The sequence below is a fragment of the Salmo salar genome, chromosome 19 (assembly GCF_965601325.2).
Source record: "Salmo salar chromosome 19, fSalSal1, whole genome shotgun sequence".
Classification (NCBI taxonomy): domain Eukaryota; kingdom Metazoa; phylum Chordata; class Actinopteri; order Salmoniformes; family Salmonidae; genus Salmo; species Salmo salar.
In genome coordinates this window covers 47279502-47423680 of record NC_138309.1, presented here as the reverse complement: position 1 = coordinate 47423680, position 144179 = coordinate 47279502, and the positions used below count along the sequence as shown (strand labels likewise).

The 144179-nt window shown below is 42.6% G+C and overlaps 6 protein-coding genes and 2 long non-coding RNA genes across 11 annotated transcripts; 5 read left to right on the top strand and 3 right to left on the bottom strand.

Annotated features, from left to right (window-relative positions):
- Positions 1-34681: 34681 nt before the first annotated feature.
- LOC106578878 (uncharacterized) lies at positions 34682-43713 on the top strand. The gene is made up of 4 exons (XR_001322536.3): positions 34682-34812; positions 35703-35776; positions 39347-39643; positions 40443-43713. It is a non-coding gene; the product is annotated as an uncharacterized LOC106578878 (long non-coding RNA).
- Positions 43714-52145: 8432 nt separating this feature from the next.
- LOC106578875 (large ribosomal subunit protein mL38) lies at positions 52146-56216 on the bottom strand. Its single transcript, XM_014158112.3, has 9 exons — positions 56070-56216; positions 55648-55836; positions 55231-55362; positions 54900-55102; positions 54663-54735; positions 54479-54524; positions 53989-54147; positions 53734-53870; positions 52146-52367 (listed from the first exon to the last, which is right to left on the bottom strand). The coding sequence occupies exons 1-9, from the start codon at positions 56152-56154 to the stop codon at positions 52231-52233; spliced, it is 1161 nt and encodes a 386-aa protein (XP_014013587.2). The 5' UTR covers positions 56155-56216; the 3' UTR covers positions 52146-52230.
- Positions 56217-56241: 25 nt separating this feature from the next.
- On the top strand, positions 56242-66986 carry LOC106578877 (uncharacterized). Of its 4 annotated transcripts, XR_001322533.3 has the most exons (8): positions 56246-56335; positions 57195-57658; positions 58266-58348; positions 60242-60473; positions 64857-65013; positions 65339-65417; positions 65621-65849; positions 66021-66986. It is a non-coding gene; the product is annotated as an uncharacterized LOC106578877 (long non-coding RNA). The 4 variants fall into 4 exon arrangements; XR_014381622.1 differs by having other exon boundaries at positions 56242-56335; positions 57195-58348; positions 64857-65205; XR_006760718.2 differs by having other exon boundaries at positions 56243-56335; positions 57195-58348.
- On the bottom strand, positions 66933-74098 carry LOC106578876 (WW domain-binding protein 2). Its single transcript, XM_014158114.3, has 8 exons — positions 73894-74098; positions 71785-71893; positions 71524-71662; positions 71203-71295; positions 70950-71093; positions 70689-70811; positions 70417-70487; positions 66933-68517 (listed from the first exon to the last, which is right to left on the bottom strand). Exons 1-8 carry the CDS (start codon positions 73950-73952, stop codon positions 68470-68472), a joined length of 786 nt encoding a protein of 261 aa, XP_014013589.3. The 5' UTR covers positions 73953-74098; the 3' UTR covers positions 66933-68469.
- A 1269-nt stretch (positions 74099-75367) lies between these two features.
- On the top strand, positions 75368-90473 carry un13d (unc-13 homolog D). The gene is given in 34 exon segments (NM_001139849.1): positions 75368-75525; positions 77184-77216; positions 77358-77408; positions 77642-77698; positions 78146-78253; positions 78543-78602; positions 78901-78967; positions 79130-79310; positions 80429-80473; positions 80571-80642; positions 80730-80799; positions 81043-81147; positions 81421-81513; positions 81641-81741; positions 81817-81934; positions 82021-82142; positions 82500-82590; positions 82709-82765; positions 82893-82990; positions 83120-83171; positions 83297-83427; positions 85073-85193; positions 85917-86069; positions 86420-86515; positions 86725-86931; positions 87066-87140; positions 88206-88285; positions 88718-88832; positions 89065-89136; positions 89270-89353; positions 89442-89562; positions 89661-89784; positions 90003-90208; positions 90283-90473. Coding segments are annotated over 34 exon segments (3339 nt in total). The 5' UTR covers positions 75368-75462; the 3' UTR covers positions 90393-90473.
- Positions 90400-106804, bottom strand: LOC106578874 (RING finger protein unkempt homolog). Its single transcript, XM_014158111.3, has 14 exons — positions 106437-106804; positions 105704-105913; positions 104926-105102; positions 104662-104783; positions 104391-104526; positions 100801-100918; positions 100559-100646; positions 99869-100212; positions 94718-94916; positions 93295-93390; positions 93024-93209; positions 92707-92888; positions 92284-92544; positions 90400-92100 (listed from the first exon to the last, which is right to left on the bottom strand). Exons 1-14 carry the CDS (start codon positions 106583-106585, stop codon positions 91954-91956), a joined length of 2415 nt encoding a protein of 804 aa, XP_014013586.2. The 5' UTR covers positions 106586-106804; the 3' UTR covers positions 90400-91953.
- A 7395-nt stretch (positions 106805-114199) lies between these two features.
- On the top strand, positions 114200-116561 carry LOC106578873 (histone H3.3A). Its single transcript, XM_014158110.3, has 4 exons — positions 114200-114339; positions 115245-115378; positions 115508-115661; positions 115773-116561. The coding sequence occupies exons 2-4, from the start codon at positions 115251-115253 to the stop codon at positions 115899-115901; spliced, it is 411 nt and encodes a 136-aa protein (XP_014013585.1). The 5' UTR covers positions 114200-114339; positions 115245-115250; the 3' UTR covers positions 115902-116561.
- A 4360-nt stretch (positions 116562-120921) lies between these two features.
- LOC106578872 (E3 ubiquitin-protein ligase TRIM69) lies at positions 120922-142255 on the top strand. The gene is made up of 9 exons (XM_014158108.3): positions 120922-121089; positions 129101-129193; positions 129404-129502; positions 131074-131181; positions 131361-131474; positions 132379-132519; positions 133442-133493; positions 140601-140627; positions 140725-142255. Exons 2-9 carry the CDS (start codon positions 129131-129133, stop codon positions 141309-141311), a joined length of 1191 nt encoding a protein of 396 aa, XP_014013583.1. The 5' UTR covers positions 120922-121089; positions 129101-129130; the 3' UTR covers positions 141312-142255.
- The last annotated feature ends 1924 nt before the right edge of the window (positions 142256-144179 follow it).

The following is a 144179-nucleotide window of genomic DNA, read 5'->3' as shown; positions in this document are numbered from 1 at the left end:
TTGGAGGAGTGCTGCAGAGATGGTTGTCCTTCTGGAAGATTTTCTCATCTCCACAGAGGAACTCTAGAGCTCTGTCAGAGGGACCATCAGGTTCTTGGTCACCTCCCTGACCAAGCCCCTTCTCCCCCGATTGCTCAGTTTGGCCGGGCGGCCAGCTCTAGGAAGAGTCTTGGGGGTTCCAAACTTCTTCCATTTAAGAATGACGTAGGCCACTGTGTTCTTGGGGACCTTCAATGATGCAGAAATGTTTTGATACCATTTCCCAGATATGTGCCTCAACACAATCTTGTCTCGGAACTCTACGGACAATTCCTTCAACCTCATGGCTTAGTTTTTGCTCTGACATGCACTGTGGGACATTATATAGACAGGTGTTTACCTTTCCAAATGATGTCTAACAAAATGAATTTACCAGAGGTGGACTCCAATCAAGTTGTATTTGTATTTATTATGGATCACCATCAGCTGCTGCCAAAGGGTCCCGCAAAATGTAGGCAGTTTCTACAATTTGAAAAACATGACAAATTCATTCCCAAATTTCACAACACACTCTGTGCCCTCAGGCCCCTACTCCACCTCTACCACATATCTACAGTGTATATGCAAAACTCATGTGTACATGTGTGTATAGTGCGTATGTTATGGTATGTGCGTATGCATGTGTCTATGTTTGTGTTGCTTCACAGTCCCCGCTGTTCCATAAGGTGTATTTTTATCTGTTTTTAAATCAAGTTTTACTGCTTGCATCAGTTGCTTGTTGTGGAGTAAAGTGTCATGTAGTCATGACCTTGCACCTCCCAATGCCTGTTCTGGACTTGGGGACTGTGAAGAGACATCCTGTGTCATGTCGACTGAACAGTAGTCCAGGTGCGACAAAACTAGGGCCTCTAGGACCTGTCTTGTTGATATTGCTGTTAAGGTAGTGTAACGCTTAATTACGGACAGGCTTCTCGCCATCTTAGCTACTGTTGAATCAATATGTTTTGGCCGTGAGAGTTTGCATTCCAGAGTTACTCCAAGCAGTTTAGTCACTTCAACTTGTTCAATTTCCACATTATTTATTACATGGTTTAGTTGAGGTTCAGGGTTTAGTGAATGATTTGTCCCAAATACAATACTTTTAGTTTTAGAAATATTTAGGACTAACTTATTCCTTGCCACCCACTCTGAAACTAATTGCAGCTCTTTGTTAAATGTTGAAGTCATTTCAGTCGCTGTAGTAACTGACATGTATAGTGTTGAGTCATCCGCATACATAGACACACTGGCTTTGCCCTCTGTGTTCTGTTAGACAGGTAGCTCTTTATCCACAATCAAGCAGGGGTGTAAAGCCATAACGTTTTCCAACAGCAGACTATGATCGATAACGTCAAAAGCCGCACGGAAGACTAACAAAACAGCCCCCACAATCGTTATATCATCAATTTCTCTCAGCCAATCATCAGTCATTTTTGTAATTGCTGTGCTTGTTGAATGTCCTTCCCTATAAGTGTGCTGAAAGTTTGTTGTCAATTTGTTTACTCTAAAATAGCACCGTATCTGGTCAAACAACATTTTTTCCAAAAGTTTACTAAGGGTTGGTGACAGGCTGATTGGTCGGCTATTTGAGCCAGTAAAGGGGGCTTTCCTATTTTTAGGTAGCGGAATGACTTTTGCTTCCCTCCAAGCACAATCTTTCTAGTAGGCTTAAACTGAAAATATGTCAAATAGGAGTGGCAGTATCATCCGCTATTATCCTCAGTAATTTTCCATCCAAGTTGTCAGACCCCGGTGGCTTGTCTGTCACGTCCTGACCAACAGAGGGAGTAATTGTATTAGTTTTGGTCAGGACGTGGCAGAGGGTTTGTGTTTTGTATGTTTTCTACGTTCTGTCTAGTTTAGTTTTTCTATGTATAGTTAATTGGGGTTGGACTCCCAATTGAAGGCAGGTGTGTTGAGTTACCTTTGATTGGGAGTCCTATATAATAGGGTGTGTTTGTCTTTGTGTTTTGTGGGTAGTTATATTTTGCACTGCTAAAGCTTTATTGATTTAGACTGTGAAATTGTCCTTCGTTGTTCTTTTGTGTATGCTGCTTTATATCTAATTAAAAGATGAGCATCCACATTCCTGTTGCGTATTGGTCCTCCCTTCAACACCGCATTATCTTTGACATTGTCATTGTTGATAGACAACAATCATTTTTTCACCTCTTCCACACTCACATGGAATTCAAAATTACAATGCCTGTCTTTCATAAATTGGTCAGATATACTTGGATGTGTAATGTCAGCGTTTGTTGTTGGCATGTCATGCCTAAATTTGTTAATCTTGCCAATCAAAAAATTCATTAAAGTAGTTGGCAATAACAGTTGGTTTTGTGATGAGCCATCTGATTCAATGAATGATGGAGCTGAGTTTGCATTTTTTCCCAAAATTTCATTTAAGGTGCTTCAAAGCTTTTTACTATCGTTCTTTATGTAATTTATCCTTGTTTCATAGTGTAATTTCAGTTTAGTCCGTTTATTTCTCAAATTGTAATATGTTTGCCAGTCGGTTGTGCAGCCAAACTTATTTGCAATTCTTTTGGCCTCATCCCTCTCAACCATACCATTTTTTAATTCCTCATCAATCCACAGGGTTTTAACTGTTGACATCTAGTGGAAGCCATAGGAATTGCAATCTGGGAGACGGAATTACATAGGACCCATAGTTTTCCATTGTAAGAGCCTGGGACCTAAAAAGAAAATGCATTTTCCGGTTGTTTTTTCTTCGAATTTTTGCCTGCCATATCAATTCTGTTATAATCTCAGACATTATTTTAACCGTTTTAGAAACTTCAAAGTGTTTTCTATCCAATTCTACCAATTATTTGCATATCCTGGCTGAGTAACAGGCAGTTTACTTTGGGCATGTCAGTCAGGCAGAAATTCAGGAAACTAGACCCTATCCCCAACAAGTTTAATTCTTCCCAAAGGGTCAATACAGCTGGATTCAGACAAAAACATGTTTCAACCATCACAAGTATATATACTCCCATTTAGGCACTCGTCCTTCTCTCCAATCCTTACATCTTATTGTTCGACAGGAAGAGAGTAATAGGGTAATAAACCATAATTTATTCCTTCAGGGGATCTGACCTGACCTCAACCCCTCCTTCGCCTAATCCACAGATGTCCATCTGCTTCCCCTAGAGCAATCCTGTGACTTCATCCCGTCCATCCAACACATTCCAAAGCCATCTGGCTCCTACGGATAACTATTAACTTCTGATGTTAAAACCAGTCTCTTTCACTCCTTTATATACTATGCTTCTGAGTATAACAATGTTCCAAGTTTCACCCCGAATCTAACAGTCCCCCGTCTGGAACAATAGCTTCCTAATGTTCAATTTACATAAACTTGGAAATTACTTATAAATGAACAAACAATGATAACAAACATGAATTTAAAAAAACTAAAAGATAAAACTTGATTATAAATGAAAAAACAATGATAACAAAACATTCACCGTGAGGATTACAAACTCAGAGACTTATGGCCTCTGTTCTATGATCACACCATACGCAATCTTATTTCCATCTCTCATAACACAACAAAATGCCATTCCTGCTGAGTCTTGCTGTCTTGTTCCATGTCAGCTGGAGCGGCTTTTTGTTTCTCCACTTTCTCCTTCTGGTTCCTAAGAGAGTACTAGCTTGAAAGACCTGAAAATACTTGAAAAGCAACAAAAAGACACACAAAACATATTGTAACAGTATGAACAATGTGATAAGCTATGCATAATTATATATGCATGAAAATTCCCACTTTCTCTTCACCTGACTATGCCTCCAGGATAATTTTCTGCTGGATTCCACAAAAATGAAAGCTCTAAAAAGCCTCCTCATGCTTTCGCCCAGTCTTCCCCTTCCTGCCCCAGGTTCCCGAGAGGTGTTCCCAAGTCATGTCATTTTCACTTTGTTCCCCATCTCCTCCATTGCCACAACCCTACATCCTCTTGAGGTAACTCAGCACTGTATATGCTTTCACATCAACGCCTTCAGCATGTTGTTAAGAGTACAATTACCCCAAAATCTATCCTCTTTCATATGATGCATTTCCCAATAAAGCCGCTAACCCCAATCCAACTATGATGTTTAAAGTAGCTCCCAGACCCAACCCATCTGCATGTCTCACAGTGGAATCTAGTCTCTCTCTCTCTTTCGCTCCATTTCCTCTGTCATGGTGTCTTCAAGCTCACCCATTATGCAGCTGGACCTCACTTCACGTGAGAACTATGCACCCACCGAGGAGAGACATGACAATCTTTACCGCTGCAGGTGCTGTAAGGAGTACTGTGTGTGGACCAGACCAACGCTGTCCCAACATCCCCGCCTGGTGCATCTTGATGTACACACAATCTCCAGAATTCAGCCTGTGCCCTTGGTTATCTCTGCTTTCCCCTGAGGATATACACACTGCAACACATGGGTCATTTCCTGACAACCTAGACTCTCCTGTTATGGCAAGATCACTAATTTGTGGAATTTGAATAACAGCCTCCCCTGTACTCCCATCGGTCTCCCAGTTACCAGATACCAATCCATGTGGGACGAGTCCTCATAACCTGATATCCCAACAATGCTACTAACGTAACCCCTGCTACTACTAACATGGCCCATGACTATAGCCTCCTTCAATTACGGTCCCTACAGCGACTGCCGTGAGAATAACTCCTGCATGTAATATGTCAAGTGTTCGCTGGCTGTTAGAAATTGGGAAAGAGATTAATGAGTTGGAAGAATATCCAACGCAACAAAACTCTGAGTCACAAGTTTATTGAAAGTTTACCATAGTGTCTGAAATGCCACCACTATCTCTTCTACTCTCACCATGATCTGGGTATGTATAATGTTCAATTTAACGTCGTAATAGTCCCTATACTGTGCTCAGTAAGCTGTCCTCCCTCTCCTATGAGCTATCTCCTGTAACAATATACATAGTCTATGGGAATGATACTCCTCTATCACCATAACCTTAATTTATGAGCCCCCACAGATCTCCACTGCAGTCACGTTCTATCCCACTTAACAGCCCTATGTAAACATTCTGTCTCAAACACCTCGCTTCCTGCTACAGATACATTTGCACCTATATCATTCCATCTAACCCACAACACACTAGTCACTACAGGCTGTTAGATTTGGGTATGTCATTTTAGGCAAAAATTGAAAAAAAGGGGGCTATCCCGAAGAAGTTAACAGGCCTATGTAAAGATTCTGTCTCAAACACCTTACCTCCTGCTACAGATACATTTGCACCTATATCATTCCATCTAACCCATAACACACTAGTCACTACTCCTAATGCCCTTCTTCAGTTCTAAACATACTAAAACATTCTCAAATCAATTAGTCAATATACATCGGTCCCTCCTCTGGAACAATGAACACTCTTATGTAACACAAAACCTAAAAACATATTGACTTGAAAAGGAAAGAGAAAAAAAGTACATGTTTAATAACTTCTCACCACCAATTGATGTGACTAAAACTAGGGACAGAACCATCCAGACGTTACGTTCTATACCCATTGTCGTGACGTATCGGTTAACTTCTCAGGGCTGGGTGGGATGCTATCGTCCCACCCACGGTTCACACTATTCAACAGCCAGTGAAAAATCAGAGCGCCAAATTCAAAACAACAAAATGTCATAATTCAAAAGTTCTCAAACATACAACTATTTTACACCATTTTAAAGATAAACCTCTCCTTAATCCAACCACATTGTCCTATTTCAAAAAGGCTTTACGGCGAAAGCATAAAGTTAGATTATGTTAGGACAGCTACAACACAAGAAAAACCACACAGCCATTTTCCAAGCAGGAGAGGGGTCACAAACACCATAAATTCAGCTAAAATTAAGCACTAACCTTTGACGATCTTCATCAGATGACACTCCTAGGACTCAATGCTAGACAATACATGTATGCTTTGTTCGATAAAGTTCATATTTATATCCAAAAACAGCATTTTACATTGCCGCGTGATTTTGCCTCCAATACTGCCGGTGAATCAGCACAACAATTTACAAAAATACTCATCATAAACGTTGATAAAATATTAAACTGTTATTCAAAGATAGATGAACATCTCCTTTATGCAACCGATGTGACAGATTTCAAAAAAGCTTCACAGGGAAAGCACACTTTGCAATAATCTGAGCTCAGAAAAATACATCAAGCAATACAGATACCCGCCATTTTGGAGTCATCTAAAATCGTAAATAGCATTATAAATATTCACTTACCTTTCATGATCTTCATCAGAAGGCACTTCCAGGAATCCCAGGTCCACAATAAATGTAGTTTTGTTCGGTAAAGTCCATAATTTATGTCCAAATACCTCCTTGTTGTTTGCGCGTTCAGTAAGCATTCCGGATGCTGGAGTGAGTAGTAGTGCTGTGCTTCGCTCCACGTTCAGTAAGCATTCCGGATGCTGGAGTGAGTAGTAGTGCTGTACTTCGCTCCGCGGTAATATTTCATTACATTACAATGGAACGATTTGATTTGATTAGCTAGCTAGCTAGCTACATAGTTGTCTTTTCTGTCTTTGTATCAAGGATAAAGGTGTAGCTTTGAGAAACTAACAAAGTTAGCTAGCCAGCTGTATTCGTTCGCAGCGACGCAGCAATGCCGTTTTCCAAACGGCGTCAACACCACAACACCACAGCCACCACAGCCACTGCCACTGCTAGCTAGCCAACTTTACCAACTAGCAGTACTGTAGAAACTAAATACATTACAACAGAACTGTTTTGATTAGTGTAATGTTAGCTAGCTACATAGTTGTCTTTGTATCAAAGATAAAGGTAAACGCAGCCATTGCTAGCTAGCCAACTCTACCAGCTAGCAGTACTGTATCATTTTTAGTCAATAAGATTTTGGCAACGTAAGCTTAACTTTCTGAACTTTCGAGATGTGTAGTCCACTTGTGTAGCTAGCAGGACTGACGTTGTGTTAGCTAGCCAACGTTTAATTACTTCTGCTTTATGAAAGGAACTAGACACGGACACGAATGATCCATTGGTAGTTTGTTGTAACCAAGTATTGGTGCTAACCGTGTGTTATTGGATGCTAGCATGCTAGTTAGCTACAGCGTCATAGGATACGGTGCACTGGGTGGGTTTCACGGAAGAATACTGTACCAAGTTATCTAGCTGAATAAACTAAGTTTGAGCCTATTCCTGGAAACATTGAACCACTGTAGTTTACATCAATTATAATTTCTAAAGTGGAAGTTGGAAAAGTTATATTTGAGTGTTTCAGTGAGTGAGTGTTTCAGTGAATGGTTAGTGAGGGAGGCCCTGCTCTCTCGCTTCCCCAGTTGTTTAGTTAATTTTCATTCCAATCTCCTTTGCATTAGCGTAGCCTCTCCTGTAGCCTGTCAACTATGTGTCTGTCTATCCCTGTTGCTCTCTTCTCTGCACAGGCCACACAAACGCTTCCCACCTCGTGGCCGCTGCCACTCTAACGTGGTGTTCCCAGCGCGCACGACCCACGTGGAGTTCCAGGTCTCCGGCAGCCTCTGGAACTGCCGGTCTACGGCCAACAAGGCAGAGTTCATCTCAGCCTATGCTACCCTCCAGTCCCTCGACTTCTTGGCGCTGACAGAAACATGGATTACCACAGAAAACACTGCTACTCCTACTGCTCTCTCCTCGTCTGACCACGTGTTCTCGCATACCCCGAGAGCATCTGGTCAGTGGGGTGGTGGCACTGGAATCCTCATCTCTCCCAAGTGGACATTCCCTCTTTCTCCCCTGACCCATCTGTCTATCTCCTCCTTTGAATTCCATGCTGTCACAGTCACTAGCCCATTCAAGCTTAACATCCTTATCATTTATCACCCTCCAGGTTCCCTTGGAGAGTTCATCAATGAGCTTGATGCCTTGATAAGTTCCTTTCCTGAGGATGGCTCACCCCTCACAGTTCTGGGTGACTTTAACCTCCCTACGTCTACCTTTGACTCATTTCTCTCTGCCTCCTTCTTTCCACTCCTCTCCTCTTTTGACCTCACCCTCTCACCGTCCCCCCCCCTACTCACAAGGCAGGCAATACGCTTGACCTCATCTTTACTAGATGCTGTTATTCTACTAATCTCACTGCAACTCCCCTCCAAGTCCCCGACCACTACCTTGTATCCTTTTCCCTCTCGCTCTCCTCCAACACTACTCACTCTGCCCCTACTCAGATGGTATTGCGCCGTCGCAACCTTCGCTCTCTCTCTCCTGCTACTCTCTCCTCTTCCATCCTATCATCTCTTCCCTCTGCTCAATTCTTCTCCAACCAATCTCCTGATTCTGCTTCCTCAATCCTCCTCTCCTCCCTTTCTGCATCCTTTGACTCTCTATGTCCCCTATCCTCCCGGCCGGCTCGGTCCTCCCCTCCTGCTCCGTGGCTTGAAGACTCATTGCGAGCTCACAGAACAGGGCTCCGGGCAGCCGAGCGGAAATGGAGGAAAACTAGCCTCCCTGCGGACCTGGCATCTTTTCACTCCCTCCTCTCTACATTTCTTCCTCTGTTTCTGCTGCTAAAGCCACTTTCTACCACTCTAAATTCCAAGCATCTGCCTCTAACCCTAGGAAGCTCTTTGCCACCTTCTCCTCCCTCCTGAATCCTCCTCCCCCTCCCCCCCTCCTCCCTCTCTGCGAATGACTTCGCCAACCATTTTGAAAAGAAGGTTGACGACATCCGATCCTCGTTTGTTAAGTCAAACGACACCGCTGGTCCTGCTCACATTGCCCCACCCTATGCTTTGACCTCTTTCTCCCCTCTCTCTCCAGATGAAATCTTGCGACTTGTGCCGGCCGCCCAACAAACTGCCCGCTTGACCCCGTCCCCTCCTCTCTTCTCCAGACCATTTCCAAAGACCTTCTCCCATACCTCACCTCGCTCATCAACTCATCCTTGACCGCTGGCTATGTCCCTTCCGTCTTCAAGAGAGCGAGAGTTGCACTCCTTCTCAAAAAACCTACACTCGATCCCTCCGATGTCAACAACTACAGACCAGTATCCCTTCTTTCTTTTCTCTCCAAAACTCTTGAGCGTGCCGTCCTTGGCCAGCTCTCTTGCTATCTCTCTCAGAATGACCATCTTGATCCAAATCAGTCAGGTTTCAAGACTGGTCATTCAACTGAGACTGCTCTTCTCTGTGTCACGGAGGCTCTCCGCACTGCTAAAGCTAACTCTCGCTCCTCTGCTCTCATCCTTCTAGACCTATCTGCTGCCTATGATACTATGAACCATCAGATCCTCCTCTCCACCCTCTCCGAGTTGGGCATCTCCGGCGCGGCTCACTCTTGGATTGCGTCCTACCTGACAGGTCGCTCCTACCAGGTGGCGTGGCGAGAATCCATCTCCGCACCATGTGCTCTCACCACTGGTGTCCCCCAGGGCTCAGTTCTAGGCCCTCTCCTATTCTCGCTATACACCAAGTCACTTGGCTCTGTCATATCCTCACATGGTCTCTCCTATCATTGCTACGCAGACAATACACAATTAATCTTCTCCTTTCCCCCTTCTGATAACCAGGTGGCGAATTGCATCTCTGCATGTCTGGCAGACATATCAGTGTGGATGACAGATCACCACCTCAAGCTGAACCTCAGCAAGACGGAGCTGCTCTTCCTCCCGGGGAAGGACTGCCCGTTCCATGATCTCGCCATCACGGTTGACAACTCCATTGTGTCCTCCTCCCAGAGTGCTAAGAGCCTTGGCGTGACCCTGGACAACACCCTGTCGTTCTCCGCTAACATCAAGGCGGTGGCCCGATCCTGTAGGTTCACGCTCTACAACATTCGCAGAGTACGACCCTGCCTTACACAGGAAGCGGCGCAGGTCCTAATCCAGGCACTTGTCATCTCCCGTCTGGATTATTGCAACTCGCTGCTGGCAGGGCTCCCTGCCTGTGCCATTAAACCCCTACAACTCATCCAGAACGCCGCAGCCCGTCTGGTGTTCAACCTTCCCAAGTTCTCTCACATCACCCCGCTCCTCCGCACACTCCACTGGCTTCCAGTTGAAGCTCGCATCTGCTACAAGACCATGGTGCTTGCCTACAGAGCTGTGAGGGAAACGGCACCTCCGTACCTTCAGGCTCTGATCAGTCCCTACACCCAAAGAAGGGCACTGCGTTCATCCACCTCTGGCCTGCTCGCCTCCCTACCTCTGCGGAAGCACAGTTCCCGCTCAGCCCAGTCAAAACTGTTCGCTGCTCTGGCACCCCAATGGTGGAACAAGCTCCCTCACGACGCCAGGACAGCGGAATCAATCACCACCTTCCGGAGACACCTGAAACCCCACCTCTTTAAGGAATACCTGGGATAGGATAAAGTAATCCTTCTACCCCCCCTACCCCCCCCCCCCCCCCCCCAACAAAAAAAAAATATTTAGATGTACTATTGTAAAGTGGTTGTTCCACTGGATATCATAAGGTGAATGCACCAATTTGTAAGTCGCTCTGGATAAATAATATTCCAACCGGATGATTCCAATGTCTTGAAAAATGTTATGGAACACAGCTACCCCTCACGTGAACGCGCACCACAAAACTCATGTCATTTTCTGAGTCACCAACTTCCCGGCCTTCTTGTTCACTCTGTGTTCACCGCAAAAGCCTGAAACTAGGTTCTAAAGATTGTTGACATCTAGTGGAAGCCTTAGGATCTAGTGGAAAATTAACCCTAAGTCACTGTGTGTTGGATAGGCAATGACTTGAAAAGACTACAAGCATCAGATTTCCCACTTCCTGGTTGGATTTCTCTCAGGTTTTTGCCTGCCATATGAGTTCTGTTATACTCACAGACATCATTCAAACAGTTTTAGAAACTTCAGAGTGTTTTCTATCCAAATCTACTAATAATACGCAAATATTTGACTCTGGGCCCGAGTATTAGGCAGTTTACTCTGGGCACATTTTTCATCCAAAATCGAAAATACTGCCCCCTATACCTTGACAGGTTAATGTGACGACTGCTGCTCATCGAATGATTAACGGTTTACAATTGCGTGATTAAATGAATCAGGCAATTATAAACTCATTAACCTGGGGCACCATGGGAAAGTTGGTTTTATTGAGTTTCTATTTCCCAAATTAACTCAAAGAATATCAGAATATCAATTTTACAACAGTCGCTAATTAATCAATTTCCTCTGCAGTCTCATTCTGAACGTCGCATAATCTGGGAATCTGCACAAACCCGAGTCCCACCAATGAGTCTGTACCACACCAATCTAGTTGATTATTACTATGACACGTGTTACCCAAAATGGGGATTTAAAAGAGAGAGACAAATAGAAAATACACAAGAGAAATATACATTTGGGTGCATTTGTCAGCTATGCTTATTTTAACCCTAACCTTGCCCCGAACCTCAGATCTTATGGGTCAGAATATAATGATGTAATTACGTGTTGAAGGTCCCCGATGGGGGTCTCCGCGTGGACCGTTTATGCTGGTCTCCATGCCCTCTCCCTCATTTTCATCCTGGGTGTTATCGCAAAACACAAACTATGAGCCTTGTATGCAATCAATTGTACCATAACATTCAGCCATCTCTATGTATCGATGCAATTTAACCAATACAGCTGCAGGTGTGTTAGGACACTGATGATTTGTCCCCTCAGATAGGAAATGACCTCAGGGTCACAGCATCTGTTCTGTTGCAGCCTCCACACTGACATTTCTCTGTCACTATGACTCCATACACTGGTCCTGACTATTTTTTTATTTTTTATTTTACCTTTATTTAACTAGGCAAGTCAGTTACAAAGAAATTCTTATTTACAACGATGGCCTAGGAAGAGTGGGTTAACTGCCTTGTTCAGGGGCAGAACGAGAGATATTTACCTTTTCAGCTCGGGGAATTGATCTAGCAACCTTTTGGATACTGGCCCAACGCTCTAACCACTAAGCTACCTTCCGCCCCGTAAGTAAACTGTAAAGATGAGGGGATACAAATAAAAGATTTGAACTGTAAAGGTTTAAATAGGATACGTGGTGTGTGTGTGTGTGTGTGTGTGTGTGTGTGTGTGTGTGTGTGTGTGTGTGTGTGTGTGTGTGTGTGTGTGTGTGTGTGTGTGTGTGTGTGTGTGTGTGTGTGTGTGTGAAACAGTCATAAAATGGTAGTCCTGCATTAAACGAACTCAGTGAAGCCCAGTTTTATGTTTTTTTGTTTGTTTACTATTTATGTTGAGGAAAAAGTATCAGCTAACAAAAGTGTCCAACTATATTACCGTAACTATATTACCATAACTATATTACTGTAACTATATTACCATAACTATATTACTGTAACTATAGTACCGTAACTATAGTACCATAACTATATTACCATAACTACAGTACCATAACTACAGTACCATAACAATATGACTATAACTATATTACCATAACTATATTACCCTAACTATAGTACCATAACTATAGTACCATAACTATATTACCATAACTATAGTACCATAACTATAGTACCATAACTATATTACCATAACTATATTACCATAACTATGGTACCATAACTATATTACCATAACTATGGTACCATAACTATATTACCATAACTACAGTACCATAACTATAATACCATAACTATAGTACCATAACTATATTACCATAACTATAGTACCATACCTATATTACCATAACTATAGTACCATAACTATATTACCATAACTATATTACCATAACTATATTACCATATCTACCTTTCCTGTGTGTGACTGTAGGACTAAAGCCAGTGTCATTCTGACATGCTGCAGGTGGCCCGGGCATAGGGACACACCTGGTCCCACCTGACACACACACAGGGCGTAGGGACCAGAGGACTCCACAACCAAGAAGTGAAGAAGAACCACTGACCACACACACACACAACTCTGGTCCAACCCCATTATTTAAGCTGGATACAGGCCACCAACTTGTCTGTCCTCGGTACACACACACACACACACACACACACACACACACACACACACACAAAATCAATTTGCGGGTGGAATGCCAGTCAAATAATACCCATGTTCCAAGTTGACTTAAAGGGTTTGGATACTTATGTAAATGTGATATTTCAGTTTTTTTATTTAGGAAAAAATGTGCAACAATTTCGAAAAACCTGTTTTCGCTTTGTAATTATGTGTAGATTGATGAGGGGGGGGAATGATTTAATCAATTTTAGAATTAGGCTGTAACGTCACAAAATGTAGAAAAAGTCAAGTGGTCTGAATACTTTCCGAATGCACCTTATGTGTTTTGATTGCGTTGTTTACTCCATAATTAGTTCATAGGCCTTGACACCGTGATATATAGGCTTAAGGCCGAGACAATAAGAAGACACAGACACAGAATAAATTCAACCACACATTTGTTTCATTATAAAACCGGAGAGCAACATCTCTCTGGTGAAATCCACAAAACGTTTTGCACGTAACAAAGAGTTACATGACCTACAGCATGGGCAAGCAAGGTTATTAAAAATATTATAGAACTTTTTTTTAAACCTTTATTTAATTAACTAGGCAAGTCAGTTTTTTAAAAATCATTGCAGCTAAGCCTTTTACCTAAATGTAATTATCCTAACCTGCCCCGTTCCTTATCCTAACCAAATCAAATTGTATTGGTCACATACACATGGTTAGCAGATGTTAATGTGACCATAGCGAAATGCTTGTGCTTCTAGTTCCGACCGTGCAGTAATATCTAACAAGTAATCTAACAATTTCACAACAACTACCTTACACACAACAAGACAGGAAATGACCTCAGGGCCATAGCATCTGTTCTGTTGCTGCCTCCACACTGACATTTCTCTGTCACTATGACTCCGTACACTGGTCCTGACTGTAAAGATGAGGGGATGAAAATAAAGGATTTTAACTGTAAAGGTTTAAATAGGATATATGTTGTGTGTGTGTGTGTGTGTGTGTGTGTGTGTGTGTGTGTGTGTGTGTGTGTGTGTGTGTGTGTGTGTGTGTGTGTGTGTGTGTGTGTGTGTGTGTGTGTGTGTGTGTGTGAAACATAGTCATAAAATGGTAGTCCTGCATTAAACGAACTCAGTGAAGCCCAGTTTTATGTGAGATATCGCATTTTGTAACACACAGTTTGAAAAAGCATGTGATCAAACGAAGCTTCTGATAAAGTGAAACACGCATCGGCAAACTGCTTCGAAGATGGATACTTAGCAATTTCGACGCACGCCTCAGAGCATGTTATGAAACGTAACATTACTATTGGCCTGACACTGATGATTTACAGGCCACGTCAGGCCCGTAAATAGGGTTGAAAAATTTCCAGATAAAAAAAAGAATTCTGTTTGTAGGTTTTTCAGGAATATTCCAAATGGGATTTCTGGGAAACTTGGAAAATGTATCAAGATTTTGCAACCCTACCTCAAATACATGTTTTATTTGTCACATGCACCGAATACAAGAGGTTTAGACCTTACTTACTTACCTGCAAGTCACATTATGCAGGCTCACAAAGTGATGTGTTATTCCTATTGGAATCCAGCCAGAGGTAGGATATCCAACAGTTGGAATTTATATTCACCCGCAACCTGCATTGGGGCGGCAGGGTAGCCTAGTGGTTAGAGTGTTGGGCTAGTAACCGAAAGGTTGCAAGTTCAAATTCCTGAGCTGACAAGGTACAAATGTCCTTCTGAGCAAGGCAGTTAACCCACTGTTCCTAGGCAGTCATTGAAAATAATATGTTTTTCTTAACTGACTTGCCTAGTTAAATAAAGGTGAATAAATAACGACTGGCACGGTTCAGAACAGTGTGAGGAGACTACCTAAGCCATTTAAACTGGAACAACCAACCAAGGGTGCAAAAAAACTAAATGATTAGACATTTTTTATTTATCTTTGTGCAGCATAAGATTAATCAATAAATCACTTGATGTTCTTGCAAAAACACAGATATTAAAAACAATTCACAAACATGGACATGCAGTAGAGCATGCATAATGTCGTTGATTTGACTTCTCATTTAGTTTGGAGTCAGTTTTAGTAATAATTACTTTTCATTGAACTTACTAGAAGTATTTGAGTTAAAAATGCAGATGGTCATACAGTGTTAAACCAACACTCCCCCAAAATACTGTGTTTGGGAATAAAACTAAAAAGTGTAGCAGCGTCATCTCTAATAGTGTTAAAGTCTGAATTTGCAACACCCATGGAGTTAGGGAACCAACGCTCTAGGGGTGTTAGTTTGTCAACACTTTGAACAGTGTTTGTTTAATAACACTATTTTGATGGGTCGCATATACACATTAAGTGTTACATTTAACACTGTAGATGTAAAAATAATATTGATCTCAAAAATGCTATGTAGGGTTAAAGTTAGGGTTAGGTTTTATGACTTTGTTGTTGTGCCAGCTAGTGACCACTCTGCAGAGCTGCCTCCAGTACATGAGTCATCCAAATAAATGTCTACCTGCGAGCTACTGTATGTACTGTGATGTCTGAAATATACATGATTGGTGTAGATAATAATTAAATACAAGATAATTAGCTCTATATGATAGAAGTAACATTATAATAAGACTGGTTATTTCCTAAAGTGTATTTGTACATAAATCAATAGCGATATTCATAACAAAATTCCCATGCAGAATATTACATCAATATTACAAAACAAGCTTAGTGGTAAATCACTGCTTGTGTGAGTTTTGCAGAATAATACAACACATCAAATGATACCGTGCCTTCAGAAAGTATTCACACCCCTTGACTTTGTCCACATTTTGTTGTGGTAAAGCCTGAAATAAATTCAACTGAGATGTTTGGGTCACTGGTCTACACACAATAGCCCATAATGTCAAAGTGGAATTATGTTTTTCAAAAGATTTACAAATGAATTAAAAATGAAAATCTGAAATGTCTTGAGTGAAAAAGTATTCAACCCCTTTGATATGGCAAGTCTAAATAAGTTCAGGAGTAAACATTTGCTTAACAAATCACATAATACATTGCATGGACTCACTCTGTGTGCAATAATAGTGTTTTAACATGATTTTATAAATGACTACTTTATCTCTGTACCCCACACATACAATTATTGGTAAGGTCCTTTGGACGAGCAGGGAATTTCAAACACAGATTCAAGCACAAAGACCAGGGAGGTTTTCCAAATGCCTTGTAAAGGGCACCTATTGGTAGATGGGTAAAACAAAGCAAAAAGCAGACATTGAATATCCCTTTGAGCATGGTGGAGTTACTAATTTCACTTTGGGTGGTGTATCAATACATCCAGTCACTACAAAGATACAGGCGTCCTTCCTAACTCAGTTGTTAGACAGGAAGGAAACCACTCATGGATTTCACAATGAAGCTACTGGTGACTTTAAAACAGTTACAGAGTTTAATGGTTGTGATAGGAAAACATTGAGGATGGATCAAACACATTGTAATTACTACACAATACTAACCTAATTGACTAGTTTGATGGGGCGGCATGTTGCCTAGTGGTTAGAGTGTTGGGCCATTAACCAAAAGGTTTGTGGATCGAATCACCGAGCTGACAAGGTAAAAATCTGTCGTTCTGCACCTGAACAAGGCAGTTAACCCACTGTTCCCGAGTAGGCTGTCATTGTAAATAAGAATTTGTTCTTAACTGACCTGCCTAGTTATATAAAGGTAAATAAATAATAATAATTGACAGAGTGAAAAGAAGGAAGCCTGTACAGAATAAAACATATTCCAAAACATGCATCATGTTTGAAACAAGGAACTATAGTCATATGGCAAAGCAGTTAAGCTTTTGTCCTGAATAGAAAGTGTTATTTTTTAGGCTAATCCAATACACCAGACACTGGGAGATGAATTCACCTTTCAGCTGGACAATAACACAAGGCCAAATCTACACTGGAGTTGCTTACCAAGAAGACAGTGAATCTATGGCAAGACCTGAAAATGGTTCTCTAGCAATGATCAACAGCAAATTTGGCAGAGCTTGAAGAATTTTGAAGAGAATAATGGGCAAATGTTGAACAGTCCAGGTGTGGAAAGCTCTTAGAGACTTACCCAGACAGAGTCACAGCTGTAATCACTGTCAAAGGTGCTTCTACAAAGTATTGACTTAGGGGTGTGACTACTTATGTAAATGACATATTTCTGTTTTTCATTTGCAGTAAATTAGTAAACATTTCTGAAAACATGTTTTCACTTTGTCATTATGGGGTATAGTGTGTAGATGGGTGACAAAATAAATCGATTTAATCCATTTTGAATTCAGTAAGTTAAGGGGTATGAATACTTTCTGAAGGCACTGTGCAGACCAAAACCAACTGCCTTTTTAAACAAGCTTAGTAAAGGTTATGACAATGCAGTTTAGGCAGACCGACCTGTTATCTTCCAACTTTGGTGTTGAATATAAAGATGAATATTGTCCTTTAAGGCTTTTTAATATTTGTGTAGCATTATTTATATTGATTAATTCACATTCTCAGTTATTGTATGGTAGTGAACAGGCTATGTGTAACAATGCATTAGTCACTATAAATGTACATTGTACTGTAGTGGTATTTACACTAGTCAAGTCAGTGAATAACTCTTATTAGTGATTTGAAACAGAAACTAATTCCACTAACTTTGGTGCAAAAAATATTTTTGAAAACAACTATTAACAAGCCACACACACGTTATTTTATCCTTGTGGGGAACTAACATTTATTTACATTCAAAGTCATATTTTCCCTAACCCTTACCCTAACACTAACCCAAACCTAACTCCTAACCCTAATTGTAACCCTAAACCTAAGCTTAAAATAGCCTGTGTCTTCATGGGGACGTGGGATATGTCCCCACAAGGATAGAATACTTAACACGCACACACACACGCTCTCACACACACGGCTCCTCCATGAACTGAATGTTATGCAGGCTCCAGGTTTAGGGCCTCTCTGGTAGCTTCAGGGCTCTTGTCAATGTTGTCATTTTTCTCAAGGAACTTAAGTCGACCCATCAATCTTCTGCCATAGCCAGAAGAGATGAGAAACAGTAGAAGACCCAGAACAGTGATGATAATGACGATAGGTGACCTGACGATCCCAGAAACGCTTGTTTTTCATTTCTCACTGAGAAAATAAAGAGAGGTTAGCACTCTGAATACTCACAAACGTTGCAGTATCAAGCCCCATATGGGATTTATACACTGAGTGTACAACACATTAGGAACATCTCCCAAATATTGAGTTGCACCCCCTTTTGCCCTCAGAACAGCCTTAATTCATCGGGGCATGGATCCTACAAGGTTTTGAAAGCATTCCACAGTGATAATGGCCCATCTTGACTCCAATGCTTTCCACAGTTGTGTCAAGTTGGCTGGTTGTCCTTTGGGTGGTGGACCATTCCTGATACCCAGAGGAATCTGTTGAGCGTGAAAGACCCAGCTGCGTTGCAGTTCTTGACACACTCAAACCTGTGCACCTGGCACCTACTACCATACCTCGTTCAAATGCACTTAAATCTTGTGTCTTGCCCATTCACCCTCTGAATGGTACACATACACAAGCCATGTCTCATTTATCACAAGGCTAAATAAATAAAACTCCTTCTTTAACCTGTCTCCTCCCCTTCATCTACGCTAATTGAAGTGGATTTAACAAGTGACATCAATAAGGGATTATAGCTTTCACCTGGATTCACCTGGTCAGTCTATGTCATGGAAAGAGCAGGTGTTCCTAATGTTTTGTACACTCAGTGTATATGAATACTGTATTATCACATTTAATTTGAATTACTGGACCTTTTCCTGGTCATATCACATGAACCCATTTAACCTATGTAACACTGGTCACTGTATTTTAACATTGTACTCACATGTAACTTTAACATTCAATTTGCCTTTTCCTGCGCCACAGTTTGTGTTAATGAAAAAAGTGTAGTTTCCCTCATCAGCTTTGGAAAAAATTTTGATCTCAAAAAAGTAGGTTTTGGTTGTTATTGTAATCTTACAATCTGTTGTACAAATTCATATTGGAATTTTTGATTTATGCTTCCAGAAATACCGTTCAGTTTTACATCCCGTCTTATTCTGATCTGCATCACGGCAATCCACTCTACATGTCAGGTTGTGGTTCCGTCCTGCTACAACCGATTGACTTTCACACGTTACGTCAATCCCTGGAAAACAAACAAGGACATGAATAAATAAACAAGCAACATAATATCAGATACCAATGAATGAAAGGATATCAATGGATAATATTGGGTATCAAACTATATCAAGGAATCAACATGCAACATAATATCATAGCATTGGTCCACTACAATTTTACATTATGATAAACGTGTTCATATACTGTACATACAATGACAAACGTGTACATTCACATTCATATGTATGATTAACACCCTTCATAAAGATGAGCAATAATGACTGTACACTCTTAGAAGTAAAGCTGCCTGGAAGAACCTTTTGGTTTGCCACACCAACGGAACCTTTGCAGGTCCTTGAGTTACCCCTCTGAAAAGGGTCTCATAAGAACCTCTGTGTAAAAGTTTAAACTGGAAACTTTTTGTAATGTGAGGGGTTCAATTTTGAAACTTTTTATTAATGTATTGTAGAGGTGACAGACTGTCAGATTAGAGGCGTGGCTTATTGGAGGCGTGGCTTTTAGTTAGTTCTTTATGGCCACCCGTTAGCGTAAATGTAATTCCGGTTCATCATTTTTATAATATTGAGTGTTTATGGATATTAGAGCAGTGTAAGGGTGTGTGCTGGTGGCAGGGAAGTCAGGCGCAGGAGATCGAACTTGGTATAAAACGGAGCAGTTTAGTAAGTGCTCAAAAACTCAGAAAACCAAAATAATACAAGTGGGTACAAAACCCGTCGCACACCAGAACATATCTTGCACATAGCTTACAAACAAACAATCACGGACAATGAGGGGGAACAGAGGGTTAAATACACAACATGTAATGAATGGGATTGGAATCAGGTGTGATACAAGACAAAACCAAAAGAAAATGAAAACAGGATCAGCGATGGCTAGAAGGTTGGTGACTTCGATCGCCGCACGCAGCCCGAACAAAGAGAGGGACCAACTTTGGTGGAAGTCGTGACAAGCAGTGGTACTGGGCTACCTTCAGACAAGTGTTGTAAGGCTTGTGATCATACTTGAGCAAACAATTAACATGTACAGTGCCTTCCAAAAACTATTCATACCCCTTGACTTATTCCACATTTTTTTGTGTTACTCTAAAAGGAAAATGTATTAACTATATTTTTTACACATAATAGCTCATAACGATAAATAGAACACATGTTATTAGACATTTCAATAAATGTATTGAAGATTTTATACAGAAATATTGAATTTACATAAGTATTCACACCCCTGAGTCAATACTTTGTAGAAGCCCCTTGGGCAGTGATTACAGCTGTGTCTTTCTGGGTAAGTTTCTATGAGCTTTGCCCATCATTATTCATAACAGAATTACCATGCAGAATATTACATCAATATTACAAAAAAAGCTTAGTGGTAAAACACTGCTTGTGAGTTTTTCAGAATATTAATCCAATTGTGCAAATGTATTAAACATCAAAAACTGAAATATCACATTTGCATAAGTATTCAGACCCTTTACTCAGTACTTTGTTGAAACACCTTTGGCAGCGATTACAGTCTTGAGTATGATGCTACAAGCTTGGCACACCTGTATTTGGGAGTTTCTCCCATTCTGCAGGTCCTCTCAAGCTCTGTCAGGTTGGATGGGGTTTTGTCGCTGCACAGCCATTTTCAGGTCTCTCCACAGATTTTCAATCAGGTTCAAGTCCAGGCTCTTGCTGGGCCACATTTAGAGACTTGACCCGAAGCCCTTCCTGTGTTGTCTTGACTGTGTGTGTAGGGTCATTGTCTTGTTGGAAGGTGAACCTTCACCCCAGTCTGAGATCCTGAACACTCTGGAGCAGGTGTTCATCAAGGATCTGTCTGTACTTTGCACCATTCATCTTTCCCTTGATCCTGACTAGCTGAAAAACATCCCCACAGCATGTTGCTGCCACCATCATGCTTCACCATAGGGATGGTGCTAGGTTTCCTCCAGATGTGATGCTTGGCATTCAGGCCAAGAGTTCAATCTTGGTTTCATCAGACCAGGGAATCTTGTATCTCATGGTCTTGGAGTCCTTCTGGTGCCTTTTGGAAAACTCCAAACGGGCTGTCATGTGCCTTTTACTGAGGAGTGGCTTCCATCTGGCCACTCTACCATAAAGTCCTCATTGATGGAGTGCGGCAGAGATGGTTGTCCTTCTGGAGATTTTCCCATCTCCACAGAGGAACTCTAGAGCTATGTAAGAGTGACCATCAGTTTCTTGGTCACCTCCCTGACCAAGGCCCTTCTCCCCCGATTGCTCAGTTTGGCCGGGCAGCCAGCTCTATGAAGAATGAAGGCTGGTTCAAAATTCTTCCAATTAAGAATGATGGAGGCCACTGTTTTCTTGGGGACCTTCAATACTGCAGACATTTTTTGGTACCCTTCCCCATATCTGTGCCTTGATACAATTCTGTCTCTGAGCTCTATGGACAATTCCTTCGACCTCATGGCTTGGTTTTTGCTCTGACATGCACTGTTAACTGTGGGACTTTATATAGACAGGTGTGTGCCTTTCCAAATCATGTCCAATCAATAGAATTTACCACAGGTGCACTCCAATCAAGTTGTAGAAACATCTCAAGGATGATCAATGGAATCAGGATGCACCTGAGCTTAATTTTGAGTCTCATAGCAAATACTTACCGAATGCACTGTAGCTTAGTAGAACCCCCCCCCCCTTGTTTAATGCACAAAAATGTAAGAGGGTAATTCTACCCAATGCATATGCTGAGTGTTGGAGTGTGACCCTGGCTTGCAGTAAAAAATATATATAATACAAAATCGTGCCGTTTGCTTATTTAAGGAATGTGAAGTTTAGTGGTTGGTCCCATATTCCTTGCACGCAATGACTACATCAAGCTTGTGACTCTACAAACTTGTTGGATGCATCTGTTGTTAGTTTTGGTTGTGTTTCAGTCATTTTTTGCTCATAGAAATGAATGGTAAATATTGTGTTGTGTCATTTTGGAGTCACTTTTATTATAAATAACAACAGCATATGTTTCTAAACACTTCTACAATAATGTGTTTGCTACCACGATGATGAACCCCTCAGCAACACCAATAACAGGGGAGGTTAGCATGTCTTGGGGCTATGATCTTTGACCCTCTGTAACTTTCTCACTCATAACAACCATAACATTGTATAAAGTGTGCAGTTTAAATGTACCTTTCATTCCTGACTGGACATTAGAAGTTACCAAACCGAGACACAGTAACAGCAGAAGCATTTTGCCATGTGTCCTAAAGCACAAAGAACAAATACCACAAAACATGAATAGCTTTTACATTAACCTACATTAACCTACATCAGATTGGACATAGGCCTAGTGCTTGAATCATACAGTCTATGTCTTGAAGGGACTGGAATTAACTCCAGCCCTGATCTGTAGTCATGGCAACTGTGGAGTTGTAGTGATATTTAAGAACAGGTCAGGATAAATTCTGGGTGAATCTGAATAGTTTTAAAGTCCCATTCAAGCTGTTTTTTTTATTACTTTTCCTGTTGAAAGACAATATCCAAAGTATAAATACAGTAATGTACACACTTAAGCATTAAAATAAAAATTGAGGAAAATAGGGCATCTTAAGGGCACACATACACTCTGACACACACACACACACACACACACACACACACACACACACACACACACACACACACACACACACACACACACACACACACACACACACACACACACACTGATCTAAGTAGGTAAGTATACTGTACTTACAAGCTTACAGCCTCTGAATGTTCTGCCATCAAATAAAGTTGTATAGTGCAGAGTCCCAGAAAATAACTGTGGGAGAAGAGATTGGGTGGAGACAGTGAATACCCCCTTTCACAACCTCTAACCTACCTGATGCCAACTGTTGAGAAGGCATGCAACACTTTCTCTTTCTCTCTCTGTTCTGGACAGATCCCCACAGTCCTAATATGGGCACTAAGGGAGTACAAAGCCGAAATAGATTTTACTTTCACCAAGGCAAAACAGGACAGGACGATCACGTCAGTGACTCAACCCACTCAAGTCGAGTATAGCAAGAAAAGCCTGGCAAGACATGACGCACCCCTCCTAGGGATGGCATGGAAGAGCACTAGTAAGCCAATGACCCAGCCCCTGTAATAAGGTCAGAGGCAGAGAATCCAAGTGTCCAAAATATTACTAAAGAGTTTACTACCCTACTATATTCATATCTCTCTCTCTCTCTCTCTCTCTCTCTCTCTCTCTCTCTCTCTCTCTCTCTCTCTCTCTCTCTCTCTCTCTCTCTCTCTCTCTGTCTGTCTGTCTGTCTGTTCTGGACCTAAATGCACGCGTCCTTATCCAATTCCGAGGTGCGTATTGAAGATATTGGAAAAACTATCCACATTTACTTTTAGTCAGGCAACAAGATGAGTAGGCCTAACGAACAGCAAAATCACTAGCCTATGTCAATCTACTATCCCCCATAGTACGAAAGTCGACCTATTCTATTCTATGCGAGCAATAAATACCCCAAACATAGTCTGGAACGTTGTGGGATGCGTTAGATCCCAAATGAATACAACCACAAGCATCAAAAAAACGTTTCAGATCAGAACATTTAGCTTAAAATGTTGATAAACTATTAGGCTATTTCTTCACATTATAAGCAGGAATGTTCCATTAGTGGAAAACACCATTATCCCGCAAATGCGATTATGCATGTAATGCTTTATTATAAAGGTTTATTATTATGGTGAAAATGATCTTCCCCAAACTTGAAAATCAAGCACTGCTTATATATGCCAGTTAGGCTCTATAGCCCTTGTAAAGCGAATAAATGTGCCTAATTTTAAGAAGTTATTAGTTGTGATGTCTTAATATAGGCCTATGGGCTAGGCTACATGAGGTTGGATAAAGTAATCCTTCTAACCCCCCCCCCCCCCCCCCCCCCCCCAAAAAAAAAAAAATATATATAGATGTACTATTGTAAAGTGGTTGTTCCACTGGATATCATAAGGTGAATGCACCAATTTGTAAGTCGCTCTGGATAAGAGCGTCTGCTAAATGACGTAAATGTAAATGTAAATGTAAGGTGTGCGATTATGATTCGAACAAGTCACAAAAAAAAGGCATTGTTTCTTATGCTGGGCATTATTCACAAGTGATAAATAATTCACAAGTGATAGGCTAATATTGTCACCCATCAGACTATTCTTGATTTAATCTAAATAAAATATGTGTGACATTTGTTTCGATTTAGAACGGACCATGATCATGCACCTCTATCAAAACAGGCAGCGGAAAAAATACATACAGTTGAAGTCGGGAGTTTACATACACTTAGGTTGGAGTCATTAAAACTCATTTTTCAACCACTCCACAAATGTCTTGTTAACACACTATAGTTTTGGCAAGTCAGTTAGGACATCTACTTTGTGCATGACACAAGTCATTTTTCCAACAATTGTTTACAGACAAATTATTTCACTTATAATTCAATGTATCACAATTCCAGTGGGTCGGAAGTTTACATACACTAAGTTGACTGTGCCTTTAAACAGCTTGGAAAATTCCAGAAAATGATGTCATGGCTTTAGAAGCTTCTGATAGGCTAATTGACATCATTTGAGTCAATTGGAGATGTACCTGTGGATGTATTTCAAGGCCAACCTTCAAACTCACTGCCTCTTTGCTTGACATCATGGGAAAATCAAAAGAAATCAGCCAAGACCTCAGAAAAAAATTGTAGACCTCCACAAGTCTGGTTCATCCTTGGGAGCAATTTCCAAATGCCTGAAGGTACCACGTTCATGTCTACATACAATAGTACGCAAGTATACACACCATGGGACCACACAGCCATCATACCGCTCAGGAAGGAGACGTGTTCCGTGGTGCGAAAAGTGGAAATCAATCCCAGAACAACAGCAAAGGACCTTGTGAAGCTGCTGGAGGAAACCGGTACAAAAGTATCTATATCCACAGTAAAACGAGTCCTATATCGACATAACCTGAAAGGCCGCTCAGCAAGGAAGAAGCCACTGCTCCAAAACCGTCATAAAAAAGCCAGACTACGGTTTGCAACGGCACATGGGGACAAAGATCATACTTTTTGGAGAAATGTCCTCTGGTCTGATGAAATAGAAATAGAACTGTTTGGCCATAATGACCATCATTATGTTTGGAGGAAAAAGGGGGAGGCTTGCAAGCCGAAGAACACCATCCCAACCGTGAAGCACAGGGGTGGCAGCATCATGTTGTGGGGGTACTTTGCTGCAGGAGGGATTGGTGCACTTCACAAAATAGATGGCATCATGAGGAACGAAAATGATGTGGATATATTGAAGCAACATCTCAAGACATCAGTCAGGAAGTTAAAGCTTGGTCACAAATGGGTCTTCCAAATGGACAATGACCCCAAGCATACTTCCAAAGTTGTTGCAAAATGGCTTAAGGACAACAAAGTCAAGGTATTGGAGTGGCCATCACAAAGCCCTGACCTCAAGCCTATAGACATTTTGTGGGCAGATCTGAAAAAGCATGTGCGAGCAAGGAGGCCTACCAACCTGACTCAGTTACACCAGCTCTGTCAGGAGGAATGGGCCAAAATTCACCCAACTTATTGTGGGAAGCTTGTGGAAGGCTACCCGAAACGTTTGACCCAAGTTAAACAATTTAAAGGCAATGCTACCAAATATTAATTGAGTGTATGTAAACTTCTGACCCACTGGGAATGTGATGAAAGAAATAAAAGCTGAAATAAATCCTTCTCTCTACTATTATTCTGACATTTCACATTCTTAAAATAAAGTGGTGATCCTAACTGACTTAAGACAGAATTTTTACTAGGATTAAATGCCAGGGATTGTGAAAAATGTAGTTTAAATGTATTTGGCTAATGTGTATGTAAACTTCCGAGTTCAACTGTATCATCTATGCACTTAAATAGTGAGTGGAGGACGCTTTTCCCCCATGGTTAATTTTCATGCAGCCAGGTAGGCTATACTCCTGTTTTAGAGAGAAGCAACGTACTTAATATTAGGAAGGTTGAGAAATAAATATAGTAGGCCTAACCTATAGAAAGCTGATGGGCTCCTCGTCATTAGAGTCTCCTCATGCAGCCTTACAATGTATTAAAATCTAACCATGTAGCCCAACATTTGTAGAACAACTAAAGTTACATTAATAACTCTAAATTAAGCATATAGGAGTAACTATTTCTTTGTTAACCGCTCAACACAGAATAGCCCCATGTGCGCACTCCCTGAAATCATTTGGAGAAAATAGAAATATTTTATTAAGCTTTGTCAAATTTTATTCTTCATAACTATAAAATTATATAAAATAATGCCACGGAATTATAAGCAAATCTGTTCTGCTAAATGAACTAGTGTAGCCCACAGCCATATGGCATAGCCACATCAGGACCTAACATAAGGACAACTTAGAGTATGCTATTATTTTCTTCTGAAATAGACTACATTTTCTTCATATCATACTTCTTTAGACATGTCTAAAATAAATAATGGATTTATTGTGGAGGTGTAGGCTATATTATATCGATTAATAGACTTTTTAAAAAGGCTTGTAGGCTGTGTGTGGAAGCCAGGAGATGCTAAATGTGTTTATGATAATTAATGGTCAATTTCCGTGAGACCGACAGTTTTTTCTTGACAATCAACGGCTGACGAAAGACTGTGACCACCACAGCCCTAGTCACACATAGTGTTTCTTGGTAAAACTAAGCCTGTACCATGTCAGATATAGAGTTGAAATGTATTCCATTTTGAGTTTGCGTCCCAATATTACACTTTTTATACATCACAGAAGACTGAAATATAACAAAACTTTTTGACATAGAAACACCGCATTTTCGTCTGTTTAAAAAAATATATGTTGATTAATTATTAAATTATGAAAAATCGTGAATCACATTCCACCCATGAGGCCACTAGAGGGCGATTTGATCCTTTGACTACTCATATACATACCGGAGCTAAACAATGGGCCATGTCAGTCAGGGATTTGTCAAATCCCTGACTGAAATGATTTTTCACTTATCGATAACAAATACCAACCTTGCGTCTTACTTAATCCCAAATATCTGGGTTGTTTAATTAAAAAAGCAGTGAATGTGTTAAATGTGGCTAAGTAATAAAATAAAGGGTCATCTATGTTCACGGCAGCTGCCAGATTGTGTAATTGGATTACTAATGTGGAACAATAGATTATTGAATGGATGCTTTGTGTGTCCGAGCTCAGGACAGGCCTCAACGGAGGAGGTGATTTTTATTCTGATGCAGTATTGGAAAAGAGGAAAATAAGTGATATAAATCATCCTCATTGTCCTAGAAGTACAGAGTCATTCAATTTCTCAAATGAGTGAATTTTAGATAACCCACGCACCCCTTAGGAACCAAGTCCAGGACAATAAGGCAATGTCTCATTAATTGGATGAAATAAATTATTTTTCCAGCGGGAAACAATTTGTGTGTTGAGGTGATCGTGGGAATGTTAAGTGTTGGGTAGACGACCTGACATCAAGTCATGCATTACAATTATAACAAAATGACAAAATGATACTGTCTTGCACTTAGCTCACCAACTCTCAAATTCCCTAGCTACTTATTTGAATCAATAAATTATATTCAGTTACATTTTTATTGTTTTTCAATATAAATCTACAGACATAACAAGACAAAACAACTTTCCACACAAAACATCACATATCATCTGACTGTTCTCTCTCTCTCTCTGTCTCTGTCTCTCTCTGTCTCTCTCTCCCTCTCTCTCTCCCTCTCTCTCTCCCTCACTCTCTCTCTCCCCCCCTCTCTCTGTCTCCCTCTCTCTCTCTGTCTCTGTCTCTCTGTCTCTCTCTCTCTGTCTCTCTGTCACTCTCTCTCTCTCTCTCTCTCTCTCTCTCTCTCTCTCTCTCTCTCTCTCTCTCTCTCTCTCTCTCTCTCGTCTGTCTGTCTGTTCTGGACAGATCCCTGGCAGTCCTAATATCAGCACTGAGGGAGGACAAAGCCTACATTGATTTTAGGCAAATTTTCCTTACGCTAAGCTAGATTCCCAGAGGTGAAAGAAAACCAGACTCAAGTACTGTAGAGTTTCCAGAGGTGAAAGAGCCCCAATCTACACTAGTAAAATGCAATGTTTATATCACTTTACTTTTGTCAGAACAGAGGTGTATGATTTGATGTGGATGATTTTCCATACATTTTCTCATTTCTAGGATCTAGAATCTATAGCATTCGAGAGAGAGCGAGATATTCCCGTCGGATTTCAGAATGAATTCAAATCATACTGATTTCCAGGATAAAATTGTTTTAATGCTCAACATGTGTGACAATGACATCATGGTATAAAAAAAATAGATAAAACAACTTAATCAGTTTGACCATCTATGCTGGTGGTTCCTGTTCTCTGTGCCTGGAGGCATAGAGTCCATCAACAGGGCATGAATACCAGGAAGGAGGAGGATATGGTCAGAGGGAGGGGTACTGGGTGATAAGGGGTTTCCACCGGCATGTGTGTAAAAATATATTGAATGGGAATTATAGCGAGCAGAGTATGTCATTGTAAGTCAGAAACAACTAGAAAAATAAAATGCATGTCTACATTCACCATGTCTAACATTTTGAGCCTAAAACATGAGGTCTCTTGTTTATTTTGAGAATCAGGCAATCCTGATGGTAACACTTCCTCTGAAATCTTCCTGCTATCTACTGTCAATTAACACTAGCAGACGAAGGATGTGTGCGTGGCCAGGTCAAGTGTGGTCTGTCCCTTGTGGAGAGGGGTGAAGGGCCACTTGTCTGTGACTGTGTTGTTCACACATGTTGAACTCAATCAGGAGGGTCGCAATGTCCATGTGCTTTAGAGGAGAGACAGAGGAGAGGTGACACAGGAGAGGAAAGAGACAGAGGAGCGAGATAAACAGAGGACATGATTTAACCTCATCATGACTTGCCAAAAGCCTGATGACATCTAAGCTATTATACATAATAAGCTACAAAAAAAATATTTTCTTGATGGGAAAACTGTAGAATATTTTTTGACTTTGAATACCCATAAATAATTTTAGAGCAACAGGGAGCTTGACATGTTCTACTCTGATTTAACCGATAGAAATGTGTCCACCATACTTATTCCTCTGGCAGATAAACAGGCCCTTTTAAACAATTCAGAATCAGAGCACGATATTAACCTTGGTTTTCTTCAGAGCTATCTGACCTCATTCAAATGAGAAATTGGGGCTGGGGCAAAAGCAAGAAAAAATTACTGTAGTGGACTGGCAATCTTTATGAAAATATAGACACTATCTCGATTTAGGTTTCTTCAATCTACCTTTTAATCTCTATCTTTGACTCTGCTGACGATCCATCTACATTTTTGAAAACAGTAAATGCAATGAGGACAAATTCCTCTTCTTCCCTGCCACGCAAGTTATGTCTCACTCTGGCATCATAACTGAGAAGAATTGTCTAAGTGATGCTTTTAAATCACAATTTTATTTCGGCAGGTTTTTATTTGAGAGAAACAGTGGTTTAATTGACCACTGGGGCTAATATCCTTGATCCATTTTTGCTTCAGCTCTCTGTCCCCCTGAATCATTAACCCATATTCTTAACCTGACGATTATATCTGGTACTCTCCCCAAGGTTTGGAGGAGGCCCATGTTCTCCCCCTTCACAGAGGTGGTGACCCTTGTGACCTAAATAATCTTGCCTAGCCAAAAAATGTGATTGATTCATTCTCAGCTAAGATCTTCCTTATCTTTGAAATGTATGCTAAATGTACATCAGTCGGGTTATAGACCAGGCCATAGCACTATCTCTGCTGCATCCCTAATTATAAATGATGTGGTTAATTGTATGGATAAAAGGCAACATTGTGCAGCCATCTTCATTGACCAGTCAGAGGCTTTCAATACGGTTGATCCCTCACTGCTAATTCATAGCCTTTCCTCAATTAGCCTAGACCAGGCAGCATGGAACTGGTTTTAAAATTAATTGACAGAACTCAATGTGTATCTACTAATGGTGTTAAATCAGGTTTCCTGGATATTACCAAAGGTGTCCAGCAAGGATCATTTCTGGGTCCAGTACTGTTTAGTGTTTAAATCATCCTTTTATTGAAGTATCAGAGTAAATGTATAATTATTTCATGAATAACTGAAATTGATTTGGCCAAGTGCACCTGCACTCTCTGTTCAGTGAGCTCTTTGGGGCATGTAGCAGTAGTGTCTCTGCTCCGTATGGCAGCGTAGTGAGTGGGTGGGAGATGCCCGTTTGCTACGCGGTTTACCAGATATATTTTTTCTGCAACTTTCTTGATCATTCCGCGACCCACACGCTGCAGTGCTGTCGTTCAGCGGTAGATGATGCCCTGTCAGCCATTGACTTGTCATTCCCACTCGCCAACACACACCGCTGTCATTGAATGGACTCAAGCTAGCCACATGTTCTGTCTGAGCTCAATTGTCATGAAATGCAAAAACAGCGTAGAGTTTCTCTCTCTTGGTTAAATACAAAACTTTGAAAAATAACGAGGAGCATCACAATGTGTTTTGGGCGGGGATGTGCTTATTAATGAGTGTCTCAAAACGAACAAATTAAAATGACACGTCCTGACCAAACATCCACAGCATGACAAAAAAACAGAAATTATTGTTAAAAACAGCTCTCTTAAATGCAACCAGTGCAACCATTGCAGAAACATTGCACAGAAAAAGTATTTTGTTTACACAGCTTCTAAAATGGAATATTTCGTCAAGCATGTCATTAACTACAAAACCACTCATGTCATCTACAGATTGGAATGTCCACAGTGCAAGGTGTTCTACATTGGCGGACAAAGAGATGGCTTCAAGACCGCTTAGCGGAACACAAGTACACCATACGAGTAGGCAATGAAGACTACCCCATGGCAAGGCACTACAAGTCCTTACATCATGCCAACACTGCCTCCCTACAAGCTATGGGTATTGATCATGTTCTGGCCTCAATTAGAAAAGGGGACCGTCTTAAACAGCTAAACCAAAGGGAAAGTTTTGGGATTTACAAACTACAGGCCACTAAGTACTCTGGTTTAAATGAAGACATGGATTTCTCACCTTTCCTGTAGGGTCGTGATAGGTCCATTTGCTGTCATCTAATGGACATTTTGCTCTATTGCCCTCAGCTATGTTTAGACTGTTGTTGTCCATGTTTGCTGTGTTCTAGTGTACTATGGAATAGATTGCTTTCCTATTCTTGGCTCTTTGCCCAGTCACATTTAAGGTTAGAACTACCTTTCAAGGTGTTCTGAAGCTTATAGCTTGGAGTTTAATTTTTTGAGAACATATCTACAGTTTTTCACTTTTTAATGTGTATGGTATTGCTTACTAGGTGTTGTCCAATACATTTTGTGACCACTCCCTCTTCAAGTTAGGACTGACTGGAAAAAGCTGTTCAAAAGAGGACATTGTATTATTATTTCTTTGTACCCACTGACGAAGGCCGTGCAGTGAAAACGCGTTGGATTTTTAAAACTTTGTTTCCATTGAACATGCCATACAAATAAAGGCATTTCAATTAATTATATTTAGAGCACCTTGGTCCTCCTTTCTTGTTGATGTCTAGGTTGGAACTGTTGCTGTTAAAATACAAATAATCCTATTTATTCTGAACTGGAATGAATTGATTGAAGCAATATGCTTTATGAGACAAACACACTCACACAGTTTATCCCGACTGATGTAATGTACATAACAACCATAACAAGAGAATCGGCTACTTTCAGTTCCAAAGCATCCACACTAGTATTACAGCAGAGAATGGCTCAGGCTGCACATGGGATTTTGAACATGAATAAAGAAATAATAACAACAATACAAAATTCAAGGTCAACAGGACAGTCCTTGCATCCTAATCAGGAGATATAAATGAGTAATTGATGAGTAAATTAGAAACTTTGCCATGAAATGAGCAGCAGCAGTACAGAACCTTCTAGAGCAGCACATTAGACGGCCCATTCCTCACTCGCTGGACACGCAATTAAAGGGACAGATGCACAATTAAAGGGGAATTACACTCACAAATGACAATTCCAGACCGAAATAAATTGTGTTCTGATGTGATTTAAGCATTTACATAGACTCAGAGCATCTAATTATGTTGTTTCTCAATGAACAATTGTAATTTTGAGAGTGCAAAACAAAACAAAATCTAAAACCAGGAAGAATAAAGCTGAGAAAATATAATTGGGCGGGGGGAGAGAAAAAACATATTTAATAGGTCCCCCTTAGTTGTTTATTAACCAATATTTGACCAGGTATATTGACAGAAAACAGTGCGCTACTTTCTCTTGTACAGTAAGGACCCAGGGAAGAGTTGCAGGGGAGAGGAAAAGAGAACAATGTTCCTATTTGAAATGTAGAAAAAAATAAGTAACTAGCAACATGTTTCATTTTTTTCAAGGAGCTCTCATGCTAAAAAAGGTTGGAGAGCCCTGGTCTAGAGTGTCTTGCTAAAAAAGGTTGGAGAGCCCTGGTCTAGGGTGTCATGCTAGGAAAGGTTGGAGTCCCCTGGTCTAGGGTTTCCCGAGAATGGTGCTACAAACAAAAAACATCCAGTCAGCAGCAGTCCTGTGGGTGAAAACAGTTAGTTGATGAGAGGCCGAAGGAGAATGGCAAGAATCGTGCAAGCTAACAGGCGGCCCACAAACAGACAAATAACGGCACAGTACAACAGTGGTGTGCAGAGCGTACCAATTGTGTGCTACGCACAATTCATCGACCGTTGTCACAGATGGGCTATTGCAGCAGATGACCACAATGGGTTCCACTTCTATCAGCTAAAAACAAGAAGAAGTGGCACCAATGGGCACACAATCAACACTAAACAATTTAGGAGTGGAAAAACATTGCCTGGTTTAACGAATCCAGGTTCCTCTTGTGTCATGCTAATGGCAATCAGGAATTGGCATAAACAGCATGAATCCATGGACCCAACCTGCCTGGTGTCAACGGTACACCTATCTAGTACTGGATTGGACCCCTCTTTGCCTCCAGAACTGTCTGAATTATTGGGGGCATGGTTTCACTGCCACCCAATCTGCAACAGATGAACCAATATCCCTGAGGAACGTTTTTGACTTGTAGTATCCATGCCCCAAAGAATTCAGGCTGTTCTGGAGGCAAAGAGGGGTCCGATCAGGTACTAGATGGGTGTACCTAATAAACTGTCTGGTGAGTGTATAATCATGGCCATGAGTTATACCTGTACAGGAACAACTCCTGATTCAGGCTATTTAGTGTAGCTAGCTCTTCAAAGTGGTACAAAACACATTTAAGTTGTGTTGTGTTTTGTTCATGTTCAAACAAGGAAGACCAAGTTGTTTTTTAAAAGGGGTAATCTGTAGTTCGGACAATAACAAAGCAGCCACTGATTTGGTAAACAGCTGAGGAATGGGGATGGAGAAATTGAACCACTCTCAAAATCCTAGATCAACTATGGATATAAGGGCTGACCACTCATGATACAACAATTATAGTTTTAACCATGTTTTGAGTCTGATTTGAATTCAATCTGAAATCAGACTGGGAATATCTCACTCTCTCTCGAATGCTATAGAATCGAGAATTGAGAAAATGTGTGGAAAATCCTCCACATCAAATCATACACCTCTGATATGACAAAAGTAAAGCAATGTTGTCACGTTCTGACCAGTAAAGGGGTTATTTGTTATTGTAGTTTGGTCAGGACGTGGCAGGGGGGTATTTGTTTTATGTGGTTCGGGGTGTGTTAGTATATGTGTTTATGTAGAGGGGTGTTTGGTTAGAGTATTCTGGGGTTTTTGGGTTATGTTCTATATTTCATATTTCTATGCTCTGTCTATGTTGTGTATTTCTTTGTTGGCCTGGTATGGCTCTCAATCAGGAACAGCTGTACATCGTTGTTGCTGATTGAGAGTCATACTTAAGTAGCCCTGTTTTCACCTATCCCTTTGTGGGAAGTTGTTGTTGCATAGCTGTGTGTGTAGCCTGCAATCTCGCTCGCTCGCTCGCAACACAACTTTATTTGATGGCAGAACATTCAGAGGCTGTAAGCTTGTAAGTACAGTATACTTACCTACTTAGATCAGTGTGTGTGTGTGTGTGTCTGCCCTTAAGACACGTGTGTGTCAGGATTTGTTAGTCATGTCACCTTGACGGACATCTCATGATTACTCTCAGGGTCTACTTAAGTAGTCCTGTTTTCACCTGTCCCTTTGTGGGAAGTTGTTGTTGCATAGCTGTGTGTGTAGGGGGTTCTTTCGGTTGGTCTGTCTGTCTGTCTAGTGTTCAATAAAGTCACTATGAGCACTCAACCCGCTGCGCGTTGGTCCACTACGTACGATGACCGTTACAAATGTAAACATTGCATTCTAGTAGTGTAGTCTGGGGTTCTTTCCTGTCAGGAAAATCTAGCTTAGCCTAAGAAAAAGTCCAGGGAAAAAAGACCTTGGTGAAAGTAAAATCTATTTCGGCTTTGTACTCCCTTAGTGCCCACATTAGGACTGTGGGGATCTCTCCAGAACAGAGAGAAAGTGTTGCACGCCTTCTCCACAGATTGCATCAAGTAGGTTAGAGGTTTTGAAAGGGGATATCCACTGTCTCCACCCACTCTTCTCCCAGTTATTTTCTGGGACTCTGCACTATACAACTTTATTTGATGGCAGAACATTCAGAGGCTGTAAGCTTGTAAGTACAGTATACTTACCTACTTAGATCATTGTGTGTCTGCCCTTAAGACGCGTGTGCGTCAGGATTTGTTAGTCACATCACCTTGATGGGCATTTCATGATTACTCTCAGGGTCTCAATCTCAGAAGGTTATTTTGTTTTCCTCAGCGCTGATGACAGTCTGTGTTAGATGGTGAATTCAGCTGAACTCTGGGTGTTTCTTCGGTAGGCCTACTATGGCTGTGGAGAGAGAAATGCATAAATGTGAAAATCCTTTTGGTGTAGTGTGTAAAAGTTAAGTCTTTGCAGGTTGCGTGTAGGGGAGAGGGGTTTCGGGGCGGGGGGAGCCCCAGGTTGCAAATCAGAACCTCTCATACCCATTTTAAACCGCCAAACTATTTCAAGGTGTTCTGAAGCTTATAGCTTGGAGTTTAATTTTGAGAACATATCTACAGTTTTTCACTTTTTAATGTGTATGGTATTGCTTACTAGGTGTTGTCCAATACATTTTGTGACCACTCCCTCTTCAAGTTAGGACTGACTGGAAAAAGCTGTTCAAAAGAGGACATTGTATTATTATTTCTTTGTACCCACTGACGAAGGCCGTGCAGTGAAAACGCGTTGGATTTTTAAAACTTTGTTTCCATTGAACATGCCATACAAATAAAGGCATTTCAATTAATTATATTTAGAGCACCTTGGTCCTCCTTTCTTGTTGATGTCTAGGTTGGAACTGTTGCTGTTAAAATACAAATAATCCTATTTATTCTGAACTGGAATGAATTGATTGAAGCAATATGCTTTATGAGACAAACACACTCACACAGTTCAGGGTTTATCTGATGTAGGTTAATGTAGGTTAATGTAAAAGCTATTCATGTTTTGTGGTATTTGTTCTTTGTGCTTTAGGACACCTGGCAAAATGCTTCTGCTGTTTCTGTGTCTCGGTTTGGTCACTTCTAATGTCCAGTCAATAATACAAGGTAAACTGCACACTTTATACATTATTATGGTTGTTATGAGTGAGATAGTTATAGAGGGTCAAAGATCATAGCTCCAAGACCTCCCCTGTTATTGGTATTGGTGAGGGGTTAGCATGTCTTGAGGGTAGGATCTTTGCGTACCCAATTGTCATACAAGTAAAGATGCCTTTTAATAGAAAATGACTAAGTAAAAGTGAATGTCACATAGTAAAATACTACTTGATTAAAAGTATTTGGTTTAAAATATACTTCAGTATCAAAAGTAAAAGTTTAAATCATTTCACATTCCTTATTTAAGCAAACCAGATGACACGATTTTGTATTATTATTAACACTCAGCGTATGCATTGGGGTAGGATTCCCCTCTTACATTTTTGTGCATTGAATAAGGTGTGTGTGTGGGGGGGGGTTACTAAGCTACAGTGCATTCAGAAAGTATTCAGACCCCTTCACTTTTTCCACATTGTCACGTTTTAACCTTATTCTAAAATGACTTAAATAAATAAAAAATACTCAGCAATCTACACACAATACCACATAACAACAAAGCAAAGACAGGTTTTTATAGACATTTTTGCAAATGTATTAAAAATAATATCAGAAATACCTTATTTACATAAGTACTCAGACCCTTTGCTATGAGACTTGAAATTAAGCTCAGGTGCATCCTGTTTCCATTGATCATCCTTGAGATTTGAATGGAATGCACCTGTGGTAAATTCAATTGATTTGACATGATTTGGAAAGGCACACACCTGTCTATATAAAGTCCCACAGTTGACAGTGCATGTCTGAGCAAAAATCAAGCCATGAGGTCGAAGGAATTGTCCATAGAGCTCTGAGACAGGATTTTGTCAAGGTACAGATCTGGGGAAGGGTACTAAAACATTTCTGCAGTATTGAAGGTCCCCAAGAACACAGTGGCCTCCATTATTCTTAATGGCAGAAGTTTGAGAATGGCCACTCTCAACAAGTACTTAGGGGTATGGTTAGATGATAGGCTTTCTTTTAAAAAACATGTTACTGAATTGGGAAAAAAAGCTCAAATTCAAGATAGGGTTCCTTTACAGAAACAGGGCTTGTCTGTCCTCCGTAAATAGAAAACAAATTGTGCAGGCTACTTTTATGTCCGTTTTACATTATGGTGATATTATCTATATGCATGCATCGGCAAACACATTAAAACCACTGGATGCTATTTACCATTGTGCACTCAGGTTTATCACGGGTGATAGTTACAAAATAAAAGTGGTCTGTTGTGTTAGTGACAATGCAGCTAACATAACCAAAGCTATGAACATTTTTAAATGGACCCATCATCCATGTCTTCCCCACACAATCAACCTGATTGTAAGAGATGCTCTGAAGGTGATGAAGCCCACTGTGGACAAAGTGAAAGCAGCTGTGGAATACTTCCACAGGAGCACAGTAGGTGCTGAAAAACTAAAGTCTACACAATGCCAGATGGGGATGCCTGAGCTGAGGCCTAAACAAGACTGCACTACAAGGTGGAATTCAACATTTTATATGTTGAAGTGGTTTCTTGAGTCTAAGGATGCCATCATCTCTACCCTGGCCATTGTCAATGCACCTGTTGATGCTCTGACCCAAGAGGAATGGGAGGTGGTGGAGGAGGTGTGCAGAGTCCTGGAACCCTTTGAGCAGGTCACTGTGGACATCAGGAGAGAGGTACAGTAAGCAGTTATTACTACATCATTTAATCCAGTATTACATGTATATGAGCAGTAGATGAGAATGTAGTATCAGTAGACAAAACATGAACCTGAACTAATAAGTTACTGTTCTCTCTTTTCAGCTATGTGACAGCCTCAAAAATGATACTCCTGTATAAGGGTCTGCAGCAAATCACAGCCAGCCGCCAGAGAGAAGCAAATGTAACCACAGGACATGTGACAGAGTTGATGGACACTCTATGTTCATCAATGGACAGAAAGTTCCACAGAATGGAATATAATCACGTGCGATCAGAAACCGCTGCACTTGACCCCAGGTTTAAGAAGTTAGCCTTCAGTGATGCCAGAGCGAATGATGAGGCTCTTCAAAGAATAACCTCAGCAGCAGGAAGGGACAGCCCCAGTAGTCAGCTGGCTCAGGCAACAGGAAGAAAGGGGATCAGATGGAGCAGAAGCACCAGCAGTAGTGCCACAAACGTCTGCTGTTTGGATGCTGTTTGACGAGAGAGCAACTGGGGATGCAGCACGAAGGAATCCCTCAGCAGATGCCATAATGGAGGTCCGATCATATTTGGAGGAACCCCTCCAAAGATCTGCAGATCCTCTGAGCTGGTGGAAGAACAAGGCCTCTGTCTACCCACGGCTTACTGAAGTCATGACAGAGAGACTCTGCATAGTGACCACATACGTTACCACTGAGAGGGTCTTCTCGAAAATAGGGACAAATAATTACTGAGAGAAGAAACCGCATCAGCCCCTCAAGTGAGTCAGCTTGCATTTCTGAATGCAAATCTCTCACAAAAGCAAAATATCGTCAGCGTCACTGTGTGCTGCTGGTTATAACATGGCAATAAAGAAGAGAGAGAAAAGAGGGACCAGTTTAATGTTTTAAGTGGGATGCTGCAGTTTTGCACATTGTTCTTTATTTTTCTTTGATATGGTGCAATATTCTATTATGCTGTTCAGATTGTATTCTTTTTGAATGGTTAGATTTATATGCACAATGTTAATATACTTTAAAAAGTTATACTATTAAATACAAATGTTTAATAGCATTCTTTTTCATAACAAACCAATGCATTTTTAAATACATTGAGGTTAAAGTAGAGTATGCTTTCATTTAATAACTTAATTAAAATTGTTTTAACACAGATCATAGTCAAAATATCGCTACCTGTTTGACTTGAAAAAAAATACAAAACATAGTGTTTTTAAAGAGCCGATTGGGAGCCAAAATAGCCGGCACATTGAAAAGAGCCGGAATGTCCATCACTACTCAATATTATGAAAATGATGAACCGGAATGACATTTACGCTAACGGGTGGCCATAAAGAACTAGCTAAAAGACATGCCTCCAATAAGCCACACCTCTAATCTGACAGTCTCTCACCTCTACAATACATTAATAAAAAGGTTGAAATCCCCCCCAAACCCCTTAACCCCTCACATTACAAAAAGTTTCGGGTTTGAACTTTTACACAGAGGTTCTTCTGAGACCCTTTTCAGAGGGGTAACTCAAGGACCTGCAAAGGTTCCGCTGGTGTGGCAAACCAAAAGGTTCTTCCAGGCAGCTTTACTTCTAAGAGTGTACAGTCATTATTGCTCATCTTTATGAAGGGTGTTAATCATTTCAGGACACCACTGAATGATAATGTACATATGAATGTGAATGCACACGTTTGTCATTGTATGTACAGTATATTAACACGTTTATCATATTGTAAAATTGTAGTGGACCAATGCTATGATATTATGTTGCATGTTCATTCCTTGATATAGTTTGATACCCAATACTATCTATTGATATCCTTTCATTCATTGATATCTGATATTATGTTGCTTGTCCATTCATTCATGTCCTTGTTTGTTTTCCAGGGGTTAACGTAACGTGTGAAAGTCAATCGGTTGTAGCAGGACGGAACCACAACCTGACATGTAGAGTGGATTACCGTGATGCAGATCAGAATAAGACGGGATGTAAAACTGAACTCTATTTATGGAAGCATAAATCAAAAACACAAATTTGTACAACAGATTGTAACATTACGACAACAACCAAAACCTACTTTTTTGAGATCAAAAATGTTTCCAAAGCTGATGAGGGAAACTACACTTTTTTCATTAACACAAACTGTGGCGCAGGAAAAGGCACATTGAATGTTACAGTTACATGTGAGTACAATGTTAAAATACAGTGACCAGTGTTACATAGGTTAAATGGGTTCATGTGATATGACCAGGAAAAGGTCCAGTAATTCAAATTAAATGTGATAATACAGTATTCATATACACTGAGTGTACAAAACATTAGGAACACCTGCTCTTTCCATGACAGACTGACCAGGGAAATCCAGGTGAAAGCTATGATCCCTTGTTGATGTCACTTGTTAAATCCACTTCAATCAGTGTAGATGAAGGGGAGGAGACAGGTTAAAGGATTTTTATTTATTTAACCTTGAGATAAATGAGACATGGCATGTGTATATGTACCATTCAGAGGATGAATGGGCAAGACAAAAAATGTCTGTGCATTTGAACGAGGTATGGTAGTAACTGCCAGGAGCACCGGTTTGAGTGTGTCAAGAACTGCAAAGCTTCTGGGATTTTCACGCTCAAAAGTTTCCCGTATGTATCAAGAATGGTCCACCACCCAAAGGACATCCAGCCAATTTGACACAACTGTGGGAAGCATTGGAGTCAAGATGGGCCAGCATCCCTGTGGAACCCTTTCGACACCATGTAGAGTCCAAGCCCCGACAAATGTAGGCAGTTCTGAGGGCAAAAGAGGGTGCAACTCAATATTAGGAAGGTGTTCCTAATGTATTGTAATGTAATAATAATAATAATATTCCTAATGTAATGTAATGTAATGTAATGTAATGTGTTCCTAATGTTTTGTAGACTCCGTGTATGAATTCCATATGGGGCTTGATACTTTAACATTTGCGCTAACTTCTCTTTATTTTCTCAGTGGGAAATGAGAAAGCAGAGCTGTTAAAACAGGGACCATCAGGTCACATAATCGTCATTATCATCACTGTTCTGGGTCTTCTATTGTTTCTCATCGCTTCTGGTTACGGCAGAAGATTGATGGGTCGACTTAAGATCCTTGAGAAAAATGACAACATTGACAAGAGCCCTGAAGCTACCAGAGAGGTCCTAAACCTGGAGCCTGCATAACATTTCAGTTCATGGAGGAGCCGTGGGTGTGTGAGCGTGTGTGTGTGTGTGTGTGTGTGTGTGTGTGTATGTGCGTGTTAATTATTCTATCCTTGTGGGGAAATTTCCCACATCCCCATGAAGACACAGGCTATTTTAAGCTTAGGTTTAGGGTTACAATTAGGGTTAGGAGTTAGGTTTGGGTTAGGGTAAGGGTTAGGGAAAATATGACTTTGAATGTAAATAAATGTTAGTTCCCCACAAGGATAAAATAACGTGTGTGTGGCTTGTTAGTAGTTGTTTTCAAAAATATTTTTTGCACCAAAGTTAGTGGAATTAGTTTCTGTTTCAAATCACTAATAAGAGTTATTCACTGACTTGACTAGTGTAAATACCACTACAGAACAATGTACATTTATAGTGACTAATGCATTGTTACACATAGCCTGTTCACTACCATACAATAACTGAGAATGTGAATTAATCAATATAAATAATGCTACACAAATATTAAAAAGCCTTAAAGGACAATATTCATCTTTATATTCAACACCAAAGCTGGAAGATAACAGGTCGGTCTGCCTAAACTGCATTGTCATAACCTTTACTAAGCTTGTTTAAAAAGGCAGTTGGTTTTGGTCTGCACAGTGCCTTCAGAAAGTATTCATACCCCTTAACTTACTGAATTCAAAATGGATTAAATCGATTTATTTTCTCACCCATTTACACACTATACCCCATAATGACAAAGCGAAAACATGTTTTCAGAAATGTTTACTAATTTACTGCAAATGAAATACAGAAATATGTCATTTACATAAGTAGTCACACCCCTAAGTCAATACGTTGTAGAAGCACCTTTGACAGTGATTACAGCTGTGACTCTGTCTGGGTAAGTCTCTAAGAGCTTTCCACACCTGGACTGTTCAACATTTTCCCATTATTCTCTTCAAAATTCTTCAAGCTCTGCCAAATTTGCTGTTGATCATTGCTAGAGAACCATTTTCAGGTCTTGCCATAGATTCACTGTCTTCTTAGTAAGCAACTCCAGTGTAGATTTGGCCTTGTGTTATTGTCCAGCTGAAAGGTGAATTCATCTCCCAGTGTCTGGTGTATTGGATTTGCCTAAAAAATTAACACTTTGTATTCAGGACAAAAAACGTAATTGCTTTGACATGTTTTTTTTCAGTACTACTATAGTGCCTTGTTTCAACATGATGCATGTTTTGGAATATGTTTTATTCTGTACAGGCTTCCTTTTCATTCTGTCAACTATTATTTATTTACCTTTATTTAACTAGGCAGGTCAGTTAAGAACAAATTCTTATTTACAATGACAGCCTACTCGGGAACAGTGGGTTAACTGCCTTGTTCAGGTGCAGAACGACAGATTTTTACCTTGTCAGCTCGGGGATTCAATCCAAGAACCTTTTGGTTAATGGCCCAACACTCTAACCACTAGGCTTCCTGCCGCCCCATCAAACTAGTCAAGCTTAGTATTGTAGAGTAACTACAATGTGTTTGATCCATCCTCAGTGTTCTCCTATCACAGCCATTAAACTCTGTAACTGTTTTAAAGTCACCATTAGCTTCATTGTGAAATCCATGAGCAGTTTCCTTCCTGTCTGACAACTGAGTTAGGAAGGACGCCTGTATCTTTGTAGTGACTGGATGTTTTGATACACCACTCAAAGTGAAATTAGTAACTCCACCATGTTCAAAGGGATATTCAATGTCTGCTTTTTGCTTTGTTTTACCCATCTACCAATAGGTTCCCTTTACAAGGCATTTGGAAAACCTCCCTGGTCTTTGTGCTTGAATCTGTGTTTGAAATTCCCTGCTCGTCCAAAGGACCTTACCAATAATTGTATGTGTGGGGTACAGAGATAAAGTAGTCATTTATAAAATCATGTTAAAACACTATTATTGCACACAGAGTGAGTCCATGCAATTTATTATGTGACTTGTTAAACAAATGTTTACGCCAGAACTTATTTAGACTTGCCATATCAAAGGGGTTGAATACTTTTTCACTCAAGACATTTCAGATTTTCATTTTTAATTCATTTGTAAATCTTTTGAAAAACATAATTCCACTTTGACATTATGGGCTATTGTGTGTAGACCAGTGACCCAAACATCTCAGTTGAATTTATTTCAGGCTTTAACACAACAAAATGTGGACAAAGTCAAGGGGTGTGAATACTTTCTGAAGGCACGGTATCATTTGATGTGTTGTATTATTCTGCAAAACTCACAAAAGCAGTGATTTACCACTAAGCTTGTTTTGTAAAATTCATGTAATATTCTGCATGGGAATTTTGTTATGAATATCGCTATTGATTTATGTACAAATACACTTTTGGAAATAACCAGTCTTATTATAATGTTACTTCTATCATATAGAGCTAATTATCTTGTATTTAATTATTATCTACACCAATCATGTATATTTCAGACATCACAGTACATACAGTAGCTCGCAGGTAGACATTTATTTGGATGACTCATGTACTGGAGGAAGCTCTGCAGAGTGGTCACTAGCTGGCACAACAACAAAGTCACAAAACCTAACCCTAACTTTAACCCTACATAGCATTTTTGAGATCAATATTATTTTTACATCTACAGTGTTAAATGTAACACTTAATGTGTATATGTGACCCATCAAAATAGTGTTATTAAACAAACACTGTTCAAAGTGTTGACAAACTAACACCCCTAGAGCATTGGTTCCCTAACACCATGGGTGTTGTAAATTCAGACTTTAACACTATTAGAGATGACGCTGCTACACTTTTTAGTTTTATTCCCAAACACAGTATTTTGGGGGAGTGTTGGTTTAACACTGTAAGACCATCTGCAATTTTAACTCAAATACTTCTAGTAAGTTCAATGAAAAGTAATTATTACTTAAACTGACTCCAAACTAAATGAGAAGTCAAATCAACAACATTATGCATGCTCTACTGCATGTCCATGTTTGTGAACTGTTTTTAATATCTGTGTTTTTGCAAGTACATCAAGTGATTTATTGATTCATCTTATGCTGCGCAAAGATAAATAAAACATGTTTAAACTAATCATTTAGGTTTTTTTGCACCCTTACTGAAATGGTTGTTCCAGTTTAAATGACTTAGGTAGTCTCCTCACACTGTTCTGAGCCGTGGCAGTCATTATGAATGCAAGTTGAGGGTGAATAGAATTTCCAACTGTTGGATATCCTATCTCTGGCTGGATTCCAATAAGAATAACACATCACTTTGTAAGCCTGCATAATGTGACTTGCATGTAAGTAAGTAAGCATTTCACTGTAAGGTCTAAACCTGTTGTATTCGGCGCATGTGACAAATAAAAACAAATACTTGAGGTAGAGCTGCAAAATCTTTATTCACTTTCCAAGTTTTCCAGAAATCCCATTTGGAAGATCCCTGGAAAACCTACAAACAGAATTCGTTTTTTTTAATCTGGGAATTTTTCAACCCTATTTACGGGCCTGACGTGGCCTGTAAATCATCAGTGTCAGGCCAATAGTAATGTTACGTTTCATAACATGCTCTGAGGCGTGCGTCGAAATTGCTAAGTATCCATCTTCGAAGCAGTTTGCCGATGCGTGTTTCACTTTATCAGAAGCTTCGTTTGATCACATGCTTTTTCAAACTGTGTGATACAAAATGCGATATCTCACATAAAACTGGGCTTCACTGAGTTCGTTTAATGCAGGACTACCATTTTATGACTATGTTTCACACACACACACACACACACACACACACACACACACACACACACACACACACACACACACACACACACACACACACACACACACACACACAGTTTGGGTCTAGAGTGTCTCCCCCTTTGAAGAGGGGGATGACCACGGCAACTTTCCAATCTTTGGGATTCTCAGACGACACGAAAGAGAGAGGTTGAACAGGCTAGTAATATGGGTTGCAACAATTGCGGTGGATAATTTTTGAAAGGGAGGGTCCAGATTGTCTTGCCAGTTGATTTGTAGGGGTCCAGATTTTGCAGCTCTTTCAGAACATAAGCTATCTGGATTTGGGTGAAGGAGAAATGGGGGAGGCTTGGGCAAGTTGCTGTGGGGGGTGCAGAGCTGTTGACCGGTGTAGGGGTAGCCAGGTGGAAAGCATGGCCAGCCGTAGAAAAATGCTTATTGAAATTCTCAATTATCGTGGATTTATCAGTGGTGACAATGTTTCCTAGCCTCAGTGCAATGGGCAGCTGGGAGGAGGTGCTCTTATTCTCCATGGACATTACAGTGTCGCAGAACTTTTTGGAGTTTGTGCTACAGGATGCAAATTTCTGTTTGAAAAAGCTAGCCATTGCTTTCCTAACTGCCTGTGTATATTGGTTCCTAACGTCCGTGAAAAGTTGCATATCGCAGGGGCAATTCGATGCTAATGCAGTACGCCACAGGATGTTTTTGTGCTGGTCAAGGGCAGTCAGATCTGGAGTGAACCAAGGGCTATATCTGTTCCTGGTTCTACATTTTTTGAATGGGGCATGCTTATTTAAGATGGTGAGGAAAGCACTTTTAAAGAATAACCAGGCATCCTCTACTGACGGAATGAGGTCAATATCCTTCCAGGATACCCAGGCCAGGTCGATTAGAAAGGCCTGCTCGCTAAAGTGTTTTAGGGAGCGTTTGACAGTGATGAGGGGTGGTCGTTTGACTGAGGACCAATTACAGACGCAGGCAATGAGGCAATGATCGCTGAGATCCTGGTTGAAGACAGCAGAGGTGTATTTAGAGGGCAGGTTGGTCAGGATGATATCTATGAGGGTGCCCGTGTTTACAGATATGGGGTTGTACCTGGTAGGTTCCATGATAATTTGGGGGAGATAGATGCTCTCAATCTTAGATTGTACCTAACAGTACAAACTCAGTAATTCACATATGGTGTCCAGGGCAAAGCTGGGGGCTGAGGGGGGGTCTGTAACAAGCGTCAACAGTGAGAGACTTATTTCTGGAAAGGTGGATTTTAAAAAGTAGAAGCTCGAACAGTTTGGGCACAGACCTGGATAGCATGACAGAACTCTGCAGGCTGTCTCTGCAGTAGATTGCAACTCCACCCCCTTTGGCAGTTATATCTTGGCGGAAAATGTTGTAGTTGGGGATGGAAATTTCAGAATTTTTGGTGGCCTTCCTAAGCCAGGATTCAGACACGGCTAACACATCAGGGCGTCTTTGTTCCATTGCCATACTGGCTGGCAATGTTTTTATCCCTTGCTTGCTAGCTAGCCAACTACAGCTAACTACATCAAAAAGTGCAGCCAGAATGACAGCAAAGTAGCTGCATTTGCATTTGTTTAAGCTGTTTTCTAGTGACATGTATTTGGATACATCCATGACAATGAGCTAATGAGGCACGATTTCGTCTGGCATAGAAAATGTGCTCACTCTTCAGGACACTGTTGTTCAAAGGAGCTAGCCAACAACACAGCTACAGTAACACAATCACTTCAAACTGAAGCTGGAAAGACTGCAAATTAGCTGCATTTCGTTTGACCTATATCCATAAAAATTATGCCAGCTGATTCATGATTTCGACTGGTTGAGAAACGCTGCCTGCCGGTCTGTCTCGTCCTGACTCCCGACACGTTCATTACTACGGGACAGCTGGAGATCGAATTTGAATATTGAAATGTTGCAAATGTCATAGAGACAGACAGCAAGGTTTATACAAATCTCTGCTGTTGTAAACTAAATGTTAATCTAAAAGAAATGTGAGATAATGTCTGGAATTGATTTGAGATGCTTTTTATAGTGGATATCAAATTGCCTAGCTGGGCTGATGAGACAGTGGATTGCTCAGTCAGATGGAACACAGTAAATAGGCATTTTAACGTCATAGATTTAGCTGGTGGTAACTTGTGGAATAGACACCGACTGGAATGCGGTTTTAACCAATCAGCATTCAGGATTAGACCCAAAGGGTCAAACTTTTCGGGAAATTTACGGAATTTTGCTTAAATTTACAGGAATTTTGCTTAAATTCAGCAAAAAAAAGTGATCTTATAACAGTGAACCTTTTTTGTGGGATACACAAGGCAATTGTGGCATATTTTGGTTAAACTATCCCCAATTCAATAGAATTGCAATCCTCTGCATGCACAGTCTGCAATGTTAAATAACTAAAAAATAAAAGTGCATTCTTCCATCACATGTACAGTTGATTCTCAAGATTTTGCACACTAATGAGATGCTATTGAGCCCACACTACTACACTGTCTGAGCCAAGGACTACATGCTTCCTGGTAAGTTTCGATTACAATACTGGGTGGGGTGAATATATTTTATATGACGTACATCATTTCTTTGCTAACTAGTAAATAGTAGCCTACAGCAAAGTGTGTTTAAATCATTTCTAACTTGTTAACAATTTCTGCTAGTTTCCATACATGTTTCATTTTAAAACAGTTCCTACAAAAGAGTTGTTAAATCTAACTGCTTAACTATTTATCTGTACATGGAATTGTATTTGTTGTTTTTTTACTATTTTTTTCTAATCTTTACAGGACAATGCCACAGGCACTATCTGATGTGTGGAGACATTTCACTGCAGCTAATGCAGAAGGAAAAGCTGTGTACATTTGCAAATACTGTGCCAAAGATGGCCCGGAGAAGAAGGCTGACGTTTTACGTGTCCCCAACCAATTGTGTTTTTTTGTTTGTTTCTTTGTGTAGTTTGTTACTTATTTTTTTACTTATTTTGTACATAATGTTGTCGCAACTGTCTCTGCGAACTTCTGGACATCAGGACTGCGATTACTCACCACGGACTGGCAGAATCCTTTTTTTCCTTTTAACAAGTCTGACAAGCCCGACGTGAATGATATACTGCTTTCCGGGGAACAGACCTAGATCTCCGTGATTTGCATGAAGAGAAGGGGGAGAAAAAGGGGCCAAAGGGCAGGCTGCCTTCTGAAAATTCATAGGCGACCAAATAAATCCCCACTTCCTTCCATTCTGCTAGCAAACGTGCAATCTTTTGAGAATAAAATGGATCACCTACGCTGAAGATTAAAGTACCAATGAGACATTCAAAACTGTAACAATTTATTCTTCAGAGTCGTGGCTGAACGACGACACTATCAACATACGCTGGTTATACGCTGTACCGGCAGGATAGAACAGCGGCGTCTGGTAAGACAAGGGGCGGTGGACTATGTATTTTTGTAAATAACAGCTGGTGCACGATATCTAAGGAAATCTCGAGTTATTGCTCACCTGAGGTAGAGTATCTCATGATAAGCTGTAGACAACACTATCTACCTATAGTATACATCTGTATTTTTAGTACCTGTTTACATACCACCACAGACAGAGGCTGGCACTAAGACCGCATTGAATGAGCTGTATTCCACCATAAGCAAACAAGAAATTCTCACCCAGATGTGGCGCTCCTAGTAGCCGGGGACTTTAATGCAGGGAAACTTAAATCAGTCTTACAAAATGTTTATCAGCATGTTAAATGTGCAACCAGAGGGAAAAATAAAACTCTGGACACCTATACTCCACACACAGAGACACATACAAAGCTCTCCCTCCCTTTGGTAAATCTGACCATAATTCTATCCTCCTGATTCCTGCTTACAAGCAAATAAAAAATAAAAGAGTGGTCAGATGAAGCAGATGCTAAGCTACAGGACTGTTTTGCTAGCACAGACTGGAATATGTTCCAGGATTCCTCCAATGGCATTGAGGAGTACACCACATCAGTCATTGGCTTCATCAATGAGTGCATCGATGACATCGTCCCCACAGTGACGGTACGTACATACCCCAACCAGAAGCCATGGATTACAGGCAACATCTGCACTGAAGCTAGAGCTACCGCTTTCAAGGAGTGGAACTCTAACCCGGAAGCTTATAAGAAATCCCACTATGCCCTCTGACAAACCATCAAACAGGCAAAGCGTCAATACAGGACTAAGATCGAATCGTACTACACCAGCTCTGGCGCTCGTCGGATGTTGCAGGGCTTGCAAACCATTACAGACTACAAAGGGAAGCACAGCCGAGAGCTGCCCAGTGACAAAAGCCTACCAGACGAGCTAAACTACTTCTATGCTCGCTTCAAGGCAAATAACACTGAAACAAGCATGAGAGCCCCAGCTTTTCCGGAAGACTGTGTGATCACGCTTTTCACAGCCGATGTGAGTAAGACCTTTAAAATAGGTCAACATTCACAAGGCCGCAGGGACAGACGGATTACCAGGATGTGCACTGCGAGCATCGGCTGACCAACTGGCAAGTGTCTTCACTGACATTTTCAACCTCTCTCTGTCCGAGTCTGTAATACCAACATGTTTCAAGCAGACCACCAAAGTCCCTGTGCCCAAGAACACTAAGATAACCTGCCTAAATTACTACCGACCTGTAGCACTCACGTCTGTTGCCATTAAGTGCTTTGAAAGGCTGGTCATGGCTCACATCAACCCCATTATCCCAGAAACCCTAGACCCACTCCAGTTTGCATACAGATCCACAGATGATACAATCTCTATTGCACTCCACAATGCCCTTTCCCACCTGGACAAAAGGAACACCTATGTGAGAATGCTATTCATTGACTACAGCTCAGCATTCAACACTATAGTGCCCTCAAAGCTCATCACTAAGCTAAGGACCCTGGGACTAAAAACCTCCCACTGCAAATGGATCCTGGACTTCCTGACGGGCCGCCCCCAGGTGGTAAGTGTAGGTAACAACACATCAGCCACGCTGATCCTCAACACAGGGGTGTGTGCTCAGTCCCCTCCTGTACTCCCTGTTCACTCATGACTGCACGGCCAGGCACGACTCCGACACCATCATTCAATTTGCCGATGACACAACAGTGGTAGGCCTGATCACCAACAATGACGAGACAGCCTATAGGGAGGAGGTCAGAGATCTGGCCGTGTGGTGCCAGGACAACAACCTCTCCCTCAACGTCATCAAGACAACCTGTAGATTGTGGACTACAGGAAAAAGAGGACCGAGCTCGCCCCCATTCTCAGACGAGGCTGCAATGGAGCAGGCTGAGAGCTTCAAGTTCCTTGGTGTCCACATCACCAACAAACTAACATGGTCTAAACACACCAAGACAGTCGTGAAGAGGGCACGACAAAACCTATTCCCCCTCAGGAAACTGAAAAGATTTGGCATAGATCCTCAAAAGGTTCTACAGCTGCACCATTGAGAGCATCCAGACTGGTTGTATCACTGCCTGGTATGGCAACTGCTCGGTCTAGGTTCAAGAGGCTTCTAAACAGCTTCTACCCCCAAGTCATAAGACTCCTGAACATCTAGTCAAATGGCTACCCAGACTATTTGCAGAGCCCCCCCCCCCCCCTCCCCCCCATTTACACCACTGCTACTCTCTGTTGTCGTCTATGCATAGTCACTTTAATAACTCTACTAGAGGACGACCGATTAATCGGAATGGCCGATTAATTAGGGCCGATTTCAAGTTTTCATAACAATCGGAAATCTGTATTTTTGGACGGCCAATTTAAAAAATTTAAAATGTGCACACCTTTATTTAACTAGGCAAGTCAGTTAAGAACACATTCTTATTTTCAATGATGGCCTAGGAACGGTGGGTTAACTGCCTTGTTCAGGAGCAGAACGACACCGTGAAACCACAAATGGACTCAGGCTTCTTTCTTACTTCTTTGGACTTCATATGGCGGTTGGCAAACAACCTTAAGGAGTGTGGATGTCAGTTCATCTTTCAATCACCCACGTGGGTAAATGCTCCTAAACACCAATGAGGAGATGGGAGAGGCCGGACTTGCAGCGCATTGAGCGTCACAAATAGAACCTATTTCTATTTTAGCGCCTGGCCACGCAGATGCGCACTGAGGTGCGTGAGCAATGATTGAATGACATGTATGTGTACATTTATTTTGCGACGCGAGCGGTGTAGTCAGCATGTAACATGAGCTGCCTATCAGTCATTGTTTTTGTGGACAGCCAGTGAAAAATGTGCTCTTGCAACAGCTGCATAGTGTAGATCCAAGCCTATGGAATAAAAGTGAGGCTTTTATTGTTCACTCTAATTCATGCTGATAAGAAAAATAAATCCATCGGCCTAATGGACACATGCTCAAACTCACACTTTTGATAGACTTAAAGGGGGCAATCTGTAGTTGCTATATCAATTTTTGGACTTAAAAATATGTATATCTATTGATTCTTGAAGAGTATAACTTATAAATGCCTCATGAGCTTAGTTCAACTGTCACACTCCATGAGAACTAAAAATATACGCTTGTTTTACTCCGTTTGTAAACATTGTACATTTAAACAAACACCGTATAGCCTCATAACATGGTTAAAACAATCATTTTGATATCGTTGATGTTCAGTCCTCGCAGCCATAGCTCTGCCTATTAATCTGAGTGGTTACATTTCTCTAGGCCCATCCCTCAGTTTTTTACCAAAAGAGGCGAGGCGCCCGTTTTGTTATTGTTTCATCTGTAAATTTGCCCTTTAAAAAGCTGCATATTAAGATAAGGTTTCACCAACAAAAAGGTATATAATAGGCCGTTAGAAAATGCAGCATATGGTATTCATTTATCACATGTAAATAACCATTTTTTTGCCCTCAGAATCCTGCCTATGTCTATGTATTCTTCTATTTCACCTCCTCGCCTCTGTGTTTAACAGGCTGCTGTGGCGCTTCAGGTCAGTTTTGAGGCAGAGGAGGGCTCCATATGGACACTGCTGCTCACCAGCCCAGGTAAATAGCACATGCCATTCCATGAGCACAGCATTTATTTTTCAACTCAAATCCATGAGCCCAATCAGTCCTCCATGACAACAAAATCATAAACAACAAAGTAGGGCTGGCTAATAAGTCCTTAGTTTTGGGGTCATGCTCAGGTAAAACAATTTAGCTAATGTATACTGCCATATTTCAATGTCCTATTCTTGGAGATCAAGGGGTATAACATTTATTAGAATTCTGATACTTTGGTTTTTAATGTAAAGATATCATTTAATCGTATTATTCTATGTAGTAGAAAGCAATGGGTTAGAAGAAGCCTACATAACCAACCCATAAAGTAACATTTAACATCCATATATGGCCAGCTATGTAAACTTTAACATTGATTTATCCTGCAATAGCTGCCATTCTATTGTTAACATACATTTGTCTTCTTCTGTCTCTTAAGGGGAAAGTAATGGAATGTAATCAGATTACCTTACCGAGTTTGGGTAATCCAAGTTACGTTACTGATTACAATTTGGGACAGGTAACTAGTAACGGATTACATTTAGAAAGTAACCTACCCAACTCTGCTAACCTGCCACATTATTTATTCTAACCTGCCATGTAAACAACCATCTGGAGCGACAAATCATCAGTATCACAACACTGGCAACAGTTCCCAGCTGGTTTAAAAATAACTTTCCTCTTTTAAAAAAAGGGGAGAATTCAGACAGAAATAGAAGCAAATCAAAAGTGCACAAGAGAGCATCTAGACAAATACATTTCATAGAAAAAAAATGCTTTATTATATTAACACAATCCATCACCATAATTGGACTGTGTGTGTGTCCATCCAGATTGCACACATCAGTAGATTCCGTAGGTGTGCTCCTGTCCGTCTCTGTACCTGTCCAGGTACCGTAGGGGCTGTCCATGAGGGTACTTCACCTGAGGAGGGTGGTACACAGGAGGCCGCTCAAACTCAAACACTGGCTCTTTCATGTCTGAGGGACCAAGAGAGAGAGGATGGGTGAATCTCATGTCAGCCCCCCCCGACGACCTCCTAAGAGAAAAGACGATCGGTGTGTTCCACATTACAGCCGACTTAAATGAGGAGTCAAGACTGACTGATCTATAAATCACCTTGTATCATAAATAACTGCTCAATATTGTTCGTAAATCAGTCAGTCACAATTTACCTGTAAAAACATCGTTTTTCCTGCTCTCAAACATGGCCTAGTGTTCGAGAGCATTAAATTCATGATGAATTGTGGGTATATTGTCTGCACTGTCGGCTGCAATGTTGAAAAAGCCCCATGTTGACTTCCTCCGGAAGGCAATCAGTCCATTACAACATTATAGCCGATGATGTCACCTCAGGATAAGATAGAACCCGCCCATTCTTCCTTCCGATCCAGTAGTCTAGACACTTATCACAAAATCACCCACACAATTAAATCCCCACACTAAAGCGTTCCCAGAAAGAGTATTACTCAAGGTCCACGATTTTCTTGTAAAGAGACATGTTTGCAATCGCTGAGCTGCAATAGAGACAAGATGCCACAGCACATACATTGCAATGAGTGTATACCAAAGTATACTGAAGAAAAATATAAAATGCAACATGTAAAGTATTGGTTTCATGAGCTGAAATAAAAGATCCCAGAAATGTGTTTATATCCCTGTTGGTAAGCATTTCTCCTTTGCCAATATAATCCATTCCCCTGACAGGTGTGGCATATCAAGAAGCTGATTAAAAAACATGCCCATTACACAGGTGCACCTTGTGATGGGGCCAATAAAAGGTCACTAAAATGTGCAGTGTTGTCACGCCACAAATGTCTCAAGTTGTGGGAGCGTGCAATTGCAGGAATGTCCACCAGAGCTGTTGACAGAATTTCATGTTAATTTCTCTACCATAAGCCACCTCCAACGTAGTTTTAGAGAATTTGGCAGTACGTCCAACCGGCCTCACAACCGCAGACCACGCCAGCCCAGGACCTCCACATCCGGCTTCTTCACCTGCGGAATCGTTTGAGACCCGCCACCCAGACAGCTGATGAAACCGAGGAGTATTTCTGTCTGTAATAAAGCCCTTTTGTGGGGAAAAATGTACTCTGATTGGCTGATTAGCCAAGTGGGTGGACCTATGCCTGCACCCCTTCCCAGTCATGTGAAATCCATAGATTAGGGCCTAATGAATGTATATCAATTTACTGATTTCCTTATATGAACTGTAACACAGTAAACTCATTGAAATTGTTGCATGTTGCTTTGATATATTTTTGTTCAGTATACATTTGCACACATCAAATTGCCAGCAACATTCCCAAAGGTTCAGCCACACTCATAAAACTTGTGTGTACTTACCTAGTATGTTATGGAAAGTGTTGGTAACAGACTGGTCCCACTGACTCTGGAAGAAGGAGAGGCCTGCTGGAGTCATGCTGTCCTGGTGTTTCCTGTAGAACTCTAACGTCTTAAAGCTCCGCTCTGACAGAGACACACTTGGGGAACAGAGGGGGGGAGCATGTTACTGTGTGTGTTCGTCTGTTTGGGTACCCTATGGATTGATGATTGATGTCATGGAGCGCGAGTGACCCTTGTGGATGTCCTCTTCCTCACCATGGCAGCGGTCGGATGTCTTCATGGAAGTCGATGGTTTCTTCCTGTCTGAACAGGATGTAAACATAGCGGTGAAAGCCAGTACCCTTGGCGGGGATCGGGGCCAGGTATGGACACAGCTCCTCTCCTGAGGTCACAGCCCCACCTGGGATGTTCCCACTGGAAACAAGAAGAGGACGTCAATGACTCACTTTTTTTGGCAACCAATTTGTGATTTTTGTCATTTGAAATTAGAGGTGTAAACATTTTCTGATGGTAACTGAGCTCATCATCAATTTAAAACAGATTTAAAAAGGGTCATCATTGGCCTAGTTAAATAAAGGTTACATTTATATATAAAAAAACTTTTTTATTTTTTTTATTATTATTATTATTATTATTATTATCATCATCATATTGATGGTTGAAGGAGTAGGCGACCACCAGACTATTTAAACCACTTACAAGTTTGACAAAAGCACAATACAATTATCATTATTGCAATACTTACACCAGCCAGTGCACATACTCCCCTTCACTGTCCAGCAGATGCTCATCTGAAACAAACAAATCATTGGTTTACACACAAAACATGCAGTAAATGTTTCTTTTGTCATACAGTGCCACCATGTGGACATGTTAAGAACTGGATTATACAATTCTTGGTATTTTCTGATGGTGTGTGTCTGTCTGACCTGGACTGGTGAGCAGCAGTGTCCATATGGAGCCCTCCTCTGCCTCAAAACTGACCTGAGGCGCCACAGCAGCCTGTTAAACACAGAGGCGAGGAGGTGAAATAGAAGAATACACAGACATACGCAGGATTCTGAGGGCAAAAGAAATTAAATAAAAGTGTCTCTGAACAAAGGTAACATCTGTCCGTAAATCAGTTCTGAAAACTACAGCATCCACCTACGATCCGTTTCTCTTACCTCTGTGGGGGTCAAGTGGTTCCCATAATGTACTTGTGCTGGGCTGTCCTGGCCGTAGCTGACACGCAGTATGAAGCGGGGGTAGAAGTAGGCCATGGGGAACAGATCCTTGAAGATCCCATAGTGATCCGCTAGCCTCTGGACATGGTACGGGCCGCTCGTCTCCTCCCAGCCTGCCTGCACACGATCCAGGGAGACCTTAACTGGAAAAACAACATCCATATTAAATCAAGATGACCTGTTACAGTCTTTGAAATTAAGCTAATATGTCTGGTTCCTGTATGTAGGGGCCTGGTATTCAAAAATATCAGGCCAAGCTGGGGGAACTTACAGGTACGCAGACGCATGGCTCTCTCCAGCTCTAAACTACGCCTGTTCTCCTTCACCACCCTCTTCCGCTCCCTCGCTTCCTTCACCCTGGAGGGCCGACAATGTGGCAGCCCAATGTTGGCTCGCTCCACACCTGGACCAGAATGACATACAGGAGAGAAAACGGAGCATGCCAGACAATAAAGGGTTGAAATGTCTTCTGTGTCAGTTGACATTCATCTTTATATTTCAGATCTTCTAAAACTGGGCTGATAACACTACTTGAACCAGTAACTCAGCTGCAGATGCAGGACAAGCGCACTACCACCACTGTGATAAAGCAAGGTCCAGACCTCTTGGCAGAGGCTGAAGTAAACATACTGTAGGAGGGCACATTAGATAACGTTATTGTGTCAGTGTATAAGAAAATACTGCGCACCATGCCCAGGGTCCTCTTGCTCCTGATACTGTCTGTAGGTCTTCCACCAGGCTGGTGTGTTCTTCGCCTCCTCAGCTTTCTTGAGGTAGCGTGTGTAGCTGCGATACTTTTCGAGTGATTCCAAGTTTTTGTAGTCTATGTCCTCATTTGGCATTGGTCCCAATGGAGCAGACCGTCGGCATAAAATTGCTGAAATTCACAAACACATATTACCAGAATAAATATGATATGCAAGTAACGTTATAAGGCTTAAGCAGGGAGTATCCACTAGCCAGCTAACTTACGTAGCCATGATCTGCAACCTTGCTTTCGGTATTCGCTTGCGAGAGGCTCGCCATTCTAATAATGCCTGAATTTGGGTGTTCGCCATTTTAATAATTCCTGAATTTGGAACCATAATTCTGTCAACAATAACATCGTACCTGCAGTTCCAAATGTTCTGGCATTGCTGACCCCTATATCTGTGCCCGTTCGCAGCACAGAGGAGCAAAGCATACGCAACGCCATTTTGGAGGTGAATTGAGAAATGACGAAAAACGCTAACTATAACATCCGGCATGTGGAGTATAGGCCACGTATGATATTTATGAGTACTTCGTCATCATATGGAGCTTCATATGTATTTTGGCGAGGCGGATTCCCAGCTACTGTATTCAAATTAGATTCCCTATATTAATTTATTACACTGGTGAGCTACATTTACTTTAAAATGGAATCTTAGAATGACAATATGTTAAGTGTTTTACCTTTGATTCATAGAACTGTACTCATCTTTCGACTTGATAGTTGTCTTTTTACTGTAACAATGGTTACAAAGTAGCTAACGTTACTATGATTTCCATTAATTTGATATAGGCTTGCTAGCTACAAACTGCTGGCTTTGCTATAGCAGGGCTCTATGCTTACCTAAACTGCATTTGTGCGCCTAAGTTGAAAAATGTAGGCGCACACAAATACATTTAAGAGCACAATGAAAAATATTTGCGATATTAAAGCAAGAATCCTTAATTTTAGGGGCATTGCTACTCCTGAAATAAAATTCCAGGTCACACAGCATAATATGTAGGAGCCAGTGGAGGCTGCTGGGGGGAGGACGGCTCATAATAATGCCTGGAATAGAGTGGAATGGAGTGAATGGAATGGTATCAAACATCTGAAAACCATGTTTTTGATACCATTTCATTTACTCCTTTCCAGCCATTATTATGAACGTTCTCCCCTCAGCAGCCTCCACTTGAGCCCTGTATAGCCTATGTAGCATCGTGTGACTCATGCAATGACATCCCATAATGGAACGTCGAGTTGCTGATAAGGTCCATGGTCATTCTTCTAAATGGCTCTTTCTCTAGTGATGCTGTCGATAAGAAGGCCAGTATACAGTAGGCGAGTATAGTATACAGTAATGTTTGGGTTTTCAAGTGACATTATGACGACTACAGTATGCATGAAGCAATCTTAGAATCAATATTGAAAGCCACATCCATGTAATGGAGCTACTGTATCAGCAACCCACATGTCCTACTTCTCCCATGAATTTCTCTCCACAGACCTAAAGGGGAGTGTTCTGTAGACAGATCGACTGGAGTGATGGAGGCCCACAATTTGTCCTGCATCATTTGTTTGGATCCCTTCACGGTCCCAGTCACCGTCCCATGCAGTCACACCTTCTGTCGAGACTGCATCACGGCTCTCTGGGACACCAAGTCCAAGTCCGACATGCCCTATCTGCAATGAGAAATTCACCACCAGGCTTGTCCTGAATCGCAACGTGACCCTGTCCTCTCTGGCTGAGGCCTCAGCGAACAGTGCCGGTGCGTCCGGTAGAGACACTGTACCAGTTATGAGGGGCGACATGGCCAGAGCCATGACCCTGATTCTGTGTGACTGACACAAGAAGTCACTGGTGTACTACTGCTGGACAGACAACATGTGTGTGTGCTGTGAGTGTGCCATCTCTGAGTGTAAGAACCACGAGGAGGTGCTGGTGGAGTGTGAGAGGGAGAACCGAGAGGTGAATGTCAGACAGACCTTATGTAACTCCTATGTTTTTGTGGATGTCAATGAGATTAACACATAAAATATGTTCTGGGGGCCTCCCGAGTGGCACAGCGGTCTAAGGCCCAGCATCGCAGTGCTAGATGCGTCACTACAGACCCTGGTTCGATCCCAGGCTGTATCACAATTGGCCCAGCGTCATCCGGATGTCCTTGTCCCATCGCGCTCTAGCGACTCCTTGTGGCAGGCCGGGCGCATGCACGCTGACTTCAGTCGCCAGCTGTACAGTGTTTCCTCCGACAAGAAGCAGGGCGGCTTGGCGGGGTCGTGTTTCGGAGGACGCATGGCTCTCGACCTTCGCCTTTCCTGAGTCCATATGGGAGTTGTAACTACCAATTGCATATCATGAAATGGGGGAGAAAAAGGGGTCAAAAGAATTCTGCCCCAGCCCCATTGGCTGCCTGTGACCCAACACTAACTTCTGGAAAACACTGACTATATACACACTACATTCTGTCTGATGGGGACTACCTGCGGTCAACATTTGTGTGCTGCAGCTGTCATGGAATTTAATTCATATTCTACTACACACTCAATGTGGTATTGTCCATCTGTTTCCACAGTCACTACTGTGGAGGAAGGGGGTGGAGGTGGGAATATGTATGGAGACTGAAAGGAGCTGGGCTGACAGAGAATATCGCCCAAGGTAAAGTTGTTTTTTTATAGTGACACTCAATACACTGGTGAAAGTACCAACATAGTCAATGGAGAGGCCTACATTGAAAATAGGTTCCTTTTCCTAGTAAAGTAGATTTGTCTGTGTGTGACGGTCATGGAATTTTGGATGACAGTTATTTGTCATCCAAAAGTCTGACACAGTTGTCAAATCAACAAACCTGTTGATGCTGGTGTGAACACTGCTCACTGCATCCAAGTTGCTTGACATAGGGCTAATATGTAAATATATACTGAACAAAATAATAAACACAACATACTTTTTTTAAATTATTATACTCTTATTTATATTAACAGTACAGCCCTGTTTTCAATACAAAGAAAAAACACATGTACCCACAAATATACAGACACAAGACATATACAGTACACATTAAGAAAAACAATCACAATTAACATTTAAAATATCAGAAATTGGTGGAGTGTGAGAACCGAATTTTGAATTTCCCCAGAGGGGAAGGTGCAGCATAACTGCATAACTGAAGGCGCATTTTCCGATCTGTGTAGAAACTAGGGGGAAAACCAGGTCAATGTAATTCATTGACCTAGTTTTCTAATGAGTAATTCTAACAGATTAGAGACGTCAGATACATTGGACGTGTTTGCATTAATGCTTTATACAGTTGAAGTCGGAAGTTTACATACACCTTAGCCAAATACACTGGAATTGTGATACAGTGAATTATAAGTGAAATAATCTGTCTGTAAACAATTGTTGGAAAAATTACTTGTGTCATGCACAAACTAGATGTCCTAACCGACGTGCCAAAACTAGAGCTTGTTAACAAGAAATTTGTGGAGTGGTTGAAAAACAAGTTTTAATGACTCCAACCTAAGAGTATGTAAACTTCCGACTTCAACTGTAGATAACATAAAACATGCAACAACTTCAACAATTTTATTGAATTACAGTTCATATGAGGAAATCAGTCAATTGATATAAATTCATTAGGCTAAATCTATGGATTTCACGTCTGGGCAGGGGCGCAGCCATGGGTGGAGCTGGGAGGGCATATGCCCACTTGGGAGCCAGGCCCAGCCAATCAGAATACGTTTCTCCCCACAAAAGAGCTTTATTACAGATAGAAAAAGTCCTCCGTTTCATCAGCTGTTCGGGTGTCTGGTCTCAGACAATCCCGCAGGTGAAGATGCCGGATGTGGAGGTTCTGGGCTGGCATGGTTACACGTGGTCTAAAACTGCACATTTTAGAGTGGCCTTTTGTACCCAGCACAAGGTGCACCTGTGTAATGACCATACTAATCAGCTTCTTGATATGCCACACCTGTCAGTTGGATGGATTATCTTGGTAAAGGAGAAATACTCACTAACAGGGATGTAAACAAGTTTGTTGCCAACATTTTAGATAAATAAGCTTTTTGTGCGTATCAAACATTTCTGGGGTCTTTTATTTCAGTTCATGAAACATGGGACCAACACTTTACACGCTGCGTTTATTCCATTTCATAAGCGTTTCAAATGAGCTGTCAGTCAAGGCTCATGAATATCGGTTCCCGGCCCACTCAACCTGTCTTTTTAAACTTCCTGGTAGTTAGACATGAATGTAATTCATAAACAATTGAGCATTTGTATCCAAAACATATTATGGGTGAAATTCTAGTCACTCAAAAGGCTATTTTACATGGGAATCAGAATGACTGTTCGGGACCTTGTATTTATGCATATTGGTCAGGTGGGAAAACTCACGGATCCATTTCTGAACGGGTTCAACTTGTTGGACCCGTGAAGACCTCTAGATAGTACCTCGCTCACTGCAGTCCAAACTACAATCTGAAAAACTATCCTTATGGTAACCCCCCCCCCCCCCCCTTACTGTTCTCATCCCCAACTTCTCACCCTCTGTAGATGACCCTACAGCAGACCTCCCACTGGGTGAATGCCAAGTTCTCCATGCTGTTTGAGGTCCTAGCAGAGAAACAGGAGTCTACAGGGAAACTTCATTGAGCAGGAGGGGGCTTCTCTCTTCCAGGCAGAGGCTCGGCTAGAGGAGCTGCTACAGGACAGGGCCCAGCAACTCAGAGAAAGCCAGGGCCAGATCGTAGCCCTTAGCAACCTGTCCGACACCCAGCTAATACAGGTTAGAAAATACAGTATGCCAATAAGCTTAGAGCTGGTTTTACATGTAAGCATTCTAGAACACTAATTGTAGATTAGGAGACTCAAGCCTAGTATACACCAAGCAGACTAATAAAACATGTAAATATCGACAACCTTGATATTTAGCACTAACACGTCTATCTGTAATGTTTTACCCTTCTGATCAACAGTAGAAAAAATAGGCTTAATTATTTTATATTATATTGTATAATCTTCAACGATATTAAGGGGAAATACCCAAATCGACATTTATTATAATAATAATAATGAATAATGATAATTCATCAAATTTCTATAGCTCTTTTCATAAAAATCTCAAAGCGTTTCAAAAGCAAAAAAACAAACAAGCAATACATCATCATGAGTAACCCAGCTCTAGTTAGGTCAACCAATACATCATCATGGGTAACCCAGCTCTAGTTAGGTCAACCAATACATCATCATGAGTAACCCAGCTCTAGTTAGGTCAACCAATACATCATCATGGGTAACCCAGCTCTAGTTAGGTCAACCAATACATCATCATGAGTAACCCAGCTCTAGTTAGGTCAACCAATACATCATCATGGGTAACCCAGCTCTAGTTAGGTCAACCAATACATCATCATGAGTAACCCAGCTCTAGTTAGGTCAACCAATACATCATCATGGGTAACCCAGCTCTAGTTAGGTCAACCAATACATCATCATGGGTAACCCAGCTCTAGTTAGGTCAACCAATACATCATCTTGAGTAACCCAGCTCTAGTTAGGTCAACCAATACATCATCATGAGTAGCCCAGCTCTAGTTAGGTCAACCAATACATCATCATGAGTAGCCCAGCTCTAGTTAGGTCAACCAATACATCATCATGGGTAACCCAGCTCTAGTTAGGTCAACCAATACATCATCATGGGTAACCCAGCTCTAGTTAGGTCAACCAATACATCATCATGAGTAGCCCAGCTCTAGTTAGGTCAACCAATACATCATCATGGGTAACCCAGCTCTAGTTAGGTCAACCAATACATCATCATGAGTAGCCCAGCTCTAGTTAGGTCAACCAATACATCATCATGGGTAACCCAGCTCTAGTTAGGTCAACCAATACATCATCATGGGTAACCCAGCTCTAGTTAGGTCAACCAATACATCATCATGGGTAACCCAGCTCTAGTTAGGTCAACCAATACATCATCATGGGTAACCCAGCTCTAGTTAGGTCAACCAATACATCATCATGGGTAACCCAACTCTAGTTAGGTCAACCAATACATCATCATGGGTAACCCAGCTCTAGTTAGGTCAACCAATACATCATCATGAGTAACCCAGCTCTAGTTAGGTCAACCAATACATCATCATGAGTAAGCCCAGCTCTAGTTAGGTCAACCAATACATCATCATGAGTAGCCCAGCTCTAGTTAGGTCAACCAATACATCATCATGGGTAACCCAGCTCTAGTTAGGTCAACCAATACATCATCATGGGTAACCCAGCTCTAGTTAGGTCAACCAATACATCATCATGAGTAGCCCAGCTCTAGTTAGGTCAACCAATACATCATCATGGGTAACCCAGCTCTAGTTAGGTCAACCAATACATCATCATGGGTAACCCAGCTCTAGTTAGGTCAACCAATACATCATCATGAGTAGCCCAGCTCTAGTTAGGTCAACCAATACATCATCATGGGTAACCCAGCTCTAGTTAGGTCAACCAATACATCATCATGGGTAACCCAGCTCTAGTTAGGTCAACCAATACATCATCATGAGTAGGCCAGCTCTAGTTAGGTCAACCAATACATCATCATGGGTAACCCAGCTCTAGTTAGGTCAACCAATACATCATCATGAGTAGCCCAGCTCTAGTTAGGTCAACCAATACATCATCATGGGTAACCCAGCTCTAGTTAGGTCAACCAATACATCATCATGGGTAACCCAGCTCTAGTTAGGTCAACCAATACATCATCATGGGTAACCCAGCTCTAGTTAGGTCAACCAATACATCATCATGAGTAGCCCAGCTCTAGTTAGGTCAACCAATACATCATCATGAGTAGCCCAGCTCTAGTTAGGTCAACCAATACATCATCATGAGTAACCCAGCTCTAGTTAGGTCAACCAATACATCATCATGAGTAACCCAGCTCTAGTTAGGTCAACCAATACATCATCATGGGTAACCCAGCTCTAGTTAGGTCAACCAATACATCATCATGAGTAACCCAGCTCTAGTTAGGTCAACCAATACATCATCATGAGTAACCCAGCTCTAGTTAGGTCAACCAATACATCATCATGGGTAACCCAGCTCTAGTTAGGTCAACCAATACATCATCATGAGTAACCCAGCTCTAGTTAGGTCAACCAATACATCATCATCTCTGGTCACCCCCAAAGCCAATTCCTCCTTCGGCCACCTCTCCTTCCAGTTCTCTGCTGCCAATAACTGGAACAAACTACAAAAGTCTCTGAAACTGGAAACACTTATCTCCCTCACTAGCTTTAAGCACCAGCTGTCAGAGCAGCTCACAGATTACTGCACCTGTACATAGCTCATCTATAATTTAGCCCAAACAACTACCTCTTCCCCTACTGTATTTATTTATTTTGCTCCTTTGCACCCCATTATTTCTATTTCGCACTTTCTTCCACTGCAAATCTACCATTCCAGTGTTTTTTACTTGCTATATTGTATTTACTTCGCCACCATGGCCTTTTTTTGCCTTTACCTCCATTATCTCACCTCATTTGCTCACATTGTATATAGACTTATTTTTCGACTGTATTATTGACTGTATGTTTGTTTTACTCCATGTGTAACTCTGTGTTGTTGTGTGTCAAACTGCTTTGCTTTATCTTGGCCAGGTCGCAATTGCAAATGAGAACTTGTTCTCAACTTGCCTACCTGGTTAAATAAAGATGAAATAAATAAAATCATGGGTAGCCCAGCTCTAGTTAGGTCAACCAATACATCGTCATGAATAGCCCAGCTCTAGTTAGGTCAACCAATAGACACCAAGTCTTTGAGTGCTTCCTCCAAAGATGGAGATGGACAGTTCATGGCTTGATCAGAGGAAGGTAATCATTGAGATGGTTGATGAAGAGTATTATAATGCTGGGAAATGGTTAGGCCTCCACCATATAGTCCTTCAGTTTTTCAGCTGTTTTATATTCATTTATTTACATAGATCAAATACACAAATACTTTTATATATAGTGTATGTGGACACCCCATCAAATTTGTGTATTTTGCTATTTCAGCCACATCTGTAGCTGACAGATGTATAAAATCGAGCACACGGCCATGCAATCTCCATAGACAAACACTGGCAGTAGAATGACCTTACTGAAGAGTTCAGTGACTTTCAACGTGCAACGTCATAGGATGCCACCTTTCCAACAAGTCAGTTCGTTAAATTTCTGCCCTGCATGAGCTGTCCCAGTCAACTGTAAGTGCTGTAATTGTGAAGTGGAAATGTCTAGGAGCAACAACAACTCAGCTGCGAAGTGGTATGCCACACAGGCTCACAGAACGGGACCGCCGAGTGCTGAAGCGTGTACAAATCATCTGTACTCGGTTTGCAACACTCACTACCGAGTACCAAACTGCCTCTGGAAGCAACGTTAGCATAAGAACTGTTCATCAGCAGCTTCACGAAATGGGTTTCCATGGCCGAGCATCCACACACAAGCCTAAGATCACCATGCGCAACGCCAAGCGTCGGCTGGAGTGGTATAAAGCTCGCCACCATTGGACTCTGGAGCAGTGGAAACGCGTTCTCTGGAGTGATGAATCACGCTTCACCATCTGGCAGTCCGACGGACGAATCTGGGTTTGGCAGATGCCAGGAGACCGCTACCTACCCCAATGCATAGTGAGGGGAGGCCCTTTCTTGTTTCAGCATGACAATGCCCCCATACACAAAGCGAGGTCCATTCAGAAATGGTTTGTCGATTTCAGTGTGGAAGAACTTGACTGGCCTGCACAGAGCCCTGGCCTCAACCCCATCAAACACCTTTGGGATGAATTGGAACACCGACTGTGAGCCAGGCCTAAACTCCCAACATCAGTGCCCGACCTCACTAATGCTCTTGTCACTGAATGGAAGCAAGTCCCTGTAGCAATGTTCCAACATCTAGTGGAAAGCCTTCCAAGAAGAGTGGAGGCTGTTATAGCAGCAAAGGGGGGGACCAACTCCTTATTAATGCCCATGTTTTTGTAATGAGATGTTCGACAAGCAGGTATCCACATACTTTTGGTAATGTAGTGAATGTATACATATAAGTAGCTTTGGGATGGAAACCTCATATTGTATTATTATTATTAACATAAATCTAATTATATCATATTTTCTTCATATCCTCTGTAGGAGTCTCGGCTGGTGGAGGTCCCTCCTATGAAGGACATTCCGGTGGATGTGACCCTTAACCTGTAGGAGAGGCTCAGCGGGGTGACAGACATCCTGTCACGGATCTCCAAACTAGTATCTGAGGACCTGGAGAAGGCTGTGGGGCAGGACAAGCAAGGTAACCTTACCTCACTGTATGAAGGAGAAGGCTGTCTCTACAGCTGTGGGGCAGGACAAGCAAGGTAACCTTACCTCACTGTATGAAGGAGAAGGCTGTCTCTACAGCTGTGGGGCAGGACAAGCAAGGTAACCTTACCTCACTGTATGAAGGAGAAGGCTGTCTCTACAGCTGTGGGGCAGGACAAGCAAGGTAACCTTATTGTATGAGGAGTATATTGTCTCACTGTGTTAAAGGTAAATGCTCTATATTTAGATAGAAACAACACCCAGCCTTATGCATAGTCATCTCCAATCTGTTAAAATGTCTCTGTGTTTCTCCCCAGGATAAACGCCCCGTCCTGGCTGTGGTCCTCAGCCCTGCTGCTCCATGTCACCCAGCTTGGAAAAAAGGCCTCAGTGAATGTATATGGTCATACCTTACTTTATTATAAAAAAAACAACTCTCTGTAACTGTAAATAATAGCATAGCGATTTATTCTGGGCTCTATATTTAGTGACCTGAATGATGTTAAAAAGTTTGCCAACATAACCGTGATGTATCACCTATCCACTGTTTTAGAGCCAATTGTGACTAATATGCATCTTCTCACATGCTCCCTCCACAGACCACTGCACTCTGACCCTCGTACGGGTCAACAGTCACCTGGTACTCTCCCAGGAGAACCGACAGGCAGAACACCTGACCGCCGCGCCGTGTCCCCGCCCACGAGACTCGTGTCCCCGCCCACGAGACTCGCTTTGACCACACCTGGCAGGTGCTCTGCTTCCAGGGCTTCAAACACAGAAAGCAGTACTGGGAGCTGGAGATGTCCAAAGCCATAGCCCTACCTGGGGGTAAGAGTGTGTTAAGGCCATGGTAGCCCAGAGCAGGGGTATTCAACTGACAACGGGGGGAGCAGTGTAACTGGCTTCCAGGTCCAGAGTTGAGTTTGGGGGCTATAGAATTGCACCTGTGTCTTTTGAGACTTCCCAACATAACCTTTGACCCCTGCATCTCTCCCCCAGTTCACCTATGAGGGCATCCCCAGGAAGGAAAAGGGAAAAGAGTAGCATGGTGGGAATGAACGATCTGTCCTGGAGCCTCCAGCTGGATGAGGATCAGCTGAACGCCTGGCACAGCGGGCGCCGGGAGACGGTGGCTGGCCACTACCACCACATTGGAATGCTGCTGGATTACGAGGCGGGAACGCTGACGTACTACGGAGACAGGCAGATGAGGCTGCATTCCTTCTACTGTGCCTTCACTCAGGAGCTGTTCCCCCGCCTGACGGATAGGGGAGGGCGTCAGCATCACCCTCTGCTCGCCATGACGACAACACGAAAGGGAACAACTGAGCTAACAATGTCATAAGGGGCTAGTCTTGTAAAGCTGATGAGTGTTGTGATCTCGCCTTACTGTACAGATGTTTTTACAGTCCTGTTGTGGGACACTGACTTGAACGAGAGCGACTGGTAAGTACATATGTGACACGGGACTCTTCTGCACTGTTTATGTTCTGAAATATGGGATCACTCGGGACAGTGGACTAGTCTTTGGGATACTGATGTGGATTTGCAAGTTCTCAGAACCGTGAGCACAGTTAGGAACTGGAAATGACTACTGTGCGGGAAACCGGTTTTCCATAAGAGAAGGGAAAAGCACATTTCTAGGATCCCTAAACGCCGAAGAAATTCCACAAAAGTTCCTGTTGGATTTCTACTGAAGCTGACGTTAAATGTTTTGCACTACTTTGTGTTGGAAGTTGGAACTGGACAAATATGGTATTTAAAATGTAGTCTTCTGATTTAGACAGCTTGACGTTTTGTCAAACAAGGCAATGACGTAGCGTGTAAAAATACAGAAAGTCAGGTACCCAGGCTTGCATCACAATGTGTACAGAAAAATGAACTACTGTCAAATGAATAAAATGGACACACTTCACATCACAAGATCAGTTTAATAAAAATCCAATCCATATTAGTTACAATTGAGCCCATGCTTTGGTCTTTTTAATAATATATTTGACCATTTCAAATGAATTAATCAATAAATTAGTGGGAACTTGAAATAAATATAGCCATATCCGATTTTTTTTTTACTATACACATAGCCATGGCAGGCGCGAAGAGGCCCGATGCATAGCATTCTGAAAGTGCAAAGAATCTGCCAGCTGCATTGTGCCAGAGAGAAAAAGAGATGCCCAAATATTAAGGTGCTCAGATCAGATTCAGGAGACTGACCTCAAACATGTCAGTAAAGGACACACCACAAGAGAAGTTGATAGCCATCAGTGTTGTTAGATGTGAGAGAAGTGACTATTGATCTAATCTGTTAGTCCAGAACAACGCAGGGTGATGTGATGCAAGGAACTATTTCATTTGTTTAATTCCTTGATGTGATGTGGTGAGTTCTAGAATGTTCAGAAGAGTGACACAGGACATGACATCATAGGGCAACTGCTCTATATACACACACACAGGAAGTCGCAGATAGCTAAGATCATCTTTCCATGTAGTTTGATAGTTCAACTAGGATCAGGGATTCTTAGTGTTCTAGCTAGCTGTCCACTATACTGAACATTTTGGTTCCTATCAACACAACGGGAAAGTCTCAAATTACACTATATTCCCTTTATAGAAGGGTGTCATTTCAGATATTGTAAGTCGCTCTGGATAAGAGCGTCTGCTAAATGACTTAAATGTAAATGTAAAATGTAAGATATGTAAAATTTCAACAAAGACCTGGTCTAATGATCTACTGCTATCCTCTCATTAAAAGGTGTCACATTAAAAGCATGTACAGACAAATAATAAACTAAATCAACAATATACAGCCTTTCACTAGCCCCTGGATAGCTGAGAAATCACTTAATTCAGTCCAGTTCAATTAGTCATCAACGGTCTTATTAAATAAACCAGGTTCTCACCAAAACGACCTGCTAAACCTTGAGCCTGCATGCCTGTCCGTATCTGCTTTAGCCAACTTGCCGTTTTCCGATCTGGCAAGAAAATGTAGTGTTTGGCAATGCAGAAAAAGGCAGGTACCCAAGAATACTACTAAAACCTCAGTCAAAAACACCTCTGTCTTAACTTAATATTCCCCTTTTTCCTGACATCTTTGGCTCAAACAAGCTACAATCATATCATCAACCACTAGAAAAGCTGTAAGTAACACTGTTTAGTTAAAGTCAGGTGGAGAGAACTGTTTAGTGGAACTCAGAAGGTAACTGCCTGTACACGAGCTGGGGAGAGTGGAGCTAACATAGCTAGCTGGTTGTGAGTTAAGAGACTGGCCAGAGGGGAGGAGGGGGGAGGGGGAGAGACTTAAAAAGGGAGCAAGGTAGACCGAGAGGAGAGAGACCAAAAGGAGGGGTTTGTGGAAGAGAAAGGAGGAACAAAGACATCATACGGATGGAGAGATAGGGGGGTGGTACAGGCCGTGTGAAGGAGGGGTGGGAGCTGAGATACAGTCTCTCTACTTGGTCTTCTTGTCTTCAGTAGGGGAGTAGGGGGGTGGGTTGTCCTGGAGAAGAGGAGAAAAACATTACAGATATACACAGTATGGAGAACAACAAACTGAGTTAAAAGCACTACAGTGCGCTCTCATTGGTCCTGTGCTGCTTCCTGCACAGCATTCATTGGCTGTACTCTGACCTGCTCTTTGTTTATTGGTCGAGCAGCTGTCTGCATGACCCTGCCTCTCATACCTGATGCTGGACCAAAGTACAAACAATTTAAATATAAAAATGGGGAGAATCCATACCCTTCGAAATCGAAACTTATGTTAATTACAGTACCAGTCCAAAGTTTGGACACCTACTCTTTCAAGGGTTTTTCCTTATTTGTACCATTTTCTACATTGTAGAAAAATTGTGAAAACATCAAAACTATGAAATAATGTAGCAACCAACAACAAAAAGTGTTAAAAAAATGATAAATATTAGATTCTTCAAAGTAGCCACCCTTTGCCAGCTTTACACACTCTTGGCATCCTCTCAACCAGCTTCATGAGGTAGTCACCTGGAATGCATTTCAATTAACAGGTGTGCCTTCTTAAAAGTTCATTTGTGGAATTTCTTTCCTTCCTAATGCGTTTGAGCCAATCAGTTGTCTTGTGACAAAGTAGGGGTGGTATACAGAAGATAGCCAGCCCTATTTAGTTAAAGACCAAGTCCATATTATGGCAAGAACAGCTCAAATAAGCAAAGTGAAATGACAGTCCATCATTACTTTAAGAGATGAAGATCAGTCAATCCGAAACATTTCAAAAACGTTGAAAGATTCTTCAAGTGCAGTCGCAAAAACCCATCAAGCGCTATGATGAACCCGGCTCTCATGAGGACCACCACAGGAAAGGAAGACACAGAGTTACCTCTGCTGCAGAGGTAAATTCATTAGAGTTACCAGCCGCAGAAATGGCAGCCCAAATAAATGCTTCACAGAGTGCAAGTAACCGGAACATCTCAACATCAAGTGTTCAGAGGAGACTGCGTGAATCAGGCCTTCATGGTCAAATTGCTGCAAAGAAACCACTACTAAAGGACACCAATAAGAAGAAGAGACTTGCTTGGGCCAAGAAACACAAGCAATGGACATTAGACCAGTGGAAATCTGTCCTTTGGACTGATGAGTCCAAATTAGAGATTTTTGGTTCCAACCGCTGTGTCTTTGTGGAACGCATAGTAGGTGAATGGATAATCTCTGCATGTGTGGTTCCCACCATAAAGCATGGAGGAGGTGGTGTGATGGTGCGGGGGGTGCTTTGCTGGTGACATTGTGATTTATTTAGAATTCAAGGCACACTTAACCAGCATGGCTACCACAGCATTCTGCAGCGATAAACCATCTCATATGGTTTGTGCTTAGTGGGACGGTCATTTGTTTTTCAAAAGGACAATGACCCAAAGCACACCTCCAGGCTGTGTAAGGGCTATTTGACCAAGGAGAGTGATGGAGTACTGCATCAGATGACCTGGCCTCCACAATCACCCGACCTCAAACCAATTGAGATGGTTTGGGATGAGTTGGACCCCAGAGTGGAGGAAAAGCAGCCAACAAGTGCTCCGCATATGTGGGAACTCCTTCAAGACTGTTGGAAAAGCATTCCAGGTGAAGCTGGTTGAGAGAATGCAAAGAGTGGGCAAAGCTGTCATCAAGGCAAAGGGTGGCTACTTTGAAGAATCTCAAATATATTTGGATTTGTTTAACGCTTTTTTTGGTTACTACCTGATTCCATAGATGTTATTTCATAGTTTTGAGGTCTTCACTATTATTCTACAATGTAGAAAATAGTATAAAAAAAAATATTAACTCTTGAATGAGTAGGTGTGTCCAAACTTTTGGCTGGTACTGTATGTCTATTAGATTAAAATGTGTTCCTACAAGTCAGATTTAGAGTGGTAAAAAAGTGGTAAAGGGGTACCTGTGGCAAGTAGGTGGGAGGAAGTGTGGAACAGCTGCCACTGGTTGCTGCCTCTGCTGCCTTTGCCTCCGCTGGTGGAAGGAGAGAGAAACACCAGTGAAAAGAGAGAGAAGTGGGGGAGAAACACAGAAACCAAGAGAAGTGAATTCATTGTCCTTACTTAATGTGTCGGCAGCATGGGATCACTCACATCACGCTAATTAAACTACCATTACTGAAGGAACTTTGCAAAAGAAAGAAAAAGGAAAGAAAGAACCAAAATGTATTCTGACCTGCAGGTGTGGAAGGCAGGGCAGGGTCGTGGGGGGCCTGCTGTCCCAGGGGGGCGGAGTAGGGAGGAGGGGGCATGTAGGCCGCAGGACCATCAAACGCTGGTGGGTTGGGGTAGAATACACCTGCAGAGAAACAGACAGTACATATGAAACACATTATTACATGGACTGGTTATGATTAACTTAGGTTTTCCCATTTTCAATTAGACAAGTACAAAAATAAATACATAGGAAGACAACAGTAGTCTGTCTGATCCGTACCTTGTGGAGGGGGGTTGGGGTAGGAGTACCCGGGTGGGGGTCCCGCCGGGTACCCATTGGCTGGGGGAGGAGGGTAGGCATAGGCCCCATTGCCCATGTAGGGACAGCCCCCAAAGCCACCACTCACAGGCTGCCCCCTGGATGCTGCACAGGGGAAGAGGAGAGGGGGAAAGACATCATTTAAATCTAGCTATTTAAAAGGAGATAGTCATTGGGTAAATTGATCACAGAATCAGCTCCGAAAGTCCTTTACCTTGTGCAGCGACCTGTAACATGTACTGTCCAAACTCTATGGCTCCTCCTGCAGCAAAAACCAGCTTAAAGGTGGCACAGCCCTCCCAGCCTCCTGGAAAGTGAGAAGTACAGTTACCAACTTTCAAAACTAAAATAAATATAATCCTGATTTCTATTTTTAAAGTCAATTTTTAGCACAGCAGTGGTCCTTGGCTAGATATGTCTCATAAATGTACATAGTATATTTCTCAGGTAATGAGTGTGAAGTTCATTGAGGGCTTGTGGGAAACACAGTAATAGACTCCCTCTCTCTCTCGCCCTCTCTCACACACAAACACACCTCCGGGCTCTGCGCTGACTGTGCCTTTGATGTAGTTGGCCCCCAGGACAGGCTGTTTGACCTCACATCCCTTCATCAGGTAGAAAGGCATCATGAAGGACTGCAGAGCATCACGACTGCCCTTTGCAACAAATATCACCTGATGAGAGACAACTTGGTTTACAGCCATCCTTTCATACCTAGACAGGTGCCTATAGGTTAGGGGATAAGGGGTTGGTTGTATAATATGTTTGCATGGTAAGAAAGTGTGTCTCCTCTTACCCTGAAGGGGGTCAGGAAGATACTCCCCTTCTTACTCTTCCTGAAGGCATCAGGCAGGCACTCTGCTTCACAGAAGACCAGCTCCACATTCTCATAGCTCATCAACACACTGATGACACATATTTGCTACATATAAGGTTGATGTTGTAAGCCAATTCATTGTTACTTTACCTAAAATCAACATGACAATCATCCTTTTTCATAACCACACACGGAGCTAGAAACACACCAAAAAAACAGAAAATAAACAGGTTTAAGAGATTAGGGGGCATTGTGTAACTGTCCAAGTTGGTCAGTTACCTAAAAAGGGGTCCAAGTTGGTCAGTTACCTAAAAAGGGGTCCAAGTTGGTCAGTTACCTAATAAGGGGTTCAAGTTGGTCAGTTACCTAAAAAAGGGTCCAAGTTGGTCAGTTACCTAAAAAGGGTCCATTGCCTCTCTGCAGTAAAGACCTAGTAAGGTATAATAGGCTTGGGCCTGGTGACACTAGTGGCTGGCAGTGGTGTAAAAATATTTTAATGTACTACTTAATTTTTGGGGGGAGGGGGGGGGGGGGGGGGGGGGTGTATCTGTACTCTACTATTTAACTTTTACTTCACTACATTCCTAAAGAAAATAAAGTCCATACATAATAAACTCCATACATTTTCCCTGACACCCAAAAGTGCTCAATACATTTCAAAGGGTTAGCAGGACAATGGTCCAATCAAGAGAACACCCCTGGTCATCCCTACTGCCTCTGATCTGGCTGACTCACTAAAAACACACATGCTTCGAGTGCCCCTGGCTATCGTAAATAAAATAAAAGCAAGAAAATTGTGTCATCTGGATTGCATGATATAAAGGAATTTGAAATGATTTATACTTTTAATACTTAAGTATATTTAAAAACAAAATACTTTTACACATGTATTACTACACTGGGTGACTTTCACTAGTCATTTTCTATACTGAACAAAAATAAAACATGCAACAATTAACAATTTTACTGAGTTACAGTTCATATAAGGAAATCAGTAAATTGAAATAAATTCATTAGACCCTAATCTATGGATTTCACATGACTGGGCAGGAGCGCAGCCATGGGTGGGCATAGGACCACCCACTTGGCTAATCAACCAATCAGAATGTGTTTTTTCCCACAAAAGGGCTTCATTAGACAGAAATACTCCTCGATTTCATCAGCTGTCTGAGGGGCTGGTCTCAGACAATCCCGCAGGTGAAGAAGCCAGATGTGTAGGTCCTGGGCTCCCTCTAAACATCTGTGGCATTGTGTTGTGTGACAAAATTGCACATTTTAGAGAGGCCTTTTACTGTCCCCAGTACAAGGTTCACCTGTGTAATGATCATACTGTTTAATCCGCTTCTTGAGATGCCACCCTTGTCAGGTGGATGGATTATCTTGACAAAGGAGACACGTTCACTAACAGGGATGTAAACTAATTTGTGAATTTGCCAGAAGTAAGCTTTTGGTGCGTATGGAACAATAGTTTGATATTTTATTTCAGTTCATGAAACACGGGACAAACGCTTCACATGTTGCGTTTATATTTTTGTTCAGTACATTAAGGTATCTTTACTTTTACGCAAGTATGACAATTGGGTCGTTTTTCCAACACTGGTGACTGGCTAGGAGGCTAGTTACATCTTACCTGTTAACCCCCAGACCCGCATGACAGATACGTAACGTTAGCTATGTTCGGGAAAAGACCTACACTATTTGCCAGAGCAGGCTATCCTTTGCTAGCTAGTTATTTAGCTATATTTTGCAACTTTGTAGGGGCTAACTTAGCTCAACCTCACCCGATGAGTTGACGTGATCGGCAGTCAACACAAGATAACCATCATTATGGTAAACAAGGGTTAGCTTCTGAGTCCCGGCCAAGTGTTGACAAGACACAAGGCAAGATCTGTTAGCTTGGTGCCTGAAATAATACGCAATGGCAACGCTACATTAGCTACAAAACATTGAATGGCTAGTTGGGAAACTACACAAAAATATAAGCTACAGACTACATAGCTAGCTATATGCACACAGTTAGCTTACAGCTAACTTGCTCACGTTGACTGAAAAGCACTACGCTAGTACGAATAAGCTAACTAACGTCACCTTTCATTGTTGGTGATAATGACGCCTCCGGATTCAGAATTGTTCTTATTCAAAGCCATTGCGATGTTACCGAGTGTGGAATGAACAACGTTAATAAATAATGACAGATGCTATGTGAACTGGATCAAATCGCTTCCCCGTTACCAGCCAGCCTGTCTCGCTTTTGTTGTGATGCTGATGCACCTGCACTTCCGACATGCGTTACGCCCACAGAGTGATGTCATCTCTGAGAGGTGGCTCTTTTTGGCCATTACTAGAACAGAGCCATGCTATTCGGGATCCTTGGCACGTCCATAGCCCATTGAAGTTGAAATGTAAAATTGTTAAGGTTAGATAAGGAATAGCTCTATAATCTCTTAATACTTGCCTCCAGAGATAGTGGACGAAATTAGAAAGATGTCATTAACCTCAGTGAAGTACTTTGCCATACTGTTTTTAGTTAATGCAGCTTTTAAGAGTTTTGGGCCAGTAACAGAAAGATCGCTGGTTTGAATCCCCGAGCCGACTAGGTGAAAAATCTGTCTTTGTGCCCTTGAGCAAGGCACTCAACCCTAATTGCTCCTGTAATTCGATTTGGATAAGAGCGTCTGCTAAATGACTAAAACGTCAATATTAGCAGTTGATTTCGAAAGAGCGCCCCCCAAAATGTAAAGTACTTACTGACACAGGAGGGTGAAAGTGCTCATGGTCTCTTCATTTTGTGGACACCATACATTTGTTGACGAGGACACAACCTTGTGTGTAAGCTACTCATCCCTGTATGTCAGGAAAAAGCACAACTCAACAAAGGCGAAGTGTAACATCAAATGACGTTTATTTTCTCTGCAGGAGATTCATTTAGGTCAAAAACAGCTAGTCTGCTCTATTACCCCCTTTCTGCACGCACGCGCGCACACACATATACACACATACACACACACATACTGAGTCAGTGTTTGACTGTGTGGGTATACGTGTGTATGTGTTAGCCACATTCAGATTGAGCTTGCATATTCAGCCTACCAAGGGTGATAGGTACTTTTTGTGGTCAGCGCAGGCTGCAAAAGCCCATGTTGCTGCCCACCTTCTTTAGCAGTGGGTTTCTGAGAAACTCTTCTCCTGACTGTAATTGGTGTGCTGGTTTACTGTGCAAGCATTGACCTCCCAACTTCCAAGTTTAATCTTTTCTTATATCTCGTGCCATGCTTTTATGTAAAAGGATTACTGTTGTGGACATTTCCATGTCTAATGCAAATCAACCATGTACATTATTTACATGTAATTGTCTTTCCTAATCCACACACAACAGGACACAGCCATTCGTTTTGGGTTGTTTGTTTGTCTGTTTATGCATGTGTGTGTGTGTGTGTGTGCATGCGAGAGAGGAAGAGAGAGATGAAGAAACAGAAAGTCACAGCAACCATCTTCAACAGGAAATGATGACTTCCTGCTAAGTGACAGCTTGGCCCCACTCTGCACTACTCTCTCTGTATAACCTCTCACTGCCTCCCATCCTTTAAACATAGCAGAAAACCTTCAGCCTCACAGCCTCAGCAGAGAAGGGCATTTGGCTGTTCATCCACCTCAACCATGATGCCAAGCCAGGATGGGTTGTCCACAACCGGAGACAACCTGCTGCAACCTCCCGATCAGGCAAGTACCAAACTTTGCCATGTTACAAATAAGTTCATTTAATACAGTGAGGTCCAAAAGTATTTTGACAGTGACACATTTTTTGTGGTTTTGGCTCTGCACTCCAGAACATTTGGATTTCATATCGAATGAACCGTTTACAAATTACAGCAGTTTTTGTACATAGTCCCGTTTTAGGGAACCAAAAGTATTTGGACAAATTCAGTTCTATTGTATTAAAGTAGTGAAAGGTTTAGAATTAGTATTTGGACAAATTCAGTTCTATTGTATTAAAGTAGTGAAAGGTTTAGAATTTGTCCAAATACTTTTGGTTCCCTAAAATGGGGGAATATGTACAAAAAGTGTTGTAATTTCAACGGTTCCGCCAATATGGATGAAAATAGCCTAAAATTAAAGCTGACTATCTGCACTTTAACCTTATAGTCATTGTATCATTTCATATCCAAAGTGCTGGAGTACAGAGCCAAAACAACAACAACAATTGTCACTGTCCAAATACTTCTGGACCTCACTGTATGTTTTTTCTCATTTGTCTGTAATAAACAACAAAATAAATCCAAGGCATTCCTATTCTGTGAAACACATTCATCGTATTGGTATTGGCCCAATTTATTAGGAAGGAGTTCAATTACATGTTGGCACTATGGACATCCTCAGGTTCCAATGTGTGTGTTGGGCGTTTAATGTTCTCACAGATAACAGTTTAGGATGATGGCCTCCAAAAAAACGGATGCTGAGGTCAAATCGGTTTGCGAAACTTTATTTTCACCATCAGTGAAATGCTCTTCTGTTTTGAGTGACTTGAAAATATCTTTCTATTGAGCCGAAAATGTGTCACGATCATTGATGTTTTGATAAGACTAACTGACTGTTGTCTATTATGAATGTACTCCTTCTGTGAGTGTTACATGCAGTCCATTTGGTATTTTAAGATAAGATCCCACTTGGCTAAAAACTGGTTCAATCAACGTTGTTTCCACATCAACAAAAAATGTGATGACATTGAATCAACATGGAAAACCCATTGGATTTTAAAAAGTCCTCAACGTAAGGGAATTTCATATTTTTCCCCTAAACTTTTAACCTAAATCTAATGACATTGTAACAATTTTGGTTGATTTCACGTTGAATTAGTTAGTTAACAACTCAACCAAATGTCAATCAAGACTAGACGTTGAAATGATGTCTGTGCCCAGTGGGATGTGACCATGAATCATACTTCGGCATGATCAGTGTTTCGGAGATCAGATGACACCGAGGGAGGTGTTTTCACTTCTCATAAAAGAACCACAGACGAGAAATCCATAGTTTTGATACCCGCGTGTGTCTGTGCGTGCATGTGTGTGTGTATATGTGTATGCATTCCTGTTTTATCTGTATCCTTGTCAGATCTTTCTTATCCTGTCCTATATTTTTTGTTCTGAAACTGGAGACGAGTAGTTTCCCTATCGCCTCACATGAGGAAGTCCCTGACCTAACTAGTGTCACCCTGCTATTTGCATGAGATTTTTCCACATTAAAAACACAGACATTTCTCAAGCTCCCCACTGTTTCATAATTGATATGTCACAGCAAGTACCATTGGCTCTCTATAGTGTAGGGCCACGGGTTTCCTGACCACCAGTGGCTAAACTGGGTTGTTTCTCTTCCACATACAGGCTCGTGGCTCAACCAGGAACAGAATGAGACAGGTACAGTGAGCAGAACCTCTCCACTTCAACGGCATATTTTAAATATGCCCGAAATATGTATGCTTTTTTGTTATACCTGCTTCCCACAAGCAAGGGTTACTGTATAAAGGTATTGTGTGTAACTGCCCTCCTCCTTCTCAGAGCTCCCCTGCCCGTAAACTGGGGATGACCAGGAGACAGAAGGACAGGAGGGTAGGTCCAGCTCCTATTTTCTCCACATAAGGACTAGTATTGTTAAGCAGTATGAGCCAAAGCCTGATGCAATAAATATCATAATCAATGATGTCATGTCTTGTTTGTATCTGCCATTATCAAATAAACTATTAAGTAGTCTCGTACACTAACTTCACGAACTGTGACTTTGTGACTTCAGCACTTCCTGAATTAAGAACCCACAGTAGATAACAGGATGGATGTACTTTCAGGACTTTAAAGAGAATGAGAACCCAGAAGAGAAGGAGAAAAGACATAAGGAGCAAGAGGTATCATCGCTGTAACGCTTAAGAATTATGCTTGTTTTCATAGACTTTTTAGAGGTATCATCGCTGTAACGCTTAAGAATTCTGCTTGTTTTCATAGACTTTTTAGAGGTATCATCACTGTAACATAGAAGAATTCTGCTCGTTTTCATATAGTTTTTAGAGGTATCATCACTGTAACATAGAATAATTCTACTTGTTTTCATAGACTTTTTAGAGGTATCATCGCTGTAACAAAAGAATTCTGCTTGTTTCATAGACCTTTTAGAGATATCATCGCTGTAACATAGAAGAATTCTGCTTGTTTTCATAGGCTTTTTAGAGGTATCATTGCTGTAACAGAAGAATTCTACCTGTTTTCATAGACTTTTAAGCTACAGAAGGTGGCACATTAGTATGTCGTTTAAGAGACCCTATTAAAGGTTGATGTTTCTTGCCCCGCCCCCCCAGCTCAAGCCGCTGTATAAAGAGCTGCTGTACACCATCATCCATAAGCTGGGGAAGCCAGCCTCAGCAGAGGTCTTCACTGATAACCAGCTGCACCAATACATCAGAGAGGTGACAACCAAACACTCAACTAACTCTATCCTAACCATCTCGCAGACATGACGTCTAACCAAACACTCTCAACTAACTCTATCCTAACCATCTCACAGACATGACATCTAACCGAACACTCTCAACTAACTCTATTCTAACCATCTCACAGACATGACATCTAACCAAACACTCTCAACTTACTGTATCCTAAATCTCTCTCTGACCAAATGTGTTCTGATTATTTTATTATCCAAATACTAATACAGTACCTTGTTGCTATTAAACTACCCCTCCCATCCCCCTTCAGGCTTTCTCTATGGCAGAGGATGAACACCAGAGTCTGACAGACAGGGTCCAGAACACAGAGGTGAGTAAGCAGAGGAGTTTCATACTTCTAGGAGAAGCCATTTGACCCACCAATATTTACCTTTACAGTATCTAAGGGGGTTATGTCCACAGGAGGTTGGTGGCATCTTAATTGGGGACAACGGGCCTGTGGTAATGACTGGAACGGAATCAGTGGAATGGTATCAAATACATCTAACACATGGTTTCCAGTAGTTTGATGCCATTCCATTAGCGCCGTTCCAGTCATTATTATGAGCCACCCTCCCCTCAGCAGCCTCCACTGGTTCTGTCATACGAAGTCTGAGTCTTGTCCACAGCCTCCAGTCTACTGTCTGATGGCCACTGTGAAGGAAGCCAAGGGCATCCTGGGAAAAGACGTCAGTGGTACGTCATACTTCAGATCTGTGAACACAATCAAATGTACTTCAACTATTTTGATTATCTGGAGGTGGCCAAGAGAGTTCTGGATTTAGGTTGGTCCGTTTAGGAACCACAGATCTAGCAGTTGTGGTCTGTGAATCCTCTGGTGTGTTATGTTGTCCCCAGGTTTCAGTGACCCATACTGCTTGCTGACCATCCTGGAGGATGAGAAGGAGAGCAAGACACGACGGTCCAGACCTAAACCCCGTAAAGCCGTGGTGAAGGACGCCGTCTCAGACGAGGAGGTTTACACGACAGAAACCAAGAAACAGACCCTCAACCCCATCTGGAACCAGACCTTCGTCCTGTGCGTGAAGGAACATTTTGATAGAACATAGAACCTATTTGTTATTTTATTAGGATCCCCATTAACTGTTGCAAAAGCAGCAGCTACTCTTCCTGGGGTCCACACAAAACATGAAACATGACATAATACAGAACATTAATAGACAAGAACAGCTCAAGGACAGAACTACATACATTTAAGAATGACACAAGTAGCCTACATATCAGTACATACACACAAACTACCTAGGTCAAATAGGGGAGAGGCGTTGTGCCGTGAGGTGTTGCTTTATCTGTTTCATACATAGAACACACCTATGAGTTTACGTTACATAGGGTGCCTTGAAATAGCCTGGTCCCAGATCAGTTTGTACTGCCTTGAACATCCTGATAGCCTGGTCCCAGATCCGTTTGTACTGCCTTAAACATCCTGATAGCCTGGTCCCAGATCAGTTTGTACCGCCTTGAACGTCCTGTTAGCCTGGTCCCAGATCCGTTTGTACTGCCTTGAACATCCTGATAGCCTGGTCCCAGATCAATTTGTACTGCCTTGAACGTCCTGTTAGCCTGGTCCCAGATCAGTTTGTACCGCCTTGAACATCCTATTAGCCTGGTCCCAGATCAGTTTGTATCGCCTTGAACATCCTATTAGCCTGGTCCCAGATCAGTTTATACCTCCTTGAATGTCCTGATAGCCTGGTTTCAGATCAGTTTATACCTCCTTGAATGTCCTGATAGCCTGGTCCCAGATCAGTTTGTACCACCTTGAACGTCCTGATAGCCTGGTCCCAGATCAGTTTGTACCACCTTGAACGTCCTGTTAGCCTGGTTTCAAATCAGTTTATACCGCCTTGAACGTCCTGATAGCCTGGTCCCAGATCAGTTTGTACTGCCTTGAATGTCCTGATAAAGTAAACACTGATGCTACTTATGTAGTGTCTTTTATTTGTATTTCAGTTTATTATTATTCTTTTTAGGGGGTAGATCAGCTTTAGTAGTGCAGATAGATTGTGGCTTCTATCAATGTAATTGTCTGCATCATTTCCAATCCCCCATTTGTTGTAAATATATATATTATTTTAAATATATTAAGTGTCTTTCATGAAGATTATAAACCTCTCTCTTCCCCTGGGCTGGTAGGGAGTTTGAAGAAACTGCCGGGGCAAGCTTCCACATGGAGATGTGGTGAGTAACCAGTAGTCTACTGTTTGTTAGTCGGCTTGAAGGAAACCAACAGAAAATCTTTTTCCATATTAATATCTGATCAATCTCTCTCTCATAGGGACAGGGATGAGGAGGTGTCTCTGGCACAGAAGCTTGAAGAGATCAGAACCAACTTCCATGGACTGAGGAGGTAGAGCTCACTCACACACACACACACACACACACACACACACACACACACAATATCCCAATGTTGATTGTTTATGTTCCCATTTAGGATGATCAAGGATGCTAAGAAATTAAAAGGCCAGGATGATTTCTTGGGAAACATTGTTCTGAGACTGAAGGTAAAGCAGTTTCTACACACACGCTCACTCACCATGACGCTCACCCACCATGACGCTCACCCACCATGACGCTCACCCACCAGGACGCTCACCCACCATGACGCTCATCAAGTAACGCTCCCAATTTGTGTGTGTGTGTGTGTGTGTGTGTGTGTGTGTGTGTGTGTGTGTGTGTGTGTGTGTGTGTGTGTGTGTGTGTGTGTGTGTGTGTGTGTGTGTGTGTGTGTGTGTGTGTGTGTGAAGGACCTGCATTGTACAGAGGATAACTGGTATGTTCTGGAGCCGAGGACAGAGACGTATCCAGATCGGGGCCAGTGTCATCTGCAGCTCAAATTCACCCACAAAGAGGTATGGAGCTCAAGTCCCTCTACAACTCTCTAGTAGCACATGATGTTACAACATAATGTAATGAACACATAAAACCTACCATGTCAATTTAAATATATGGTCAGACTGATGAAAGAAACGCCCAAAGAGCAGGATGGTTTTTCTCTAACAGAAACTGTGAGACGTGGGATTTTTTGTTTTGCTTTTCATTAACAGTAAGAGACAGATGATTTAGTTTGTGATCTACTGGATGACGAAGAAACATACTCATTACAATATGCTTCTCTGTGACAGAGAGACGGGACATTGAGTGCAGGTCGTAGTGCCTACGTCAACTACTGTGGGATCCTACAGCAGTTTGTCCAGTCACACATCTCTAAGCAACAGGTAACAGTTTGTCCAGTCACACATCTCTAAGCAACAGGTAATAAACAGTTCAGTTCGAACATCTGACAGTCATACATGCACATCTAGTGGTTCATCTGTGAAGGCAATACACCTCTCTCCCCCCCAGGGTAGTGGTCCGTGGAAAGGAGACTTGTGTGGGGAAGGACAGACGCTGTTGGAACTATACGCCACTCAGAATGACCTCTCACCTTTCCTGCAGGATCTGGCGTAAGTACCACACACTCAACACACACACACGCACACACGCACACACTCACGTACACGCTGACATATGTCTTACAGGAAGTGGGTGGCCTACAGTAAACTTTACCAGAGTTTAGAGGTGGACTCCTCACTGCTGCTGCAGCAGCTGACCAGTATAGAGTACCACTGGCACCAACAGGAGCTGCCCTACCAACAGGTAAAACAGGCCTTCCTTTCCTTATTTGACATATTATACACTGTATATTATTTACTAATGAAGTAAACACATTGACATATGTACAGAAACAGGAGCTAGGGGACTCTCTCCATGGTTTCCTGCAGTACGGACTGTGTCTCGTGGCCAAATACAGAGACATATTTCCCCCAACGCAGGACGCTAACCCTCGCCTTCACACACTACTCAGGTACCCTGCTGCGAGTGTGTGTGTGTGTGTGTGTGTGTGTGTGTGTGTGTGTGTGTGTGTGTGTGTGTGTGTGTGTGTGTGTGTGTGTGTGTGTGTGTGTGTGTGTGTGTGTGTGTGAAAACCACTGCTCTAAGATATTCATAGAGGTATGCTGGAAACCACTGCTCTAAGATATTCATAGAGGAATGCTGGAAACCACTGCTCTAAGATATTCATAGAGGTATGCTGGAAACCACTGCTCTAAGAACACAGAGGGTAATACATCCTCAATACTGGTTGAACCACAGGTGTGTGTGTGCGCGTGCGTCATATAGTATGTGTTTAAAACAGATCTAATGAAGAAACTGTGTGTTTTAGAATCCTGTCTCAGATATGTAAGACACGGGCGTTTCAGAAGCTGAACCCGGCTCAGTTTGACCTGCACGACGAGGTCAACGACGCGGTGCATGTGAGTACATATCGAAAGGCCACTTTAAAGACTACAGTTAATATTGTATGAACTATCTGTTAAACGATCCACAGAGCTATGTTACTCTGTTCGACTGAAAGTCTTTTGTTTTCCTCAGTCTGGTACACAGGAGTGGTTCACCATAAAGAAGGGGTTACACCAACCCATGACCAAGGTAGGCTGCAGACAAACAAAGAGACCCCTCCCACATATCACTTTCAAAGCACATCAAGCATTTATTTACCCACATTCTGTAACTTTATCTCTTTCCATCCCCACCCTCCCCTTCCTCCCCCTCCCAGGACCTGACAGAGACCGTGAGTGCCCTCTCTAGGCTGATAGGTGAAGTGCAGGAGGACATCAAGCACAACAAGGACAGCTGGAATAGAGTGTTTGTCAGGTAGGAGACAGACGACCACACAGAACGACTGTATGGAAGGAGGTCACATTATCTGTCTTGAATACGAAGAAGGTCTGACTGTTAATCACATGAATGGACTTGAATGGGTTTCTCTCTCTCTCTCTGTAGTGCTGTGCAGGTTGATGTGTTCACTATAGTCTACCAAAAGCTGGACTCCCTGGTAAGTGGCTGTGAAAGATAACTGCATTACTCTCTACGTCTCTTACTCCCTCTCTCCACTGTGTAACTCACTGCTTCTCTCTCTTTCTCTGTCTCTGTGTCTCTCTGTGTCTCTCTCTCTCTCAGTTGGCGGGGGAGGTGAGGGACACCCTAAACCAAATGGAGGGTAAGATGGAGCAGAGTCTAGCCAATGGCTTGTTCCCTCTCTACCTGAGTCTACAGGCCATCCACAAAGACAAGGCCTTTCTACAGAAAAGGTCAGAGGTTACTCCCTTATACTACATACTCAGTAGCAACGAACCTTGTTAGCTGCACGCATGCGAGTGCGCGCAGCTCCTGCCTTGCAGAAGAAATATGAGTCCGCACTCAACTTTCTTCAGTTTTCCCCTTCAGTTAACAGTATCAACATTTTGCTCAACTGTGGGAATTTCAATTATAATATACCGAAACAAAAGAAACTATGCAAAACTAACTATTCCATTGACAAGCACGACTCAGGCCTGTACACAGACGGGGGGTCATAACCAATCAGAGCTGAAGGAGGCCTATATGCAAATAGCGATGGCCAAATATGTATCTGTGCCATTCACTTTGAACTGGACTGTGTTTACAGCATGAGCGGTCGTGAGTTGATGCGCTTGTTTTGAGATCAAATCGAGAGCTGCATCTAGCCACGTGTTCATATCCTTTACTAGTTAGTGAGTTATTAGCCCAGTTATAGATCATTTGTAGTCAGCAATGGGGGAGTGGTTGCTTCCAACAAGAGCACAACACATTACATTTCTAGATATATTTGAAAAGCCAGTCAGGTAAAGAGCTTTTTATGTCTTAAAGGGGCAGTGTTGTATTATGAGACGGTCTTGAATAAGCTAAGTAGCCAATATTCAGAGGGTAGCATAATTTGTCTCATTCTCTGTAATAATGGTATGGGAATAATAATTAATTTTATTTTGTAAAGTGATTTCTTCAGTCAGCTCCTTGTCTGAGGGACAAGTGCATAAACAGGTTAAAGTCAAGCCCTGCATGTTTTATTCAAAAGTCTAGTGGAATGTAGGGCCTACATTGAACACAACACATTTGCTGCTACTATAGGCTGAATGATAGAACAGCTATTTCCATGTTAAAATGTTATGGGATACATTTTTCTCCGTTGTTTTTTATGGTAGCCCACTCTGGTAGGCCAACATTATAATCAAATAGCCACAGTAGCCCACTTGGAAGTTTTCACAGTAAACACTTGACATTTGCTCAGTGACAATTTCTTTTTGAGTGAAAGTTGCTCGGTAGTACAAATTACTCCCTTATACTATATACCCAGTACTACATACTACTAACACACTACTCCCTGATACATACTCAGTACTTCATATTACTACACTATATACACTGAGTGTACAAACATTAAGAACACCTTCCTAATATTGAGTTGCCCCCTCCCCCCCTTAGAACAGCTTCAGTACAACGACACATATCTTTTTTTCACCCAATGAATGGCACACATACACAATCCATGTCTCAATTGTCCTAAAGGCTTAAACATCCAAAACCAAAAATGTAAGTGCCTTTGAACGGAGTATGGTAGCAGGTGCCAGGCGCACCGGTTTGTGTCAAGAACTGTAACGCTGTTGGGTTTTTCACGCTCAACAGTTTCCCGTGTGTATCAAGAATGGTCCACCACCCAAATGACATCCAGCCAACTTGACACAACTGTGGGAAGCATTGGAGTCAACATGGGCCAGCATCCCTGTGGAATGCTTTCGATACCTTGTAGAGTCCATGCAGCCTATGAATTGAGGCTGTTCTGAGGGCAAAAGAGGGGGGAGGGGTGAAACTCAATATTAGGAAGATGTTCCTAATGTTTGGTACACTCAGTGTAGAGCTAAGGCTGTTGCGTTGTTTCAGTGTTAAACTGTTGGAGCTGACTAACTTCCACGAGGGCTTCCGCGAGGCGCTTCCCTATTGGTTGAACAAGGCCTTCAGCACCACTCAGGACAGGGTGGAGAGAGCTGTTCAGGTGGACCAGGTAACATACTGTTATAACACAACACCTAGTGAAGCAGTATAATTAAGCAGTAAGGCCCGAGGTGATGTGATATGTGGCCAATATACCACGGCTAAGGACAGTTCTTAGGCACGACGCATCGCAGAGTGGTATATTGGCCATCACAAACTCCTGAGGTGCCTTATTGCTATAATAAACTGGTTACCAACGTAATTAGAGCAGTAAAAATACATGTTTTGTCATACCCATGGTATAGGGTCTGATATACCATGGCTGTCAGCCAGTCAGCATTCAGGGCTCGAACCAGCCAGTTTATAGAATAGATACCAGGTAATATATACTATACACCTTAAAGCTAGGTGAGATACTCATTCCGTCCCCCTACCAGGTAATATTTACTGTACACCTTAAAGCTAGGTTAGATACTCATCCCGTCCCCCTACCAGGTAATATTTACTGTACACCTTGAAGCTAGGTGAGATACTCATCCCGTCCCCCTACCTGGTAATATTTACTGTACACCTTGAAGCTAGGCGAGATACTCATCCCGTCCCCCTACCAGGTAATATTTACTGTACACCTTAAAGCTAGGTGAGATACTCATCCCGTCCCCCTACCAGGTAATATATACTATACACCTTAAAGCTAGGTGAGATACTCATCCCGTCCCCCTACCAGGTAATATTTACTGTACACCTTGAAGCTAGGTGAGATACTCAACCCGTCCACCCTCTCTTCCCCCAGCTGCAGCCGCTTCAGTCGGGGATGGCGCCCATCAAACACAGCACATCAGCCGTAGACCTGGTGGCCTGTGTCCAGCCCATCTGTCAGCTGTGGGAGCAGCTCTCCTGGCCAGACCCTGAGGAGGCCTTCATGCTTATGGTCAAACTCACTGAGGTAGTGCATCACAAAAATGCATAATCATGCAAATACACATAGTATCTCATCATAATCAGACAAGAACGCGCTCTATCATACTTGGGGCTCCCGAGTGGCTCAGTGGTCTAAGACACTGCATCTCAGTGCAAGAGGTGTCACTGCAGTACCTGGTTCAAATCCAGGCTGCATCACATCTGGCTGTGATTGCCAGCATCGTCTGGGTTTGGCCGGGGTGGGCCGTCATTGTAAATAAGAAGCTGTTCTTAATTGACTTGCCTAGTTAAATAAAGGTAAAAAACAAAATACACACATTTAATATTGTTGGTATACAAGATTTAGCTCATTTTAATGTGTGTGTGTGTGTTCAGGACGTGTGTAAGATCGTGGTGAACTACTGTCGTATCCTGAAGGAGCGGGTCAGAGCGCTGTCTGAGAACTCTGACCACAGCAGCGCTGTCAACAAGGTGAAGGAAAGAACACTCCTCCTTCGTATCTCTTCCACTTTCATTCCCCTCTGCTCAATCTTTCTTCCCTCTTGTCCTTCTCTCTCTATCTCCTTTTCTCTTAACTACATTCAAGTGAATGAATTGTGTTAATTGCCACCTCTCTGTGTCTCTCAATCTCTCCCCTCCTCCCTCCGCTCCCCTCCCCCCTCCTCCTCCTCCTCCTCCAGCTGTGTGTAGTAGTGAATGACCTGGAACACCTGAGGTCGGTGCTGACCCGCCTGCCCCAGCAGCTCAACTGGGCAGGGCTTCGAGAACGCACACGTCATGTGATAGGGGAACCTCAGTTCCACAACGTGCTCCCCTCACAGCTGCAGCATGCACAGGGGGTCCTCAGCAGAGAGATACGCTCTGCCTTAGAGACTGTTGGACGGAAGGTAGGAGGAGAGAGGGCTGGGGAGGGTTTAGATGGAGCGGAGTCAAAAGAGACCCAGACCATATTGAGAAATTGGCCTATAGTCCCCTTCTTCAATGTAGAATTTCAAGTCTCTCTGTCTCTTTCTCTCTCTAGCTGAATTCAGACATTGAGACATACGTCCGCAGCATGTCTACTCGACGCAGACTCCCCTCCAAGTCCACTGAAGATGTAAGAAACTGTCATCATTAGCCATTTCCAATTCAGCAATACTGGATTTATAGACAACCATTTCCTTTTGTGTTACGATGATTAGGACTCTACGTATTGGGCTCTCATGTCACATTACCTAGACTTGACCCTTTAGCTCCAGAAATTAGAATGAAAGCAATAGAGTACCACAGTATGAGTCATAATACCCATAAAACCTAGCAGTGAAACACAGAAATGGTTCCAATCGTTTTTTCCATAGGGGATTTTAGAAACACTTAAAATAAGGGCTGTGTTTAGTGAAGGCTTACCCTGGTGTGATGTTTTGATAACCGTGTAAATCTCTCTAGGACAAGCTGACATTTTGTCAATACATTCACCTGTATTTACCCACCAAAATGAATTGCTAATTAGCTGCTAATATGGCTATCATACAGAACTACAAATGCCATGATGCTCTGGATGAGAGTGACGAATCGAGGCAAAGGTAAGAATCTCTGGATTAACTATCTAATGTTAGCTATATTTAGGAATTAATAAATTGGCTACATTTGTTTAAATTGACAAATCTGTAAACTGTCTTGGGCAAGTTTTAACTGTACACAATACCTGTTAGAAATGGTGTCAGGTAGATCTTGCAGTTTTGATAGTTTTGAACAATGTCTACTTTGATGCTAATTATAATTTTGGAATTGAAGTATAAATAGAGCCGACTATATTGATAAGTCACCTTGTCCGAGAGAGATTTACATGGTTATCAAAACGTCACGCCAGGGTGAGCCTTCACAAAACAAAGACCTTATTTTAAGGGTTTCTAAAATCCCCTATGGGAAAAACGATTGGAACCATTTCCTTGTTTGACCACTAGGTTGTATGGGTATTATGACACTTCCACTGTGAGGCTCTATTGTCTGATGGTGCTGGACCATCTGACATAAAAATAAAATGGGAGTTCGTTAAAAACCTTTTATTTCAAGCTTTTAAAATCCAGGTCAAGTGACATGATTGTCGGAAACACAGGGTCCTAGCTTACGATGGCTGATGTAAAGCATGTTACTGTACTGCTCCATATGTCCACCATCCCAGGCTGTGGTTCCTCTGATGAAATATCTGGAGAAAGAGCTGCAGTACATGAATGAGAACCTGGTCCAGGAGAACTTTAACAGGTGTGTATACACACACACACACACACACACACACACACACACACACACACACACACACACACACACACACACACACCTGTGGTTCAACCAGTACTGAGGATGTATTACCCTCTGTGTTCTTAGAACAGTCGTTTCCAGCATACCTCTATGAATATCTTAGAGCAGTGGTTTCCAGCATACCTCTATATCTTAGAGCAGTGGTTTCCAGCATACCTCTATGAATATCTTAGAGCAGTGGTTTCTAGCATACCTCTATGAATATCTTAGAGCAGTGGTTTCCAGCATACCTCTATGAATATCTTAGAGCAGTGGTTTCCAACATACCTCTATGAATATCTTAGAGCAGTGGTTTCCAGCATACCTCTATGAATATATTAGAGCAGTGGTTTCCAAGCCTTTGAAATATTTTCTTCATCTCCCTCCCTTCCCTAGTCTGTTGACTCCGTTGTGGACTAACTCCATAAGAACCTTATACCAGGTGGCTACACAGCAGAAACAAGAGGGAGGACTCATGGTGTTCTGTCAACGACTGCAGTACACACTCCAGGTTAGTATAGTACTACAGTACACACTCCAGGTTAGTATAGTACTGCAGTACACACTCCAGGTTAGTATAGTACTGCAGTACACACTCCAGGTTAGTATAGTACTGCAGTACACACTCCAGGGTAGTATAGTACTGCAGTACACACTCCAGGTTAGTATAGTACTGAAGTACACACTCCAGGTTAATACTTTTCTTAAGTACACACTTCAGGCCAATTCTGACTGTGTTGCAGTGTCTGGAGCAGTGTTTTTATGCTGAGGGGAACGGACTGCCACTGGAGACCCTACACACAGACGACTACAAAGTGAGTTCATGTTGGTTACATTGCACAGTATATTGTTAGAACTTGGTTCTATAAGGGCATGTAGAAAAGGGTGACCTTGTGTTATGAACGCTGTACAATAACCCTCTTTCTGCGCTCTCCTCAATTCATTCAGAGTCTGAAATCTCACTTGACACACAACTCTCTCAACTGCCAGCAGCTCATAGAGAAATTCCTGGATAGGAAAGTATGGGAACAGGTAAGAGTGTATTCTGTTGGTGTTGTATAGCAGCGAAAAACCATAGCTATACAGAATAAATTGGATTGAATCTGCATTTGTGTAACAGAAAGTTTACAGTGGAGAAAAGTACGGCGCAGTCACACTCATAGCATCCTACAGGAGGTCTGACCTTAGACTTAGAGTGGAAGTGTTGAATGCAGCTAATCTCCTACCCATGGACTCCAACGGTCAGTGGTTTCCTCTCATCTCTTTTACATCCATATAGATCAAGGGAAAGTACAAGACAGGTCTTCTTAAAGATCAGATATCTCTGGTGTCTCTCCAGGTTCCAGTGATCCGTTTGTCCAGTTATGTCTGGAGCCTCGTCATGTGTTCCCTGAGGTGGAGCCTCGCACCACCCAGATCAAGAACTGTGACCTCAACCCCCTGTTCGACGAGGCCTTCGAGTTGTAAGCCCTAGCTCCAACTGCTGCCCCCTCCGTTGCTACATTGGTGGCAGACGGATAATCCAAGTCTCTCAGACCTTTGTTGAAAACATGTTAAGAGTTACAACCACCTTTTCCGTTTCAACCTTGTCTCCTACCCTCAGGAACTATATAGGTAATCAATCTCTCCCACATCCCCCTTTGTCCTCTTCTCCATGTACCCCTGCCTCCCTCCCTGTCAGTATGGTGTCAGTGGAGCAGTGCCAGGCTGCGGGGGCGTGTCTGGTGGTGACAGTGTTGGACTATGACACCCTGAGAACAGACGACTTCGAGGGGGAGGCCTTCCTGGCTCTGAGGGCAGTGCCGGGGGTCGGAGGGGAGCCAGGGTACCAGCCAGACCCTTCCCCGGCCCAGATACGCCTGCCACTCATGCACCCCAAACCAAACGGTATGATCTGGAATTAAGTTGTGTGAAAATTAACACATACTTGCATAATACTGAAGCGTGCTCGTTTTGTCCAGATGACAGTATTCTGAAGCTGTTGGAGTCGAGGAGAGGAGAGAGGGAGGCCCAGGTGTTTGTGAAGAAACGCAGACAGAGAGAGAAACAGTCACAGGAGGAGAAACGATGAGAATAAGAACAATAGACATGTATTTTATTGTTCTATACCAAAACAGACTCAATTAAACAGTTGGTGGATGCAGTAAAGGGATGGACTGTGTGCCAGGTGTGTGTCTGTGTATAGTGCAGGTGTTCTTCACAGTGATCACGTCTTTTCACCGGATAGCAACACAAGCACACACACCCCTGCTGCGTCCAAAGCAGAGGTGGTACCTGATAGCTGGTGTGGTCAGTGCAAGGGGTAATTATGACATACAAAAACAATGTATATTTGACACCCGTTTGAAATACTGTGAAATGTTAAAATGCTTAGAAATGTAAATTATGCCCCCCCCCCAAAATGATACCTTGATTTATTTATTTTTTAAAGTCTGGTTGTTTGACAGAAACTAAATGGTATTTGAGTTAACATGAAGCACCTTGTTATTAAATTAACTAATATACATCATTTCAAAGACTACACAATTGACTAGTATATTTTTCAAGATTGTGTTAACATGCCCCCATCTTTCCAGTTAAAGAATACTATTACAGACAGCAAACCTGAGAGTCAGTCACGTACAGAGACTATTCGTAACACACAAAATGCTGCATCCAAATAGTCTAAACAGGGCTGTCATTCCTTCATCTGTAATTTCTTTATAGACCTCCACCGTATTCCCTTCCTGTAGTTTCAGAGTGCGAAGGGAGAAGAAGCCTTTTTAAACGATTGAGATGCTTGCCTATTCCTCCTCTGACTAGAAGTCTCGTTAGCAAAACAATAACCACTGACTTTGCCTTCACTTCTCTAGAAAAAGCCTGAAAATTCTATGAAAAATAGAAAATGTTTTTATTTTAACTGTAAAAACTAAGAAATTGTACTCCCAGCAGTCTTCAACGGTGGTCCCTAACGCCTCAATCACACTGACAGCGTAATTGTGGAAAATAGTAGGCAGCATCATCTGGATATGTATACAACAAAAGTTCAACATTCACCTTCTGCTTCCATTTCTGTCAAACCATCTATGCATACAGTTTGACACATACATTGGATAAATCAAAATGTATGCGTCACACAGAACGCACTGCAACTGTCGCTGCAAGGCAAACACAGCGTTCCATTGGAAATCAATGTACTTCTGGAGTGTCAAAACTTAATGACGCTGTCGGTGTGATCGAGGCATTAGGCTGTAGCGTCATGGAACAGAAGTCAAGCGTGCCCTTAACTGACTCGGAGTCAGTTGTGTGGTTAAGTTCGTAATGGTGAAAGTCAGGTCTGTAGTGAGGAGAGCTGATCCCGAATCATTTGTTATGCACAGGCAGTGTTTGAGTAAAATATTTCTGATCTTGAATCATTTGACTATAGGGACAGCAGGCTGGTCTCTGGGTGAGGATATCTGATCTAGGATCAGAGGAAAGAAACAACAGAGTATCTACCTATACTCTATAGCGTTAGAACAACTGGTTTGGATCTGGTCTAAAGTCTGTCACTTAGTTTTAGGGTCAACTGGGCTGTTTTGAGTAAGTGACTAGGGCTGGTCTGAGATCAGTGTTGGGGGATCCGCCGAGCTGTAGCTAGTTGAGGAGTTAGGTCAGGATAACTGATCCAGGGTCTGTTCTGGGCAGAGGGGGCACTCTGCAGAGCAGCTGTCACACTGCAGACCGTGTCTACAGGGCTGAGAGACTGAGCCCTGCCCTCCACACATCACACAACACTGCCTCTGCTTTCTATACACCACCTGGATTGGGGGTGAGAGAGGAGAAAAAGAGGGAGAGAGGAAAAAAGGAGAGAGAGGGGGGAAAAAGGAGAGAAAGAGAAGAAAGAGACAAACACAGAAAGAAAGAGAAAAGCCTGCTAGTTACTTGGGGAATGTTTCACATCAACAAGCATGGCTCTGGGTGTATGTGAGCGTATCCCCTACCTGCTCCACGGTGTGTAGACATGTACAGAGCTGGGCCTGCAGACTGACCACACACTCTACAGGCAGTCTGTGGATCAGCTGTAGCTGGTGCAGGGCCAGGTGGGGGTTTTCTCCTGTCCTCATGCCGTCCAGCGCCTCCTGGAGGAAGGAGGTCTGTCTCTGCGCCTCCTCCTCATCCTGCCTGGCACGCTCCGCTTGTAAAGCTAACCGACCGGCCGAGCCACGAGACTCCTCCGCATCCGACTTCAACGCCACCCACGCCTGGAGTGAGAGAGTGATGTAGAGAGAGAGGGAGGAACATGAGAAAAGAGGGAGAGAGCGACGGAGCGATTAAAAGGGAAGGAAGAGAGACATTTCTCAAGACTGACCCTTTTTATGGTTTATTGGTGTACACTAACACACACACACACACACTCCTCGTACCTGTGCTGTATGTCTCCAGGTGTGGTCCCAGTGTTTCAGTAGTCTGTTAGCATCGTCTAGTTCCTGTCGGACCCGGGCTGCCTCCATGCTCTGGCCCATGGTGGGTAGCAGGGCCGGCGGTGTACCGGGAGAACCCTGGCCTGACTGATGCTCCCAGATACTACTGCTCATACCATTCAGACCTGCAATACAGGAGACATGAGAAATATTTATTAAGTTGAGGTGTCTCTAGAAAGTACGGGAAAATGTTGGGGCACATTTTTAAATCTCCTCTAATCTAACAGACAAATAAATGATCCAAAAATATGTTCTCAAACCTAGAGAGCTATGAGATGGCCCCAAGAAGCTGCTTTCTGATTGTCCAGGCTGCGATAGATGAGCGGAGAAGAATGGTGACTGGTGGGCTCTGATTGGTGGCGAGGGCGAGGGCGAGCTGAAAGGGGCGGAGCTGCAGAGGGATCCTGGGATGTTGACAGGAGCCGAACTCTTGAGCTGGTTCCCTCCTGCAAAATCAATCAATAATTTAATCAATCAAACATTACAATCACTTCAGGTAGGTGTGTGTGTGTATCTCGGCTCCATACCCACCCAGCATGGCTCGGGGCAGAGCTGAGCTGCTGTCCAGGCTTCTCTCCAGGGCAGACATCCCAAAGACATTCAGGTCCAGGTCATCCAGAGCTGACTCTATACATCACATCAACAAAAACAAAACGTTAATTACTCAGATCTGTCCCACACAAGGGCATCCATTTTGGTCGCATGTGCTCCTAGATATTTTTCTGTGCGACCTGACATTTTATTTTAGGAGCACCAGTTTCGACCAGGAAGAGAAATCTCCCAGATAACTATTAGTGCAACTATTACTTTCACTGGGCCGTTGTTTCTGAGTGCCCTGGAGGGAAAAAAGCCAGCCAAAGCGTCCATCAATCCAAAGCTTACATGTAAAGAATATTATAGAAGGCATCAGTGATGTTTGTATTTCTTGTAACTTTATGAAGAGGTGACAGCATGGGAATCCATCTGTCTACCACTTACTGTAGCCAGCCAATCATTTCTAAAGGCGTTCCCAGAAAACTTTCCAAATTAAATGTTGGGGGATATCCAAAACCCGGATAAAGTTGTGTGGATTTTGGTGTTATGGCGAATAAATGTATTAGCTGGTAAAATTCTGAGTGGCTGGTAGATTTCTTTAATCTACCTGCCAGTGGACCAAATAGTTTGTTTGTAGGCCCTGTTCAAAAACCATGTCGAAGATCAGTTCCAAAACCATTCACTGGCATCAGTCTTGTTACCTCATTAGCTAGCTAACTGACATCCTGGTTACTTTACCAGTATATCTAAACATCTGGGGGCACAGAAACGAAAACGGATAGTTTCTTTAGAAGATCAATGATCATAGCAATGAATGAATGGCTGAGCCCTTGCATGTCACTCACAAACTTGACACTCTTAAAGACAGTGTAGAATTTCCAATGTAATGCATCTCAATACATAGTGCTTTTACACAATGTAGAAACTTATTCTACAAATAACTTTGCAATTTCAAAGGCAGATTTTTGTATCAACATTTAGCTTTTTATAATAAACAAATGTCTTTACAGGATAAAATATTTGTTTCTAGAGCTCAACATGTGCCTCAAAAGTAGCTAGAATAAATTTTGGCCTCATATGCAATATCTCAATCAATTACAAAAATATATATTCTTGTGCTCCTAGATTTTATGTTGTGCTCCTAACTATTTTTAAGATGGGAGCACTAGTGCTACCAATGAAAAATGTTAATTTAGAGCCCTGGTCCCATGGCAATCAAGTGATCTAGTGTCAATATTCTTCATAGATAACCTATGTAATTGCCCCTCAGGGATAAATATAGTTTTTTTTTTATTGAATGGAATGTTAGGAAGTAAACTACAATAGTTAGCTACTTGTTAGCTACTACAGTGACCAGCTCCTCTGACTTTAAGAGTAATAAGAGTTGAAAGAGTCTTCTGTGCCTATGTGACTGACTCACCAACTACAGACTCGACGGTGTCGCTGGTGGGGTAGAAGGGCAGTGCGTTGGCATTCATGCCTGAGGAAAGGCCTGGTGCTGGGGGTCCGTGGTGGAGGGGTCCTGGAGGGGCCGGGCTGGGAGGGGTGGCTGCCAGGCTGGAGGGAACACTGGAGGACAGACTCAGAGGACTACCCACTGGGAGGAACACCAGCAGGTCCTAGAGAGAAACAGATTAGAGAAGGGTGGTGATACAATCATTATGCAGACTAACAGTGGGTTGGGTATAGTTATAGTATAGTTAGTTATAGTATAGTTATAGTATAGTTAGTTATAGTACCGTTTGTTATAGTACAGTATAGTTAGTTATAGTATAGTTTGTTATAGTACAGTTAGTTATAGTAGAGTTAGTTCTAGTATAGTAGAGTTAGTTCTAGTATAGTAGAGTTAGTTCTAGTAGAGTTAGTTATGTTATAGTAGAGTTAGTTCTAGTAGAGCTAGTTATGTTAGAGTTAGTTCTAGTAGAGTTAGTTATGTTAGAGTTAGTTCTAGTAGAGTTAGTTATGTTATAGTAGAGTTATGTTATGTTATAGTAGAGTTAGTTCTAGTAGAGTTAGTTCTAGTAGAGTTCGTTACAGTAGAGTTATGGTAGTTATAGTTAGAGTAGAACTAGTAATAGTATAGTTCGTTATGGAATAGTTAGTTATAGTATAGTTAGTTATAGTACAGTTATAGTAATAGTTAGTTATAGTATAACATAGTTAAAAGTATAGTTAGTTATAGTAAGTTATAGTATAGTTAGTTATAGTATAACATAGTTAAAAGTATAGTTAGTTATAGTAAGTTATAGTATAGTTAGTTATAGTAAGTTATAGTATAGTTAGTTATAGTAAGTTATAGTATAGTTAGTTATAGTAAGTTATAGTATAGTTAGTTATAGTAAGTTATAGTAAGTTAGTTATAGTAATAGTTATAGTATAGTTAGTCATAGTAATAGTTATAGTATAGTTAGTTATAGTATAACATAGTTAAAAGTATAGTTAGTTATAGTAAGTTATAGTATAGTTAGTTATAGTAATAGTATAACATAGTTAAGAGTATAGTTTGTTAGTTATAGTATAGTAAGTTATAGAATAGTTCGCTAGTTAGTTACAGTATATTTACAGTATAGTTAGCTATAGTATAGTTAGTTATAGTAACAGTATAGTTAGTAATAGTCAGTTATAGTATAGTAATAGTTATAGTATATTTAGGGTTGCACATTTTGGGGAATATTCAGAGGTGGAAACTTTCCATGGGAATGAATGGGAATATATGGGAATTGAACAGAAATATATGCAAATTAATATTAATACCATTAAAACGAAGATGTTTTTTTTGCATTGGATATATTTACCATATCATATGGAGACAGGAACATCAACATTTTACCTCATCATAAGTAGACATAATTGCAAATGATTAAATCCTTCCAATAGAAATAAGTTTAAAAAATGAGTTACGAATTGAACTTTAATTAAATTAGTTGAATCTTCACATGGGACAACAAAAGAAAGGGAATATTGAATGATCCATCGCATCTCCCAAAACCGTTTTCAACATACATCTGTAAAATAATAGTCTAGAAACTAAAGCTTTGGTTGTCTTCCTCTCAGGCTTCCATGTCTTCTCCCTGGACCTCCTCAATGTCCATCTCTTGAACATCGGACTCTGAGGCCTCATCTTCACTGTCACTTTCCAACCTTGTTGAGGGTGGCTCGTTGTCAGGCTCAAAAAGCCTAAAATTTGCCCGGATGTCCACCAATTTTTCAACCCTTGTAGTGGTCAGCCTGTTGCGTGCTTTGGTGTGTGTCTTCCCAAACAAGGACCAGTTGCGCTCTGAGGCGGCTGATGTTGGTGGGATTTGGAGGATGATGGAGGCAACAGGGGAAAGAGACTCAGATCCACAAAGTCCCTTCCACCAGGTGGCTGATGAGATATGTTGGCACAACTGCCATATTGCATCTCCATCCCAAAGCCCTTGCTTGGAAGTGTACTTCGTCAGACTGCCAAGAAACTTGCCCTCATCCAGGCCAAAGTGGCGAGACATGGTAGTGATGACACCATAGGCCTTGTTGATCTCTGCAGCAGACAGGATGCTCTTGCCAGCATACACAGAGTGTATGGGCTTCAGGCAGAGGTCTTCACGCATTCTGATGTATTTCAGAACTGCAGTTTCCTCTGCTTGGAGCAACAGTGAAGTGCCAGGGCAGTACGGATTTCTTCTCTTAAACCTATGGCTACTGCTATAGGTTTCAGGCTGCTTACCACTCTCTCCCAAAATACATCATCCAGGAGGATCCTCTTGATGGGGCTGTCCAAATCGGCAGACTGTGATATGGCCATTTCTTGGAGAGACCCCTTCCCCTTCAGGAGACTGTCAAACATGATGACAACACCACCCCAACGGGTGTTGCTGGGCAGCTTCAATGTGGTGCTCTTATTCTTCTCACTTTGCTTGGTGATGTAGATTGCTGCTATAACTTGATTACCCTTCACATACCTAACCATTTCCTAGACTCTCTTCTAGAGTGTATCCATTGTTTTCAGTGCCATGATGTCCTTGAGGAGCAGAGTCAATGCATTAGCAGCACAGCCAATAGGTGTGAGTGTAGGACTCCTCCACTTTAGACCAAGCAGCCTTCATGTTCGCAGCACTGTCTGTCACCAGTGCAAATACCTTCTGTGGTTCAAGGTCATTGATAGTAGCCTGCCTTCAGCTCATCTGCAATGTAGAGACCGGTGTGTCTGTTGTCCCTTGTGCCTGTGTAGAATACTGGTTGAGGGGTGGAGATGATATAGTTTATTATTCCTTGCCCACGAACATTCAACCACCAATCAGAGATGATTGCAATACAGTCTGCTTCCTCTATGATTTGCTTGACCTTCACTTGAACTCTGTTGAACTCTGCATCCAGCAAATGAGTAGATAAAGCATGTCTGGTTGGAGGGGTGTATGCTGGACGAAGCACATTCAGAAATCTCTTCCAATACACATTGCCTGTGAGCATCAGAGGTGAACCAGTTGCATACACAGCTCGAGCAAGACATTCATCAGCATTTCCCTGACTACGTTCCTCCATTGAGTCAAAAAAACTTCTGATTCCAGGAGGACCATGAGCTGTTGCTATCGATAAGGCGTCTGATTCATAATTTTCACCTCAAATAGAAGTAGAGGGACTTTTGTCAGAGGTTGCTTGTTGTGAGCGCTGAGGGAACTTTATGCACTTGGCCAGATGATTCTGCATCTTTGTTGTATTCTTCACATATGATTTGGCACAGTATTTGCAAATGCACACAGCTTTTCCTTCTACATTAGCTGCAGTGAAATGTCTCCACACATCAGATAGTGCCTGTGGCATTTTCCTGTAAAGATTAGGAAAGAAATGAGTTAAAAAAAAAAATAATACAATTCCATGTACAGATAAATAGTTAAGCAGTTAGATTAATCAACTCCTTTTGTAAGATAAATGTTTTAAAATGAAACATGTATAGAAACAGGTGAATTAACACTCCTCAGTTAGCAGGCTCAAGCAAGCTAAAACCCACATGGTAGCAAAAACTAAATATCATAAATTGTTAACAAGTTAGAAATTATTTAAAACACACTTTGCTGTAGGCTGCTATTTACTAGTTAACAAAAAATCATGTATGTCATAAAATATATTCACCCCACCCAGTACTGTAATCAAAACTTACCAGAAAGCATGTAGTCCTTGGCTCAGACAGTGAAGTAGTGTGGGCTCAATAGCATCTCATTAGCGTGCAAGATCTTGAGAATCAGCTGTACATGTGATGGAAGAGTACACTGTGCATGCAGAGGGTTGCATTTCCATTGAATTGGGGATAGTTTAACCAAAATGGACCACAACACCTAGAATTGCCTTGTGTGTATCCCACAAAAAAGGTTCACTGTTTATAAGCTAACTTTTTTGATGAATTTAAGCAAAATTCCACTTAACTTCCCATGGAAAATCTCCGGAAAAATTCTGGAAATTTACCGGAAAGTTTCCGACCCTTTGCAACCCTAGGTATAGTATAGTTGTTATAGGTACAGTTATAGTATAATTGTTATAGTATAGTTATAGTGTAGTTGTTATGGTATAGTTATAGTATAGTTTCTGCATTCAACAATGTGAAACAGCAAGACAATGAGCCAGCAAAACAACGAGACAGCAAGACAACGAGACAGCAAGACAACGACAAGCTGGCTGAAGCAGCAACATACACCCTGGCCAATAATGTGTAATTATATACTGAACAAAAATATAAATTCAACATGCAACAATTTCTAAGATTTTACTAAGATACAGTTGATATAAGGAAATCAGTAAATTGAAATATATTCATTAGGCACTAATCTATGGATTTCACATGACTGGGCAAGGGCGCAGCCAATGGTGGAGCTAGGAGAGCATAGGCCCACCCACTTGGCAGCCAGATCCACCCACTGGGGACCTAGGCCCACCCACTGGGGAGCCAGGCCTAGCCAATCAGAATGAGTTTTTCCCCATAAAAGGGCAGAAATACTCCTCAGTTTCATCAGCTGTCCGGGTGGTAGGTCTAAGACGATCCTGCAGGTGAAGAAGCTGGATGTGGAGGTCCTGGGCTGACGTGGTTACATGTGGTCTGCGGTTGTGAGGCCAGTTGGACATAATGCCAAATTCTCTAAAATGACATTGGAGGTGGCTTATGGTAGAGAAATGAACATTCAATTCTCTGGCAACAGCTCTGGTGGTAATTCCCGCAGTCAGCATGCCAATTGCACGCTCCCTCAAAACCTGAGACATTTGTGGCATTGTGTGACAAAACCGCACATTTTAGAGTGACCTTTTATTGTCCCCAGCACAAGGTGCACCTGTGTAATGATCATGTTGTTTAATCAGCTTCTTGATATGCCACACCTGTCAGGTGGATGGATTATCTTGGCAAAGGAGAAATGTTCACCAACAGGGACGTAAACACAATTGTGCACAAATTGAGAGAAATAAACTTTTTCTGCATATGGAAAATGTCTAGGATCTTTTATTTCAGTTCTTGAAACATGGAACCAACTCTTTACATGTTGCATTTATATTTTTGCTCAATATAGTTTGTTAGAAGCTGGTTGTTTTGACAACAATAAAAAGGTACCTGTTTGCTGAGATGGTACGCCATTTCTCTGTTGCGTTGCTCCATGGCAAAACTCTTCTGTTTGGCCTGGTCTTCCCTCTCGTACCCCGGTGCCCTACCGTACCCCCCCTCTCTAGCCCAGGGGGAGAGGGGTTCACTTCCCACACATACGTCCTCACACAGCGACAGCACCTTCCCTAATAGGCCCTGCTCTGCCACACACAACCCCCCTAACGGGGTGAACGGCCCTCCAGACAGAGACCCAGACCTCCCACCTCGGCCCCCAGGGCTGGAACATCCCAGGTCCAGTGGGCCTGGTGGGGAGCTGGGGGTCTGAAACAAGGGTTCTTCACTGATAGGGGGCTCTGGGGGACAGGAGGAGAAAAAGAGTAGATAAGTTACTTACTATCATTATAAACTGGGTGATTCAAGTCCTGAATGCTGATTGGCTGACAGCTGTGATATATCAAACCTTATACAATTTACTGCTCTAATTCCATTAGGTAACCAGTTTATAAAAGCAATAAGACAGCTCGGGGGTTTGTGATATATGGCCAATATACCACGACAAAGTGCTGTGTCCAGGCACTCCCCGTTGCATCGTGCTTAAGAACAGCCCTTAGCCGTGGTATATTGGCCATATACCACACCTCCTCGAGCCTTATTGCTTAATCATACCACATGATTATTGGGTTGTCGTAAGACACTTACTGTTGTCTAGGTGTGCAAAGGCACAGAAGGGGCCTCTGGGGCAGCTGCCACACTGCTGCATGTCATTACACTTGGTGGATTTATAAATCTGGAGGGGAACATCAGACAAACAGTCATTGAACAAAGAGTTCTGTCTCTGTTAAGCAAATGTAGTTAACTGGAACTTTGGCACAAACCTGCCAGCGCTACAAACGGACGACGTAGTTATGATTTGAGATGAGGATGGAGCTCAACACATGTACCTCAGGGTGAAACTGCTGCTCGCTGCGTGTGTGGCAGTACTGGCAACCCTCTTCACCTTCACACTTACTGGGGTCTCCCCACTCCTCACTGTGCTTTATCGCTGGGCACGGCAGCGCTCTGGAGAGAGAAAGACCACACTTTATTCATGTTTTTGGGACACAAGTAAAAAAAAACTGATGTTTCAAGCTATATGACCCGTTTCTGTCAAATGGATGTGTGTATGTTTTATACCTGTGTTTGTGTGGACTACTCCGCCTGTTTGTACCTGTGTTTGTGTTTGTGTGGACTACTCCGCCTGTTTGTACCTGTGTTTGTGTTTGTGTGGACTACTCCGCCTGTTTGTACCTCTATTTGTGTTTGTGTGGACTACTCCGCCTGTTTGTGCCTGTGTTTGTGCCTGTGTTTGTGTGGACTACTCCGCCTGTTTGTACCTCTATTTGTGTTTGTGTGGACTACTCGGCCTGTTTGTACCTCTATTTGTGTTTGTGTGGACTACTCCGCCTGTTTGTACCTGTATTTGTGTGGACTACTCCGCCTGTTTGTGCCTGTATTTGTGTTTGTGTGGACTACTCCGCCTGTTTGTGCCTGTATTTGTGTTTGTGTGGACTACTCCGCCTGTTTGTACCTGTATTTGTGTTTGTGTGGACTACTCCGCCTGTTTGTACCTCTATTTGTGTTTGTGTGGACTACTCCGCCTGTTTGTACCTGTATTTGTGTGGACTACTCCGCCTGTTTGTGCCTGTGTTTGTGTGGACTACTCCGCCTGTTTGTACCTCTATTTGTGTTTGTGTGGACTACTCCGCCTGTTTGTACCTGTATTTGTGTTTGTGTGGACTACTCCGCCTGTTTGTGCCTCTATTTGTGTTTGTGTGGACTACTCCGCCTGTTTGTACCTGTATTTGTGTTTGTGTGGACTACTCCGTCTGTTTGTACCTCTATTTGTGTTTGTGTGGACTACTCCGCCTGTTTGTGTCTGTGTTTGTGTGGACTACTCCGCCTGTTTGTACCTGTATTTGTGTGGACTACTCCGCCTGTTTGTGCCTCTATTTGTGTTTGTGTGGACTACTCCGCCTGTTTGTACCTGTATTTGTGTTTGTGTGGACTACTGCGCCTGTTTGTGCCTGTATTTGTGTTTGTGTGGACTACTCCGCCTGTTTGTGCCTGTATTTGTGTTTGTGTGGACTACTCCGCCTGTTTGTACCTGTATTTGTGTGGACTACTCTGCCTGTTTGTGTCTGTGTTTGTGTGGACTACTCCGCCTGTTTGTACCTGTATTTGTGTGGACTACTCCGTCTGTTTGTACCTCTATTTGTGTTTGTGTGGACTACTCCGCCTGTTTGTACCTGTATTTGTGTTTGTGTGGACTACTCCGCCTGTTTGTGCCTGTATTTGTGTTTGTGTGGACTACTCCGCCTGTTTGTACCTGTATTTGTGGTTTGTGTGGAATTTGTGTTTGTGTGGACTACTCCGCCTGTTTGTGCCTGTATTTGTGTTTGTGTGGACTACTCCGCCTGTTTGTGCCTGTATTTGTGTTTGTGTGGACTACTCCGCCTGTTTGTGCCTGTATTTGTGTTTGTGTGGACTACTCCGCCTGTTTGTGCCTGTATTTGTGTGGACTACTCCGCCTGTTTGTGCCTGTATTTGTGTTTGTGTGGACTACTCCGCCTGTTTGTACCTGTATTTGTGTGGACTACTCCGCCTGTTTGTGTCTGTGTTTGTGTGGACTACTCCGCCTGTTTGTACCTGTGTTTGTGTGGACTACTCCGTCTGTTTGTACCTCTATTTGTGTTTGTGTGGACTACTCCGCCTGTTTGTACCTGTGTTTGTGTGGACTACTCCGTCTGTTTGTACCTCTATTTGTGTTTGTGTGGACTACTCCGCCTGTTTGTACCTGTATTTGTGTGGACTACTCCGCCTGTTTGTACCTCTATTTGTGTTTGTGTGGACTACTCCGCCTGTTTGTGCCTGTGTTTGTGCCTGTGTGGACTACTCCGCCTGTTTGTACCTCTATTTGTGTTTGTGTGGACTACTCGGCCTGTTTGTACCTCTATTTGTGTTTGTGTGGACTACTCCGCCTGTTTGTACCTGTGTTTGTGTGGACTACTCCGCCTGTTTGTGCCTGTATTTGTGTTTGTGTGGACTACTCCGCCTGTTTGTGCCTGTATTTGTGTTTGTGTGGACTACTCCGCCTGTTTGTACCTGTATTTGTGTTTGTGTGGACTACTCCGCCTGTTTGTACCTCTATTTGTGTTTGTGTGGACTACTCCGCCTGTTTGTACCTGTATTTGTGTGGACTACTCCGCCTGTTTGTGCCTGTGTTTGTGTGGACTACTCCGCCTGTTTGTACCTCTATTTGTGTTTGTGTGGACTACTCCGCCTGTTTGTACCTGTATTTGTGTTTGTGTGGACTACTCCGCCTGTTTGTACCTGTATTTGTGTGGACTACTCTGCCTGTTTGTGTCTGTGTTTGTGTGGACTACTCCGCCTGTTTGTACCTGTATTTGTGTGGACTACTCCGTCTGTTTGTACCTCTATTTGTGTTTGTGTGGACTACTCCGCCTGTTTGTACCTGTATTTGTGTTTGTGTGGACTACTCCGCCTGTTTGTGCCTGCTTTGTGTTTGTGTGGACTACTCCGCCTGTTTGTACCTGTATTTGTGTGGACTACTCCGCCTGTTTGTACCTGTATTTGTGTTTGTGTGGACTACTCCGCCTGTTTGTACCTGTATTTGTGTTTGTGTGGACTACTCCGCCTGTTTGTGCCTGTATTTGTGTTTGTGTGGACTACTCCGCCTGTTTGTGCCTGTATTTGTGTGGACTACTCCGCCTGTTTGTGCCTGTATTTGTGTGGACTACTCCGCCTGTTTGTGCCTGTATTTGTGTTTGTGTGGACTACTCCGCCTGTTTGTACCTGTTTTGTGTGGACTACTCCGCTGTTTGTTCTGTGTTTGTGTGGACTACTCCGCCTGTTTGTGCCTGTATTTGTGTTTGTGTGGACTACTCCGCCTGTTTGTGCCTGTATTTGTGTTTGTGTGGACTACTCCGCCTGTTTGTGCCTGTATTTGTGTTTGTGTGGACTACTCCGCCTGTTTGTACCTGTATTTGTGTTTGTGTGGACTACTCCGCCTGTTTGTGCCTGTGTTTGTGTGGACTACTCCGCCTGTTTGTACCTCTATTTGTGTTTGTGTGGACTACTCCGCCTGTTTGTGCCTGTGTTTGTGTGGACTACTCCGCCTGTTTGTACCTGTGTTTGTGTGGACTACTCCGCCTGTTTGTGCCTGTGTTTGGCCGGATGTGGACTACTCCGCCTGTTTGTGCCTGTGTTTGTGTGGACTACTCCGCCTGTTTGTGCCTGTGTTTGTGTGGACTACTCCGCCTGTTTGTGCCTGTGTTTGTGTGGACTACTCCGCCTGTTTGTGCCTGTGTTTGTGTGGACTACTCCGCCTGTTTGTACCTGTATTTGTGTGGACTACTCCGCCTGTTTGTGCCTGTGTTTGTGTGGACTACTCCGCCTGTTTGTGCCTGTGTTTGTGTGGACTACTCCGCCTGTTTGTACCTGTATTTGTGTGGACTACTCCGTCTGTTTGTACCTGTATTTGTGTTTGTGTGGACTACGCCGCCTGTCTTTGCTGTTGTGGTAGTAGGGACAGGCGTAACCTTGGCGACACAGACGAGGAGGTTTTTTACATAGATCTGTCTTGTAGTGGGACAACACATAGTTGTTATCTACAGAGAGAGGAGAGCGCAAAAGAGAGGAGAGAGAGAAGTTGAGAAAGAGGAATGTATTAGCATTGGAATCATGGCCTTCATATAGAATCTTCCTAGATCAGTTAAATGATGAGTGTTTGTGTATAGTCGTACTCTGCCAACGGGGTTCCTCACTCAAGATCTTCTCAATGAGGGCGGTACTAGCCACCAGCCCATCCCCTCCTCCTCCCTCTGCAGCCCCCGACCCCCCCTGAGACTCCATCACCTGCACCTCCCTTGAGAGGGGTAGAGGGACGTCATGGCAACGAGACCAGTTAGAAACAGAACAATGAAACAGACAAAAGAGCCTAGACAACAAGATTGAGACCCCGTCTCTGGCTTTGGGTCATTATACTGTATGATACGTCTCTACTCTACCTGACGTCGTAGACGGGACATCGTAGGTCATGTGATCCGTGTGCGAAGGCGCAGTGGGAGCCGTTCTTACCGCAGTGGCCCTTCCCGTCCGTCTCGTGGATACAGGAGCCCGTCTTATAGTACCTCAGATGATACCTCCGCTCTGTGTCGCCTGCCGTACCATGCAGCAACGGACATCTGGAAATCACACCGTTGAGAGATACAATTACTGTATTGTAAAAAAAATGTTTTTAAACATACAGGGGAAAAACAACTTACACATCTTGATGGGTCATGTGATATTGGCTCAGAGCCACTGTCTTCATCATTAGCATTCCCCTTGTGTGTGATGGGTTAGGCTAGGTGTGAGAAAGTGATGTGTTAGCACTTCTCCTGATCTGACTGAGTTATGGCCCGGAGGTGGGGAGAGTGGTGCTGCTTTCAGCTGCAAAGCACAAGCAGTCAACAGCCATCACTTCAGCTATTCACCGGAATGGTTACAGGTGCTAGAGTCGTTAGTGGGTGCATCCTCTCACCTCATTGATAAACAGTAACCTCAATCTGAAAATAAATCCCAATCCCAGGTGCTTTACTATGCAATGTAGAGCATGTTCAGTATATATTCATGTCGGGAACTCAAGGATTGACCATTATTTTGCCCCAAAATCATTGTTTTTATTGAAGAAAACAAGTGTCTCTGTCTGTGCTATCTGAGTACCAATACATGAAATAAAATAAAAATCCTTGGTACCCCCCAGCACACGGACAAACACTCTCTCTCTCTCTGACACAGACTCACTCGTCCGCATCAGGGCAGGTGCCTGTGCTCTCGTCGTATTTGGTACAGTATACGTCTGGGCTGTAGTTGAAGGTTCCATCCCGCCTGCGGATGGGTCTGCGGCGCCGCTGGTTCAGGAAGTGCCAATGGAAGCAGGCAAAGGGTCGGTGCTGGGTACACTTGTGCTGCACAAACAGAGGACACTGTTCTGTCCTGAACTCCTTCAGATACCTGCATGTGTGGGGGGGGGGTGTGGGGGGGGGGAGGTGACGTGGTGATTCATTTCATGCCTAGTGTATTTTTGCATGTCTTATATTTGACACCAAACCATAACTATAGCATGCTGCAGGAGTTATAGCAACTATGTCGCTCTCTTACACACAAAGATAATTGGTTCATAAGTTATAGGCCATTAGACCAACCATTAAATCAAATCTTATTAGAGTCTTACATTGTAATTGTATTGCATATTATAATATCCAGACACAAAATGTTAACTCAGGTCAACTCTACATATGGATAGCTAAACACTGACAGTTCCCCAAACAGTCCACCTCTGCCTATCCAAAACATACCAACTCAGTCACCAGTAGGCCTCTAGAACGGGTACACATTAATCCAAACCTGAGATAACTGAGAGAATACTTTAATTCAAATCCGACAGGATCAACTGACCTAATTCCCTTAACGTCAGTGTTTTGTTATGTTGAGTTACACACGTGAAGTTGTGTGTGTCTATATGTGGTCTACGTACGTGTAGTGTTGAGGTTTCTCAGGCTGTACGTGCAGGACGTTGGCGGGAGACGTCGTGCCTCCTGCGGGCGAGGAGGACGATGAGGAGGAAGGTCCACAGGTGGTCGTAGCCACCGACGAGGACGGGGGCTGTGTATGTGTTTTCGACATAATTTTCCTCTTTATAGCTTTCCTACCCGAGTTCAGTATCCAGTGTGCGACGAAGTCCGCATTCTTTACTGTTGTACGCTTGCGCCTGGTACCAGGAAGTGTAAGCAAAGATAAAGTACCACAGATTTAACCAGATATTTCACCGGATGTATAAATGTGAAGCGTTCGGGTGGCGTTTCCACTCACTACCAAATCGCTGACGAGAGGAAGCCCAGTGGTCGGCAGTGGAAGAAGAGCGAGTGAGATTTTCTTCTTGTATGATACACTGGCTGTCCGCAAACAAACGTTTAATGTATGCCGCCACCTACTGTGCTGGAGTGTGTGGTCAATCACGATTTACAACATTTCTAAAACCTCTTACCTAACTCAGTACTTCTGAGAAAATAAAAAAGATCCCTACTAACTTCTAATAGACCCTCCCCTATTCCAAAAATCCCTTCCAATCTTACACTTCAATCTTTCCATACATTTACATTTTAGTCATTTAGCAGACGCTTTTATCCAGAGCGACTTACAGTAGTGAATGCATACATTTCATACATTTTTTTCTCCGTACTGGTCGCCCGTTGGAATCAAACCCACAACCCTGGCGTTGCAAACACCATGCTCTACCAACTGAGCTACACGGGACTTTCCCTGTCTTCAACATACTTACAACAATATAACAACACATGCTACACCATTTCATCGACCATAAACTCCATGCACAAACCATTCACATGCTTGCCAACCAGATGTAATGATGAGTTCAATGTACAATGTCCTGAGCACAATTGAGCAAACACGACATCTTCCTTCCTAATCTGACCTTTGAATCTTGGTCCACCGAACTTTCTTCGTAGGGTATGTACATTTTATTTTTATTTTTTTATTTTTTTTATTTCACCTTTATTTAACCAGGTAGGCAAGTTGAGAACAAGTTCTCATTTACAACTGCGACCTGGCCAAGATAAAGCAAAGCAGTTTGACACATACAACAACATAGAGTTACACATGGATTAAAACAAACATACAGTCAATAATACAGTAGAAAAATAAGTCTATATACAATGTGAGCAAATGAGGTGAGATAAGAGAGGTAAAGGCAAAAAAGACCATGGTGGCAAAGTAAATACAATATAGCAAGTAAAACATTGGAATGGTTGATTAGTAGTGAAAGAAAGTGCAAAGTTGAAATAGAAATAATGGGGTGCAAAGGAGCTAAATAAATAAATACAGTAGGGGAAGCGGTAGTTGTTTAGGCTAAATTATAGATGGGCTATGTACAGGTGCAGTGATCTGTGAGCTGCTCTGACAGCTGGTGCTTAAAGCTAGTGAGGGAGATAAGTGTTTCCAGTTTTAGAGATTTTTGTAGTTCGTTCCAGTCATTGGCAGCAGAGAACTGGAAGGAGAGACGGCCAAAGGAGGAATTGGCTTTGGGGGTGACCAGAGAGATATACCTGCTGGAGCGCGTGCTACAGGTGGGTGCTGCTATGGTGACCAGTGTGCTGAGATAAGGGGGGACTTTACCTAGCAGGGTCTTGTAGATGACCTGGAGCCAGTGGGTTTGGCGATGAGTATGAAGCGAGGGCCAGCCAACGAGAGCGTACAGGTCGCAGTGGTGGGTGCCGGCTCTTGGACTCAAGAGTCCCATCTCCTCTCCCGCACATCTATCAAAAATGGCTCTAATCTTACATTTGGCCTCACCTCTAGCCAGTGGAAGATTAATATAAATGGTATCTTGTTTCAAAGCTATTTTGGCTAACTGGTCTATAATTTCATTCTCTTCAACATGTGAATGTGTTGGGACCCAGCAGAATCTCACTACGACACCTAGTCTCTCAATTCTCCATAATAACATTAATACCTCCAATAGTAGGTGACTCCTATTAGATTTACCAGATGATAAACTATTCAAAACAAACAGAGAATCTGAGCATACTATAATTCTAACAGGTTGTACGTCCTCTACCCACTGGAGGGCAACTATTATCGCCAGCAGTTCAACTGAGTACACTGATAATAAATCTGTTAGTCTTCTACATATCTCCACATCAAATTCAGGAACGTAAACGCCTGCTCCTGTGCGCCCACTATCTGGGTCCTTGGATCCATTTTTGAAAAGCGGTAGAAAAGCATAAAAACTTCTACCAATGTAATTGTCAACCAGTTTCCCTTTATCACTGACTTCTGACCAATATTTTATTTTCTCTACCAAGGTTAGATCAACAGGATCTGGGAGTAACCATGGAGGAACATCCCCTATCACCACAGAAGGGCCAACCTCCAACTCCCTCAAACCACTCTCATCAGCATTCCCACTGTCCAACCAAAACCACTGCCTTGTCTACTAGTATATTCCCAACAGTCATCTAGAACAGTAGCAGTGGGATGCTCAACCTCACAGCCTTTCAACCTAACCCAATAAGCTAATGAAAATGTATTACGCTGTATATCCAAGGGCATCTCACCTGCCTCCACTAGTAAGGCACATACAGATGTTGATTTGAATGCACCAATGCATATCCTTAAAGCTATACACTGCGATCCTGGCTGTGAAGCAAAGTCTTTGCCGCTGTTCCATAAAAAAGACAGTAGTCATTACTTATTTCATGACCAGAGTTTTTTCAACTTCATTGCTCCCCTTTACTAATGCATCCAAAGTAGATCTACCTTTACGAAATGCACTTTGACATTGACTCAATAAACGTCTATGTTCCAGGAAATATGACAATCCATTTACTATCATATTTTCCATCAGTTTACACAAGTTAGAGGTCAGTGCTATTGGTCTATAACTATCAGCACCATGAAGGGTCCTTACCAGGCTTTACATAAGGTAATATTACTGCACGTTTCCAACCGGAAGGTATAACCCCTTCACTCCAAATCTTATTAAATAATCCCAGGAGAACATGCATGATCTCATCATGTAGATGCTTAAACATTACATAGCACAAGTGATCATGACCTGGGGCTGTATATCCACACCCTAGTAAGGCTGAACGCATCTCATGTGTGGTAAAATCAGCATCCAAAGAAAAGTCAACCGTATCCCTTTTCTTATACACATTAACATGAGCATTTCAAATCTCACACCTGCGTTGCTTTATATACTTCATCCAAAGTTACCCCACTATGTACCCTAGCAAATGTCTTCCCCAACAAGTCAGCTTTTTCTTCATCAGTTACAGACATTTTCTGACCCACAACCAATCTGGAATTCGAGAGGACTTGCTTCTTTCTCGAATAGCCGCAAGTGTACTCTTCAGTCTACCAAGGAACCACCTTCCGATTTCTCACTTACTTCACTCACTGGTACATTTAATTCATTAAATTCTCAGCACTCAAAACTCAGAGAGGTCACAGAGGCAGCACATACTGTACATCAACCCAGCCTCGCTAGAAGACAACTCTCCAACAGACTTTAAGTAATGATCACCAAACTTTTCCCAGTCTGCTTTATGAAATCACCATCTTCAGAATGGTGCCCCTATCTGGAATAGTAACATCAAAGTTCACGGTACACCAAATCAAGAAATTATCACTTCCAACAGTAGAATCATTCCATTCCATTCACCTATAGATGCAATAGAGTTAGAGGCCAGTTGTGAGGTCCAAGCAGGATGTAATCCCTCTAACAACATCAACTCTTGTACCACATCCATCGTGAAGACATACTAATGCTCTTGTTTCCATCATATCTTCCACAATAGTAGCTTCCCCATAAACTATTAGGTGTATTAAAGTCGCCGCACCATATCTCTCTAGTGCCCATTTCTCCTGATATTTCATCAAACGTCGCTACAGATAGTTGACAAGGGTTGTAAAAATGTTATACCTTAATATTACTACCTGCACTGTAGATTTCCACCATCACACATTCATATTCAGATGGGACAGGTATGTTACGATATACAAGACCTTCCCTTGGGAACGTAGCACACCCGCCACCCTGTCCAGTTGATCTATCAGATCTGATAACCAGGAATAATACAATCAAGACGTGGTATTTCTTCAACACATATCATATCAGGTTTGATCTCTAAATCAATTACATATTTCTTAAACTCCTGACTGTTAGCAATAAGGCTTCTGGCATTCCTCTGAAGGATAACAAAAACCTTAACTCTAATTATCATCATATTGAGACATTCCATCATTAGTATTATTAGGAGTCAACATATCAACAGTCTTGGCGACAGTAACATTCCATCAAAACTCTGTTGTTGCTTCCACAGTGACCTTCAACTTGGCTGTTCTTCTTTCCACAAAGTCAGGTTGATAACCTTTCCAATGAAGGCTATGAAGTCAATCTGATTAACTATTAAGGTGTCCTTTGACACGACACATTTGTGAGAACAAGATTTCTGAACAGGTCTCGTATCCGTGTCCGGACCAACATAAACAACATTTCCTACTGTAGGTCTACTTATTCCAGGACTGACCCTGTTACCCATCATTCTGCCTAATAGTTCCACCAATCTGCCTTGCTGTCACGTCCTGACCCTAGTAAGATGTCATTTTCTATAGTAGAGTAGGTCAGGGCGTGACAGGGGGTGTTTTGGGTTGTTCTATGTTTTCTATTTCTATGTTTAAGTTCTAGTTTTTCTATTTCTATGTTGGGGTTGTTTAGATTGATCTCTAATTGGAGGCAGCTGATCCTCGTTGCCTCTGATTGGAGATCATATTTAAGTAGGGGTTTTTCTTCCTGGGTTTTGTGGGTAATTGTTTTCTGTTCAGTGTATGTCACCTGATGGAACTGTTGTTGGTCGTTTTGTTAAAAAGTATTTATTAAAAGTAAATATGAGCACGCTGCGCCTTCGTCCCCTTTATACGACCCGCGTTACGGAACTACCCACCATGATTGGATCAAGCGGTGTGCTCGGGCAGAAATGGACACCTGGTCACATCAGGGGTGGATTGAGAGGAGAGATTGGACTTGGGGCCAGGTAATCGAGTGATATCGGAGCCTACCTGGGAAGAGTGAGAGGCAGCCCCCAACCTTTTTTTTGGGGGGGGGCACACGGGTAGTTTGGCTGGGCCAGGACTGGGACCTGAGCCGATTTCCCTGTGCTTTTTGTGGTGAGCATGTGCCTGCCTCAAGCACTCTCTCTCCAGTATGCTTCCATAGCACTGTACGTCCTGTGCCTGCTCCTCGCGCTCTCCCTCCAGTGCGCATCCATAACCCAGTAAGGCCGGTGCCTGCTTTGAGCACTCGGTTCTCAGTGCGTCTCCCCAGTCTGGTGAGACTGATTCCTGCTCCACGTACAAAGCCTCCAGTGATAATCGATGGCCCGACGCCTCTAGAGATGATCCATGGCCCTAAGCCTCTAGTGATGGTCCATGGCCCTGAGCCTGTAGGGATATTCCATAGCACGAAGCCTGAAGAGGTAATCCATGGCCCGGAACCTGAAGAAATAATCCTTGGCAAAAAGCCTGGAGCGATTATAAATGGTCCGGAGCCTGTAGGAATAATCCATGGCCCGGCACCTGTAAGAGATAATCCATGGTAAGAAGCCTCCAGTGATGATCCTTGGCACGGAACCTGTAGAGATGATCCATGGCATGAAGCCAGCAACAACGGTCACTAGTCCGGAACCTATTATGACGCCTCCGGCGACGCTCTTCAGTCCAGAGCCTCCGGTGACGATCCACGGTGAGGTGGTAATAAAGCGGAACGATCAGTGGGTGGAGCGGGGTGTATGCTCAGAACCGGAGCCGCCTCCTATGCTGGAGGTTATGTGGACTGCATTTGAGCCGCCATAGACTTTTGTCACCCTCCCTTTGTGTTTTGTGGTTGTTTTGATTATGTTGCATTCGGCGTCTGCACCTTTGGGGGGTGGGGGTTACTGTCACGTCCTGACCCTAGTAAGATGTCATTTTCTATAGTAGAGTAGGTCAGGGTGGTGTTTTGGGTTCTATGTTTTCTATTTCTATGTTGGGGTTGTTTGGGTTGATCTCTAATTGGAGGCAGCTAATCCTCGGTGCCTCTGATTGGAGATCATATTTAAGTAGGGGGTTTTCTTCCTGGGTTTGTGGGTAGTTTTCTGTTTAGTGCATGTCACCTGACAGAACTGTTTTAAGTCTTTATTAAAAGTAAATGAGCATGCTGCGCCTTGGTCCCCTTTATATGACCCGTGTTACACTTGCAGACTGCATAAGAGGCATGAGTGATTTTATACCGTTGGGCCTCTTTCTGTACCTGGCATCCACCAAATGGTGCTCTGTTTTCCCCCCACAATTACAACTAACCTTGACATTGTTCCCACATTCACCATAATCATGTTCCCCCCCCCCCCACACACACACACACACTTGGCACATCATTTCTTTCCTTTGCACAGAGCCGCTACATGTCCCATTCTTTGGCATTTAAAACACCTTAATTGGAGGTGGGACTTACACTCTAACAGTGACACCTAGGAAGCCCATCTGTACTTAAGTAAAATCTTCTCTTAATAGTACTGACGGGCTTTTGCTTCTCTGCCCCTCTTTCTTACTGAACAGCCTTTGGGCTTCAACCACTATGACCCAATCTACATTTTATATCATCTATGGACATAGAGTTTTAGGTTCCCAAAACTAGAATCTGTTAGAGTGGACTTACTAGATTTCACCCTTTGACAAAGTCAAAGTTACTGCCCTGATTTGTTGTTCTGCAGACTATGACTAATTTGTTCCCATTGGAAACGAAAGGCTGTGATCTATCTTGGGTTAGTTATACAGATCTTTGACAGTCAAATGATGGGGTTTGCGAAGAGCTGTGGAATATGTAGTTCCATAGTGTCTTGTCCCCTTTGCTTTGAAACTGCAGTGTGGAGTAGTCATAAATGTAATTTAAATATAAAACAAGTGTCTTTATTCTATGGAGCATACATTACGTTGTACTTTTGATCCCAACATACGAAATGTGTGCTGCTCTGTGGAAACAAAAATAACATTACAGGCTTTTCCTGTGTGTGGTCATAAACTGTTACAAAACATCCCTAAAATAACATTTCTAAACAGAGAATTTGAGAACAGAAAACCACAATGTTGTGGACAACATACAGACATCCAAGTGAAAATTATATTTGGGAGAAATGACTGTACAAATGTCGTTCGAAGGTCGAGGGGGGAAAAATATATTTTATTGCAGTCATGTCTTCTCGGCCAGACAGCATTCATGATCTACTCAGACAGCCATGACCATATCGACACTCACTGTCTGATACTGTGTATTCCAATTGAATTGCACGTTTAGTCTTATAAGCTAATTAATTGATAATACAAAGTAATCTAATTGATAAAATAACAATCCTGGTCATTCACGAGCAATATGATCATGATACCATGGAAAAACAATCATTGCACTCTAACTAGGATGTCCTTCAAGTCACATAATTGTTAGAACATGTTGAGAAGATGCTTCAGAAGAATATTTTGTTGAAACAACAATGTTTATATATTTTCTGCAATATTTTCAACCCAAGTATTTTGCGATAATATTTCGGTCGCTCTGATTGGATACAGAGGACAGAAAATAACCAATGGGATGTTTGATTTTGTTAACCAATGAGTGAGCCACTTTGATGGATTTTTAACCAATGGTCTTACGAGTTTCTCGTTCTCAACCAACCGGTTTTAGAATTCGGTTAGTTGACGTCATGAGAAAGTATAAAAATTGATTCATCACCGTTTTCCATTAATCGCGTTGTGTGTCTCAAAGAAGAGGAGTACGGTCTGCTGGTCTACCTGTTAAAGTTTTGGAATAATCCAACAGTTACCATACCGTGAGTAACTTTTGCTTTTTTAAAGTGGTCTTTCCATTCAGAAAGAGTTGAAATAGTTATCGGTTGACCTCCCAAAGGAGTTTGTCTGTACCGGTTAAATAGAGGTAGAACAATAGAAATCCCAACCGAGATGTGTGATATGGCTGCATGCTAACGGTAGCTAACTAAATACCTCTACCGATCTGTGTAGCCTAGTTGTATTATGCCATGTTAATTAGCAGTCTTCACTTTACCTTGACTGTCTAGCTGTGACTCAATGCAGCGATTCAAACAGCGTGGGGTTTCGATGGCTGTTTCTAGCTAACGTTAGCCATAGTGCTAACGCTAGGTCAGTCGTCGGTCAGAAGTTGTAACTAATGTCAGTTGCTTTCTCCTTTCGATGTTTTTTTTTTTTTTATTGCGTTCTGATTGGGCTTTTCTCCTCCACGATGCTTAAGTACAAGTGGACAAACTAGTTAGCACAACGTTCACGAGAAGTTTTATTCTTTCGATGTATGCTGTTCGTGCCCGCTCAAACGAACAAAGACTGCAGTGCAATTTATGCTATGTTGGCAACTGGGCCGAGGCAGCAAGCTGGAAGGCGGGGTGGCGTTCATAATCGAGCGCGACTGGAACCGACGAAGCGCCTCCCAGCGGTGCATTTACGTTAGCTGTGGGGGAGGGTAACGTTGAAATGGTAACGATTGTTATAATGACGCTAAATTGTTTCAGTTATTGCAACTATTGTTTAACTATCAAAAGTGATGTGGGATAAATTGGCTGCAACATTTCAGCGTTTCTGCTTTTGTAGAAAATGTTGCTTCATTTTTAGCCGCCTTTTCCCATCGACCGCGATAGAAAATGTAATGTCTCATTTTGAAGGCATTTCAAATCATTTTCGGACTTACTTAAATATATTTTCCTAGTGAGAAATGGCTCGTACCAAGCAGACCGCCCGTAAGTCCACCGGAGGAAAGGCGCCAAGGAAGCAGCTCGCCACAAAGGCGGCCAGGAAAAGTGCGCCATCCACCGGAGGAGTGAAGAAGCCCCATCGTTACAGGTACTTAGAACAGTTCAACCTGTTTTCCCAACATGTTTGTTTACATATAGATGTAACCTGAAGGAAGTGGGTCACTAACAGGTCTGTTTATGATGTAAGTATTCATGCTAACGTTTTACTGTTTCCCAGGCCAGGAACAGTGGCTCTGAGGGAGATCCGTCGTTACCAGAAGTCTACTGAGCTGCTGATCCGCAAGCTGCCCTTCCAGCGCCTGGTGAGAGAAATCGCCCAGGACTTCAAGACGGACCTGCGTTTCCAGAGTGCTGCCATTGGCGCCCTTCAGGTAAAATCCCCAGACTGCTGGAGCCACACTATAGTCTGAAGGCTAATGGCTGGAGTGAACAGGGACTCTTTATTTTATTAATCCCATGACTTGTCCCCACTTCTCCACCAGGAGGCCAGCGAAGCATACCTGGTGGGTCTGTTTGAGGATACCAACCTGTGCGCCATCCACGCCAAGCGTGTCACCATCATGCCCAAAGACATCCAGCTGGCCCGCAGGATAAGGGGAGAGAGAGCCTAAATGGTACTCGACCTCCTGCTCGAGACACACAATCCTATTTATCCCACTTAACCATTTTGTGAATTTTTTTTAATGTTATTTCTTGGGTTTTTCCTTTTGTAATGTATTTTAGAATGAGGTAACGATCAGATATGGTTAGTGTGCAGATAGGATGATCAGCTTGCCTTCAATTGCAAATGAGGCTTGTTTTTATCTTAGAGGATAGAAAGTGTTACATGACTGTCACCGTGTTGACTTCAGTCAGGTGGCCTCTTCACATGTTAACTGGGTCATTTAGGGTGACAGTAATACATACTCTAGATGACAGCGCCTTTGTGGTTGGGGGGGTGGGTTTATGAGGTAAAAGAACGAGTCAGCTCTGTCAGCTTCCGGGGTGGTGTGTCAGGGTCTCATCTATTTCCACCCTTTGTCTCAGCAGTCTGCCAGCATGTCTTGCACAACAGTTCACTCCTAGCACTCCATAATGGTGTCAGGGGGATTGTCTATGCACAGTTACTCCTCCTGACACTGTCAGGGATGGCCAGGAGCATGACCAAGACTCTGTATATTCTGGACTGTTTTTTACAATGTTATTTTTCAAACATGCAACAAACCTTGGCAGCTACATTTAATATTTATGATTGTCACATTGTCTTTCTATTAAATGTCTTTACAAGTAAATGCTTGTTTGGTTTTCATTATCCACTAGGTGCTTTAACAATGAAGTCCTTTAGTTACTTCATGTTAATTCTATTATAGCAATACTTGGAAGACACATTGCTGTTCTGTGGGTTGACATCAATATAGGAAGTTAGGTTCTAAACATTTAAACTTCATGCATCGAGTTGTTTGTCATATGAACCACTGAGCTTAAAATGTAGAGGGGGGAACCAGGCTTCAAGTGTGCCTAAAATTACATTTTCTTGACCTCAATGCACCAGGAACTAAAAATACCATAGATATGAAATGGTCATTGTGTGCAACAATGCAGTTTGACTTCATGCTAGCTCTGAGCACCACATTGCAGAATCCTGTCATGTTTTTGGGGTGTCTCAAACTAACTTGAACACTGAAATCTGCTTTCCAACAATGGGAAAAGATTTGTGCCGGCTCATGATCAATCATCGCTGCCCAAGATAACGACGGTAACGTGCCTAAATGACTACTGCTCTAACACTCAGGTCAGCAGCTTTGAAAGGCTGGTTGTGGCTCACAACAGCCCGGAAACCCTAGACTCATTCAAATTCGCATACCGCCCCAACAGATCCAGATGACGCAATCTGAAAGGGGAGACTTAAGGATCTTCGCCATAGATGACTAGTGTGACCATATAATATTTGCTAACATCCTACAGTCAAATGTTGGCACCACTAGAGTAGCTCTCTAGGTATATAACCAATGCCCCTCTGCAAACACGCTGTCTTAGATGTTGAGTAGAAAGTGGTACTTATTTAAATGGGTTAAGAGAACATGTGTATTGAAATGAGTAGGGTGATGTCACACTATGCCCTAAATCATCCCACCTGAATCCAAATGTATGACATGGGGGAGGGGACAAGTTACTTTATCAATGTAGAAGCTACAGTCATTTTTAATACTTTGGAAATACTTTTTAAGGCAGACCAAAAAAGAAATCTCTATAGGTTCTGGTTTTTGCTGACGTGAGGAATGACGTTTTGAGAACTGTCTTAAACATTACAATCTTACATGCCAACATTTTGTTTTGCCAACAGTCTAAGCAGAGACGATACTCATGCTTTCCGACTGCATTAATCAGCGGGAAGGAAAGAGTTTGTATGTCCATTTCTGAAAGGACCATGAGCAGGGATATGGAAGGATATGACATTGTTGGACACTCGACAAGCTGAATGTGATAAATTATTTCCTCACACTAACACCAATTGCTAACACCAACCTTTTAGTGGAAACAAAACAATCAGAAAAGCCTCACCCACAAATTCCCAGGAAGCGATAAAGCTGGGTTGAATGGCTGGAAAGTAGAAACAGGTAAAACAAGTAAATTATATATCCAAAGATGGAATGTAGTCAAATTACCTAACATAAAATAAATCAAAATTGTAATGTAGCAACAATGTATTAGAGCCAATATGAGTGACAGAACAGGCCTCTAGTACTATGTGTGTGTACCAGGTGTTTGATGAGGGCTAGCCTGAGGAGATATCGTCTTGGTCCCTGAAGATGTCAACAGCTTCCTGCAGGCTTAGGGCTGTTCAACTGCCAGCCACACAACACAGGTGTGTTTTCTGCATTTTACCAACATATTGGTCACAAACACGCATGGACGCACACACACCTCTTTCTCTCCCTTCCTCACACACACACCAGGGAGGGACACAAGACAACAGAGGGGTTAGTAGTGTTATTTTCTACAATCTCTAAATGTGCTGTTGGTAGTTTAACTGCCGCAGGTGTCGTGCTGAAGGAGTTGCTTGAAACATTGCCAGTAGTCCCTGTACCAGACCAGTAGTCCCTGTACCAGACCAAGGACTGACTCCAAGGGAGACACACAAACTAGTTAGAATGTCTGCAGGCTAGGGCCTCCTGAGTGGCGCAGCGGTCTAAGGCACTGCATCGCAGTGCTTGAGGTGTCACTACAGCCCAGGGTTCGATCCCAGGCTTTGTCACAGCCGGCCGTGACCGGGAGACCCATGAGGCGGCATACAATTGGCCCAGCGTCATCCGGGTTAGGGGAGGGTTTGGCGGACCAGGATTTCCTTGTCCCAGACGCCCGGCCCGCCACAAGGATTTCCTTGTTTCCTTGTCCCAGACGCCCGGCCCACCACAAGGAGTCACTAGAGCGTGCCGGGCGTCTGCAAGCTGACGTTGGATGATGTTTTTTCCAACACATTGGTGCGGCTGGCTTCCGGGTTAAGCGAGCAGTGTGTCAAAAAGCAGTGTGGCTTGGCAGGGTCGTGTTTCGGAGGACACATGGTTCTCGACCTCTCCCGAGTCCGTAGGGGAGTTGCAGCGATGGGACATGCGTCCTCTGAAAAACATCCCTGCCAAGCCACACTGCTCGATTGACCCGAAAGCCAGCCTCAACAATATGTCAGAGGAAACACCGTCCAACTGGAGACCTGAAGTCAGCTTGCAGGCGCCCGGACGTTTCTAAGAATCAGTTAGTTCACAGCAGGAGGAGAGGTGATTGTTGACGTCTGTTACGGTCCCCTTCTCTGTCTGAAGGTTCAGGATGCATATTGGATGAGCACATATGCACACACAATACAATATAAGGGTGCGCACACATTACACGTGCCACATTGGGTAGATATGTGCACAATGTTTGAATCATATTAGGCAGATACACGGATACAATAAAAGACCATAGACTTATGATATGTGCCCAATACATGGACAAAATATGGCAGTCATGTGGGTGGCATCTCTTATTGCTGATGGTACTTGACGAAGGAACCTTTCCCACACATTTGGGTCCCCAAACGAACATAACATAACCTTCACCCACTCGGCAACCTGAAAACATCCCCTCCCTTTGTTTATTTGTATTTTTGCACTAGATTGTGTCAGGTGATTGAGTGATAGAATAGAATCGAGGTGAAAAGAGACATACAGTTAGGATGCTTAGAGGTTGCAAAAGTAAAAGCTGAAAGTAATGCTTCAAAATATTTAATACAGTGGATCCTTCTGAGATAATGTTTCACTGACAATAGCCGTCATTTCAAAGACACTGTGGCTGTAAGGTCCTGTAATTATTTTCTTAGTCAACCTTGTGTTCTGTTTCGTTCTTGAACGTAGCCTGTTTCTTTGTGTTCTTGAAATGTCTTTCCTTTTTGTTCATTGATTTCACCTGTGTTAGTTACTCACCTGGTCTCATCAGCTCCTTATTTAGTTCAGTTCATTCTGTTTGTGTCTTTGTGAGGTATTGTTCGTTTTGACTCTACTAAGCCTTATCCTAGCTCGTTTGTGAGAACCAGTTATAGCCGTCGGTCCTAGTTTTGATTCACCTGCCTGTTTGTCTACCTGTGTATGACCATTGCCTGCCTGTGACCACGATTTTTTCCTTCTGCGAAGGCGAAATAAACACCTACCGCGCTCTGCGAGTGAATCTACAGTATTCATAAGAGTGGCAGAATAATGTATTTGTCCTATGGTCCCCCTTAAGAAAAAAGATTGCAGTCAGAGCACAAATACTGCGTCCAAAATAACCGTTTTTACTTTAGTAATGTTTCAGTGTAACTGCAGTTACAGTGGAGTATATATTTTGGAGTATCATTTCTGCAATTACTGCGTCTAAAATACCAAAGTTGACAGCAGTTACTGCACTTTAAAAACTGTAGTTTTTTGTGAGGGTTGTTGAATCCTTAATGATATTTAGCCTAGAGCAGCACAACAGCGTAACCTGAACCGTCCAAGACAAGTGTATGTCAAATGATTATGGCTACTAAAGCCTGAGTAAATGTATCTATCTTGTAGATACTATCAGCTCTCGCTCAGCCTATTCCCGACTGTGCGTCCCCAAACGAACATAACATAATCTTCACCCACTGTTCATTCGCCGGGTATCCAAAAGGGTCCCGAGCAGCGGATCTTTCGGGTGAATAATTATTTCCCAGCACAGCTGGAAACACAGAGCCGTCCGTCATTTAACAATGCGTCATAGCCCCCACACACTTCAGCATGTCTAAAACTACCCAGACACATTTTCCTTCGGGTTGTTAGAGGTAAACTTGATATCCATGTCCAAATAGCCTACACATTTTAGGGAGGTTAGACTGGAAATGTCAGTGCTGCAATTCATACATTTCCACTCTAAAACATAGTAGCTAGCCTACTCTGTTTCAGAATAGCCTGGTTCACTTTGCACACAATTGCTACATCGTTTGTGTAATTTAATCGTGGTCTCAAATTATATGACGCGCTATAAATGAGATGCAATACTCTGGCGACCTCTTTTGGATAAAAAAAAAAGGTGCATGATTTTAACGCGTGAGACGTCCAACCGTTTCCTCAGGCTATTCGTCAACTTGTCGGAAACGTCCGAACTTTGATTCGGACAACGGGGTGCTCAGTGACTCAATCCAGTTGCAGTAGATGGAGCCTGGTCGCATGTATGTATAAGAGATAGTGAGGTGTATAGTAGGCTAGTTAGTCACACCGAAGGAGAAAAAAACGTGGTTTTCTGATCAGAATAGTGGACTAGCTATTATTTTCCCCGTGGATTCCCAAGGTAAGTCTTTCTGCTGCATTCAATGTGGCTATTGATCTTATTAAAGGTTTTCCTAATACCTATGCATTCTGTATATTGCGCACTGAAAGTTAAATTGTGTTTACTTGTGTTTATTCTGTGCGCTCAGGACGAGCGGTTGTCATCTGCTGACTGTCCGATATGTTTGAGTAGCCACATTAGTGGAGATGCACCAACCTATGTAATTCATTTATTCATGTTTGGGCTCAATAAACCACCCGAAAGTGAAATCGTGTTAACTTGTGTCTCCGGGAACTCATGGGGAGGGGTTGATTCCTGCTCTGCTGTTTTACATTAGTGGAGATGCACCATTTTATGTGAAGAATGTATTCGTGTTTAGGCGCAATAAACCACCCGAAAACAGTTGTCTTGAAATGTGAAAATGTGTCATTGTATAGGCTACACAATTACAGCCTATTGCGAATCCATGTGATGTTATGCATGGGAAATAACTGTCTAACTCATTAGAGAAATTGAGTAGTGGCTACTCAAACATATCGGACAGTCAGTAGAACTCAAATCATAAGTGGTACTAACTCAGATTTCAATAAGATTTATAATTGAATGTTGTTGAGTACTGTTAACAAATATTAGGTTATTGAGTAAATATAACTATTTATTTGTGTTCGGCTAATCTAAAGTTGAGTTTTTGCAAGTTATGATTCATATTATAAAGTCGATCTAACGTGTATTAAATAAGTGGTTCTTACTTGATTCTAATTATGTTTTACGTCTTTGTTTAAAATAATAAAGTAGTAGTCAGACATATTTCTTCTTGATTTATTTGTGTTGTACTGATATAGAATTATGACGTTTTTTGCAGAGCCACGTGCCACTATTAAATATGAATAACTTGTTTTTTGCCAGTTATTAATATTTAATAGTGGCACATGGCTCTGTTTTTAGAGGATTGTGGGTAATTCAACATTTTTAGACATTATGATACTTTTACATAATGTTGTATGCATGTTTGAAGAAAGAAAAGTATATTTCTAAAATAGTATTAAGCAGTTTGTTGTGCTATGAGGTTTAATGGATCAGGATGAATGGATATAAAAACCAGCGGATAAATAGACGTACAATAACGAGACAAGCCATTCCCACAAGCAAGGGTATATGTCTCGCTCTTAATGACAGAGGCTAATGCAGCAGCCTGCAATGATTAAAGCGCTAGCTCCAGTTACTGCTAGAGGAATGAGCATTGTGACCAAAAGTGCCTGCCAAGGTGGATTAAAGTACCAAATTGTCAAATACATAAAACAATGTTGAAATGTAATAAGGGCACCAGGCGAGACCCAGATGCAGACACGGGAGGCAGATGGTTTGGGTCTTTGATATTTATTAACAATCCAAAAGGGGTAGGCAAGAGAATGGTCGTGGACAGGCAAAAGGTCAAAAATCCTTTCAAGGGATTATTGTAAGGTGATGTCATAGTGCCCCAACAGCCAACTACACTGTCAGCTGTTTTTGTAATTTTATCAGTATCTTACTGTATTAATCAACTGTATAAACTGACTACATTAGATTACTGTAGAATGCACAGTAAAACACTGTTCATTTTTTTGATTTCACCTTTATTTAACCAGGTAGGCCAGTTGAGAACAAGTTCTTATTTACAACTGTGACCTGGCCAAGAGAAAGCAAAGCAGTGCGACAAAAACAACAACACAGAGTTACACATAAACAAACGTACAGTCAATAACACAAAATAAAATAAAAATAGAAAAATCTATGTACAGTGTGTGCAAATGTAAAAGAGAAGGGAGGTAGGCAATAAATAGGCCCTAGAGGCGAAGATAATTACAATTTAGCATTAATACTGGAGTGATAGATGTGCAGATGATGATGTGCAAGTAGAGATACTGGGGTGCAAAAGAGCAAGAGGGTAAGTAATAATATGGGGGATGAGGTAGTTGGATGGGCTATTTACAGATTGGCTGTGTACAGGTACAGTGATCGGTAAGCTGCTCAGACAGCTGATGCTTAAAGTTAGAGAGGGAGATATAAGACTCCAGCTTCAGAGATTCGTTTCCAGTCATTGGCAGCAGAGAACTGGAAGGAAAGGCAGCCGAAGTAAGTGTTGGCTTTGGGGATGACCAGTGCAATATTTTACAGCACACTTTAAGACCTTTCTGTAATTTCAACAGTAAAATAACCGTAAATGTGTTTTACAGTATTAATTATGGTGCATTGTGGGAAAATGAGGTGAATGGGGAAAGAGTCTCTGTATCATTAACATATTTTAAGGCGTTCCTTGTAAGAAGCTAAATTTGTTGCGCCCGTGACTACGAATGCATACACTTAGGTTGGAGTCATTAAAACACGTTTTTCAACCACTCCACAAATTTCTTGTTAACAAACTATAGTTTTAGCAAGTCGGTTAGGACATCTACTTTGTGCATGACACAAGTCATTTTTCAAAACAATTGTTGACAGACAGAATATTTCACTTATAATTTACTGTATCACAATTCCAGTGGGTCAGAAGTTTACATACACTAAGTTGACTGTGCCTTTAAACAGCTTGGAAAATTCCAGAAAATTATGTCATGGCTTTAGAAGCTTCTGATAGGCTAATTGACATAATTTGAGTCAATTGGAGGTGTACCTGTGGATGTATTTCAAGGCCTACCTTCAATCTCAGTGCCTCTTTGCTTGACATCATGGGAAAATCAAAAGAAATCAGCCAAGACCTCAGAAAAAAATTGTAGACCTCCACGAGTCTAGTTCATCCTTGGGAGCAATTTCCAAACGCCTGAAGGTACCACGTTCATCTGTACAAACAATAGTACACAAGTATAAACACCATGGGACCATACAGCCGTCATACCGCTCAGGAAGGAGACGCGTTCTGTGTCCTAGAGATGAACGTACTTTGGTGCAAAAAAATGCAAATCAATCCCAGAACAACAGCAAAGGACCTTGTGAAGATGCTGGAGGAAACAGGTACAAAAGTATCTATATCCACAGTAAAACAAGTCCTATATCTACATAACCTGAAAGGCCGCTCAGCAATGAAGAAGCCACTATTCCAAAACCGCCATAAAAAAAGCCAGACTATGGTTTGCAACTGCACATGGGGACATGATGGTACTTTATGGGGGAAATGTCCTCTGGTCTCATGAAACAAAAATAGAACTGTTTGGCCATAATGACCATCGTTATGTTTGGAGGAAAAAGGGGGAGGCTTGCAAGCCGAGGACACCATCCCAACCGTGGGTGGCAGCATCATGTTGTGGGGGTGCTTTGCTGCAGGAGGGACTGGTGCACTTCACAAAATAGATGGCATCACGAGGAAAGAAAATTAAGTGGATATATTGAAGCAACATCTCAAGACATCAGTCAGGACGTTGAAGCTTGGTTGAAAATGGGTCTTCCAAATGAACAATGACCCCAAGCATACTTCCAAAGTTGTGGCAAAATGGCTTAAGGACAAAAAAGTCAAGGTATTGGAGCAGCCATCACAAAGCCCTGACCTCAATCCCATAGAAAATTTGTGGGCAGAACTGAAAAAGCGTGTGCGAGCAAGGAGGCCTACAAACTTGACTCAGTTACACCAACTCTGTCAGGAGGAATGGGCCAAATTCACCCAACTTATTGTGGGAAGCTTGTGGAAGGCTACCTGAAACGTTTGACCCAAGTTAAACAATTTAAAGGCAATGCTACCAAATACTAATTGAGTGTATGTAAACTTCTGACCCACTGGGAATGTGATGAAAGAAATGAAAGCTGAAATAAATCATTCTCTCTACTATTATTCAGACATTTCACATTCTTAAAATAAAGTGGTGATCCTAACTGACTTAAGACAGGGAATTTTTACTCAGATTAAATGTCAGGAATTGTGAAAAACTGAGTTTAAATGTATTTGGCTAACGTGTATGTAAACTTCCGACTTCAACTGTAGGTATGCCTCTTGTCCAGATGGGACAGGGCAGTGTGCATTGTGGTGGCGATTGCATCGTCTGTGGATCTATTGGGGCGGTAAGCAAATTGAAGTGGGTCTAGGGTGGCGGGTAAGGTGGAGGTGATAAGATCTTTGACTAGTCTCTTGAAGCACTTCATGATGACTGAGGTGAGTGCTACGGGGCAATAGTCATTTAGTTCAATTACCTTTGCTTCCTTAGGTACCGGGACAATGGTGGCCATCTTGAAGCATATGGGGACAACAGACTGGGATACGGAGAGATTGAATATATCTGTAAACACACCAGCCAGTTGGTCTGCTCATGCTCTGAAGACGTAGCTAGGGATACCATCTGGGCCGGCAGCCTTGCGAGGGATAACACGCTTAAATGTCTTACTCACATCGGTCACGGAGAAGGAGAGCCCACAGTCCTTGATAGCGGGCCGCGTCGGTGGCACTGTATTATCCTCAAAACAAGCAAAGAATGTGTTCAGCCTGTCCGGGAAGCAAGATGTCGGTGTCTGGGACGTGGCTGGTTTTCCTTTTATAATCTGTGATTTGTCTGTAGACCCTGCCACATTCGTCTTGTGTCTGAGCTGTTGAACTGGGACTCAACTTTTTCCCTATACCGATGTTTAGCCTGCTTGATTGCTTTGCGGAGGGAATAACTACACTGTTTGTATTCTTCCATATTCCCAGTCTTTTTGCACTGGTTAAATGCGGTGGTCCGCATTTTCAGTTTTGCGCGAATGCTCCCATCTATCCACGGTTTCTGACTGAGGTAGGTTTTAATAGTCACAGTGTTTACAACATCATTCACCGTATCGGTATATGTGTTGATATTATTTTCTGAAGCTACTCTGAACATGTCCCAGTCCGCGTGATCAAAACAATCTTGAAGCGTGGATTCCGATTTATCAGACCAGCGTTGAATAGTCCACGGATGCTTCCTGTTTGAGTTTCTGCCTATAGGAGGGGAGGAGCAAGATAGAATCGTGGTCTGATTTGCCGAATGGAGGGCGGGGGAGGGCCTTATATGTATTCTGGAAGGTAGTATAACAATGGTCAAGAGTTTTAGCAGTGCGAGTACAACAATCAATATGTTGTTAGAATTTCGTGAGCCTTTTCCTCAAATTTGCGTTCTTAAAATACCCAGCTACAATAAATGCAGCCTCAGGATATGTGGTTTCCAGTTTGCATAAAGTCCAGTGAAGTTCTTTGAGGGCCGTCGTGGTATCGGCTTGAGGGGGATGTAGACCGCTGTGGCTATTATTGACGAAAAATTATCTCTGGAGTTAGTACGGTCGGCATTTGATTGTGAGATATTCTAGGTCGGGTGAACAGAAGGACTTGAGTTCCTGTATGTTATCACAGTTACACCATAAGTTGTTAATCATAAAACATATACCTCCATCCTTCTGCTTCCCGGAGAGATGTTTGTTCCTGTCTGCGCGATGTACTGAGAACCCAACTGACTTTACAGAGTCAGACAGTATATTTCGAGAGAGCCATGTTTCCGTGAAGCAGAGTATGTTACAATCCCTGGTGTCTCACTGAAAAGCAACTGTCGCCTTGAGCTCATCAACTTTATTATCCAGAGATTGGACATTAGCGAGTAAAATACTCGGGAGCAGTGGGTGGTGTGCACGCTTCCTAAGTTGGACCAGAAGACCACCCCGAGTACCTCTCCTTCACCTGTGTTGTTTTGGGTCAGCCTCTGAAATAAGTTCAATTGATCTGGGGGGAGCAAACAAAGGATCTGCTCCAGGGAAGTCGTAATGCTGGAAGTTCTGGTGAGTTACCGCTGCTCTAATATCCAATAGTTCTTCCCGGCTGTATGTAATGACACAAAACAATTCCTGAGCTAATTACGTAAAAAATAGTACATAAACAAACAAAATACTGCAGAGTTTCCTAAGAGGTAGTCGCGATGCTGCCATCTCCGGCAGCGCCATCATGCAATCTGTGTCTGGTTTTAGCTAGTTACTTGTTAGCTTGGTCTTCAGCCAGCATGGAACAAAACGGGGGGAAGGGTAGTTCAAAACTCAGACGCAGTTGTCAAGTCAACACATCCGTCAGTGCTGTGGTGAACCGCATCACAACAGACATGCCAAACAGGAGATGTATACTTTTTTTTATATCATTCATGTAATTTAAATGTTGTTTGAGTTGCTTTGTGTATCACCAAATTTGCTTGAGTTGATTTTACTGCAACCCTGCTCACTGCATCCATGTTGCTTCATAGAGGCGTTTCAAAGAGCTGTCAGTCAAGTCAAGCTCATGAATATAAGGTCCCCACCCACTCAGCCTGTCTTTTCAAACTTCCTGGTAGTTAGCCATGACAGAAAAAGTACTTTTCAGAATGACTGTTGAGGACCTTTAAACCATTTACATTGTTGAATATTTACCCCTGTCCATTTGATCTGTTTCGTCCTGTAATCACATCCAGTGAATATCTCAGTATTGGATTGGCACTAACCAAGGATGGTCAGAGATTTATCATAAGATATCTTGTTGTAATTACAATTATTTTGAAGACCAATGTATCCCTAACTACAATAACATTTTCAGTAACATTTTACTTGCTATGACACGTTTTTTTTATCAACCTTGGTTGAATGGACTGACTGTAAGTTGCTGAGGACAAGAGTGCCCGCTAAATGACCTAAATGTAAAAATGAAAACTTGCAAAGAACACTGGGTAATATGCCGCTGCGTGGGTTATTCCAGTAATATACTGTAAATGAGATTACACTAACATTTTTGGTACTGTAAAATGGATTACAGTAGCTGTACTGTAAAATAAATTACAATAACTTACTGGTCAATTACTGCCAGTACGTTTTACAGGAAATCTTTTAGAGTGTAGCCGTGAAAATCCATTGTTTGCGATTATTTCCAAACACCCAGCAGCATGGGCATTCTACTGTGTTCTCCTTGGAAAGTTAATGATCATATTTGGCTCTTTCCGGCTATTGCCTTCATCGTAAAAGGTTCAGCAAATCCCTCTACGACATCAAACTAGCTGCAGGGTGCAGGAAAAGGGGGTGCTGCTGATTCAACACGGTCGTTCTGTGGGCTGTGAAAACACTCTCAGCTGCAGCTTCACATCTCCTTGGGATATCTGCCTGACACCAAGGCCATAATTAAGATGCATCGACCCACACACACACACATCCTGAAAACATATTACTCTGCAGTTTTCGTCTCTCTCACACCCCCGCTCTCTCTCTCTCTCTCTCTCTCTCTCTCTCTCTCTGTATCTTTCTCTCTCTCTGTGTCAAGCCAGGCCAGTTTTAGGTGAGGCCGTCCTAATGAGCCCACAGAGGACCTCTACTGCAATGTAGTGATTTAGAAGTTGTGCAGTACACACACACACACACACACACACACACACACACACACACACACACACACACACACCACACACACACACACACACATTTCCGTATTTTGCCTTCTCATTGATTTGAGCTGCCATTGGAGCCCAGTCAGCTATAACTCAGGCTCAACACTGATAGAAGGAGTGCCAGCAAATAATAAAGCTGTGTATCTCTGTGACAGAGTATTGAATCTGTGGATCACTGAGCCAGAATATTGAAGATGTGTATCTCTGTGCCAGCGTATTGATGCTGTCGATCACTGTGCCAGAATATTGAAGCTGTGTATGTCTGTGCCAGAATATTGATGCTGTGTATGTCTGTGCCAGAGTATTGAATCTGTGGATCACTGTGCAAGAATATTGAAGCTGTGTATGTCTGGGCCAGAGTATTGATGCTGTTGATCACTGTGCCAGAATATTGAAGCTGTGTATGTCTGTGCCAGAATATTGATGCTGTGTATCACTGTGCCAGAGTATTGATGCTGTGGATCACTGTGCCAGAATATTGAAGCTGTGTATGTCTGTGCCAGAGAATTGAAGCTGTGTATCACTGTGCCAGAATATTGATGCTGTGGATCACTGTGCCAGAATATTGAAGCTGTGTATGTCTGTGCCAGAGTATTGAACCTGTGTATCACTGTGCCAGAGTATTTATGCTGTGTATCACTGTGCCAGAGTACTGAAGCTATGTATGTCTGTGCCAGAGGGCCTTTCTCTCCCCCCCAGCTGCCAAGATGATGAAGGAGTGCCTCCAGTTCTTCATTGAGCCGGCCCAGAAAATCAAGATCCGCCTCAAGGTAGGACCTTTGGACACCTATCAACTCTCAGACAACCCTTAATAGCACTGATGTCTGTCCTTGTCAAGATGTATTCAAGAGAAACAAAGGATTGGTTCATTTCCCATCTGTGCTTTATCTGTGTAGCAGTGCTGCATGATTGATGAATGTCATTTTCCCTTCACCCTTCCCTCTCCTTGTCTCTCTCATCCATTGCTCCCTCTGTTCTAGGAGTCTCGTAAGAAAGGGACGGATGAGAAGAAAGAACCTTTAGTGGAGAGTCAGCTGTTCATAATGGAACTGGCCAGGGATCTCAACAGACTGTGCCAGGTACACACACACACACACACACACACACACACACACACACACACACACACACACACACACACACACACACACACACACACACACAAAGACACACACACACACTCACAAAGACACACACATCCACAAAGACACACACACACACACACACACACACAAAGACACACACACACATCCACAAAGACACACACACACACACACATCCACAAAGACACACACACACACACACAAAGACACACACACACACACACATCCACAAAGACACACACACACACACACAAAGACACACACACACACACAAAGACACACACACACATTCACAAAGACACACACACACACATTCACAAAGACACACACACATCCACAAAGACACACACACACATTCACAAAGACACACACACACACATTCACAAAGACACACACACATCCACAAAGACCCCCCCCCCCCCCCCCCCCCCACACACACACACACACACACACACATCCACAAAGTTACACACACACACACACACACACACACACACACACACACACACACACACACACACACACACACACACACACACACACACACACACACACACACACACACACAAAGACACACACACACACATCCACAAAGACACACACACACACACACACAAAGACACACACACACATCCACAAAGACACACACACACACATCCACAAAGACACACACACACATCCACAAAGACACACACACACACACACACATCCACAAAGACACACACACACATCCACAAAGACACACACACACACATCCACAAAGACACACATCCACAAAGACACACATCCACAAAGACACACACACATCCACAAAGACACACACACATCCACAAAGACACACATCCACAAAGACACACACACACACACACACACACACACACACACACACACACACACACACACACACACACAACACACACACACACACACACACACACACACACACACACACACACACACACACACACACACACACACACACACATCCACAAAGACACACACACATCCACAAAGACACACACACACACACATCCACAAGGACACACACACACATCCACACACAAAGACACACACACACACACACACATCCACAAAGACACACACACACATCCACAAAGACACACACACACACACACACACACACACACACACACACACACACACACACACACACACACACACATCCACAAAGACACACACACATCCACAAAGACACACACACACACACATCCACAAGGACACACACACACATCCACACACAAAGACACACACACACATCCACAAGGACACACACACACATCCACACACAAAGACACACACACACATCCACAAAGACACACACACACACATCCACAAAGACACACACACACATCCACAAAGACACACACACACACACACACACACACATACACACACACACACACACACACACACACACATCCACAAAGACACACACACACACATCCACAAGGACACACACACACACACATCCTCGAAGACACACACACAAGCAAACAACCACGCTCTCTCTACTATTATCTTCTCAGAGGTCGAAGGTCCTAGCCCACATCTGGACCAGTGAAGACAACTGGCCTCCCAGTGTGTGTAGACACTTCATAGTGGAGTGGGCTGCCGTGCTAGAGAAGAGAGGCCAGGTGAGCACTGTTGTTTGAAAGCTATTTGATAGTTTTACTTTAAAAAGCCTTTTTTTCCTTTAACTTAATCCTTTGTCATTGTTTTCTTTGTTGATAAACTATTATTAGACCTCTGAGACTTGTTATTGCAGTTTTTACTTCATGATCTCTTTACGGACTGTTGTCTTTTGATTGTGCAGCTGAGGAGCATGCAGACAGAGAAGAGGGACTGGAAGACAGGGGGAGAGTATGACATCGGAACCCACAAACGGGTCATCATGGACTGGACACACCAGCTCAGAAACAGACCGGAGGTAAGGAACATGGGAGTGATTGGGTCACTAGAGTCAAATCAAATCAAATGTATTTATAAAGCCCTTTTTGCATCAGCCGATGTCACAAAGTGCTATACAGAACCCCAGTCTAAAACCCCAAACAGCAAGCAATGCAGATGTAGAAGCACAGTGGCTAGGAAAAACTCCTTAGAAAGGCAGGAACCTAGGAAGAAACCTAGAAGGGAACCAGGCTCTGAGGGGTGGCCAGTCCTCTTCTGACTGTGCCGGGTGGAGTTATAATCCCACCCATTTTGCCAAAGCACAGCCCCCACACCACTAGAGGGATATCAACAGACCACCAACTTACTACCCTGAGACAAGGCTGTGTATAGCCCACGAAGCTCTCCTCCACCGCACGAGTCTGAGGTTGCAAAACAGGACAGGACGATCACGTCAGTGACTCAACCCACTCAAGTCGAGTATAGCGAAAAAAGCCTGGCAAGACATGATGCACCCCTCCTAGGGATGGCATGGAAGAGCACTAGTAAGCCAATGACCCAGCCCCTGTAATAAGGTCAGAGGCAGAGAATCCAAGTGTCCAAAATATTACTAAAGAGTTTACTACCCTACTATATTCATATCTCTCTCTCTCTCTCTCTCTCTCTCTCTCTCTCTCTCTCTCTCTCTCTCTCTCTCTCTCTCTCTCTCTCTCTCTCTCTCTCTCTCTCTCTCTCTCTCTCTCTCTCGCTCTCTGACTCCTCTGTGATTAAGGAGCAGCTCATCCTCATCTTTCCTTCTTCAGTCTCCTGTGTTGCATTACTGTGCATATGATGGACTTATTATGTTGCAATATGGACCAGTAATGGAAGACTCCCTCCAACTTCCCTGTTTTCATTTCTTACTATATAAAGTAATAACCATATGGACTTCCCTCCCCCTCCAGCCCAGTATCTGGCCCGGTGAGCCTGTATTGATGATGTTGGATGATCTGGAGTTCCAGTGGAGGAGGGGGCGTCTGCCGAACCTTCTCTCAGCCATGGAGCTGGTCATGTGGGTGGTGCTGAGTGCAGACAGCCCTGACAAGGTGTGTGTGTTTCTATGACTGAACCAAAACAATAATAACACCTTTGCCTTTCTTGAACTCACACTTTTCTTTTCCGACTTGCACTGAATTTGCAGCATGTATGCTGTTATAAAGAACCCTTTCCTAAGGTTCTATAAAGAACCATAAAAAATAAAAATAAAAAAGGTTCTATATAGCACCAAAAAGGGTTCCGCTATGGTTACAACACTTTTTGGGTCTAAATAGAACATTTTTTTTATGGTTCTTGATATACCCTTTACAAATAATGGTTCTATAAAGAACCTTCCTTCCTCTCAAGGTTTGTTGTAGAACCATACAGGGTTTTTATTCTGGTTTAATAAACATATTATATTGTTCAATTATTATTATTATCAATTATTATTATGTTTATTAACAAGTTGAATCAGGTGTTCTAGCTCTGGAACAGCTGGGGGTCGCTGAGGATAGAATTGAGAACTATTGATTTAGTCAACCATTCTCAATTAGCACAAGGCCATACATGAGTCTTTCGAATGACTCTGTCATTGGCCATAGACATACATGTCATTAACTAACATAAGACAACATATTAGATAAACTGGAAGGACACGCTCACTCACGGTTGCACAAAAAGAGCTGTGCACAAACCACTCCCCAAAACATTCTAATTATCACTAAAAGACGAAAGAACCCTTTTTTGAACTGCAAATAACATTGAAGGGCTTCTTTGGGTCAGTATGGTTCCACATAGAACCATCAACTTCCCAAAGAACCCTTGAGAAACCCTCATTTTGTAGTGTGTAATTGTATGTCGCTCTGGGTAACAGCGTCTGCTAAATAACTCATTTGTTAATGTAAACAACTGATTCATTATTCATCAATGAATCTGCATGATTAGATAGACATTACACAGATAAACTCACTCAAGCCTCTGTGTCTACAGGAGGACGTAACCAAGCAGTGGCTGATCAGAAAACAGAGGAGTCAGAAGAGCGGTGTGTAGAGCTTTGACGTGTTGAAGTCATCAAGAAAGCGTTATGCTTCGAACACACTGACCGCCTCGTTGCGCAAAATAGTACGCAGCATCATCTGGATATGTGTGCAACAAAAGTTCAACATTCACCTTCTGCTACCATTTCTGTCAAGCCGTCTATGCTTACAGTTTGACGCATACGTTAGATAAATCCAACGTGCACCACACAGAACACTGCAGTGCTGCAAGGCAAACGCAGCGTTTCATTGGAAATAAATGTATTTCTGGCGTACCAACATGCAATGACGCAGTCGGTGTGATGGAAAGAAGGCCTAGATTCTATCAGATCAAGCGTTAACTGGGGATAGACGACGCCAGCATAGCAGGTGTTTTGGTGGTTCCGGAGTCCTATCAGTGAGCAGCTGCTCATGAGGTCATTGTCACGAAGCCACACCCATCCCACTCTCGTTATTTTTTTATTTTTATTTCACCTTTATTTAACCAGGTAGGCTAGTTGAGAACAAGTTCTCATTTACAATTGCGACCTGGCCAAGATAAAGCAAAGCAGTTCGACACATACAACAACACAGAGTTACACATGGAATAAACAAACATACAGTTAATAATACAGTAGAAAAAAAGTATGTATGTATACAGTGTGTGAAAATGAGGTAAGATAAGGGAGTTAAGGCAATAAATAGGCCATAATGGCGAGGTAATTACAATATAGCAAATAAACACTGGGGTGATAGATGTGCAGAAGATGAATTTGCAAGTAGATATACTGGGGTGCAAAGGAGCAAAATAAATAAATACAGTATGGGGATGAGGTAGTTGGATAGGCTATTTACAGGTGCAATGATCTGTGAGCTGCTCTGACAGCTGGTGCTTGAAGTTAGTGAGGGAGATAAGAGTCTCCAGCTTCAGCGATTTTTGCAGTTTGTTCCAGTCATTGGCAGCAGAGAACTGTAAGGAAAGGTTGCCAAAGGAGGAATTGGCTTTGGGGGTGACCAGTGAAATATACCTGCTGGAGCGCGTGCTGTGGGTGGGTACTGCTATGGTGACCAGTGAACTGAGATAAGGCGGGGCTTTACCTAGCAAAGACTTGAAGATGACCTGGTGACCATACTCGTCGCCAGTGGGTTTGGCGACGAGTATGAAGCGAGGGCCAGCCAACGAGAGCATACAGGTCGCAGTGGTGGGTAGTATATGGAGCTTTGGTGACAAAACAGATGGCACTGTGATAGACTGCATCCAATTTGTTGAGTAGAGTGTTGGAGGCTATTTTGTAAATGACATCACCGAAGTCAAGGATCGGTAGGATACTCAGTTTTACGAGGGTATGTTTGGCAGCATGAGTGAAGGATGCTTGGTAGCGAAATAGGAAGCTGATTCTAGAAGTCATTTTTGATTGGAGATGCTTAATGTGGGTCTGGAAGGAGAGTTTACAGTCTAACCAGACACCTAGGTATTTGTAGTTGTCCACATATTCTAGGTCAGGCGGGCAGGTGTGGGCAGCGATCAGTTGAAGAGCATGCATTTAGTTTTACTTGCATTTAAGAGCAGTTGGAGGCCACGGAAGGAGAGTTGTATGGCATTGAAGCTCATCTGGAGGTTAGTTAGCACAGTGTCCAAAGAAGGGCCAGAAGTATTCAGAATGGTTTCGTCTGCGTAGAGGTGGATCAGAGAATTACCAGCCGCAAGAGCGACATCATTGATGTATACAGAGAAGAGAGACGGCCTGAGAATTGAACCCTGTGGCACCCCCATAGAGACTGCCAGAGGTCCGGACAACAGGCCCTCTGATTTGACACACTGAACTCAATCAGAGAAGTAGTTGGTGAACCAGGCGAGGCAGTCATTTGAGAAACCAAGGCTGTCGAGTCTGCCAATAAGAATGTGGTGATTGACAGAGTCGAAAGCCTTGGCCAGGTCGATGAATACGGCTGCACAGTATTGTCTCTTATCGATGGCAGTTATGATATCGTTTAGGACCTTGAGCGTGGCTGAGGTGCACCCATGACCAGCTCGGAAGCCAGATTGCATAGCGGAGAAGGAACGGTGAGATTCCAAATGGTCGGTGATCTGTTTGTTAACTTGGCTTTCGAAGACCTTAGAAAGGCAGGGTAGGATAGATACAGGTCTGTAGCAGTTTGGGTCTAGAGTCTCTCCCCCTTTGAACAGGGGGATGACCGCGGCAGCTTTCCAATCTTTGGGGATCTCAGACGATAGGAAAGAGCGGTTGAACAGGCTAGTAATAGGGGTTGCAAAAATTTCGGCAGATCATTTTAGAAAGAGATGGTCCAGATTGTCTAGCCCGGCTGATTTGCAGGGGTCCAGATTTTGCAGCTCTTTCAGAACATCAGCTATCTGGATTTGGGTGAAGGAGAAATGGGGGAGGCTTGGGCGAGTTGCTGTGGGGGGCGCAGGGCAGTTGATCGGGTCAGGGGTAGCCAGGTGGAAAGCATGGCCAGCCGTAGAAAAATGCTTATTGAAATTCTCAATTATCGTGGATTTATCGGTGGTGACAGTGTTTCCTAGCCTCAGTGCAGTGGGCAGCTGGGAGGAGGTGCTCTTATTCTCCATGGACATTACAGTGTCAAATAACTTTTTTGATTTCGTGCTACAGGATGCACATTTCTGTTTGAAAAACCTAGCCTTAGCTTTCCTAACTGCTTGTGTATATTGGTTCCTAACTTCCCTGAAAAGTTACGGGGGCTATTTGATGCTAATGCAGTACGCCACAGGATGTTTTTGTGCTGGTCAAGGGCAGTCAGGTCTGGAGTGAACCAAGGGCTCTATCTGTTTTACATTTTTTGAATGGGGCATGCTTATTTAAGATGGTGAGGAAGGCACTTTTAAAGAATAACCAGGTATCCTCTACTGACGGGATGAGGTCAATATCCTTCCAGGAATCCCAGGCCGGGTCAATTAGAAAGGCCTGCTCGCTGAATTGTTTTAGGGAGCGTTTGACAGTGATGAGGGGTGGTCGTTTGACCGCAGACCCATTACGGATGCAGGCAATGAGGTGATCGCTGAGATGTTGGTTGAAGACAGCAGAGGTGTATTTGGAGGGCAAGTTAGTTAGGATGATATCTATGAGGGTGCCTGTGTTTATGGATTTGGGGTTGTACCTGGTTGGTTCATTGATAATTTGTGTGAGATTGAGGGCATCAAGTTTAGGTTGTAGGATGGCCGGGGTGTTAATCATGTCCCAGTTTAGGTCACCTAGCAGCACGAGCTCTGAAGATAGATGGGGGCAATCAATTCACATATGGTGTCCATGGCACAGCTAGCGGCAGAGGGAGGTCTATAGCAAGCAGCAACGGTGAGAGACTTGTTTCTGGAAAGGTGGATTTTTAGAAGTAGAAGCTCGAATTGTTTGGGCACAGACCTGAATAGTATGACAGAACTCTGCAGGCTATCTCTGCAGTAGATTGCCACTCCGCCCCCTTTGGCAGTTCTATCTTGTCGGAAAATGTTATAGTTAGGGATGAACATTTCAGGGTTTTTGGTGGTCTTCCTAAGCCAGGATTCAGACACGGCTTGGACATCTGGGTTGGCAGAGTGTGCTAAAACAGTGAATAAAACAAACTTGGGGAGGAGGCTTCTAATGTTAACATGCATGAAATCAAGGCTTTTACAGTTACAGAAGTCAACAAATGAGAGCGCTTGGGGATTGGGAGTGGAGCTGGGCACTGCTGGGCCTGGATTAACCTCTACATCACCAGAGGAGGACTAGGATAAGGGTACGGCTAAAGGCTATAAGAAATGGTCGTCTAGTACGTTCGGAACAGAGAGTAAAAGGAGCAGGATTTTGGGCGCGATAGAATAGATTCAAGGCATAATGTACAGACATGTGAATACAGTGGAGGTAAACCTAGGCATAGAGTGACGATGAGAGAGATATTGTCTCTAGAAACATAATTTAAACCAGGTGATGTCACTGCATGTGTGGGAGGTGGAACTGAAGGGTTAACTAAGGCATATTGAGCAGGGCAAGAGGCTCTACAGTGAAATAAGACAATATTCACTAACCAGAACAGCAATGGACAAGGCATATTGACATTAGGGAGAGGCATGCGTAGCCGAGTGATAATAGGGGTCCAGTGAGTAGTTAAGCTTGCTGGAGACACGGCGATTCAGACAGCTAGCGGGCCCGGGGCTAGCAAGCTAGCAGAAGGGCTTTAGAGGTACGTTGTGATGGAAGAAGTCTGTTGTAGCCTCCTCGTGCAGAGCCTCCTTGTGTGGTTCCGTCGACCGTGATGGATTAGTAGGGTTCCATGTAGAAATGGTGCCCAGTCCAATTGGCAAAATGCCTTGGACCGCTGCGCCACTCGGGAGCACGTAAGACGTTTAGAATGAGAGGTTATAGGTTATATAGAAATAATGGCCATCAAAATGAAAATCATAGAACGAAATACTGATGATTTCTATAAGCCTAATCAAGGTGTCGATTACATTCCAGTGTTCGAACTTGTAAACACGGCTGCATAGAATTTCTAAATGCGACTCCGTGCAGCCAATGGCAATGTCCACAATAGGTATAATGAGCGTATTCGATTATGCTGAGTTGTGGTGAACCAGGCAAAGGCCCTTCACGTCTTCAGGTGAAAGCGTTGAGGGAGGAGCACCATTCTCAAATCAAACAGCCGTGTGGTCATATTGTCAACAAAGCAGCATGGTGCATCGTCCAGAAACATACATCTCTTTTCCATAAAATTCATATTAAAAGGTTCTGGTGATGCTTCCTGAAGCATTACGTTTTTCCAGCCAATTGTGTCGAAAATAGGTTCATTACTCAAGGCTTTGCTCAATAGTGTATAATAGTGGCACCTGCTGGTCAAAAGATTTTAGAGCAACCAAATGATTATAGATGACGTCCCACACCCTGTAGCGCATGCGCAGCGTAGCCTTTTTGTCTTATACCAAACCAATCAGGTCGCTGTTCAACAAAACGAATCTTTGGACGTCATTGATCACGTTTCTGATAAAGTGATACAGTCATTGTGTGCTGCTTTGAAGTACACTGCTTAGCGATTTTGACGCATGCCTCAGAGCTCTGACATTAAACGTAACATCACTAGAATTTTCTAAGTAGTTTGCATTGGGAAGACAGATAAAGCGTTTTTATCAAAAGCAATATTTTTTGCATGGAAAAACAGACTCCTACTAATTACTACACGTTTAATTACGTCACTTTTGTTTTGAGCCAACTTCGCCGTCGGTACGCCAGGTAGGCAATCAACTTTCACCCAATGCAAATCACACCTACACGGGTGCCCAGATTAATTGAACCCCCTCATTGCTGGGAGCCACTTCTGGATTTAACAGCTCTAACGCAGTTTCAACTCCGACACCGCCAAAACAACAGCTTTGTAGGTGACGGCCAGCTCAAATCTGATTGAATCTTGCCCTTACACAAGTGTTACAGCAATCAGTGACAGAGAGATGTTGGAGATCACAGGTGTGTCATTGTGTGACAATGAGAGCTGATTGTGACAATGAGAGCTGATTGTGACAATGACAGCTGATTGTGACAGAGTGCTGATTATGACAATGTGAGCTGATTGTGCCACTGTGAGCTGATTATGCCACTAAGTAAAATTAAGACAAATAATCAATCAGTGCTCAAGAGATCAATCGGTCAGCCTTTCATAGCCATTAGGGTGACATCCCAGCAAACATGACCCCATTGGCCCCATGTGGATATTCGCCTGACACGGGCTAGCCAGTCCCTCCAAGATTTCGTCTGGATTTTGTATGCTTGATTTTGCTGCGGCAATTCTGACATTTCACATGGCAATATGCAATGATTTTGTCCAATATGTCGCAAAATTGTGCTGAAAAGGGAAAACGTTTTGTTGACGTTTGGCTTGATTGAATCATATAATGTGCGGTGATTGGTTGAAATTTCAAGCCCTCTTTTTGTACTGCGGTGATCGGTCAGTTTTATATGATAATATTACAATGATTTGTCTGTTTTATGCGGAAATAGTGTGGTGATTGGTCAAATTTGTAAGCCCTCGCCTCGCATAATATGCAGGGAATTGTTGATTTTGCAAAACTGTTTGCTGTTGCAGAATCACGGAATCCTGGAGCGACGGGCTAGCTCACACTAAGCCCACACCAGCCCAACACAGGCCAGCCCACACCAGCCCAACACAGGTTAGCACTCACCAGCCCAACACAGGTTAGCCCTCACCAGCCCAACACAGGCTAGCCTACACCAACCCAACACAGGTTAGCCCTCACCAGCCCAACACAGGCTAGCCCTCACCAGCCCAACACAGGCTAGCCCTCACCAGCCCAACACAGGCTAGCCCTCACCAGCCCAACACAGGCTAGCCCTCACCAGCCCAACACAGGCTAGCCCACACCAGCCCAACACACGCTAGCCCACACCAGCCCAACACAGGCAAGCCCACACCAGCCCAACACAGGCTAGCCCACACCAGCCCAACACAGGCTAGCCCACACCAGCCCAACACAGGCTAGCCCAAGTCCTACTACCTCACAATGTAGAGGCAGGGACTTATTAGAATATTTGGGGCATTGTTTGCACACAGGTCTTTCTGTGCAACCGTTACTGAGAAGTTCATTGCAGTTTAAGTGTTCTGTTGTGTGATGCCCAAATAGTGTTTGATCTTGTACCGTGCCAATGATGAAGTTTTCAAAAATACTTAAATAAGTGTGACGTGTGTGAAACTAAACAGTTTGTCTTGTAAGAAATATATGTATGGTAGTAACAACCTGGTTGTCATTCTGATACAATCTGACACATTCATCAAATACCTTTAATGCTTGAAAATGTTCAAATGTATGCATTGAATTGTAATAAATAAATATTACATCAATTCATATTAAATAATAGATAAAAACATATAAATTGGCATAGGGTGGGCAGCCCAAATGGGGCCATTATGTTTGCCCACATCGTGCCAATGTGGGCATGTTTTCCGGGATGGTTGATGAATCACTTGAAGTGCTGCCAATTGGTATTGATAAGAAAAATGAAAGGAGTGGAATGGAACAAACATGCCTGAGTACTTGGAGGTTAAGTAACAGAAAATGGGTTAAGATTGAACTTTTGACAGTATTTTAACCCCAGTTTTGTTGACATTTTCAGATGCAGCCCGCTACATTCCCCACAATGGTATGTGAAACTCCTAATGGATTTGTTATTGAGGAGTAAAGGCAACTGTAAATACAGTCATCCCTTTTCTTACTCTAACAACAACCTTTTATCTCAGTATGGAACTGGATCTGTGATGCTGCAGAGGAAGTGACCCTTGACCCCAAGACAGCCAACCCTGACCTCTTCCTCTCTGATGATGACAAGCGCATGCGCTGTGGCCTGGAGCGGCGAGACATCCCTAACTGCAGTCGTCGCTTCGACGGCTGGTGGTTTTGCGCTCTGGGAAACGAGGGCTACATCTCCGGGCGCCATTACTGGGAAGTCGAAGTGGGTGACCGGGACTGGCGGCTGGGCGTGGCTAAAGGCTCCGCCCAGAGGAAGGGTTACAGTCCCCTCAACACACAGACGGGCTACCTCACCCTGAGGCTGGAGAGGGGCTCAGACCTCAAGGCGCTGACGGTGCCCTCCACGCCGCTGGCCCAGATGCTGGTCCCCAGGAAGGTAGGGGTCTACCTGGACTATGAGCAGGGCCAGCTCTCCTTCTACGATGTGGAGAAGAGGTCCCACATCTACACGTACAACGAGACCTTCACAGAGAGACTGTTCCCCGTGTTTGGGACTGTAGAGGTGGTGAGGGATCTGGTGATCAGGCCGGCACAGACCAGGGAACCATGCCTCTGCCCTGGACCCTGTCTCTGGTGATAACATATTACAGCGCTCTTCAAACCTGGTCCTTGAGAGCTAGCCTGGAATCCACACTGAATATTGTAAGTGTAGCGATATTCAGTGTAAATTCCAGGCTAGTGGAGGGCAGGCTTTTGTTCTGGTCCAGCACTATCACACCTGATTTGATGGTGTGATGATTAGTTGATTAGTTCATTCAGGTGTGTTAAAACAAGGCTGGAACAAATGCATGCACTCCTTAGGACCTGGGCTGAAGAACAATTATTACCTCCTCCCTGTTACACTTTTTATTACATTGCCTTCATGCCACACTACTTCAAGGTACAAAGGAACTGTAAAAGAACGTGCTGCCCAAATTACCCAAAGATCTGACGTAATTGATATTTAGTTCAGCAAGAGCTTGCACACAGGAGACAGAGACAGACAGACAGACAGACAGACAGACAGACAGACAGAGACAGACAGACAGACAGACAGACAGACAGACAGACAGACAGACAGACAGACAGACAGACAGACAGACAGACAGACAGACAGACAGCTGGGGTTTATAGTCTATAGACAGCTGGGGTTTACAGTCTATACTGTATAAAGGGAGGGTAGAGAGAGTAGCATGAGGTACTTCATTCTTCCTCTGATTCTCTGCCTCTCTTCCTCTCTTCGTCTCTGATTCTCTTCCTCTCTGATTCTCTAATTCTCTGATTCTCTTCCTCTCTGATTCTCTGACTCTCTAATTATCTTCCTCTCTGATTCTCTGACTCTCTGATTCTCTGATTCTCTTCCTCTCTGATTCTCTTATTCTTTGATTTTCTGATTCTCTAACTCCACTCTCCAGCTTGCCAGTCTCATAATGTATATCAGCATATTTTTGGAAGTTACGGTTGATATTGACAGTGTGTGTAAAATGGTGTGATAACAATGCTTTTTTTCAGTCATCAATAAATGAAGGAAAATCTCAAGAAGATGTTTGTCGGTTTCTAGTCTACGAAGGTGTGGCATTAGGGTTGCAAAGGTAGGGTATATTACTGGTAACCTTCAAAGTCTACCAGTAAACTACCAGAATATTTGTAGCTTTCAGGAATTTTATGGAATTTTCATCACATGACATCTAGTGGCCTTTATGGGTACTTCAGACTACCACAGGTGTCTGTAATCATTCCTGGCCTCTGTGGGGCCTTATCACATATAAAATAAGATGATTTTAAAATAAAACATTTTATGAAAACATTATCCTAAATACAACCCATCAACTTAGTGAATGCCATTGGTGTTTAATATGAGGGTTTCAGCATTAAATATTCTTGATATTATTTACACACGTTTATATATTTGACTATGTCTTTGTTGTTAATGTTTCGGGGCACCAAACTGGTGGCAGTTGTGAAAAAAGTAAATAGAAGAGTTAGGGCTCTTTTTAAATCAGATCATCTTTAGATCAGATCCTCTTTAAATCAGACCCTCTTTAGATCAGACCCTCTTTAGATCAGATCCTCTTTAAATCAGATCCTCTTTAGATCAGGTCCGCATTAAATCAGATCCGCTTTAGATCAGATCCGCTTTAAATCAAATCCTCTTTAGATCAGATCCGCTTTAGCCGACATCCACATAGCAGTTGTTTTGCTAGGGTCGGAAATGGAACTGCGTTAGAGCTGTCAAATCCACAAGCGGCTCCTGGCATAATACCTTCATTTTATTTTATTTAACCTTTTTTTAGCTAGGAAAGTCAGTTCAGAACGAAAATCTTATTTACAATGACGGCCTACCTAAAGCGGACTTTTCCATTGGCTGCATGGAGTTGCATTAAGGGAAGTCCCATACAGCCTTGTTTACAAGTTTGAACACTGGAATGCGAGATGTAATCTACACCATAGAAATCCAAATTATTTTGTTTAATGATTTTTAGTTTGAGCGTCATTATTTCTATATAGCCTCGACTTTCCCGTTCTGAACTTTTAAAGCTAGTGGGATGGGTGTGGCTTGGTGACAATGATCTCGAACAGCTGCTCACCGATTTGACAGCTTCAACGCTACTGCCGGGTTAACGCTTGATCTGATTGAATCTAGGCCTTAATTGAAAACGCCATTGTTGATTAGATACATTTTTCATTAATTAGGCTTTTTTTCTCTTGAACCACTAGAAACTAATGGACGATATGGACACAGATGTACAAAATGCGTACTATATATGAATACATATATTCAAGTATAAATTACCATAGATTGCCTGATAATTACCAACATTTGCAACAATTCCGGTAACTTTGGTAAATTACCGGTAGTTTGCTACCCTGCAGTGCCTTTGAAAAGTATTCAGACCCCTTGACTTTTTCCACATTTCTTTACATGACAGCCTTATCTAAAGTGGGTCAATAGTTTTTTTTCCCTAATCAATCTACACACAATACCCCATAATAACAAAGCAAAAACAGTTTTTTAGCAATTTTACATAAGTATTCAGATCCTTTACTCAGTACTTTGTTGCACCTTTGGCAAAGATTACAGCCTCACGTCTTCTTGGGAATGACGCTACAAACTTGGCACACCTGTATTTGGGGAGTTTCTCCCATTCTTCTATGCAGATCATCTTAAGCTCTGTCAGGTTGGATGGGGAGCGTCGCTTTCAGGTCTCTCCAGAGATGTTCGATCGGGTTCAAATCCGGGCTCTGGCTGGGCCACTCAAGGATATTCAGAGACTTGTCCCAAAGCAACTCCTGCGTTGTCTTAGTTCAGTGCTTAGGGTCATTCTCCTGTTGGAAGGTGAACCTTCGCCCCAGCCTGAGGTCCTGAATGCTCTGGAGCAGGTTTTCATTAAGGATCTCTGTACTTTGCTCCGTTCATCTATCCCTCGATGAAAAAGATCCCCACAGCATGATGCTGCCACCATCA

What these genes read in the sequence shown, in the direction of transcription:
- LOC106578875 (XM_014158112.3), bottom strand. Translation starts at nt 56,154, where the DNA reads ATGGCGTTGCGTATGCTTTGCTCCTCTGTGCTGCGAACGGGCACAGAT. An exon ending in GCAAGAGGACCCTGGGCATG is followed by an intron (nt 55,363 to 55,647) that starts GTGCGCAGTATT and finishes ATTCTGGTCCAG; the next exon opens with GTGTGGAGCGAGCCAACATT. An exon ending in ACTGCTGCTCACCAGTCCAG is followed by an intron (nt 54,525 to 54,662) that starts GTCAGACAGACA and finishes TGTTTGTTTCAG; the next exon opens with ATGAGCATCTGCTGGACAGT.
- LOC106578876 (XM_014158114.3), bottom strand. Translation starts at nt 73,952, where the DNA reads ATGGCTTTGAATAAGAACAATTCTGAATCCGGAGGCGTCATTATCACC. An exon ending in ATTATCACCAACAATGAAAG is followed by an intron (nt 71,894 to 73,893) that starts GTGACGTTAGTT and finishes ATGTGTCATCAG; the next exon opens with TGTGTTGATGAGCTATGAGA. An exon ending in AGTCAGCGCAGAGCCCGGAG is followed by an intron (nt 71,296 to 71,523) that starts GTGTGTTTGTGT and finishes CTCACTTTCCAG; the next exon opens with GAGGCTGGGAGGGCTGTGCC.
- LOC106578874 (XM_014158111.3), bottom strand. Translation starts at nt 106,585, where the DNA reads ATGTCGAAAACACATACACAGCCCCCGTCCTCGTCGGTGGCTACGACC. An exon ending in AGCAGCAGTTTCACCCTGAG is followed by an intron (nt 100,647 to 100,800) that starts GTACATGTGTTG and finishes GTTCCCCTCCAG; the next exon opens with ATTTATAAATCCACCAAGTG. An exon ending in GTCTACACACCGTGGAGCAG is followed by an intron (nt 92,101 to 92,283) that starts GTAGGGGATACG and finishes CCCCCAATCCAG; the next exon opens with GTGGTGTATAGAAAGCAGAG.
- LOC106578873 (XM_014158110.3), top strand. Translation starts at nt 115,251, where the DNA reads ATGGCTCGTACCAAGCAGACCGCCCGTAAGTCCACCGGAGGAAAGGCG. An exon ending in AAGAAGCCCCATCGTTACAG is followed by an intron (nt 115,379 to 115,507) that starts GTACTTAGAACA and finishes ACTGTTTCCCAG; the next exon opens with GCCAGGAACAGTGGCTCTGA. An exon ending in CTGCCATTGGCGCCCTTCAG is followed by an intron (nt 115,662 to 115,772) that starts GTAAAATCCCCA and finishes CTTCTCCACCAG; the next exon opens with GAGGCCAGCGAAGCATACCT.
- LOC106578872 (XM_014158108.3), top strand. Translation starts at nt 129,131, where the DNA reads ATGATGAAGGAGTGCCTCCAGTTCTTCATTGAGCCGGCCCAGAAAATC. An exon ending in GTGCAGACAGCCCTGACAAG is followed by an intron (nt 132,520 to 133,441) that starts GTGTGTGTGTTT and finishes CTGTGTCTACAG; the next exon opens with GAGGACGTAACCAAGCAGTG. An exon ending in ACAGAGGAGTCAGAAGAGCG is followed by an intron (nt 133,494 to 140,600) that starts GTGTGTAGAGCT and finishes TGACATTTTCAG; the next exon opens with ATGCAGCCCGCTACATTCCC.